The 144,179-nt window shown below is 40.6% G+C and overlaps 2 protein-coding genes across 20 annotated transcripts in view; one reads left to right on the plus strand and one right to left on the minus strand.

The window, feature by feature from the left end:
• The first annotated feature begins 4,933 nt into the window (after positions 1–4,933).
• LOC139752861 (ADP-ribosylhydrolase ARH3-like) lies at positions 4,934–117,803 on the plus strand. Its single transcript, XM_071668858.1, has 10 exons — positions 4,934–5,163; positions 17,779–17,946; positions 23,038–23,137; positions 45,020–45,168; positions 46,429–46,559; positions 59,591–59,703; positions 75,286–75,481; positions 91,918–92,008; positions 107,666–107,760; positions 107,994–117,803. The coding sequence occupies exons 1-10, from the start codon at positions 5,052–5,054 to the stop codon at positions 108,039–108,041; spliced, it is 1,203 nt and encodes a 400-aa protein (XP_071524959.1). The 5' UTR covers positions 4,934–5,051; the 3' UTR covers positions 108,042–117,803.
• A 7,645-nt stretch (positions 117,804–125,448) lies between these two features.
• Positions 125,449–144,179, minus strand: part of LOC139752858 (actin-binding LIM protein 3-like) — an 837,860-nt gene continuing 819,129 nt past the window's right edge. For 16 of the 19 annotated variants that reach the window (XM_071668853.1, XM_071668857.1, XM_071668856.1 and 13 more), the window contains 2 exons: positions 140,155–140,346; positions 125,449–130,955 (listed from right to left, as the gene is read on the minus strand). In XM_071668853.1, coding sequence (XP_071524954.1) covers positions 130,842–130,955; positions 140,155–140,346 — 306 coding nt within the window. In that variant the 3' untranslated portion in view covers positions 125,449–130,841. Of the gene's footprint in view, positions 130,956–140,154; positions 140,347–144,179 lie in introns of those variants that run through there. The other 3 variants (XM_071668849.1, XM_071668850.1, XM_071668848.1) reach the window with 1 other exon arrangement.

Genomic DNA, 144,179 nt, shown 5'->3' on the forward strand with positions numbered 1-144,179 from the left:
TCTCACCAAGTATATACCTAACTACTTGCATATGTCTTGCACCAGGAGTTACTTCTATTATGTGGCTCTTTCAGCACTCGTGAAGTGGGTCATGCTCACAAGTTGGGACCATGGGTCATGAACTGCTGTGTGTGTGTTTCTATGTGTAGAGTGCAGGGCACCTGAGTATGAATAATCAATGTTTTCTTGATGGTAGTTGCATCATGGATGTGAAGGATCTTGGGATATACTGAGAGGTGTTTGTGGTGATGGATGGTTCCCAGAGTGATTCATTTTTGTCTGGGAAGTGTGGTTTCTGAAGGGCGTGGTGTGGGTTGGAGTTTAGAACAGAGTGAGGAGGTTGGTTGTTCTGTGCTTTGGTTATTTCACTGTGCACATGTTTCTGCCAGTGTTGTATTTGTTGGGGGTGGTAGGATCTAAAAGTAGAGGTTACTGAAGTGAGAGACAGGGTAAGCAGTCAGTGTACTTTGGATAGCAGGGGCTTACCGATATTTAAAGAACTGGCTGCCAATTATGTTAAGGTGGTACTATTTTAAGAGGATTTTTGTTTCCCAGTGAAGATGTTTATTGTGGTTGCTAGGTGAGTTCTGAGCCCACTATTTGTGTGATTTGCAGTGTTGTAATTGCTTTTGAGAGGGTGGAAGACCATGCATTTGAGACAGCTTAACGGGGAGTGAATGAATTCTTTGTTAATGAATGTTGGGGGATATATTTTTCTTGCCCAAATATAGTGCCAGTATTGTCAAGGAGTTCGTGCTGATTTTATGATGTGTTGGGTGTTCATGCCGGATGTGTTGTATGATGTTTGGGATAGTTGGTGTGTTGCTCATTGGGAGGGACTTCATTCTAAGTGACTGGATGACGTCAGCTGCCTGGAGTAAAAAAAAAGTTAATGAAGACTTTTGTGACGTACGAAGTCTGTTCTGATTAAGCCATTATGGGAACTTCCTATTAAGGGGATAGTCAAGAAAACAGAATTTTCACTGTGTTCCTTACATGTCTCCCACTCGTATAATATTCCAGGCATTCTTCCCCCATTTCTTCCCTCCAGTACCCTTCGACTGTGTTTCCCCTTGGCACAAGTGATCTCCCTCTCACACCAACCCTTTTAATTGCAATATCACACCCTCCTCTTGCATTCTTTCTATATGCACAAATCGCCTCATAATACGTTTCTCCCAATCTACTATTCATTCCCTTTGCATTCTCTAACGAACCAAATCTCATATACCCACCCACCCCCCTATTTTCTTCATTACATTTGTGCATACAATATGTTCCTTAAATAACTTTCAATTTCCACAGCCTAGATTCTTGACTTGCGTAACGCATCCCATGTCCATGTTACGTCTGCATAGGTCAGGGTCAGGAGAACTATGCAGCCCTTAATCAATACTTACATCTGTACCCTTCATTAATCTAAGGACCCGATGAATCTTCTACCCTGTACTGCTCTCTCTCTTTCCCACATCTCTTCCTTCTAACCAAATATTCCAATTACTTAAATGCTCTCGCTTCGTCTTTGTCTGTAGCATAGATGTGTGCATGTGGTGTGCTGTTTACTAATTCCTCAGTTAACGCGTTGGATACGTTGCTGAAAAACTGAGTTAAACCAAACTACTCTGCTGTCATTTGCCATTGCATATAGATTCATTCTTGATGACTTTTTCCCCTATGACATATATTTGGTATTGTATATGAGGATTCCAGGTATCACTAAATACGGATTATTACAGAAATATATCTTGATTAACCAATGAATAATCGGTAAACAACTAAGTATTGTATTATGACAGTCGTTTGATGAAGTGACGATTGTAGTAATGTGAGTGAGGAGGAACATATCGTTGACAAGCATGAGTTGGCGGATAGTGAGGGCTGTTGAACGGTTAATATCTTTCTAAAAGACTGTGTAAGTATAGATGCACAACAATGTATCCTTCCAACATTACACCACACATTTTAGAATGTAGAGAGAAAGATGTAAAACGCATTTGGTGTGTTGCTAAGAGCTTCTCACAGTTAAGTCAACCAACATTGAACAGCTTCGATTAGTCTTCCAATTTTTCTACAAGCCTATCCTTGAATAAGACACTTTCGTTCCCATATCAACTTCGTGTTTGTCTTGGAGAATTCTTTAATTTTTGTTTGCATTCTTAATAATGGCTTTGACCACTGATGTAGCCAATAGGAAACCATCATCGACTTTGTAATTTTACATCCAGGGATAAGCTTTTGCCAGGCACGTTAGTTGTACTTGCATATCACCTTCCAGACATAATGCTCTTTAAAAAGATAGTAATGTTGAAAAATTGGCGAGTCATAAAGAGTATTAAGCTCGGTTGTATTTCTGAAGGTCTTAACTGTGTACAGTGTAAGGGCAGCAAAACTTTTGCTGTACTAACAAAGGAGAGTTTGCGCTGATTGGATATGTGTGTGTGTGTGTGTGTGTGCAATCAGAGCTCATCTCGGCATGTAGGTGTTTGGACAGTACTTAATAGGGAAGGAATGCAAATGATGGAGGGATATATATGATAAAGCGGGAGGAGATCAAGAGGAAGGTAGGTGCAAGGGTTGAAAAACAGGGTAAATGAGAGTCGGTGAGCGAGTATCAGTAAACTTTAGAATAATATGTTTTGGAAATGTATTAATAGTGTGCAAAAAAGAACATCGATAAAGGGGAAGTAGTGACTGTTTTGTTTGATGATAGGGTGGCAGATGCTGGGTGTTTGGGATGGGGAAGCACGGAAAGTAAGAGAGACAAAGAATAGTTTGAAGAAGAGAGGATAGGTGGTGAAAGCCTTGCGTTAGATGAAATGTGGCATGGCGGCCGGAGTGGATGGTAGTGCATTTATTTTATTTTCAGCTTGAGAGGAATTGTGGTATAAGTGAAAAAGGGGAGACATAGCAGTTATATTCATTTTTTACTCGTATGGTGATAACCACACCAAGGAAAACAATATCATCGTCAAAGAATTTAAGTGAAAGCTTTGACCTGAGGCAATCCAGCGTAGGATATAACCTAATAAACGCGGGAAATTTAAAGATCTTTCGTCCTGATCCTCCAGAAATGCACATCAGCAACGGCTGCCACTATGAGTGTCAGTAAACCATATTTTTTGTACTATACGTTTTTGACGTATGGCGCGGATTCTGGCATAACGTCCTATATCTGTTAGTGGTCATAAAATCCAACAGGATTCACAGACACTTCATGACAGAGGAGAAATACAATTTGATACGTCAAGCGCCTTCATTTTACTGTAAGATTTTTCGAAAGATCTTCATGAAATACTGCAGCCATCGGGTCTCCTTACTTGAAGAGTGGCGTTTAAAAGGTCGAAGGTGATGCACCGAAAATGACCCCAAAACTGAATGAAATGAGATACGCAGGGAGTAGGAAAGCTCAGTCTTCCCTTATTGGTCATGGGAAGACATGATGAATGTAAATTTCTGAGATGCCATGTTGACGTTAACGTAAACAGTTCTGTGATATCAGTAGAGTCCAAAACAATTGGTATTATTGAACGCTAGACAAAAGCATACAGAGAAATGAGAATCGCAGACTCGTGAAACAAACTGAGCCAAGTTGATAGATATATGATATATCCAGTTGAGAATCATATTACAAAAAGGGGGAAAAAATGGGAATAGAAGCGAGGGTTCTAGGAGTGTTAATTTCATCCCCTGTCTGCACAAATACATAATGACATATAAGACTATCATGCTTTGCAGCCAACGAGCTCACACAGCCAAGAAGCAAATGATAATGTGTGCAAAGTCAGCACAGACACGAGCCATTTAGGAGCGTTGTATTAGAAGTATCACATGTAAAGGACACTTAAAATTCCATATTTCTGTGGGCTTTCCTTAAATTATTATACAGCAAAGTGCTTTGCATAAAAGTAAAGAATAAATTTCCGCTAGTGATTTTCAGTCTGATTTTGACTGTGCCAATTTACCTTGATGTCATATCTGCTCTTGAATGAATCCATAATTCTGCATTTTTTTTTATGAAATCAAATGGAAAATGACAGCGTGCTTATATAAACAGAAAGTCCACCAACCCATACTTTGACCCTACAAGCTTAGAATTTACGTGTTATCAATGTTATATAGAGTATCGCCACACTCAGGTGATCCTCTCACATTACCGTTCACTTATTTTTCGCATACGTGGAATATTGATACAAGCCATCTCGCCTTTATTATAAAAAAAATTGCTGTATAAAGTTCAAATATCATTCACCATGAGATCTCCAATACCCTCGCCTGATAAGATAATTCCAAATGCAAATAAACTCCCACAGGTTGTTAACACCTGGTTGTTTGGGTTTTCGGCATTTAAACTCGACAACCTCTGGTAAAAATCAATTAAACGCGGAATGTACTACCCTCTGGCGTTAAAGCTAATTCCAGGATAGTACACACTCACTTTGTATATGGAATACAGGACACATGGAATGGCTCCAAGTAAATCATTTCCCGAAACTACATATATAGAGATGCTAATGTTCGATCTCGTGAGAGAAAACTTAATTTGTAGATAAAAGTTTGTATTTCCTCTATTGATATACCATATTGATATTGTATTGTAATAATTCGTAATTTATGATATCATTAATTAAAACCATGATTCAAATATGATTTTGGCAACTTAAAAAAAAAAGATATTGCACAATAGGGCAAGACTTCTAACGGAAACGGAGGGTTTGTTTACATCTCAGGTGAGTCGTCAGTAGCTCCTCATGCCGCTAGGGACACTTTGGCCTTTATACCGGTGATTCCTTCTGCTTTTTAAAGTAATTGAGAACACAGTAGCCAGGCCATAGATGAACTGCATAATGATGATATTTTTTCAAAGACTGTAGCACTATATATATCTTTTAGTTGATGAATAATAAGGCATGGAACCCAGATGGATTTTGAATCGGATTTCGTGTTATCTCGGAATCATCGACACCCACCTGAAGAACAACCCCTGAAGGAAAGGCTGATAAAACGTTTGGAGGGCAAATTTTCCCTTATCAATCCATGAAGATTCAAGATGTATGAGAACTACAAGTTCTCGTTCGCTTAAGAAAATGTGCCAACTTATTTGCAATTTACCAGACCGTGTCGACCGATGTAACAGGAAATCCGGTCTTGAATTTGTAATATTCGGTAAAAAATATATTCCCTTAGGTCAAGACTAGAAATGCATGAGATTACGAGATTCTCTGAATAAAAGCTCTAACACAGGCAGCAGTCCTGTTTGAAATTCATCATAGTATCATATGTTATTCACTAGTTGCAAATATTGCATATACCAATTAGTGTGTGCCCAATCACTTAAGCAGAAATTGAAGTTGTTGATTAGCAAAGCCGTCAGAAATATATAGATTTGATTTACTTAACTTTTCAAGAGTAGGAAATTATCTGTAGCTATTTTTGCAATGAATGGTAATGAAATAATGATAATGATAATAATAGGCCTTTGTGACCAGCCAGCCCAGGAACTTAGATAATGGCCCCCACGTCTCGTTGGTGCTAAGTCATCCTTGTCTAATATTATTTGGAGACGTTCACTGGTGTCAAGGTACTGTTATATTACAATATTTGATATATGACATATACGAAGTATCTAGCTTTTAATGATGAGGTTTATATGAGGAAACTGTGTTTCAAGTATCTGATGTAGATGTTGAAACGTAAGCCCAACGTTGGTCAGACCTAATCCCAGTGGGTGGATGTTTCAACTTTGTGGAGCATGGCAGAGTTTGATTCTTTCTTTATTAGAGTAAAAACCGAAGCTAATTGCTCTACACTTAGGGATTACATCCGAAAGATGTTGGGAATGACAAAATTAATTGTGTCCATGACATACTACGTGTTTTGAGCCACTTTCTTGTTGATAATGTGGGACATTGCGTCGTTAGCTATGCATTGGTGTTAGTTTTGAGTATTGAGTGATTCTGATTTGCAATTGTAGTGGAAGGTTTAGGGAGCCGATAAATAACTGTGGAGCTTGTTCTATATGTCTATATTTAATGTATAATGTCAAGTAAGGTGAAAGTGTTGAGAGCTTTGGATATCAGGGAAAGTGTAAAGTTAAATTAATTCTAATAAAGAAAATGTTTATTGTTTGAGATGTGGACAAAGCTATCCCTGAGGTAAGGGTGAAAGAATTCTACACCTCCATATTCCCTGCTCTCTGTATGTTAGAAGGCAGCCAAAGAGGCGGGAGCGCAAAGCTGGAAGGCCTCCCCTTCTTGTATTTCAATTTCTAAAAGAGGAAACAGAAGGAGCCTGGCAGGGAGTGCTCATTTACCCGGAAGGCTCAGACTGGGGTGTCTGAATTGTGTTGATGTAACCAAGATGAGAAGAGAGGAGAATTAGGTAGTATATTTGAAGAAAGAAACATGGATGTTCTGGCCTTGAGGAGGATATTAGTTTGGAAATGTGCCTGGGGTAAGGTCTGGGGTTGGTGAGAGGACAATATCTAATGAGGAGTAGCACTACTCCTGAAGCAGGAGTTGTGGGAGTGTATGATAGAGTGTAAGAGAGCTAATTCTGGATTCATGTGGATGGTGAGAGAGGGGTGATTATTGGTGCTTATGCACCCGGCTATGAGAAGAAGGATCATGAGAGGTAAGTGTTTTGAGAGCAGCTGAGTGAGTGTGTCAGCAATTTTAATGTACGAAACTGGGTATTAGTGTGGGTGATTTGAATGGGAAGTAATGCGGCAGTTGAGTGTATAATAGGGTCATATTGGGTATTCAGGTTTATGAATGTAAATAGTGAAGTTGTGCTGAAAAAAAGACTGGTGACTGAGAATGCCTGGTTTAAAAAGAGGAATATAAGTAAGTATAATTATGTTAGTCGGAGAGATAGTCAGCGGGCATTATCAGATTACATATCAATTGATGGGCATGTAAAAGAAACTTTTGGATGTAAATGTGCTGAGAGGGGCAGCTGGTGGGATGTTTGATTACTATCTTGTGGAGGCGAGGATGAAGATTTGTAGAAGTTTTCGAAAAAGAGGAAAATGTTAGGGAAAAGAGAGTGGTGAGAATAAGTGAGCTTGGAAAGGATTTTTATGTAAAGAAATACCAGCAGAGATAGAGTGCAGAATGGCCAAAGGTGAGAGTGAATGAAGTGAGGGGAATGGGTGAGAAATGGGAGGTATTGAGGGAAGCAGTGATGGCAAGTGCAAGAGATGCATGTGGTATTCAAAAGGTGGGAGGTGGGCAGATTAGAAAAAGTAGAGAGTGGGGAATGAAATAAAGTTGTAAGTGAAAGAGGAAAGAGAGGCATTTGGGCAGTACTTACAGGGAAGGAGTTCAAATAATTGGGTGATGTATAAGAGAAAATGGTAGGAGGCCAAGAGGAAAGTGAAGTGGTTGAAAAATAGTGCAAATGAGAGTTGATGTGAGATTGTTTAATTGAACTTTAGGAAGAATAAAATATATATTGGAATTAGGTAAATAATGTGCGAATGACAAGAGATCAAATGGGAATATTGGTGAAGGGGGCAAAAGTGGAAGTGATAGTAGGTATTGATGAAGTGAGGAGATGGAGTGATTATTTTGAAGGATTGTTAAATGCATTTGATGATAGAATGGCAGATGTAAGGTGTTTTGGTTGGGGTGGTATGCCAAGTGAGAGAGTCATGGAGAGCGATTTGGTGAAGAGAGGTGTTGAAAGTTTTTTGGAAGATGAAATGCGGCAAGGCAGCTGGAGTGGATGTATTGTAGTTGCATTTATGAAGAAAGGGGGTGACTGTGTTGCTGACTGGTTAGTAAGGATATTCAGTGTATGTATGGATCATAGTGAGGTGCCTAAGGATTGGCAGAATGCATTTACAGTGCCATTGTGTAAAGGCAAGAGGGATAGTAGTGAGTGTTCAAACTACAGAGATATAAGTTTGTTCAGTATGCATGGTAAGTTGAATGGGAGGGTACTGATCGAGAGGATGAAGGCATGTACATAGCATCAGATTGGGGAAGAGCATTTTGGTATCAGAAGTGACAGAGGATGTGTGGATCAGTTGTTTGCTTTAAAAAACGTGTGTGAGAATTGCTTAGGAAAACAGATGGATATGTATGTAGGTTTTATGGATCTGAAGAAGGCATATGATAGGGTTGATAGAGATACTTTATGGAAGGTATTGAGAATATATGGAGTGGCAGGTAAGGTGCTAGAAGCAGTGAGAAGTTTTATCAAGGTTGTAATGTCTATGTATGAGTAGGAAGAAAGAGAGATTGAATGGTTTCAAGTGTAAGTTGGCCTGTGGCATGGGTGTGTGGTGTTACCATGGTTGTTTATTTTGTTTATGGATGGGGTGGTGAGGGAGGTAACTACATGAGGCTTGGAGAGAGAGGCAAATATGCAGTCTGTTAGCGATGAGAGGGCCTGAGAAGTGAATCAGTTGTTGTTTGCTGGTGGCTGATTCACATGAGGAACTGCAGAAGCTGGTGACTGAGTTTGAAAGATTGTGGGAAAGGAGATCATTGAGAATGAATATGAATAAAAGGAAGATTTTTCGGTTAAGCAGGGTTGACGGACAAGTTAGATAGGATAAAAGTTTGAATGGAGAAAAATTGAAGGATATCTATCTCTGGGGATAGGGGAGAAAGAATACTTCCCATGCATTCCACCTGTGTCGTAAAAGGCGACTAAAGGGGACGGGAGTGGGGGCTAGAAACCCTCCCCTCCTTGTATATTAATTTTCAAAAAGGGGAAACAGAAGGAGTTGTGTGGGGAGTGTTCATCCTCCTCAAAGGCTCAGATTGGAGTGTCTAAATGTGTGTGGATGTAACCAAGATGAGAAGAAAGGAGAGATAGGCAGTATGTTTGAGGAAAGGAACCTGAATGTTTTGGCTCTAAATGAAACGAAGCTCAAGGGTAAAGGAGAAGAGTGATTTGGGAATGTCTTGTTAGTAAAGTCAGGGGTTAGTAAGAGGACAACAGCAAAGGAAGGAGTAGCACTACTCCTGAAATAGGAATGGTGGGAGTATGTGATACAGTGTAAGAAAGTAAACTCTTGATTGCTATTTGTGAAACTGAAAGTGGATGGAGAGAGATGGGTGGTTATTGATGCCTATGCACCTGGTCATGAGAAGGAAGATCCTGAGAGGCAAATGTTTTGGGAGCAGCTGAGTGAGTGTTTTAACAGCTTTAATTTCTGAGATTGGGTTATGGTGATGGGTGATTTGAATGCAAAGGTGAGTCATGTGGCAGTTGAGGGTACAATCGATGTACATAGGGTGTTCAATGTTGTGAATGGAAATGGTGAAGAGCTTGTAGATATGTGTGTTGGAAAAAGGACTGGTGATTGGGAATACCTGGTTTAAAAAGAGAGATATACATAAGTATATACATAAGTGAATGTAGGTTTGCGGCAGGGGTGTGTGACGTCTCCATGGTTGTTTAATTTGTTTATGGATGGGGTTTTTAGGGAGGTGAATGCAAGAGTTTTGGAAAGAGGGGCAAGTATGAAGTCTGTTAGGGATGAGAGAGCTTGGGAAGTGAGTCAGTTGTTGTTCGCTGATGATACAGCGCTGGTGGCTGATTCATGTGAGAAACTGCAGAAGCTGGTGACTGAGTTTGGTAAAGTGTGTGAAAGAAGAAAGTTAAGAGTAAATGTGAATAAGAGCAAGGTTATTAGGTACAGTAGGGTTGAGGGTCAAGTCAATTGGGAGGTAAGAATGAATGGAGAAAAACTGGAGGAAGTAAAGTGTTTTAGATATCTGGGAGTGGATCGGGCAGCGGATGGAACCATAGAAGCGGAAGTGAATCATAGGTTGGGGGAGGGGGCGAAAATCCTGGAAGCCTTCAAGAATGTGTGGAAGTCGAGAACATTATCTCGGAAAGCAAAAATGGGTATGTTTGAATGAATAGTGGTTCCAACAATGTTGTATGGTTGCGAGGCGTGGGCTATGGATAGAGTTGTGCGCAGGAGGGTGGATGTGCTGGAAATGAGATGTTTGAGGACAATGTGTGGTGTGAGGTGGTTTGATCGAGTAAGTAATGTAAGGGTAAGAGAGATGTGTGGAAATAAAAAGAGCGTGGTTGAGAGAGAGCAGAAGAGAGTGTTTTGAAATGATTTGGGCACATGGAGAGAATGAGTGAGGAAAAATTGACCAAGAGGATATATGTGTCGGAGGTGGAGGGAACGAGAAGTGGGAGACCAAATTGGAGGTGGAAAGATGGAGTGAAAAAGATTTTGAGTGATCAGAGCCTGAACATGCGGGAGGGTGAAAGGAAGGCAAGGAATAGAGTGAATTGGATCGATGTGGTATACCGGGGTTGACGTGCTGTCAGTGGATTGAATCAGGGCATGTGAAGCGTCTGGGGTGAACCATGGAAAGTTGTGTGGGGCCTGGATGTGGAAAGGGAGCTGTGGTTTCGGGCATTATTGCGTGGCAGCTAGAGACTGAGTGTGAACGAATGGGGCCTTTGTTGTCTTTTCCTAGTGCTACCTCGCACACATGAGGGGGGAGGGGGATGGTATTCCATGTGTGGCGAGGTGGTGATGGGATTGAATTGGGGCAGACAGTGTGAATTGTGTGCATGGGTATATATGTATGTGTCTGTGTATGTATATATATGTGTACATTGAGATGTATTGGTATGTATATTTGCGTGTGTGTATACATTGTGTATTGGGGTGGGTTGGGCCATTTCTTTCGTCTGTTTCCTTGCGCTACCTCGCAAACGCGGGAGACAGCGACAAAGCAAAATAAAATAAATATAATGAATACATAAGTATTCATATGTAAGTAGGAGAGATGGCCAGAGAGCATTATTGGATTACGTGTTAATTGTTTGGCATGTGAAAGAGAGACTCTTGGATGTTAATGTGCTGAGAGGGGCAACTGGAGGGATGTCTGATCATCATCTTGTGGTGGCAAAGGTGAAGATTTGTAGGGGTTTTCAGAAAAGAAGAGAGAATGTTGGGGTGAAGAGAGTGGTGAGAGTAAGTGAGCTTGGGAAGGAGACTTGTGTGAGGAAGTACCAGGAGAGACTGAGTACAGAATGGAAAAAGGTGAGAACAAAGGAGGTAAGGGGAGTGGGGGAGGAATTCGGATGTATTTAGGGAAGCAGTGATGGCGTGTGCAAAAGATACTTGTGGCATGAAAAGCGTGGGAGGTGGGTTGATTAGAAAGGGTAGTGAGTGGTGGGATGAAGAAGTAAGATTATTAGTGAAAGAGAAGAGAGAGGCATTTGGACAATTTTTGCAGGGAAAAAATGCTAATGAGTGGGAGATGTATAAAAGAAAGAGGCAGGAGGTCAAGAGAAAGGTGCAAGAGGTGAAAAAGAGGGCAAATGATAATTGGGGTGAGAGAGTATCATTAAATTTTAGGGAGAATAAAAAGATGTTTAGGAAGGAGGTAAATAAAGTGCGTAAGACAAGGGAGCAAATGGGAACTTCAGTGGAGGGGGCTAATGGGGAAGTGATAACAGGTAGTGTTGATGTGAGAAGGAGATGGAGTGAGTATTTTGAAGGTTTGTTGAATGTGTTTGATGATAGAGTGGCAGATATAGCGTGTTTTCGTCGAGGTGGTGTGCAAAGTGAGAGGGTTAGGGAAAATGAGTTGCTAAACAGAGAAGAGGTGGTAAAAGCTTTGCGGAAGATGAAAGCTGGCAAGGCAGCAGGTTTGGATGGTATTGCAGTGGAATTTATTAGAAAAGGGAGTGACTGTATTGTTGACTGGTTGGTAAGGTTATTTAATGTATGTATGATTCAGAGTGAGGTGCCTGAGGATTGGCGGAATGCTTGCATAGTGCCATTGTACAAAGGCAAAGGGGATAAGAGTGAGTGCTCAAATTACAGAGGTATAAGTTTGTTGAGTATTCCTTGTAAATTATATGGGAGTGTATTGATTGAGAGGGTGAAGGCATGTACAGAGCATCAGATTGGGGAAGAGCAGTGTGGTTTCAGAAGTGGTAGAGGATGTGTGGATCAGGTGTTTACTTTTAAGAATGTATGTGAGAAATACCTAGAAAAGCAAATGGATTTGTATGTAGCATTTATGGATCTGGAGAAGGCATATGATGGAGTTGCTAGAGATGCTCTGTGGAAGGTATTAAGAATATATGGTGTGGGAGGCAAGTTGTTAGAAGCAGTGAAAAGTTTTTATCGAGGATGTAAGGCATGTGTATGTGTAGGAAGAGAGGAAAGTGATTGGTTCTCAGTGAATGTAGGTTTGCGGCAGGGGTGTGTGATGTCTCCATGGTTGTTTAATTTGTTTATGGATGGGGTTGTTAGGGAGGTGAATGCAAGAGTCCTGGAAAGAGGGGCAAGTATGAAGTCTGTTGGGGATGAGAGAGTTTGGGAAGTGAGTCAGTTGTTGTTCGCTGATGATACAGCACTGGTGGCTGATTCATGTGAGAAACTGCAGAAGCTGGTGACTGAGTTTGGTAAAGTGTGTGAAAGAAGAAAGTTAAGAGTAAATGTGAATAAGAGCAAGGTTATTAGGTACAGTAGAGTTGAGGGTCAAGTCAATTGGGAGGTAAGTTTGAATGGAGAAAAACTGGAGGAAGTGAAGTGTTTTAGGTATCTGGGAGTGGATCTGGCAGCGGATGGAACCATGGAAGCGGAAGTGAATCATAGGGTGGGGGTAGGGGTGAAAATTCTGGGAGCCTTGAAGAATTTTTGGAAGTCGAGAACATTATCTCGGAAAGCAAAAATGGGTATGTTTGAAGGAATAGTGGTTCCAACAATATTGTATGGCTGCGAGGCGTGGGCTATGGGTAGAGTTGTGCAGAGGAGGGTGGATGTGCTGGAAATGAGATGTTTGAGGACAATATGTGGTGTGAGGTGGTTGATCGAGTAAGTAATGTAAGGGTAAGAGAGATGTGTGGAAATAAAAAGAGTGTGGTTGAGAGAGCAGAAGAGGGTGTTTTGAAATTGACCAAGAGGATATATGTGTCGGAGGTGGAGGGAACGAGGAGAAGTGGGAGACCAAATTGGAGGTGGAAAGATGGAGTGAAAAAGATTTTGAGTGATCAGGGCCTGAACATGCAGGAGGGTGAAAGGCGTGCAAGGAATAGAGTGAATTGGAACAGTGTGGTATACTGGGGTCGACGTGCTGTCAATGGATTGAACCAGGGCATGTGAAGCGTCTGGGGTAAACCATGGAAAGTTCTGTGGGTCCTGGATGTGGAAAGGGAGCTGTGGTTTCGGTGCATTATTACATGACAGCTAGAGACTGAGTGTGAATGAATGGGGCCTTTGTTGTCTTTTCCTAGTGCTACCTCGCACACATGAGGGGGGAGGGGGATGTTATTCCATGTGTGGCGAGGTGGCGATGGGAATAAATAAAGGCAGACAGTATGAATTATGTACATGTGTATCTATGTATATGTCTGTGTGTATATATATGTGTACATTGAGATGTATAGGTATGTATACTTGTGTGTGTGGATGTGTATGTATATACATGTGTATGTGGGTGGGTTGGGCCATTCTTTCGTCTGTTTCCTTGTGCTACCTCGCTAACACGGGAGACAGCGGCAAAGCAAAATGAGTAAATAATAAATATACATATATATTTATCCCTGGGATAGGGGAGAAAGAATACTTCCCACGTATCCCCTGCATGTCACAGAAGGTGACTGAAAGGGAAGGGAGCGGGTGGTTGGAAATCCTCCCCTCTTGTTTTTAGTTTTCCAAAAGAAGGAACAGAGGAAGGGGCCAAGTGAGGATTTTCCCTCAAAAGCTCAGTCCTCTGTTCTTAAAGTTACCTTGCTAATGCGAGAAATGGCGAATAGTATAAAAAGAAGAATTTTATATATACACATACACGTACATTGACATATACATATATACACATGTACATATTTATACTTGCTTGCCTTCATCCATATCTGGCGCAACTCCACCCCTCAGGAAACAAGGTAGTGACAGGAAAACAGACAAAAAGGCCACATTTGTTCACTCTCAGTCTCAAGCTGTCATGTGTAATCTTCCTCTCCACATCCAGGCCCCACATGCCTTTCCATGGTATACCCCAGATGTTTCAAATGCCCTGGCTCAGTCCATTGACAGCATATCAACCTTGGTATACCACATCATTCCAATTCACTCTATTCCTTGCATGCCTCTCACCCTCCTGTATGTTCAAGACCCAATCGCTCAAAATCTTTTTCACTCCATCCTTCTACCTTCAATTTGGTCTCCCACTTCTTGATCCCTCCACCTCTGACACATATAGCCTCTTTGTTAACCTTTCCTTACTCTTTCTCTCCACATGTACAAACCATTTCAACACATCCTCTTCTGCTTTCTCAACCACTCATTTTATTACCACACATCTCTCTTACCCTTTCATTACTTAGTCGATCAAACCACTTCACACCACATATTGTCCTCAAACATCTCATTTCCATCCCATCCAAACTCTTCCATAAAACCCTGTCTAAAGCCCATGCCTCACAGCCATATGATATTGTTGGAACTATTCCTGCAGACATACCCATTTTAGCTCTCCGCGATAATGTTCTTTCCTTCCACACATTCTTCTTTGCTCCCAAAACCTTCGCTCCCACCCCCACCCGGTGACTCACTTCCACTTCCATGGTTCCATGTGCTGCTAAGCCCACTCCCAGATATCTGAAACACTCCATTTCCTCCAATTTTTCTCCATTCAAACTTACATCTCAGTTGTCCCTCAACCCTACTGAACCTAATATACTTGCTCTTATTCACATTTATTCTCAACTTTCTCTTTTCATACTCTTCCAAACTCAGTCACTAACCACTGCAGTTTCTCACTCGAAGCAGCCACCATAGCTGTATTATTAGGGAACAACAACTGACTAACTTCCCAGGCCCTCTCATCTTTCCCTTCTCTCCAAAACTTGCATTTACCTCCCTAATCACCCCATCCATAAACAAATTAAACAACCATGGGGAAATCAGACACCCCTGCCGCAGACCAACCTTCGCTTGGAACTAATCACTTCTTCCTTTCCACTGGTACACATGCCGTACATCCTTGGTAAAAACTTTTAACTGCTTCTAGCAGCTTACCTCCCACAATCCATACACTCTTTAGACCTTCCACCAAGCGTCTCTATCATCCCTGTCATATGCCTTCTCCAGATCCATAAATGCTACATACAAATCTATCTCTTTTTCTAAGTATTTTTTAGACACATTCTTCAATGCAAACACCTGATCCACACATTTTCTACCACTTCTCAAACTACACTGTTCTCAATTTGATGCTCTGTACATGCCTTCACCCTCTCAATCAATATTCTCCCATATAATTTCCCAGGAGTACTCAACAAATGTATGCCTCTTTAGTTTGAACACCCACCTTTATCCCCTTTACCTTTGTACAGTGACACAATGCATGCATTCCGCCAATCCTCAGGTATTTCTCCATAATCCATACGTACATTGAATATCCTTGTCAACCACTCAACAACACAGTCACCCTCTTTCTTGATAAATTCTACTGCAATACAATCCAAACCTGCTGCCTTGCTGGATTTCATCTTCTACAAAGCTTTCACTATCTTTTTTTTCTTAACCAATCCATTCTCCCTGACCCTCGCTTCACACACCAGCCCAACCAAAACACCCTACATCTTCCACTCTATCATCAAACACATTCAACTAACCTTCAAAGTACTTCATCTCCTCACTTTATCACTATCTGTTATCACTCCTCCCCTTTCCCCCTTCATCAATGTTCCCATTTGTTCTCTTGTTTTATGAACATTATTCACCTCCTTCCAATACATCTTTTTATTCTCCCTAAAGTTTAGTGATACTCTCTCTCATCCCAGCTCTCATTTGCCCCTTTTTCAACCCTTGCACCTTCCTCTTGACCTCCTGCTGGTTTCTTTTATACAACTCCCAGTCATTTGCACTCCTTCTTTGTAAATATTGTCCAAATGCCTCTCTTTTCTCTTTCACTAACAACTTCAGTTCTTCATCCCACCACTAACTACCCTTTTTAATCTGCCCACTTCCCACCTTTCTCATGCCACACACCTCTTTTGCCCATGCCATCACTGCTTCCCTAAATACAACCCATTCCTCACCCACTCCCCTCACTTCATTTGCTCTCACTTTTGCTATTCAACATTCAATCTCTCCTGGTACTTCCTCACACAAGTGTCCTTTCCAAGCTTGCTTACTTACACCACTCTATTCTCCCCAAAATTCTCTCTTCTTTTTTGAAAGCCTTTACAAATCTTAACCTTCGCCTCCACAAGATAGTGATCAGACATCCCTCCAGATGCCTCTCAGCACATTAACATCCAAAAGTCTCTCTTTTACATGCATATCATATAACGCATAATCCAATATAACTGTGAATGTGAGAGGATGTGCCTTTCTTTTTGTGTTTCATGGCACTACCTTGGTAACATGGGAAATGGAAATCAAGTGTGAAAAGAATGTGCAGACAAAGCATTTCATTGATAGCTTGGGTAAAGTGCAAATGGCTTGATTTTGGAGCTAATACAGATTGTACAGTGGGTACAGAAGTTTAACATGGGAAGGTAACAGGTGGGAATAACAGCATTAGTTACCCCGCATGCTTCACATGTCCTGGTTCAGTCTATTGACAGCACATCAAACCCTGTATACCACATCATTCCAATTCACTCTAATTAGTGAACAATAACTAATTCACTTCCCAGGCCGTATCATCCTCTAAAGACTGTATACTTGGCCCTCTCTCCAAGACTCATACATTTACTCTCCTCATCACCCCATCCATAAACAAAATGAACAGCTATGTTAGTCCCAGGTTAACTTTCAAGCTTGACCCTCTTTCCCTACACTGCAATTTTGGTTCACTTTCCCTCTCTTATAGTTATTACTTTGGCTTTTGCTTCCAAGAACCAGCTGCTTGTGTGCTCCCACCACTAGGTAGACTACACAGTACTTGTAAAGCTCCTGCATCGCATGATTACTGTGTGGCCATCAGCAACTTTAGGGTGGGCTGTTTTGATAGCTGCTTCTTTCCATATGCGTCAAAGCTTTGGAACTCTCTATCTTCTCATGTCTTTCCCAATAACTATGACCTGGCTCATTTTAATAGACAGGTTTTTCTTTTCCTCCAAAATTTTTGAATACTTGATTTTGTTTAGTTTGGCATGATTATCATATTTTTTAAAATTTGTTTTTCTTAATTTCATATATTTGTTTACCTTCAAATCCTCCTCATTATGTGGGGTCCATTTGAAAATGTATGTTAGGGGGAGGAATACTGCACTTGTTGATCTATGATGTCATTCTCCTCCAACAAATTCCGTTTTTAGTATAGAAGCAGTTGCACTGTAATTTTTTTAAGTGTTGATGAGATTGATCAGGAAAAGTAAGTAATTACCTTACTGTTTTTTTCAATAAAAGCAGGGCATAAGAATTTAACTGTATTGTAAATTACACTATTTAGATGTATGTAATAGCTGTTGTTTTCTCGTGGACTTTTTGTCTCTATGATGAAATAACAGGTATGTAGCAGAGGATAGAGTGAGGACAGAGAGAGTCATATGTCATTTAGATGCTATGGATGTTCAGGGATATTCTCAATAGATTGATATTAGCATGTATTTAGGAAATTAACATAACTCATTATTAGTATACCTTAAGGAACAAGATGGCAAAAATGATAAGAAGCTTGTTCTTAATGTGCTTCATTTAGCATTACACTTGTAGTAATCATAGTTTCTTGTACATTTTGTTGAAATATATGTTCATACTGGGGAATCACAATGTGACAAAGTAATATAGGTTAATTCATGTAATTTCTCTCTTCCATATCGAAGGCATGGCAATGCTTGAGGCAGTTGAAGTGATGGCAGGAAGGTTTCGAGGATGCCTGGTTGGATCACTGATGGGAGATTGTCTTGGGGCGCCATTTGAAGGAGAACCACGTTGTACTCGTTCTGTGCTCAATTCATATTTTAAAAGACTTGCTGCCCCAGACCTTAAAGGTTGGTAAAGTAATTGTAATGCTGATAGTGGAACTCACTTAAGTGACATGTTTATTCATAACTACTGAGTACTGTACCGTATAATACTTTTAGTGTAAAGCTTTTACGATATGCTAAAACCTCACTATTTCAAACCATAAAGGGAAAAGGATGGTTCTGATTAGCAGAAAATTTTGAGTGGAGTAAAATTTAAAAAGGACTATTTTTGGCTCTTTTTCTGATGCAGTGTATTACTTTATGGACAAAGACTCCATTACATGGACTTACCACTGAATTTGGTATATTGATTCTATCTGCATTATATTCATTTGACACTGATACTCTTAACCCTAACATTGCATGATTAGCTTAAGTATCCATCTTTTTGTGAGCAGTGAAAGGATATGAAAGAGAAAATTCCTGCATTGGAATGATAGATTTTTTTGCAAAAATAAGAGAAAGCACTCAAAAACTACTATAAACAGCTTTCTTTTGACCTTCTTCAGTGCTGAGTGTTGGGCAGAAAGGGATGTAGATGACACTTTATTGGAATTACTACACTACATGCAGTAGAAATGAGGGTGAGGAAGGATAGTGTCTGGCATTTATTGTGAGGATTTTTGAAGTTTTGTTTCTTTCTCCTGAACTTTTACTTTTACCATAATTTTACTTCTTATACAGGTATGCTCTGTAAAGAATGTATCATCCCAGATGGGCCTGATGAACTTCAAAATGACCAATACAACTTATGTTGTCTTAATAGAGTTAAGTGTGAATGTGAGACAAGTTTCATAATGATCATGGTAGCCTCACACACACACACACACACACACACACACACACACACACACACTATACCAGATACCCATTTTTATGACCAACCCTTATGGGAAGATAAACAGCTTTGCAGACTGTGGATCAGCTGCTGTGACCTGAATTCGAATCTGTGTGAGTTTGATCTTTGGCAGCCTCTGCATGTGTGACAGTCAGTAATGCTAACCATTACACCACGGGGGATCCTTATGTCATCCCACTAAAATCATTCTAAGTCCATTGTGGTATTTCTTCACATATGTTATTTTTTTTCATTTTTCTCACTAACTGCTTCATGTGATAAACTTTCCTCCTCATCACTTAATCATCCAACAATCTCCAAATTTTCCTTTGGATTTCTGTGTATACATAACCTGCAGATTGATGGCTGTACGCCTGCAATGGTGAATGTACAGGTACTAAGGAGAGCTGATTTTTTACTTTGCCTGCTTGGCAGTGGAAGAGTCTCAGAAGGCTACTAATGGAATGATCAAGTCATCTGGGTATTTAAACAGGCAGGAAGAGTTAATTTATCATGTGATTTTTTTTGTCCCCATTCAGATCACTGGTGATAGTTGCCATATAAGGGTTACACATGATACCATAACACCCATGGCGTCTTTGCTGTTTGCTTAGATGGACTTGCTAGATGCAGGTTTCAATTCTGGCAATTTTGTATTATTTGTGGATGCATATTATAATTCTGTAATTATGAATTGGTACAAAATATTTTGAACTTAGAATTGACAGTGTTTGATATTAAGAAGTTTTAATATATCTAATGTATTAGTTGTGTTCAATTAGGTAAGAAAAATAACCTACTTTAAAAGGTTAGGGTTGTGTTTCTGGATGTAGTCATTTATTTTATTATACTTTGTGGTTGTCTCCCGCGTTAGTGAGATTGCGCAAGGAAACAGATGAAAGAATGGCCCAACCCACCCACATACCCATGTATATACATACACGACTACACACTCACATTTTTTTTTTTTTAATACCTCATCGCTGTCTACCTATAAATCTCAATGTATACATATATATACACACACAGACATATACATATATACACATGTACATAATTCATACTGTCTGCCCTTATTCATTCCCGTCGCCATCCCGCCACACATGAACTGACATCCCCCTCCCCCCGCATGTGCATGAGGTAGTGCTAGGAAAAGACAACAAAGGCCACATTCGTTCACACTCAGTCTCTAGCTGTCATGTATAATGCACTGAAACCACAGCTCCCTTTCCACATCCAGGCCCTACAAAACTTTCCATGGTTTACCCCAGATGCTTCACATGCCCTGGTTCAATCCATTGACAGCACGTCGACCACAGTATACCACATCGTTCCAATTCACTCTATTCCTTGCACGTCTTTTACCCTCCTGCATGTTCACGCCTCGATCACTCAAGATCTTTTTCACTCCATCTTTCTACCTCCACTTTGGTCTCTCACTTCTCCTCGTTCCCTCCACCTCTGACTCATATATCCTCTTGGTCAATCTTTCCTCACTCTTTCTCTCCATGTGAGCAAACTATTTCAATACACCCTCTTTTGCTCTCTCAACCACACTCTTTTTATTTCCACACATCTCTCTTACCCTTTCATTACTTACTTGATCAAACCACTTCACACCACATATTGTCCTCAAACATCTCATTTCTAGCACATCCACCATCCTCTACACAACTCTATCTATAGCCCACCCTCACAACCATATGACATTGTTGGAACCACTATTCCTTCAAACATACCCATTTTTGCTTTCCAAGATAACATTCTCGATTTCCACACATTTTTTAATGCTCCCAGAACTTTCGCCCCCTCCCCCACCCTATGATTCACTTCTGCTTCCATGTTTCCATCCGCTGCCAAATCCACTCACAGATATCTAAAACACTTCACTTCCTCCAGTTTTTCTCCATTCAAACTTACCTCCCAGTTGACTTGTCCCTCAACCCTACTGTATCTAATAACCTTGCTCTTATTCACATTTACTCTCAGCTTTCTTCTTTCACACACTTTACAAAACTCAGTCACCATCTTCTGCAGTTTGTCACCCGAATCAGCCACCAGCACTGTATCATCAGCGAACAACAACTGACTCACTTCCCAAGCTCTCTCATCCACAACAGACTGCATACTTGCCCCACTTTCCAAAACTCTTGCATTCACCTCCCTGACAACCCCATCCATAGACAAATTAAACAACCATGGAGACATCATGTACCCCTGCTGCAAACTATTATTCATTGAGAACCAATCAATTTCCTCTCTTCCTACTCATAAACGTGCCTTACTTCCTCGATAAAAACTTTTTCACTGCTTCTAACAACTTGCCTCCCACACCATATATTCTTAATACCTTCCACAGAGCATCTCTATCAAATTTATCATATGACTTCTCCAGATCCATAAATGCTACATACAAATCCATTTGCTTTTCTAAGTATTTCTCACATACATTCTTCAAAGGAAACACCTGATCCACACATCCTCTACCACTTCTGAAACCACATTGCTCTTCCCCAATCTGATGATCTGTACATGCCTTTACCGTCTCAATCAATACCCTCCCATATAATTTCCCAGGAATACTCAACAAACATATACCTCTATAATTTGAGCACTCACTTTATCCCCTTTGCCTTTGTACAATGGCACTATGCAAGCATTCCGCCAATCCTCAGGCACCTCACCATGAGTCATACATACATTAAATAACCTTACCAACCAGTCAACAATACAGTCACCCCCTCTTTTAATACATTCCACTGCATTACCATCCAAACCCACTGCCTTGCCAGCTTTCATCTTCAGCAAAGCTTTTACTACCTCCTCTCTTTACCAAATCATTCTCCCTAACCCTCTCACTTTGCACACCACCTCGACCAAAACACCCTATATCTGCCACTCTATCATCAAACACATTCTACAAACCTTCAAAATACTCACTCCATCTACTTCTAACATCACCACTACTTGTTATCACCTCCCCATTAGCCCCCTTCACTGAAGTTCCCATTTGTTTCCTTGTCTTACGCTCTTTATTTACCTCCCTCCAAAACATCTTTTTATTCTCCCTAAAATTTAATGATACTCATTTACCCCAACTCTCATTTGCCCTCTTTTTCACCTCTTGTACCTTTCTCTTGACCTCCTGCCTCTTTCTTTTATACATCTAACGGTCATTTGCATTATTTCCCTGCAAAAATCGTCCAAATGCCTCTCTTGTCTTTCACTAATAATCTTACCTCATCCCACCACTCACTACCCTTTCTAATCTGCCCACCTCCCACGCTTCTCATGCCACAAGCATCTTTTGCGCAAGCCATCACTGCTTCCCTAAATACATCCCATTCCTCCTCCACTCCCCTCACGTCCTTTGTTCTCACCTTTTTCCATTCTGTACTCAGTCTCTCCTGGTACTTCCTCACACAAGTCTCCTTCCCAAGCTCACTTACTCTCACCACTCTCTTCACCCTAACATTCTCTCTTCTTTTCTGAAAACCTCTACAAATCTTCACCATTGCCTCCACAAGATAATGATCAGACATCCCTCCAGTTGCACCTCTCAGCACATTCACATCCAAAAGTCTCTCTTTTACGCGCCTATCAATTAAAACGTATTCCAGTAACGCTCTCTGGCCATCTCTTGTACCTACATACGTATACTTATGTATCTCTCTTTTTAAACCAGGTATTCCCAATCACCAGTCCTTTTTCAGCACATAAATCTAAAAGCTCTTCACCATTTCCATTTACAACACTAAACACCCCATGTTCATATCTTAGAATAATATTTGTAACTTCCTGTTAAGTTGAAAAAAATTAATTCACATAGCAAAAGATTATATATCATTTACACACAGTAGATATAAACTTTTACTTAAATGCAACTATACCAATACCTTGGAGAGAGATTGCACTCACTTTCAGGAGTACTATAAGACACATAAACTCCCAAACAAGGTAATATTGTGAATTTTCATGTATTACAAGTGGGCTAAACCAAACATTAGGTAGATCATGGAAGGCATATTTCCTGAGCCTGACCTATGTAAGTTACATTAGGTTGTTCTGGGTTCTAATTTATATATCATAAGGTTTTATAGAGATGTAAATGGCTTATCCTTCTTAAAGTGAAGTAGTTTTCTTAGAGAAGCACTTACCAAGACTTACTGAGATACACCTGACCTCAGAAACATAAGCCCTACCTTCAAAAATTCTCTTTTATCATTACTTGATTTTATATCTGCTAATTTATTCTGTGCATGCTTTATACATTCTAGTGCCATACAAGCAGTACACGGATGACACTGCAATGACAAGATGTGTGGCCCAGTCACTTGTTGACATAAAATGTTTTGATCCTAAGGACATGGCAAGAAAGTAAGTATTTAATTTGTCTTTAGAAGTGCTCTGAGTAGTATTGTATATTCTTATGTATTACTCTGAACTTGTTTCTGGAAGTGGTTTGCATTCCTGATTGTGATGCAATCATGGGCCACCCAGGGGTGAGCACATAAGTTCAAAACCCGGTTGTAGCAACCAGTCCACAGACAGCTCAGCTGTTCATTATATATGAGTATATGAGTAGGAGGGATGGTCAAAGGGCATTTGGTAAAGTGTGTGAAAGAAGAAAGTTAAGAGTGAATGTGAATAAGAGCAAGGTTATTAGGTACAGTAGGGTTGAGGGTCAAGTCAATTGGGAGGTGAGTTTGAATGGAGAAAAACTGGAGGAAGTGAAGTGTTTTAGATATCTGGGAGTGGATCTGGCAGCGGATGGAACCATGGAAGCGGAAGTGGATCACAGGGTGGGGGAGGGGGCGAAAATTCTGGGAGCCTTGAAGAATGTGTGGAAGTCGAGAACATTATCTGGGAAAGCAAAAATGGGTATGTTTGAAGGAATAGTGGTTCCAACAATGTTGTATGGTTGCGAGGCGTGGACTATGGATAGAGTTGTGCGCAGGAGGATGGATGTGCTGGAAATGAGATGTTTGAGGACAATGTGTGGTGTGAGGTGGTTTGATCGAGTAAGTAACGTAAGGGTAAGAGAGATGTGTGGAAATAAAAAGAGCGTGGTTGAGAGAGCAGAAGAGGGTGTTTTGAAATGGTTTGGTCACTTGGAGAGAATGAGTGAGGAAAGATTGACCAAGAGGATATACGTGTCGGAGGTGGAGGGAACGAGGAGAAGAGGGAGACCGAATTGGAGGTGGAAAGATGGAGTGAAAAAGATTTTGTGTGATCGGGGCCTGAACATGCAGGAGGGTGAAAGGAGGGCAAGGAATAGAGTGAATTGGAGCGATGTGGTATACCGGGGTTGACGTGCTGTCAGTGGATTGAATCAAGGCATGTGAAGCGTCTGGGGTAAACCATGGAAAGCTGTGTAGGTATGTATATTTGCGTGTGTGGACGTATGTATATACATGTGTATGGGGGTGGGTTGGGCCATTTCTTTCGTCTGTTTCCTTGCGCTACCTCGCAAACGCGGGAGACCGACAAAGCAAAAAAAAAAAAAAAAAAAAAAATTAATTGATATGCATGTAAAAGAGAGACTTTTGGATGTTAGTGTGCTGAGAGGAGCAGCTGGAGGAATGTCTGATCACTATCTTTTAGAGGTGAAGATGAAGATTTGTAGAGGCTTTCAGAAAAGAAGAGAGAATGTTGGGGAGAAGAGAGTTGTGAGAGTAAGTGAGCTTGGAAAGGAGATGTGAGAGGAAGCATCAGGAGAGATTGAGTGTAGAATGGCAAAAGATGAGAGCAAATGATGTGAAGGGAGTGGTTGAGGAATGGGATGTATTTAAGGAAGAAGTGATCGCTTGCACAAAAGATGCATGTGGTATGAGAAAGGTGGGAGGTGGGCAGATTAGAAAGGGTAGTGTGGTGGGATGAAGAAGTTAGATTGTTAAAGAGAAAAGAGAGGCATTTGGATGATATTTGAAGGGAAGTAGTGCAAATGACTGGGAGATGTATAAAAGAATGCAGCAAGAGGTCAAGAGAAAGGTGCAAGAGTTGAAAAAGAGGGCAAATGAGAGTTGGGGTGAGAGAGTATCATTAGATTTTAGGGAGAATAAAAAAGATGTTTTGGAAGGAGGTAAATATTGTAAGACAAGAGAACAAATGGGAACATTGATGAAGGGATCAAGTGGGAAAGTGATAACAGATAGTGATGGAGTGAGTATTTTGCAAGTTTGTTGAATTGTTTGATGATAAAGTGGTGGTAGATATAGGGTGTATTGGTTGGGGTGGTGTACGAAGTGAGAAGGTCAAGGATTTGGTGAATAGAGAGAGGAGGTAGTGAAAGCTTTGTGGAAGATGAAATCTGGCAAGGCGGTGGGTTTGGATTGTATTGCAGTGAAATTTATTTAAAAAAGGGGTGACTGTGTTGTTGATTGGTTGATAAGGATATTCACTGTATGTATGGACCATGTTGAAGTGCCTAAGGATTGGTAAAATACATGCATAGTGGCTTTGTACAAAGGCAAAGGGGATGAAGGTGAGTGTTCAGACTACAGAGGTATAAGTTTGTTGAATATTCCTGGGAAATTATATGGGAGGGTATTGATTAAGCAGGTGGACATGTACAGAGCATCAGATTGGGGAAGAGCACTGTGGTTTCTGGACTGGGAGAGGATGTGTGGATCAGGTGTTTGCTTTGAAGAATTTGAGAAATACTTAGAAAAACAAATGTATTTGTATGTAGCATTTATGGATCTGGAGAAGGCATATGATAGGGTTGATATAGATGCTTTGTGGAAGTTTTCGAGAGTATATGGTGTGGGAGGTAAGTTGCTAGAAGCAGTAAAAACTTTTTGCCGAGGATGTAAGGCATGTGTACGAGTAGGAAGACAGGAGAGTGATTGGTTCCTAGTGAATGTTGGTCTTCGGCAGGGGTGTGTGATGTCCCCATGGTTGTTTAATTTGTTTATGGATGGGGTTGTTAGGGAAGTAATTGCAAGAGTTTTGGAGAAAGGGGCAAGTATGCAGTCTGTTGTGGATGAGAGGGCCTGGGAAGTGAGTCAGTTGTTGTTCGCCGATGGTAAAGCTCTAGTGGCTGATTCGTGTGGGAAAATGCAGAGGTTGGTGACTGAGTTAGGAAACTGTATGAAAGGAGAAAGTTGAGAGTAAATGTGAATAAGGGCTTGGTTATTAGGTTCAGTAGGGTTGAGGGACAAGTTAATTTTGATGTAAATTTGAATGGAGAATAATTGGAGGAAGTGAAGTGTTTTAGATATCTGGGAGTCGACTTAGCAGCGGATGGAACCATGGAAGCTGAAGTGAATCACAGAGTGGGGAAGGGGGTGAAGGTTCTGGGAGCAGTGAAGAATGTGTGGAAGGAGAGAACATTATTTCGGAAAGAAAAATGGGTATGTTTGAAGGAATAGTAGTTCCTACAATGTTATATGATTGCAAGGCATTGGCTATAGATAGGGTGGTATGGAGGAAGGTGGATGTGTTGGAAATGAGATGTTTGAGGACAATATGTGGTGTGAGGTGGTTTGATCAAGTAAGTAATGTAAGGGTATGAGAGATGTGTAGAAATAAAAAGAGTATGGTTGAGAGAACATAAGAAGATGTGTTGAAATGGTTTGGACATATGGAGAGAATGAGTGAGGAAAGATTGATATAGAGGATATATGTGTCAGAGGTGGAGGGAATAAGGAGAAGCAGGAGACTAAATTGAAGGTGGAGGGATGGAGTGAAAAATATTTTGAGTGATCGGGGCCTGAACATACAGGAGAGTGAGAGGTGTGCAAGGAATAGAGTGAATTGGAACGATATGGTATACCGGTGTCAACATGCTGTCAATGGACTGAACCAGGGCATGTGAAGCATCTGGGGTAAACCATGGAAAGTTTTGTGGGGCCTGGATGTGGATAGGGAGCTGTGGTTTCGGTGCATGACACTTGACAGCTAGAGTCTGCGTTTTAATGAACATGGCCTTTTTGTCTGTATTCCTGTAGCTGCCTCACTGAAGCAAAGGATAGCATTCCTGTTTTCCTGTGGGGCAGGGTAGATAAAGGAATGGATGAATGCAAGCAAGTGTGAATATGTACATGTGTATATTTGTATATGTTTTGTGTATGTGTATGTATATGTTGATTATATTTATTTTTTTTATTTTGCTTTGTCGCTGTCTCCCATGTTTGCGAGGTAGCGCAAGGAAACAGACGAAAGAAATGGCCCAACCCACCCCCATACACATGTATATACATACACCTCCACACACGCAAATATACATACAGACACATACATATATACCCATGCACACAATTCACACTGTCTGCTTTTATTCATTTCCATCGCCACCTCGCCACACATGGAATACCATCCCGCTCCCCCCTCATGTGTGCGAGGTAGCGCTAGGAAAAGACATCAAAGGCCCCATTCGTTCACACTCAGTCTCTAGCTGTCATGCAATAATGCCCGAAACCGCAGCTCCCTTTCCACATCCAGGCCCCACAGAACTTTCCATGGTTTACCCCAGACGCTTCACATGCCCTGGTTCAATCCATTGACATCACGTCGACCTCAGTATACCACATCGATCCAATTCACTCTATTCCTTGCCCCCCTTTCACCCCCCTGCATGTTCAGGCCCCGATCACTCAAAATCTTTTTCACACCATCTTTCCACCTCCAATTTGGTCTCCCACTTCTCCTCGTTCCCTCCACCTCTGACACATATATCCTCTTGGTCAATCTTTCCTCACTCATTCTCTCCATGTGCCCAAACCATTTCAAAACACCCTCTTCTGCTCTCTCAACCACACTCTTTTTATTTCCACAGATCTCTCTCACCCTTACATTACTTACTTGATCAAACCACCTCACACCACACATTGTCCTCAAACATCTCATTTCCAGCACATCCACCCTCCTGCGCACAACTCTATCCATAGCCCACGCCTCGCAACAATACAACATTGTTGGAACCACTATTCCTTCAAACATAGCCATTTTTGCTTTCCGAGATAATGTTCTCGACTTCCACGCATTCTTCAAGGCTCCCAGGATTTTCGCCCCCTCCCCCACCCTATGATTCACTTCCACTTCCATGGTTCCATCCGCTGCCAGATCTACTCCCAGATATCTAAAACACTTTACTTCCTCCAGTTTTTCTCCATTCAAACTTACCTCCCAATTGAATTGACCCTCAACCCTACTGTACCTAATAACCTTGCTCTTATTCACATTTACTCTTAACTTTCTTCTTTCACTCACTTTACCAAACTCAGTCACCAGCTTCTGCAGTTTCTCACATGAATCAGCCACCAGCGCTGTATCATCAGCGAACAACAACTGACTCACTTCCCAAGCTCTCTCATCCCCAACAGACTTCATACTTGCCCCTCTTTCCAAAACTCTTGCATTCACCTCCCTAACAACCCTGGGGATAGGGGAGAAAGAATACTTCCCACGTATTCCCTGCGTGTCGTAGAAGGTGACCAAAAGGGGAGGGAGCGGGGGGCTGGAAATCCTCCCCTCTTGTTTTTTTTTAATTTTCCAAAAGAAGGAACAGAGAAGGGGGCCAGGTGAGGATATTCCCTCAGAGGCCCAGTCCTCTCTTCTTAATGCTACCTCGCTAATGTGGGAAATGGCGAATAGTTTGAAAGAAAAGAAAGAAATATATATTTATATATATATATATATATATATATATATATATATATATATATATATATATGTATATATATATTTTTTTTTTTTTGCCGCTGTCTTCCGCGTTCGCGAGGTAGCGCAAGGAAACAGACGAAAGAAATGGCCCAACCCACCCCCATACACATGTATATACATACGTCCACACACGCAAATATACATACCTACACAGCTTTCCATGGTTTACCCCAGACGCTTCACATGCCCCGATTCAATCCACTGACAGCACGTCAACCCCAGTATACCACATCGCTCTAATTCACTCTATTCCTTGCCCTCCTTTCACCCTCCTGCATGTTCAGGCCCCGATCACACAAAATCTTTTTCACTCCATCTTTCCACCTCCAATTTGGTCTCCCTCTTCTCCTCGTTCCCTCCACCTCCGACACATATATCCTCTTGGTCAATCTTTCCTTACTCATTCTCTCCATGTGCCCAAACCATTTCAAAACACCCTCTTCTGCTCTCTCAACCACGCTCTTTTTATTTCCACACATCTCTCTTACCCGTACGTTACTTACTCGATCAAACCACCTCACACCATACATTGTCCTCAAACATCTCATTTCCAGCACATCCATCCTCCTGCGCACAACTCTATCCATAGCCCACGCCTCGCAACCATACAACATTGTTGGAACCACTATTCCTTCAAACATACCCATTTTTGCTTTCCGAGATAATGTTCTCGACTTCCACACATTCTTCAAGGCTCCCAGAATTTTCGCCCCCTCCCCCACCCTATGATCCACTTCCTCTTCCATGGTTCCATCCGCTGCCAGATCCACTCCCAGATATCTAAAACACTTCACTTCCTCCAGTTTTTCTCCATTCAAACTCACCTCCCAATTGAATTGACCCTCAACCCTACTGTACCTAATAACCTTGCTCTTATTCACATTTACTCTTAACTTTCTTCTTTCACACACTTTACCAAACTCAGTCACCAGCTTCTGCAGTTTCTCACATGAATCAGCCACCAGCGCTGTATCATCAGCGAACAACAACTGACTCACTTCCCAAGCTCTCTCATCCCCAACAGACTTCATACTTGCCCCTCTTTCCAAAACTCTTGCATTCACCTCCCTAACAACCCCATCCATAAACAAATTAAACAACCATGGAGACATCACACACCCCTGCCGCAAACCTACATTCACTGAGAACCAATCACTTTCCTCTCTTCCTACACATACACATGCCTTACATCCTCGATAAAAACTTTTCACTGCTTCTAACAACTTGCCTCCCACACCATATATTCTTAATACCTTCCACAGAGCATCTCTATCAACTCTATCATATGCCTTCTCCAGATCCATAAATGCTACATATAAATCCATTTGCTTTTCTAAGTATTTCTCACATACATTCTTCAAAGCAAACACCTGATCCACACATCCTCTACCACTTCTGAAACCACACTGCTCTTCCCCAATCTGATGCTCTGTACATGCCTTCACCCTCTCAATCAATACCCTCCCATATAATTTACCAGGAATACTCAACAAACTTATACCTCTGTAATTTGAGCACTCACTCTTATCCCCTTTACCTTTGTACAATGGCACTATGCACGCATTCCGCCAATCCTCAGGCACCTCACCGTGAGTCATACATACATTAAATAACCTTACCAACCAGTCAACAATACAGTCACCCCCTTTTTTAATAAATTCCACTGCAACACCATCCAAACCCGTTGCTTATTGATACAGTGGTTAAATTGATGAGAACTACTATTGACTTTTGTGTAAATCAATTAAACATTTCCTTTTTCCATAGCCAGAGGTTGAACCATTATGTGACATTCATTTTTTTTCTTTTCATTTCAAGCTAGAAGTTTCAGTTTTCTAAATTGTTTCTTACATTTTTCATATGTATATATATGTATGTGTGTGTGTGTGTGTATATGTGCATGTGTGTGTGTATGTGTGTGTATGTGTATATATATATATATGTATATTATCCCTGGGGATAGGGGTGAAAGAATACTTCCCACGCATTCCTCGCGTGTCGTAGAAAGCGACTAGAGGGGACGGGAGCGGGGGGCCAGAAATCCTCCCCTCCTTGTATTTTTTTAACTTTCTAAAATGGGAAACAGAAGAAGGAGTCATGCGGGGAGTGCTCATACTCCTCGAAGGCTCAGATTGGGGTGCCTAAATGTGTGTGGATGTAACCAAGATGTGAAAAAAGGAGAGATAGGTAGTATGTTTGAGGAAAGGAACCTGGATGTTTTGGCTCTGAGTGAAACGAAGCTCAAGGGTGAAGGGGAAGAGTGGTTTGGGAATGTCTTGGGAGTAAAGTCAGGGGTTAGTGAGAGGACAAGAGCAAGGGAAGGAGTAGCAGTACTCCTGAAACAGGAGTTGTGGGAGTACGTGATAGAATGTAAGAAAGTAAATTCCCGATTAATATGGGTAAAACTGAAAGTTGATGGAGAGAGATGGGTGATTATTGGTGCATATGCACCTGGGCATGAGAAGAAAGATCATGAGAGGCAAGTGTTTTGGGAGCAGCTGAATGAGTGTGTTAGTGGTTTTGATGCACGAGACCGGGTTATAGTGATGGGTGATTTGAATGCAAAGGTGAGTAATGTGGCAGTTGAGGGAATAATTGGTGTACATGGGGTGTTCAGTGTTTTAAATGGAAATGGTGAAGAGCTTGTAGATTTATGTGCTGAAAAAGGACTGATGATTGGGAATACCTGGTTTAAAAAGCGAGATATACATAAGTATACTTATGTAAGTAGGAGAGATGGCCAGAGAGCGTTATTGGATTACGTGTTAATTGACAGGCGCACGAAAGAGAGACTTTTGGATGTTAATGTGCTGGGAGGTGCAACTGGAGTGATGTCTGATCATTATCTTGTGGAGGCTAAGGTGAAGATTTGTATGGGTTTTCAGAAAAGAAGAGTGAATGTTGGGGTGAAGAGGGTGGTGAGAGTAAGTGAGCTTGGGAAGGAGACTTGTGTGAGGAAGTACCAGGAGAGACTGAGAACAGAATGGAAAAAGGTGAGAACAATGGAAGTAAGGGGAGTGGGGGAGGAATGGGATGTATTTAGGGAATCAGTGATGGATTGCGCAAAAGATGCTTGTGGCATGCGAAGAGTGGGAGGTGGGTTGATTAGAAAGGGTAGTGAGTGGTGGGATGAAGAAGTAAGAGTATTAGTGAAAGAGAAGAGAGAGGCATTGGGACGATTTTTGCAGGGAAAAAATGCAGTTGAGTGGGAGACGTATAAAAGAAAGAGACAGGAGGTCAAGAGAAAGGTGCAAGAGGTGAAAAAGAGGGCAAATGAGAGTTGGGGTGAGAGAGTATCATTAAATTTTAGGGAGAATAAAAGATGATCTGGAAGGAGGTAAATAAAGTGCGTAAGACAAGGGAGCAAATGGGAACTTCAGTGAAGGGCGCAAATGGGGAGGTGATAACAAGTAGTGGTGATGTGAGAAGGAGATGGAGTGAGTATTTTGAAGGTTTGTTGAATGTGTTTGATGATAGAGTGGCAGATATAGGGTGTTTTGGTCGAGGTGGTGTGCAAAGTGACAGGGTTAGGGAAAATGATTTGGTAAACAGAGAAGAGGTAGTAAAAGCTTTGCGGAAGATATATATATATATATATATATATATATATATATATATATATATATATATATCCCTGGGGATAGGGGATTAAGAATACTTCCCACGTATTCCCTGCGTGTCGTAGAAGGTGACTAAAAGGGGAGGGAGCGGGAGGCTGGAAATCCTCCCCTCTCGTTTTTTTTTAAATTTTCCCAAAGAAGGAACAGAGGGGGCCAGGTGAGGATATTCCAAAAAAGGCCCAGTCCTCTGTTCTTAGCGCTACCTCACTAACGCGGGAAATGGCAAATAGTTTAAAAGAAAAAATATATATATATATATATATATATATATATATATATATATATATATATATACCTCGCAAACGCGGGAGACAGCGACAAAGCAAAAAAAAAAAAAAATAAGAGCAAGGTTATTAGGTACAGCAGGGTTGAGGGTCAAGTCAATTGGGAGGTGAGTTTGAATGGAGAAAAACTGGAGGAAGTGAAGTGTTTTAGTTATCTGGGAGTGGATCTGGCAGCGGATGGAACCATGGAAGCGGAAGTGGATCATAGGGTGGGGGAGGGGGCGAAAATTCTGGGGGCCTTGAAGAATGTGTGGAAGTCGAGAACATTATCTCGGAAAGCAAAAATGGGTATGTTTGAAGGAATAGTGGTTCCAACAATGTTGTATGGTTGCGAGGCGTGGGCTATGGATAGAGTTGTGCGCAGGAGGATGGATGTGCTGGAAATGAGATGTTTGAGGACAATGTGTGGTGTGAGGTGGTTTGATCAAGTGAGTAACGTAAGGGTAAGAGAGATGTGTGGAAATAAAAAGAGCGTGGTTGAGAGAGCAGAAGAGGGTGTTTTGAAGTGGTTTAGGCACATGGAGAGGATGAGTGAGGAAAGATTGACCAAGAGGATATATGTGTCGGAGGTGGAGGGAACAAGGAGAAGAGGGAGACCAAATTGGAGGTGGAAAGATGGAGTGAAAAAGATTTTGTGTGATCGGGGCCTGAACATGCAGGAGGGTGAAAGGAGGGCAAGGAATAGAGTGAATTGGAGCGATGTGGTATACCGGGGCTGACGTGCTGTCAGTGGATTGAATCAAGGCATGTGAAGCGTCTGGGGTAAACCATGGAAAGCTGTGTAGGTATGTATATTTGCGTGTGTGGACGTATGTATATACATGTGTAGGGGGGGGGTTGGGCCATTTCTTTCGTCTGTTTCCTTGCGCTACCTCGCAAACGCGGGAGACAGCGACAAAGTATAAAAAAGAAAAAAAAAAATATATATATATATATATATATATATATATATATATATATATATATATATATATATATATATATGTATATCTTCCGCAAAGCTTTTACTACCTCTTCTCTGTTTACCAAATCATTTTCCCTAACCCTCTCACTTTGCACACCACCTCGACCAAAACACCCTATATCTGCCACTCTATCATCAAACACATTCGACAAACCTTCAAAATACTCACTCCATCTCCTTCTCACATCACCACTACTTGTTATCACCTCCCCATTTGCGCTTTTCACTGAAGTTCCCATTTGCTCCCTTGTCTTACGCACTTTATTTACCTCCTTCCAGAACATCTTTTTATTCTCCCTAAAATTTAATGATACTCTCTCACCCCAACTCTCATTTGCCCTCTTTTTCACCTCTTGCACCTTTCTCTTGACCTCCTGTCTCTTTCTTTTATACATCTCCCACTTAATTGCATTTTTTCCCTGCAAAAATCGTCCAAATGCCTCTCTCCTCTCTTTCACTAATAATCTTACTTCTTCATCCCACCACTCACTACCCTCACTACACGTACACATGTAAAGCATGCGTATGTGTAGGAAGAGAGGAAAGTGATTGGTTCTCAGTGAATGTAGGTTTGCGGCAGGGGTGTGTGGTGTCTCCATGGTTGTTTAATTTGTTTATGGATGGGGTTGTTAGGGAGGTGAATGCAAGAGTTTTGGAAAGAGGGGCAAGTATGAAGTCTGTTGGGGATGAGAGAGCTTGGGAAGTGAGTCAGTTGTTGTTTGCTGATGATACAGCGCTGGTGGCTGATTCATGTGAGAAACTGCAGAAGCTGGTGACTGAGTTTGGTAAAGTGTGTGAAAGAAGAAAGTTAAGAGTAAATGTGAATAAGAGCAAGGTTATTAGGTACAGTAGGGTTGAAGGTCAAGTCAGTTGGGAGGTAAGTTTGAATGGAGAAAAACTGGAGGAAGTAAAGTGTTTTAGATATCTGGGAGTGGATCTGGCAGCGGATGGAACCTTGAAGAATGTGTGGAAGTCGAGAACATTATCTCGGAAAGCAAAAATGGGTATTTTTGAAGGAATAGTGGTTCCACCAATGTTGTATGGTTGCGAGGCGTGGGCTATGGATAGAGTTGTGCGCAGGAGGATGGATGTGCTGGAAATGAGATGTTTGAGGACAATATGTGGTGTGAGGTGGTTTGATCGAGTAAGTAATGTAAGGGTAAGAGAGATGTGTGGAAATAAAAAGAGCGTGGTTGAGAGAGCAGAAGAGGGTGTTTTGAAATGGTTTGGGGACATGGAGAGAATGGGTGAGGAAAGATTGACCAAGAGTATATATGTGTCGGAGGTGGAGGGAACGAGGAGAAGTGGGAGACCAAATTGGAGGTGGAAAGATGGAATGAAAAAGATTTTGTGTGATCGGGGCCTGAACATGCAGGAGGTAGAAAGGAGGGCAAGGAATAGAGTGAATTGGATCGATGTGGTATACTGGGGTTGATGTGCTGTCAGTGGATTGAATCAGGGCATGTGAAGCATCTGGGGTTAACCATGGAAAGCTGTGTAGGTATGTATATTTGCATGTGTGGACATATGTATATACATGTGTATGGGGGTGGGTTGGGCCATTTCTTTCGTCTGTTTCCTTGCGCTACCTTGCAAACGCGGGAGACAGCGGAAAAAAGAAATATATATATATATATATATATATATATATATATATATATATATATATATATATTTGTTTTTTTTGCTTTGTCGCTGTCTCCTGCGTATGCGAGGTAGTGCAAACGCGGGAGACAGCGAAAAAAAATATATATATATTTTTTTTTTTTTTTTTTTTGCTTTGTCGCTGTCTCCCACTGTCTTCAAACATACCCATTTTTGCTTTCCGAGATAATGTTCTCGACTTCCACACATTCTTCAAGTCTCCCAGAATTTTCGCCCCCTCCCCCACCCTATGATCCACTTACGCTTCCATGGTTTCATCCGCTGCCAGATCCACTCCCAGATATATAAAACACTTTACTTCCTCCAGTTTTTCTCCATTCAAACTTACCTCCCAATTGACTTGACCCTCAACCCTACTGTACCTAATAACCTTGCTCTTATTCACATTTACTCTTAACTTTCTCCTTTCACACACTTTACCAAACTCAGTCACCAGCTTCTGCAGTTTCTCACACGAATCAGCCACCAGCGCTGTATCATCAGCGAACAACAACTGACTCACTTCCCAAGCTCTCTCATCCCCAACAGACTTCATACTTGCCCCTCTTTCCAAAACTCTTGCATTCACCTCCCTAACAACCCCATCCATAAACAAATTAAACAACCATGGAGACATCACACACCCCTGCCGCAAACCTACATTCACTGAGAACCAATCACTTTCCTCTCTTCCTACACGTACACATGCCTTACATCCTCGATAAAAACTTTTCACTGCTTCTAACAACTTGCCTCCCACACCACATATTCTTAATACCTTCCACAGAGCATGTCTGTCAACTCTATCATATGCCTTCTCCAGATCCATAAATGCTACATACAAATCCATTTGCTTTTCTAAGTATTTCTCACATACATTCTTCAAAGCAAACACCTGATCCACACATCCTCTACCACTTCTGAAACCACACTGCTCTTCCCCAATCTGATGCTCTGTACATGCCTTCACCCTCTCAATCAATACCCTCCTATATAATTTACCAGGAATACTCAACAAACTTATACCTCTGAAATTTGAGCACTCACTCTTATCCTCTTTGCCTTTGTACAGTGGCACTATGCACGCATTCCACCAATCCTCAGGCACCTCACCATGAGTCATACATACATTTAATAACTTTACCAACCAGTCAATAATACAGTCACCCCCTTTTTTAATAAATTCCACTGCAATACCATCCAAACCTGCTGCCTTGCCGGCTTTCATCTTCCACAAAGCTTTTACTACCTCTTCTCTGTTTACCAAATCATTTTCCCTAACCCTCTCACTTTGCACACCACCTCGACCAAAACACGCTATATCTGCCACTCTATCATCAAACACATTCAACAAACCTTCAAAATACTCACTCCGTCTCCTTCTCACATCACAACTACTTGTTATATATACACACTATCCCTGGGGATAGGGGAGAAAGAATACTTCCCACGCATTCCCTGCCTGTTGAAGAAGGTGACTAAAAGGGAAGAGAGCGGGTGGCTGGAAATCCTCCCCTCTCATTTTTTTTTTTTTCTTTTTTTTCCAAAAGAAGGAACAGAGAAGGGGGCCAGGTGAGGATATTCTCTCAAAGGCCCAGTCCTCTGTTCTTAACGCTACCTCGCTAATGCGGGAAATGGCGAATAGTATTAAAGAAAATATATATATATATATATATATATATATATATATATATATATATATTTTTTTTATACTTTGTCGCTGTCTCCCGCGTTTGCGAGGTAGCGCAAGGAAACAGACGAAAGAAATGGCCCAACCCACCCCCATACACATGTATATACATACGTCCACACACGCAAATATACATACCTACACAGCTTTCCATGGTTTACCCCAGACACTTCACATGCCTTGATTCAATCCACTGACAGCACGTCAACCCCGGTATACCACATCGCTCCAATTCACTCTATTCCTTGCCCTCCTTTCACCCTCCTGCATGTTCAGGCCCCGATCACACAAAATCTTTTTCACTCCATCTTTCCACCTCCAATTTGGTCTCCCTCTTCTCTTTCCCTCCACCTCCGACACATATATCCTCTTGGTCAATCTTTCCTCACTCATTCTCTCCATGTGCCCAAGCCACTTCAAAACACCCTCTTCTGCTCTCTCAACCACGCTCTTTTTATTTCCACACATCTCTCTTACCCTTACGTTACTCACTCGATCAAACCACCTCACACCACACATTGTCCTCAAACATCTCATTTCCAGCACATCCATCCTCCTGCGCACAACTCTATCCATAGCCCACGCCTCGCAACCATACAACATTGTTGGAACCACTATTCCTTCAAACATACCCATTTTTGCTTTCCGAGATAATGTTCTCGACTTCCACACATTCTTCAAGGCCCCCAGAATTTTTGCCCCCTCCCCCACCCTATGATCCACTTCCGCTTCCATGGTTCCATCCGCTGCCAGATCCACTCCCAGATATCTAAAACACTTCACTTCCTCCAGTTTTTCTCCATTCAAACTCACCTCCCAATTGACTTGACCCTCAACCCTACTGTACCTAATAACCTTGCTCTTATTCACATTTACTCTTAACTTTCTTCTTCCACACACTTTACCAAACTCAGTCACCAGCTTCTGCAGTTTCTCACATGAATCAGCCACCAGCGCTGTATCATCAGCGAACAACAACTGACTCACTTCCCAAGCTCTCTCATCCCCAACAGACTTCATACTTGCCCCTCTTTCCAAAACTCTTGCATTTACCTCCTTAACAACCCCATCCATAAACAAATTAAACAACCATGGAGACATCACACACCCCTGCCGCAAACCTACATTCACTGAGAACCAATCACTTTCCTCTCTTCCTACACGTACACATGCCTCACATCCTCGATAAAAACTTTTCACTGCTTCTAACAACTTTCCTCCCACACCATATATTCTTAATACCTTCCACAGAGCATCTCTATCAACTCTATCATATGCCTTCTCCAGATCCATAAATGCTACATACAAATCCATTTGCTTTTCTAAGTATTTCTCACATACATTCTTCAAAGCAAACACCTGATCCACACATCCTCTACCACTTCTGAAACCACACTGCTCTTCCCCAATCTGATGCTCTGTACATGCCTTCACCCTCTCAATCAATACCCTCCCATATAATTTACCAGGAATACTCAACAAACTTATACCTCTGTAATTTGAGCACTCACTCTTATCCCCTTTGCCTTTGTACAATGGCACTATGCATGCATTCCGCCAATCCTCAGGCACCTCACCATGAGTCATACATACATTAAATATCCTTACCAACCAGTCAACAATACAGTCATCCCCTTTTTTAATAAATTCCACTGCAATACCATCCAAACCTGCTGCCTTGCCGGCTTTCATCTTCCGCAAAGCTTTCACTACCTCTTCTATGTTTACCAAATCATTTTCCCTAACCCTCTCACTTTGCACACCACCTCGACCAAAACACCCTATATCTGCCACTCTATCATCAAACACATTCAACAAACCTTCAAAATACTCACTCCATCTCCTTCTCACATCACCACTACTTGTTATCACCTCCCCATTTGCGCCCTTCACTGAAGTTCCCATTTGCTCCCTTGTCTTACGCACTTTATTTACCTCCTTCCAGAACAACTTTTTATTCTCCCTAAAATTTAATGATACTCTCTCACCCCAACTCTCATTTGCCCTTTTTTTCACCTCTTGCACCTTTCTCTTGACCTCCTGTCTCTTTCTTTAATACATCTCCCACTCAATTGCATTTTTTCCCTGCAAAAATCGTCCAAATGCCTCTCTCTTCTCTTTCACTAATACTCTTACTTCTTCATCCCACCACTCACTACCCTTTCTAATCAACCCACCTCCCACTCTTCTCATGCCACAAGCATCTTTTGCACAATCCATCACTGATTCCCTAAATACATCCCATTCCTCCCCCACTCCCCTTGCTTCCATTGTTCTCACCTTTTTCCATTCTGTACTCAGTCTCTCCTGGTACTTCCTCACACAGGTCTCCTTCTCAAGCTCACCTACTCTCACCACCCTCTTCACCCCAACATTCACTCTTCTTTTCTGAAAACCCATACAAATCTTCACCTTAGCCTCCACAAGATAATGATCAGACATCCCTCCAGTTGCACCTCTCAGCACATTAACATCCAAAAGTCTCTCTTTTGCACGCCTGTCAACACGTAATCCAATAACTCTCTCTGGTCATCTCTCCTACTTACATAAGTATACTTATGTATATCTCGCTTTTTAAACCAGGTATTCCCAATCATCAGTCCTTTTTCAGCACATAAATCTACAAGCTCTTCACCATTTCCATTTACAACACTGAACACCCCATGTATACCAATTATATATATATATATATATATATATATATATATATATATATATATATATTTTTTTTTTTCTTTCTTTTAAACTATTAGCCATTTCCCGCGTTAGCGAGGTAGCATTAAGAACAGAGGACTGGGCCTTTTTTGGAATATCCTCACCTGGCCCCCTCTGTTCCTTCTTTTGGAAAATTAAAAAGAAAAAGAGAGGGGAGGATTTCTAGCCCCCCGCTCCCTCCCCTTTTAGTCGCCTTCTACGACACGCAGAGAATACGTGGGAAGTATTCTTAATCCCCTATCCCCAAGGATATATATATATATATATATATATTTTTTTTTTTTTTTTTTTCATACTATTTGCCATTTCCCGCGATAGCGAGGTGCGTTAAGAAGAGAGAACTGGGCCTTAGAGGGAATATCCTCACCTGACCCCCTTCTCTGTTCCTTCTTTTGGAAAATTAAAAAAAAAACAAGAAAGGGGAGGATTTCCAGCCACCCGCTCCCTCCCCTTTTAGTCGCCTTCTACGACACGCAGGGAATTCGTGGGAAGTATTCTTTCTCCCCTATCCCCAGGGATAATATATATATATATATATATATATATATATATATATATATTTTTTTTTTATACTTTGTCGCTGTCTCCCGCGTTTGCGAGGTAGCGCAAGGAAACAGACGAAAGAAATGGCCCAACCCACCCCCAGACACATGTATATACATACGTCCACACACGCAAATATACATACCTACACAGCTTTCCATGGTTTACCCCAGACGCTTCACATGCCTTGATTCAATCCACTGACAGCACGTCAACCCCGGTATACCACATCGCTCCAATTCACACTATTCCTTGCCCTCCTTTCACCCTCCTGCATGTTCAGGCCCCGATCCCACAAAATCTTTTTCACTCCATCTTTCCACCTCCAATTTGGTCTCCCTCTTCTCCTTGCTCCCTCCACCTCCGACACATATATCCTCTTGGTCAATCTTTCCTCACTCATCCTCTCCATGTGCCCAAACCACTTCAAAACACCCTCTTCTGCTCTCTCAACCACGCTCTTTTTATTTCCACACATCTCTCTTACCCTTACGTTACTCACTCGATCAAACCACCTCACACCACACATTGTCCTCAAACATCTCATTTCCAGCACATCCATCCTCCTGCGCACAACTCTATCCATAGCCCACGCCTCGCAACCATACAACATTGTTGGAACTACTATTCCTTCAAACATACCCATTTTTGCTTTCCAAGATAATGTTCTCGACTTCCACACATTCTTCAAGGCCCCCAGAATTTTCGCCCCCTCCCCCACCCTATGATCCACTTCCGCTTCCATGGTTCCATCCGCTGCCAGATCCACTCCCAGATATCTAAAACACTTCACTTCCTCCAGTTTTTCTCCATTCAAACTCACCTCCCAATTGACTTGACCCTCAACCCTACTGTACCTAATAACCTTGCTCTTATTCACATTTACTCTTAACTTTCTTCTTCCACACACTTTACCAAACTCAGTCACGAGCTTCTGCAGTTTCTCACATGAATCAGCCACCAGCGCTGTATCATCAGCGAACAACAACTGACTCACTTCCCAAGCTCTCTCATCCCCAACAGACTTCATACTTGCCCCTCTTTCCAAAACTCTTGCATTTACCTCCCTAACAACCCCATCCATAAACAAATTAAACAACCATGGAGACATCACACACCCCTGCCGCAAACCTACATTCACTGAGAACCAATCACTTTCCTCTCTTCCTAAACGTACACATGCCTTACATCCTCGATAAAAACTTTTCACTGCCTCTAACAACTTTCCTCCCACACCATATATTCTTAATACCTTCCACAGAGCATCTCTATCAACTCTATCATATGCCTTCTCCAGATCCATAAATGCTACATACAAATCCATTTGCTTTTCTAAGTATTTCTCACATACATTCTTCAAAGCAAACACCTGATCCACACATCCTCTACCACTTCTGAAACCACACTGCTCTTCCCCAATCTGATGCTCTGTACATGCCTTCACCCTCTCAATCAATACATATATATATATATATATATATATATATATATATATATATATATATATATATATGTATATATATGAGTGGATGGGCCATTCTTCATCTGTTTTCTGACGCTACCTTGCTGACACAGGAAACAATGATTAAGTTTTTTAAATGAATAAATATAAGTATATATCTTTTTTTTCATACATATTCACCATTTCCCATGTTAGCAAAATAGCGTTAAGAACAAAGAACTGAGCCGTAGAGGGAAAATCCTCACTTAGCCTCCTTCTCTTTTTCTTTTGGAAAACTAAAAACTGGTGCCTTTTACAACACACAGGGAATATATGGATTTGTATGTAGCATTTATGGATCTGGAGAAGGCCTGTGATAGGGTCCTATGATAGGGTTGATAGAGATGCTTTGTGGAAGGTCTTAAGAACTTATGGTGCAGAAGGTAAGCTGCTAGAAGCAGTTTCTATCAAGGATGTTGCTTGTAGCAGCTTACCTCCCACACCACATACTCTCAAGACCTTTCCCCTATCAGCAATGTGGTGCCAGGAAACGGATGAAGAATGGCCCATTCACTCATATGCACATATATATACATAAACATCAGTACACGCATATATACATATATATACACATCAACATATACACATACACATACATATACAAACACATATACATTTATACACATGTATGTCCATAATCATACTTGCTTGCCTTCATCCATTCCTAGCGCTACCCTGCCCAACAGAAAACAACATCGCTACCCACTGCTTCACTGAGGTAGCGCCAGGAAAACAGACAAAAAATGACACATTCATTCACTCTCAATCTCTATCTGTCATGTGTAATACACTGAAACCACAGCACCCTATCCACATCCAGGCCCCACAGACTTTTCAATGGTTTACTACAGATGTTTCTCGTGCCCTGGTTCTGTCCATTGACAGCATGTCAACCCCAGTATACTATTTTGTTCCATTTCACCCTATTCCTGGCACACTTCTCATCCTCCTGTATGTTCAGGCCCCAATCACTCAAAATCTTTTTCACTCCATCCTTCCACCTCCAATTTGGTTTCCCACTTCTTGTTCCCTCCACCTCTGACACATATATCATCTTTGTCAATCGTTCCTCACTCATTCTCTCCATGTGTCCAAACCATTTCAACACATCCTCTTGCTCATGCTGTCTCAGCTAACATATAAAAAAGAATAGTTTCTTACTGCAGCCAAGCTTGATTACAGAGTAAGGTCATGAATATGATAATCATTCATTAACTTGTGTTTTTACAATTTTCTCCACATTACATCAGTGCAGTATAGTATCTTAAAAGTTTGAGTAACTTGTACTTGAATTTAAGCAAGAAACACAGCACCTAATATCTCCTTGGCTTTTATATGGCTTACCTCATCACCTGATGATCTTATTAGGGATGGCTGCTTAACTACATGACAATTTAACTTTTCTCTCTTCTGTAACCATTAGTAGTCTTTAGAGGTCTCTTAACATTTTCAGAAAGGTGTAGGAAAAAATTCTGCTCTCCCAAGTAACCCTGCAGCCACCTATATAGGTGTGCAGTTGTCTAGCAGTAGGTAATGTACACATGGTGACTCCACAGAAAATGCAGATTGTTGGATGGCTTAGATGAAGAGGAACCCTTCTCACACCACATATTGATCTCAAATATTTAATTTCTAACACATCCACCCTCTTTTATCCTTTTTTTTTTATATCTGGGGCCCATGCTATTGTACCCATGCAGCACCATTGGACTATTGGACCATCAGACATAACCATCTTTGCCCTCACTAACAATAACCTCTTTCCACACACTCCTCAATGTACCCAAAACCTTAACCCCCTCACTCCAACCTATGAGTCACTTCAGCTTCCCTAGTTCCATTCACTGCCATGACCACTCCCATATATCTAGATATCCCACTGCCTTTTTTTTTTATCAAGGTTCTGCAGGTGTTGGTAGACTTGAATTTTAAAGGAAGAAAGTTTATATGAAGAGGGAAAGACAAAACAAAGAAGAAAATCCTCAGCTTAGCTTTTCAAGGAAAGGAGGTATCATAACAGCCAGTCCTTGAGGTTCTCTCCACTCATACACAACAACTAACCTGTCTCTCTCTGCTGCTAAACCTAATAACCTTACTTTTATTCCCATTTATTCCCTGCTTTCTCCTTTCATACACTCACCCAAAATCAGACACCATCTTTTGTAGTTCCCTACTTGAATTTGCCACCAGTGTCATGTAATCAACAAACAACAAGGAATGTGTGTAATAGTGTATGTAAGGGATGCATTTAAGGACAGGTATAAAAGGAGACTCTCTTGCCATGGCCACCCCCCAGTATGGGAGTTCCTGGAGGGAACAGACATCAGAGATGTAGATAGATAGAACAAAAACTCACCTCCCAGGCACCCCCACTGAGCCTGGACAGACAGCAAACTATCTCCTCTCTCCTAGATCCTTTCATTAGCCTCCCTCACTACCCCATTCATGAATAGATTAATAAACCTATCTTCACCTTGAACCACTCCCCCTCCTCTCTTCCTACTTGTGTCTGTGCTTTACTCTCTTTTGAGAAAAAAGTTTTCACTGCTTTTGGCAGCTTTTATCCCTCATCTGATATTAGTTATATCTTCCACAAAGCATCTCTGGTAACCCTATCACACGTTTTCTCCAGATCCGTAAATGCCACATAAGAATCCTTTTGTTTTTCTAAGTATTTCTCTTTCATATTTTTAGAAGCAAACACCTGCTCCATACATTTTTTACTTTTGCTGAAGCCACAGTATTACTCTGTGCATGCCACCATCCTCCCAGTCAGTGCTCTCCCATAGAGCTTACTATATTCCATCAAACTCACAACTGTAATGTGAAGTCACTTTTGTTCCCCTTATCTTTATGCAGTGGCATTTTACAGGTATTCTTCAAGTCCTCAGGCACCTAAACATGAGCCATACTTGTATTAAAAATCCCAGGTGACCAATCAGGATTGCAGTCACCTCATTTTTTGAGATATTTCATTGCAGTCCCATCTGGTTATGTGTCTCATGCAAGTTGTAGATTGGGGGGGTGGGAAACCATCCCCTGTTTTATTGCATTCTAAAAGAGGTAATAGAGAAAGGGGACAAGTGAGGATTTTTCCTCTATGGCCCAGTCATTGATTCCTGAGGCAACATCACTGAAGCAAGAAATGGTGAACATGTATGAAAAAAGATATGAAAGTACCCTGAAAATAAATGTACCATACAGATGTATTTGATTTGATTATTTGAAGTAAGTAAAATAAGTAGGAGTCTGAAGCCCATGTTGATGAGTTTGGTGATGCTTCCCCCTGGAATGACTGATTGGGAAAAGTCACTGGATATTTGGAACTCTGTGACATCCACAGGTTGCTGCCATGGATCAGTGATGGTGTGATAATGAACATGTGTCTCTGGTGGATGAATGCTGGGCATGTGGTTAGAAGTCTTTGGTGGTGCCTGAGAGTAGTACTGTGACAGCAAGAAAAGTTGAAGCTGCTGAGAGTTTGTTGGAAGTATTTTTGATAGTTTAGTGAATAGTTGTACCCATCTTGGGGATGTGAGAGTTGTGCATTACTTTTCCTGGAGAAAATGTATCACAAATTTTACTTTAGCTTCCATTAAGCTAATAGGAAGGCATTATGACTTCATTTTCAGGTTTGTAAAGGAATATTATGCAGATCCTAAACGGGGCTATGGTGGAAATGTTATCGATGTATTTGCTGCTCTACGTGCCTCAAAGTTCAGAGATGTTTACAATCCAGCAGCCCTGCAGTTTAATGGTCGAGGTTCATATGGTAATGGAGGTAAGTGAATAAATTCGAAATGATTTCTTTGTAAAGATAAGTAGAGATATCAATACAGGAACGAAGTTATGAAATTTTGTGTAAGGTGGATAAGGATTCTGCAGAAGCACAAAGGAGATAAGTTTTTTGTCATGAGAAAGATTTTTGTTTTAGTTTTATTTTTGCCTGTGTGAATTCTACAAATTTTGGTTTTTGAAGCAAGGGGGCTTATGTAAAACTCTATTCTTATGTCCCTGTAATTGCATATTATTTTTAATCTTTGATTGATACATTCCTCTCAGACAAGTACTCCTTCACCTTTAACTTTCCTTTGTACTGTATCTTTTTCTCTGTCCCTCACACATTTGCTTTCTGTTAAGTCACTCTCTTAGTATGTTCTTTCTGCATGGCAGTGCCTTGCTGTTTAGTTAGTTTGCTATTCATCTTTATCAAATGCATCTTTTTCAACCCTATATCTTCAAAATTTCTCACCTCTGATTCTGTATGCTGTATTAACTCCACAACCAGTCCTCAGAAAATCTCAGCTGATTTTTCTTTACAAACCAGCCTTCTGTTTTGGACCCATATTTCATTCTTTCTGCAATAATGTCAGTTGCAATGTGTATTTGCAGTGTGTATTAAGTTAGGCTTTGTCACATGTAAGGTCTCAGATTTTTCCTACTATTTTTTAAGCTTCCGCAGTGTGCTTGCTTTTTCTACCTCATGATAATTTTTGAAAAATTTCAGTTATTCTAAGAGCCCTTCACAAAATTTGATTAAAGTATATATAAAGTGTGAATTTGAACTTGACTCCCCAATTATCTGCCTTTCACCCTTTCCGTATTCTAACCAGTTGATGGAGAAAAGGAAATTTACAAACCATAGTATTTTTTCGTGTTTTTAAATCTCTTTATTGCTATTTGATATATTTTTGAAGTGGTAACCAAAAAGTTATTATGTTTCATTTGTTTGTCATATTATGCTTTCCTCTTTTCTTCTCTTTCTTGTTTTCTTGGCCTACCTTCTTAGTTGGTTCATCCTGGGTCATTTTTTAATGTATTAGCTATGCATATGGTGATAGGAAAATAGGCTTTCAGAATATTTAGGAAAGTACTTCAAGTATAGAGAGATATCTAAGTTTATCAGTGGATGCACTGAGCTGAGTTTTTCAGTTATTGAATACAAATATGAAGTTGATCAGAAAATTAGGTGCACAGGATTTTTAGGTTAGCATAAAGAAAGTTGGCAGACTTTTGAATTTGGAAAATATTTGTCCGACAGGTGCTATGAGAGTTGCACCTATTGCTCTTTTCTGCTATGCTGTGGAAGAGAAAGTGTTAGTGGATATGGCAAGGGACATGGCATTACTTACACATGCGAACAGGCTTGGATATAATGGGGCAGTATTGCAGGTGAGTGTTATTTTTTGTACTTGACATATCAACAAAAAACACTTGCTATTGTCATTTGCTCCTTACAGGCTTGGACAAATGTCACGTGGTAAAGAAATTACATCAGGAGAGTGTTCATGCTTTCCTTGGCATGCAACGCATGAATTAGATAGTAGAATCCAAAGCCCACTATGCTTTGCCAGTAGAAAATGCTGTAAGCAATGTCAGCCTGCCAGAAAACAGGGATTATTGTAAGCTAGCAGTTACCAATTTAACGCTCAAGGCTTATTTTGGTGCTGCTGTGCTGCTTCGCTCCATATTTGATATCTCCTCAGGTGAAGATGTTGTTATAGTGCCATGGTTAAGTTGTGATCATATTAGTAAAGTTCACTGTTTGCAGATATGCCATGTTCCCTCAGACAGTTTACTTCATAGAATTCGTAGAATCTATGTAAATTTTTTCAGAAGGTTGGTACTTTTTAATAAAGTACTTGTATCCACTTCAGGTAGATATGATTTTTGTGATAGTTACTGATATTTATCTGACCAGTTTTTTTTTATAGCCTGTTTTGATTAAAATCAATCAACTAAGAAATGGTCATATATTGAAACATCCCATGATAGCCTCTGACCATTGCTTTGTGATTTCAAAGGTATCAAAGTCTTTGCATTTATCTTTCATGATGAGTGTATTTGTAATTATGACATGCATGAAAAGTTACCTTGTGCTAGATTGTATTATTGGAGTACAGTCTCATGAAAGAACTAGATGCAAAATTCTACATCTGGAGTTTGGCATTAAAGGTCAAGGTTGTAAAGTAACATTCATATGGGGGTACATGACTACATGTAAGGGGCATAAGCAGGTTACAAACATGTTTTCTTGTTCTTTTCTTTGAGAGGTGGAATGTTAGACTCCTACTTGTTTATTTCTGCTTCCATGGTTCCATCCGCTGCCAAATCCACTCCCAGATATCTAAAACACTTCACTTCCTCCAGTTTTTCTCCATTCAAACTTACCTCCCAGTTGACTTGACCCTCAACCCTACTGTACCTAATAACCTTGCTCTTATTCACATTTACTCTCAGCTTTCTTCTTTCACACACTTTACCAAACTCAGTCACCAGCTTCTGCAGTTTCTCACATGAATCAGCCACCAGCTCTGTATCATCAGCGAACAACAACTGACTCACTTCCCAAGCTCTCTCATCCACAACAGATTGCATACTTGCCCCTCTTTCCAAAACTCTTGCATTCACCTCCCTAACAACCCCATCCATAAACAAATTAAACCACCATGGAGACATCACACACCCCTGCTGCAAATCTACATTCACTGAGAACCAATCACTTTCCTCTCTTCCTACACGTACACATGCCTTACATCCTTGATAAAAGCTTTCCAATGCTCTTAACAACTGGTCTCCCACACCATATATTCTTAATACCCTCCACAGAGCATCCCAATAAACTCTATCATTTGCCTTCTCCAGATCCATAAATGCTACATACAAATCCATTTGCTTTCCTAAGTATTTCTCTCATACATTGTTCAAGGCAAACACCTGATCCACACATCCTCTACCACTTCTGAAACCACACTGCTCTTCCCCAATCTGATGCTCTGTACATGCCTTCACCCTCTCAATCAATACCCTCCTATATAATTTACCAGGAATACTCAACAAACTTATACCTCTGTAATTTGAGCACTCACTCTTATCCCCTTTGCCTTTGTACAATGGCACTATGCATGCATTCCGCCAATCCTCAGGCACCTCACCATGAATCATACATTTTAAATAACCTTACCAACCAGTCACCAATACAGTCACCCTCTTTTTTAATAAATTCCATTGCAATACCATCCAAACCTGCTGCCTTGCTAGCATTCATCTTCCGCAATGCTTTTACTACCTCTTCTCTATTTACCAAATCATTTTCCCTAACCCTCTCACTTTGCACACCACCTCGACCAAAGCACCCTATATCTGCCACTCTATCATCAAACACATTCAACAAACCTTCAAAATACTCACTCCATCTCCTTCTCACATCACCACTACTTGTTATCACCTCCCCATTAGCCCCCTTCACTGAAGTTCCCATTTGTTCCCTTGTCTTACGCACTTTATTTACCTCCTTCCAAAACATCTTTTTATTCTCCCTAAAATTTAAAGATACTCTCTCTCACTCCATCTCTCATTTGCCCTCTTTTTTCGCCTCTTGCACCTTTCTCTTGACCTGCCTCTTTCTTTTATACATCTCCCACTCATTTGGATTATTTCCCTGCAAAAATCGTCCAAATGCCTCTCTTTTCTCTTTCACTAAAATCTTACCTCTTCATCTCACCACTCACTACCCTTTCTAATCTGCCCACCTCCCACGCTTCTCATGCCTCAAGCATCTTTTACGCAAGCCATCACTGCTTCCCTAAATACATCCCATTCCTCCCCCACTCCCCTTACCTCCTTTGTTCTCACCTTTTTCCATTCTCTTCTCAGTCTCTCCTGGTACTTCCTCACACAAGTCTCCTTCCCAAGCTCACTTACTCTCACCACTCTCTTCACCCCAACATTCTCTCTTCTTTTCTGAAAACCTATACAATTCTTCACCTTAGCCTCCACAAGATAATGATCAGACATCCCTCTGTTGCACCTCTCAGCACATTTACATCCAAAAGTCTCTCTTTCGCGCGCCTATCAATTAATACATAATTCAATAACGCTCTCTGACCATCTCTCCTACTTACATACGTATACTTATGTATATCTCTCTTTTTAAACCAGGTATTCCCAATCACCAGTCCTTTCTCAGCCCATAAATCTACAAGCTCTTCACCATTTCCATTTACAACACTGAACACCCCATGTATACCAATTATTCCCTCAACTGCCACATTACTCACCTTTGCATTCAAATCACCCATCACTATAACCCGTTCTCGTGCATCAAAACCACTAACACACTCATTCAGCTGCTCCCAAAACACTTGCCTCTCATGATCTTTCTTCTCATGCCCAGGTGCATATGCACCAATAATCACTCATCTCTCTCCATCAACTTTCAGTTTTACCCATATCAATCTAGAATTTACTTTCTTACACTATCACATACTCCCACCACTCCTGTTTCAGGAGTAGTGCCACTCCTTCCCTTGCTCTTGTCCTCTCACTAACCCCTGACTTTACTCCCAAGACATTCCCAAACTGCTGTTCCCCTTTACCCTTGAGCTTCATTTCACTCAGAGCCAAAACATGCAGGTTCCTTTCCTCAAACATACTACCTACCTCTCCTTTTTTCTCATCTTGGTTACATCCACACACATTTAGACACCCCAATCTGAGCCTTCGAGGAGGATGAGCACTCCCCCCCGTGACTCCTTCTGTTTCCTCTTTTAGAAGGTTAAAATACAAGGAGGGGAGGGTTTCTAGCCCCCCGCTCCCGTTCCCTTTAGTCGCCTTCTATGACGCGTGAGGAATGCGTGGGAAGTATTCTTTCTCTCCTATCACCGGGTCTTATTCACATTTATTCTCAGCTTTCTTCTTTCACACACTTTACCAAATGCAGTCACCAGCTTCTGCAGTTTCTCACCCGAATCAGCTACCAGCGAACAACTGACACTTCCCAAGCCTTCTCATCCACAACAGACTGCATACTTGCCCCTTTCACCAAAACTCTTGCATTCACCTCCTTAAGAACCCCATCCATAAACAAATTAAACAACCATGGAGACATCATGCACCCTTGCCGCAAACCGACATTCACTGAGAATCAGTCGCTTTCCTCTCTTCTTACTCATACACATGCCTTATGTCCTCGATAAAAACTTTTCACTGCTTTTAACATCTTGCCTCCCACACCATATACTCTTAATTCCTCCACAGAGATCTCTATCAACTCTATCATATGCCTTCTCCAGATCCATAGATGCTACATTTCTCTTTTACAATGTTCAAAGCAAACACCTGATCCACATATCCTCAAGCACTTGTGAAACCACACTGCTCTTCCCCAATCTGATGTTCTGTACATGCCTTCACCCTGTCAATCAATATTTATTTTATATATTTATTTTGCTTTATCGCTGTCTCCCGCATTTGTGAGGTAGCGCAAGGAAACAGACGAAAGAAATGGCCCAACCCACCCCCATACACATGTATATACATACACGTCCCCACACGCCAATATACATACCCATACATCTCAATGTACACATATATATACACACACAGACATATACATATATATACATGCCCACAATTCACACTGTCTGCCTTTATTCATTCCCATCGCCACCTCGCCACACATGGAATAACATCCCCCTCCCCCCTCATGTGTGCGAGGTAGTGCTAGGAAAAGACAACAAAGGCCCCATTCGTTCACACTCAGTCTCTAGCTGTCATGCAATAATGCCCGAAACCACAGCTCCCTTTCCACATCCAGGCCCCACAGAACTTTCCACTGGTTTACCCCAGATGCTTCACATGCCCTGATTCAATCCATTGACAGCACATCGACCCTGGTATACCACATTGATCCAGGTCACTCTATTCCTTGCCCACTTTTCACCCTCCTGCATGTTCAGGCCCTGATCACTCAAAATCTTTTTCACTCCATCTTTCCACCTCCAATTTGGTCTCCCACTTCTCCTCGTTCCCTCCACCTCCGACCCTTATATCCTCTTGGTCAATCTTTCCCCACTCATTCTCTCCATGTGCCCAAACCATTTCAAAACACCCTCTTCTGCTCTCTCAACCACGCTCTTCTTATTTCCACATCTCTCTCTTACCCTTACATAACTTACTCGATCAAACCACCTCACACCACATATTGTCCTCAAACATCTCTTTTCCAGCACATCCACCCTCGTGCGCACAACACTGTCCATAGCCCACGCCTCGCAACCATACAACATTGTTGGAACCACTATATATATATATATATATATATATATATATATATATATATATATATATATTTTTTTTTTTTTTTTTTTTTTTATACTTTGTCGCTGTCTCCCGCGTTTGCGAGGTAGCGCAAGGAAACAGACGAAAGAAATGGCCCAACCCACCCCCATACACATGTATATACATACGTCCACACACGCAAATATACATACCTACACAGCTTTCCATGGTTTCCCCCAGACGCTTCACATGCCTTGATTCAATCCACTGACATCACGTCAACCCCGGTATACCACATCGCTCCAATTCACTCTATTCCTTGCCCTCCTTTCACCCTCCTGCATGTTCAGGCCCCGATCACACAAAATCTTTTTCACTCCATCTTTCCACCTCCAATTTGGTCTCCCTCTTCTCCTTGCTCCCTCCACCTCCGACACATATATCCTCTTGGTCAATCTTTCCTCACTCATCCTCTCCATGTGCCCAAACCACTTCAAAACACCCTCTTCTGCTCTCTCAACCACGCTCTTTTTATTTCCACACATCTCTCTTACCCTTACGTTACTCACTCGATCAAACCACCTCACACCACACATTGTCCTCAAACATCTCATTTCCAGCACATCCATCCTCCTGCGCACAACTCTATCCATAGCCCACGCCTCGCAACCATACAACATTGTTGGAACTACTATTCCTTCAAACATACCCATTTTTGCTTTCCGAGATAATGTTCTCGACTTCCACACATTCTTCAAGGCCCCCAGAATTTTCGCCCCCTCCCCCACCCTATGATCCACTTCCGCTTCCATGGTTCCATCCGCTGCCAGATCCACTCCCAGATATCTAAAACACTTCACTTCCTCCAGTTTTTCTCCATTCAAACTCACCTCCCAATTGACTTGACCCTCAACCCTACTGTACCTAATAACCTTGCTCTTATTCACATTTACTCTTAACTTTCTTCTTCCACATACTTTACCAAACTCAGTCACCAGCTTCTGCAGTTTCTCACATGAATCAGCCACCAGCGCTGTATCATCAGCGAACAACAACTGACTCACTTCCCAAGCTCTCTCATCCCCAACAGACTTCATACTTGCCCCTCTTTCCAAAACTCTTGCATTTACCTCCCTAACAACCCCATCCATAAACAAATTAAACAACCATGGAGACATCACACACCCCTGCCGCAAACCTACATTCACTGAGAACCAATCACTTTCCTCTCTTCCTACACGTACACATGCCTTACATCCTCGATAAAAACTTTTCACTGCTTCTAACAACTTGCCTCCCACACCATATATATATATATATATATATATATATATATATATATTATTTATTTATTTATTTTGCTTTATCGCTGTCTCCCGCGAGCGAGGTAGCGCAAGGAAACAGATGAAAGAATGACCCAACCCGCCCACATACACATGTATATACATACATGACCACACACGCACAATATACATACCTATACATCTCAATGTACACATATATATACACACACAGACATATACATATATACACATATACATAATTCATACTGTCTGCTTTTATTTGTTCCCATCGCCACCTCGCCACACATGGAATAACAACCCCCTCCCCCCTCATGTGTGCGAGGTAGCGCTAGGAAAAACACCAAAGGCCCCATTCGTTCACACTCAGTCTCTAGCTGTCATGTAATAATGCACCGAAACCACAGCTCCCTTTCCACATCCAGGCCCCACACACTTTGCATGGTTTACCCCAGACGCTTCGCATGCCCTGGTTCAATCCATTGACAGCATGTTGACCCCAGTATACCATATCGTTCCAATTCACTCTATTCCTTGCACGCCTTTCACCCTCCTGCATGTTCAGGCCCCGATCACTCAAAATCTTTTTCACTCCATCTTTCCACCTCCAATTTGGTCTCCCACTCCTCCTCGTTCCCTCCACCTCTGACACATATATCCTCTTGGTCAATCTTTCCCCACTCATTCTCTCCATGTGACCAAACCATTTCAAAACACCCTCTTCTGCTCTCTCAACCACACTGTTTTTATTTCCACACATCTCTCTCACCCTTACATTACTTACTCGATCAAACCACCTCACACCACATATTGTCCTCAAACATCTCATTTCCAGCACATCCACCCTCGTGCGCACAACTCTATCCATAGCCCACGCCTTGCAACCATACAACAATGTTGGAACCACTATTCCTTCAAACATACCCATTTTTGCTTTCCGAGATAATGTTCTTGACTTCCACACATTCTTCAAGGCTCCCAGAATTTTCGCCCCCTCCCCCACCCTATGATTCACTTCCGCTTCCATGGTTCCATCCGCTGCCAGATCCACTCCCAGATATCTAAAACACTTCACTTCCTCCAGCTTTTCTCCATTCAAACTTACCTCCCAGTTGACTTGACCATCAACCCTACTGTACCTAATAACCTTGCTCTTATTTACATTTACTCTTAACTTTCTTCTTTCACACACTTTACCAAACTCAGTCACCAGCTTATGCAGTTTCCTACATGAATCAGCCACCAGCGCTGTATCATCAGCGAACAACAACTGACTCACTTCCCAAGCTCTCTCATCCCCAACAGACTTCATACTTGCCCCTCTTTCCAAAACTCTTGCATTCACCTCCCTAACAACCCTATCCATAAACAAATTAAACAACCATGGAGACATCACACACCCCTGCCGCAAACCTACATTCACTGAGAACCAATCACTTTCCTCTCTTCCTACACGTACACATGCCTTACATCCTCGATAAAAACTTTTCACTGCTTCTAATAACTTGCCTCCCACACCATATATTCTTAATACCTTCCAGAGAGCATCTCTATCAACTCTATCATATGCCTTCTCCAGATCCATAAATGCTACATACAAATCCATTTGTTTTTCTAAGTATTTCTCGCATACATTCTTCAAAGCAAACACCTGATCCACACATCCTCTACCACTTCTGAAACCACACTGCTCTTCCCCAATCTGATGCTCTGTACATGCCTTCACCCTCTCAGTCAATACCCTCCCATATAATTTACCAGGAATACTCAACAAACTTATACCTCTGTAATTTGAGCACTCACTCTTATCCCCTTTGCCTTTGTACAATGGCACTATGCATGCATTCCGCCAATCCTCAGGCACCTCACCATGAATCATACATACATTAAATAACCTTACCAACCAGTCAACAATACAGTCACCCCCTTTTTAATGTATATATTAGAAGTATTATTGATATTATCCCTTGGGGATTGGGGAGAAAGAATACTTCCCATTCATTCCTCATGTGTCATCGAAGGTGACTAAAGTGGTAGGGTGCGGGAGGCTGGAAACCCTCCCCATCCTGTATTTTAATTTTTAAAAGGGGAAACAGAAGGAGTCAAGTGGGGAGTGCTCATCATACCTGAAGGCTCAAATTGGGGTGTCTGAATGTGTGTGTATGTAACCAAGATGAGTTGAAAGGAGAGATAGGCAGTATATTTGAGGAAAAAATCTGTCTTGGAATGAAACAAAGCTCAAGGGTGAAGGGGAAGAATGGTTTGGAAAAGTTTTGGGAGTAAAGTCAGGGGTTCTTAAGAGTACAAGAGCTAAGGAAGGAGTAGCACTTCTCCTGAAGCAGTTGTGGGAGTGTGTGATAGAGTGTAAGAAAATAGAGTGTAAAATTGAAAGTAGATGGAGAGAGATGGGTGATTATGCACCTGGTCATGAGAAGAATGATCATGAGAGGCAAGTGCTTTGGGAGCAGCTGTATGAGTGTGTCAACAGCTGAGACCTGGTGTTAGTGATGGGTGATTTAAATGCGAAGTTGAGTAATGTGGCAGTTGAGGGTATAATTGGTGTACGTAGGGTATTCAGTGCTGTGAATGGAAATGAAGAATAGCTTATGGATTTGTGTGCTGAAAAATGAATGGTGATTGGGAATACCTGGTCTGAAAAGAAAGATATACATGAGGATACATATGTGAGTCACTGGGCATTATTGGATTATGTGTTAATTGATAGGTGAGTAAAAGATTGACTTTTGGATGTTAATGTGCTGAGAGGGTCATCTGGAGGGATGTCTGATCACTATCTTGTGGAGGAGGAGATGAAGATTTGTAGAGGTTTTCAAAAGAGAAGAGAGTGGTGAGTGTAAGTGAGCTTGGAAAGGACACTTGTGTGAGGGAGTACCAGGAGAGATTGAGTGTAGAATGGCAAAAGATGAAAGCAAATGATGTGAGGGGAGTGGGTGACGAGAGGGATGTATTTAGAGAAGCAGTGATGGCACGTGCAAAAGATGCCTGTGGCATGAGAAAGGTGGGAGGTGGGCAGATTAGAAACGGTAATGAGTGGTGGGATGAAAAGTAAAGTTGTTAGTGTAAGAGAAAAGAGAGGCGTTTGGACGATACTTACAAGGAACTAGTGCAAATGACTGGGAGATGTATAAAAGAAAGTGGCAGAAGGTCAATAGGAAGGTGCAAGGGTTGAAAAAGAGGGTAAATGAGAGTTGGGATGAGAGAGTATCATTAAACTTTAGGGATAGGTGATGTTCTGAGTGAAAAGAGGAAAGTGTTACTTATGTTTGTTTGGGGTGTGTGGCTTCTGTTAGGTTAAGATCTGTTTGGTGGAATTGAGCTTAAGACTGAGTTGGGAGGATGGTTGTTTTGTGCTTGCTGGGTTATTTCAGTGTGGATGTGTTTTGTAAGTATTATATTTGTTGAGGGTGTAGGTCTCTTAGTAGAGGTTACTGAAGTGTGAGGTAGAGGTAAGCTTTTTATGTCTATTTGGGATGAATGGTTTGTAATGGAGCAGTTTGAGTGTGAGGGGTCTAGTGCTGCTGCATAGAATTAAGTGCTGAGCATGTTGAGGTGGGATTGTGTTGAGAGGATCTTTGTTTCTTTGCATAGGTATTGAGTATTTGTGTTTAGGTATTGATTATTTGTGTTTACTAGCCAATCCACTTATAACTCTGAGTTCTCTATTTTTTGGTTTGCAGTCTTGTTATATATTTGTTTTTGAGAGGATAGAAGACCAGGCAAGTGAGGCATGGTTTAGAGAAGAGTGGAGAAAATGTTTGTGGAGCATGCTAAGGGATTTCTTTTTATCCATATATTGTGCGTTAGTATTCTGTGGGCATTTAGTTTATGTTGCTTTTGTGTGGATGTTTTTGGTGGGAGAGTGAATGTCAAGTTTATGTCATATTTGATGCCTAAAATGGTTGCTTGTTGGAAGTGATTGTTCATTTGTGGTGACTTGAAGGTATGAACTGAATTTGTGTCTGGGGCTAAAAGAGTTGTTGAAAACTTTTGTGGAAAAGCAGACATTTTCTTCTGGGTGAGCCATTGTTCTAGATGTTTAATGTACTGCATCATGTTTGTTGATGTGACCGCAGAAGAGTTCTTTAAGGTTTTAACTGCATTGCTTGTATTAGGATGGGTGGGTGGTTGTTGCTGGATGGATTTTGTGGGGATCTTTTATGAATTTTCTATTTAGGGTTGAGGTTTATTTGTAGCTAGTTTGAGTTGTATCTTGGGCATGTGTTTATTTTGGGGAGGGATGTCATTGGAGTGGGTCAGACATGCTTCATGAGTGAGGGCTGGATCGGTGCGGTAAGTGTGGAGTTGCTTCAGCGTGCACCAGATTTGGTTGCTGTAGGTCTTGTGGTTCAGTTTGATGTGGAAGGAGTATCAATTTACAGTTTGTCTTTTAATGATTAGGGTAGTAATAGTGTTATTTAGAGTTTGGATTTGTTTACTGATATCTGTTGATGATGAGTGGTTTTGTATGATTTATCTTTTTTTCATGAAGTATATAACTTTTGGAGAGAAGTTTAGGCTATATTTTTTCTATGTCCATGTTTTATGTACTTTTTGCTGGCTTGGTGTGAGGTTGCATGATCTAGGGATAGGATATCACTTACAGTGTCTGCCAGAAGCCTTGAGCCGTGTCCACTTCATACATTTTCAGAGGCAATACATGGCTAAGGTTTATTGTGGGGATACTCATTTGATGCTCTTTGAGTGAAATCATTATACATCTAGTCACTGAAACTAGTGTTTCTAATGGTGTGAGCACCAGCAACCTGCTTCAATGTGCATCGAGTTACCTCCAGGGAACGATGTTCTTTCTTTACTGTTCTTGGCTGCTCTTCTCTCCAGGGTGCTGTATTTCTTATACCTGTACATCAAGCTGGTTGGCTCTATCCTTTTTAAGGAGGAGAAAGCCTAATTCTCACTTGGATGTAAGAAAATGTAGGTGCAGGTGAGATTTTTAGGTGCACTGGGCATGCTTAGAACACACAATCAGGTGGCTGCTTTCTGCAGCACTTCTTCAGTGCCTTGTCTCATTCAAGAGATCAAGATGCTATGGACCCAAAACATGGGCCTAGAATACTTTAGGAATCTTGCCAATTCCTTTCCCAGATGTCTACAGATGGTAATTTAGGCCAAAGGAGAGATGACAAAGTGCTACGATGTAAGTATAGCATTGCCTTTGAAAAATATATAGGGGTTGGACAAGGCCCCATGTAAACCACATTGCACCAGTTTGCTCCATCCCTTGTGCACCCTGGGGCTGAGAGAGACACAATACTACCCACTTACCTCCTGTGTGTCACTGTATTATTACTTTCTAAAAGAAGGAACCAACTCAGTGGACTTATCCAGGGCATATAAGGCAGCAGGGGTGAACCATATTAAGGTCTGTGAGGCCTGGTAGTTGATAGGGCTGTATTTTTGGTGCATTATACATGACAACTAGAGTAGATGTTGAGAGAATGAGGCCATTCCTTGCCTGTTCCTGAGAATACCTTGCTAATTCAGGAAATGGTGAATGTATATGATATAAAAAAGAAAATGTTGGAACATGACTAGATTTCAGAACAAATTCTAGCTTGACTTCTTCCTCAGCAACTCTTTTGGAATATAATACAGGAGGGAAGGATTTCCAGTGCCGCGCTCCTGCCCCTTTTAATCACCTTTTGCAATGCACAGGAGATACAAGGGCAAAAGTCTTCCTCACCTTTTCCAATTTGGCCTGCAGCAGGGGCATGTGATGTCACTATGGCTGTTTAATATATTTATGGATAGTTTGGGGAGGTAAGTGAATGCCAAGGTTTTGGAGAGAGGAGCATGTCTTCAGGTTGATAGGGGCAGTGAGGCTTGAGAGGTAAATCAGTTGTTTGCTGATGGCAGTTTTCAGTGAGAAATTGCAGAAGCTGGTTTCTGAGTTTTAGAGGGTGCATGAAGAGAGAATGCTGAGAGTAAATGTGATAAAACACAAAGTTATTAGGTTTATCAGTGGAAAGAGACAGTTCAGTTTGAGTGTGAGTTTGAATGGAGAGAACCTAGAGGAAGTGGGACGTTTTAGATACTTAGAAATGACATGGCAGCAAATGGAACAATGGAAGCTGAAGGGTGAGCGAGGGGGCTAATTCCCTAAGGGCATTGCAGAGTGTATGGAAAGGGAGGTTATTATTTTTGAGGTCAAAGATGAGCATGTTTGATGATATAGTTGTCCTAACAGTGTTGTATGGATGCAAGGCATGGGCTCTAGAAGAGAAAGTATGGAAGGAGGTTGATATGCTGGAAATTAAATGGAGGATCATGTTTATATATAATTACCCAAGGACTGTTTTCAAAGAAAGAGTCATGGAGTTACCCAGGATGTGTTTACAGAGGCTTCTGCAGCTCAAGACTGCACTACTTCTCATAGCAGGGTAATGTGGACTCCTTTAAAATGAGAAATTCTTTGACAAGAAAATGCTTCCAATGATACAGCCTTTCCAGTTGTAACTTTTCACACATGGTTTAACTTCATGCTAGGGGATTTGGTAAATCTCACTGGTAGATGATGCATGATACCTGATAATATTTACAAAAGAGATTCATCTTTCACTTCTTCAGAGTTCCTGTTATATTTGAAATGTGATATTCCCATCAGCTTCTCAGCTTCATGTTAATTCTCAGTCATTTGGTCCTTTTTTAATCAAGTACCTTTATGACCATCATTCTTTCCTAATGCCTTTTTGGGTCACTTTTCTCAGTTGTCCTGAATACTATGAATAGCACACTTAAGCTTATGTATGACCCTTTATTATCTTGTAAAACCATGTCTATATTATTTTTTCTTTGAAACAGTGTCTTGCTGTATATGAAGCTCTCCACACCCCAGAGAACAGATTGGACACTGTGAAATTTATTGAGAGTCTCATATTAAAAATGAAGAAGGTTGAAATGCCTACAGAAGATGAGTATGTTGTCAACTTCAGCCCAGCTAGATTTAATGTGATTTTACAGCTAAGTTCATTCATTTTCTTCACAATTCCATACCATCTCAACTCTTAACCCTTTTTTATAACTATTCTTGTTCCAGTTATGCATCTCTCCATTGTAGATTATTTTGCTCATATTCCTGCATTTGTGTTGAACACGTAGTCAGTTTTCGTCTCAAAATATAGTATCAACTGCTGCCTTGTTATTTGTGATTATCATGTAGCACACCCATGTCTCAATAGTATTAATATGTGTTGCACTGATCTTTCCAGCAACATTTGCCTCTTTCCCAAAGCTACACATTCCATCTGAATGTTTCAGTATTCTCTTACTCTTTAGCTGGCTTTCTTATGTACTGTTGTTATTCTTTGAATCTGTAATAATTATGTAATTTTTTGTTTTTGTTTATTATACTTTGTCACTGTCTCCCATGTTAGCAAGGTAGCACAAAGAAACACAAAAGAATGGCCCAACCCACAAACATACACATGTATATACATAAATGTCCACACACACACATATACATACCTATCCATTTCAATGTAAACATGCATACATACACAGACATATACATATGTACACATGTACATATTCGTACTTGCTGCCTTCATCCATTTCTGCCGCCACTCCGCCACACATGAAATGGCACTCCCCCTCTCCCCCACGAGCATGCGAGGTAGCGTCAGGAAAAGACAACAAAGGCCACATTCGTTCACACTCAGTCTCTAGCTGTCATGTGTAATGCACCGAAACCACAGCTCCCTTTCCACATTTAGGCCCAACAAAACTTTTCATGGCTTACCCCAGACTTTTCCCATGCCCTGGTTCAATCCGTCGACAGCACGTCGACCACGGTATACCACATCATTCCAATTCACTCTATTCCTTACATGCCTTTCACCTTCCTGTATGTTCAGGCCCCGATTGTTCAAAATCTTTTTCACTCCATCCTTCCACCTCCAATATGGTCTCCCACTTATCCTCGTTCCCTTCACCTCTGACACATATATCCTCTTTGTCAGTCTTCCCTCACTCATTCTCTCAGTGTGACCAAACCATTTCAAAACACCCTCTTCTGCTCTCTCAACCACACTCTTTTTATTACCACACATCTTTTTTACCCTTTCATTACTCACTCAATCAAACCACCTCACACCACATATTGTCCTCAAACATCTCATTTCTAACATATCCACCCTCCTCTGCACAACCCTATCTATATCCCATGCCTCACAACCATATAACATTGTTGGAACCACTATTCCTTCAAACATACCCATTTTTGCTTTCCGAGATAACATTCTCGCCTTCCACACATTCTTCAATGCTCCCAGAACCTTCGCCTCCTCCCCCAGCCTGACTCACTTCCGTTTCCATGGTTCTGTCTGCTGCCAAATCCACTCCCAGATATCTAAAACACATCACTTCCTCCAGTTTTTCTCCATTCAAACTTACCTCCCAATTTACTTGTCCCTCAACCCTCCTGAACCTAATACCTTTGCTTTTATTCACATTTTTTTCAGCTTTCTTCTTTCATACACTTTACCAAACTCAGTCACCAACTTCTGCACTATCTCACCCGAAACAGCCACCAAGCCCTCTCATCCAGAACAGACTGCATACTTGCCCCTTTCTCCAAAACTCTTGCATTCACCTCCCTAACAACCCCATCCATAAACAAATTAAACAACCGTGGAGACATCACGCACCCCTGCCGCAAACCTACATTCACTGGGAACCAATCACTTTCCTCTCTTCCTACTTGTACACATGCCTTACATCCTCAATAAAAACTTTTCACTGCTTCTGGCAACTTACCCCTCCCCACACCATATACTCTTAATACCTTCCACAGAGCATCTCTATCAACTCTGTCATATGCCTTCTCCACATCCATAAATGCTACATACAAACCCATCTGTTTCTTTAAGTACTTCTCACATATATTCTTCAAAGGAAACACTTAATCCACACATCCTCTACCACTTCTGAAACCACACTGCTCTTCCCCAGTTTGATGCTCTGTACATGCCTTTACCCTTTCAATCAAAACCCTCCCATACAGTTTCCTAGGAATACTCAACAAACTTATTCCTCTGTAATTTGAACACTTTCCGTTATCCCCTTTGCCTTTGTACAATGGCACTATGCATGCATTCTGTCAATCCTCAGGCACTTCACCATGAACCATACATACATTGAATATCCTCACCAACCAGTCAACAACAGTCACCCCTTTTTTTAATAAATTCCACAGCAATACCATCCAAACCTACCGCCTTGCCAGCTTTCATCTTATGCAAAACTTTCACTACCTCTTCTCTGTTTACCAAATCATTCTCCCTGACCCTCTCACTTTGCACACCACCGCAACCAAAACACCCTATATCTGCCACTGTACCATCAAACACATTCAACAAACCTTCAAAATACTCACTTCATCTCCCTTTTCTCTTCCCCACTACTTGTTATTACCCCCCCATTTGCCCCCTTCACCAATGTTCTTATGCATTTTATTTACCTCCTTCCAAAACATCTTTTTATTCTCCCTGAAATTTAATGATACTCAGTCACCCCAACTCTCATTTGCCCTCTTTTTTACCTCTTGCACCTTTCTCTTGATCTCTTGCCTCTTTCTTTTATACATCTCCTAGTCATTTGCACTATTTCCCTGCAAAAATCAGTTTTTTATTTATATATATTTTTTTTGCTTTGTCGCTGTCTCCCGCGTTTGCGAGGTAGCGCAAGGAAACAGACGAAAGAAATGGCCCAACCCACCCCCATACACATGTATATACATATGTCCACACATGAAAATATACATACCTACACAGCTTTCCATGGTTTACCCCAGACGCTTCACATGCCCTGATTCAATCCACTGACATCACGTCAACCCCGGTATACCACATCGATCCAATTCACTCTATTCCTTGCCCTCCTTTCACCCTCCTGCATGTTCAGGCCCTGATCACACAAAATCTTTTTCACTCCATCTTTCCACCTCCAATTTGGTCTCCCACTTCTCCTCGTTCCCTCCACCTCCGACACATATATCCTCTTGGTCAATCTTTCCTCACTCATTCTCTCCATGTGCCCAAACCATTTCAAAACACCCTCCTCTGCTCTCTCAACCACGCTCTTTTTATTTCCACACATCTCTCTTACCCTTACGTTACTTACTCGATCAAACCACCTCACACCACATATTGTCCTCAAACATCTCATTTCCAGCACATTCATCCTCCTGCGCACAACTCTATCCATAGCCCACACCTCGCAACCATACAACATTGTTGGAACCACTATTCCTTCAAACATACCCATTTTTGCTTTCCGAGATAATGTTCTCGACTTCCACACATTCTTCAAGGCTCCCAGGATTTTCGCCCCCTCCCCCACCCTATGATCCACTTACGCTTCCATGGTTCCATCCGCTGCCAGATCAACTCCCAGATATCTAAAACACTTTACTTCCTCCAGTTTTTCTCCATTCAAACTTACCTCCCAATTGACTTGACCCTCAACCCTACTGTACCTAATAACCTTGCTCTTATTCACATTTACTCTTAACTTTCTTCTTTCACACACTTTACCAAACTCAGTCACCAGCTTCTGCAGTTTCTCACATGAATCAGCCACCAGCGCTGTATCATCAGCGAACAACAACTGACTCACTTCCCAAGCTCTCTCATCCCCAACAGACTTCATACTTGCCCCTCTTTCCAAAACTCTTGCATTTACCTCCCTAACAACCCCATCCATAAACAAATTAACAACCATGGAGACATCACACACCCCTGCCACAAACCTACATTCACTGAGAACCAATCACTTTCCTCTCTTCCTACACGTACACATGCCTTACATCCTCGATAAAAACTTTTCACTGCTTCTAACAACTTGCCTCCCACACCATATATTCTTAATACCTTCCACAGAGCATCTTTATCAACTCTATCATATGCCTTCTCCAGATCCATAAATGCTACATACAAATCCATTTGCTTTTCTAAGTGTTTCTCACATACATTCTTCAAAGCAAACACCTGATCCACACATCCTCGACCACTTCTGAAACCACACTGCTCTTCCCCAATCTGATGCTCTGTACATGCCTTCACCCTCTCAATCAATACCCTCCCATATAATTTACCAGGAATACTCAACAAACTTATACCTCTGTAATTTGAGCACTCTTATCCCCTTTGCTTTGTACAATGGCACTATGCATGCATTCTGCCAATCCTCAGGCACCTCACCATGAGTCATACATACATTAAATAACCTTACCAACCAGTCAATAATACAGTCACCCCCTTTTTACAGTCACCCCCTTAATAAATTCCACTGCAATACCATCCAAACGTGCTGCCTTGCTGGCTTTCATCTTCCGCAAAGCTTTTACTACCTCTTCTCTGTTTACCAAATCATTTTCACCATTTCTTTATTTAGTTATTAGAAATTGTGTAACTCTTTCCACAGACACATATACCTTGCCTTTATTTGATATATATTAATTTTTTCTTTTTACATTCCAAAGGTTATGTAATTGCCAGCCCTCTTGTGCTTACTTTTTTTTTTTTTTTTTTTTTTTATACTTTGTCGCTGTCTCCCGCGTTTGCGAGGTAGCGCAAGGAAACAGACGAAAGAAATGGCCCAACCCCCCCCATACACACGTACATACACACGTCCACACACGCAAATATACATACCTACACAGCTTTCCATGGTTTACCCCGGACGCTTCACATGCCTTGATTCAATCCACTGACAGCACGTCAACCCCTGTATACCACATCGCTCCAATTCACTCTATTCCTTGCCCTCCTTTCACCCTCCTGCATGTTCAGGCCCCGATCACACAAAATCCTTTTCAGTCCATCTTTCCACCTCCAATTTGGTCTCCCTCTTCTCCTCGTTCCCTCCACCTCCGACACATATATCCTCTTGGTCAATCTTTCCTCACTCATTCTCTCCATGTGCCCAAACCATTTCAAAACACCCTCTTCTGCTCTCTCAACCACGCTCTTTTTATTTCCACACATCTCTCTTACCCTTACGTTACTTACTCGATCAAACCACCTCACACCACACATTGTCCTCAAACATCTCATTTCCAGCACATCCATCCTCCTGCGCACAACTCTATCCATAGCCCACGCCTCGCAACCATACAACATTGTTGGAACTACTATTCCTTCAAACATACCCATTTTTGCTTTCCGGGATAATGTTCTCGACTTCCACACATTTTTCAAGGCTCCCAAAATTTTCGCCCCCTCCCCCACCCTATGATCCACTTCCGCTTCCATGGTTCCATCCGCTGACAGATCCACTCCCAGATATCTAAAACACTATCTGGGAGTGGATCTGTCAGCTTACTTATTATTGTATATAATATTCCTCTTGGCAGTCTTTGACCCAATTATACATGACTGCTTGAGAATGGATGTAAGTGAATATGCCCTTTCTTTGTGTATCTCTGGCTCTACAATGCTAATGCAGGAAACAGTGAAACCTCTCAGTTTTGAAATATATGTGATATGTCATCTGTGATATCCCTTAGGATAGGGGAGAAAGAATACTTCCCACGTATTCCCTGCGTGTTGTAGAAGGTGACTAAAAGGGGAGGGATTGGGGGGGCTGGAAATCCTCCCCTCCCGTTTATGATTTTCCAAAAGAAGGAACAGAGAGGTGGGCCAAGTGAGAATATACCCTCTAAGGCTCACTCCTCTGTTCTTAATGCTACCTCACTAACGGGATAAGGTGAATATTTGGAAAAAAAAAAATCATCTGTGTATTTTCAGCTAGATGGCTGCCTAAATTGAGTAAACCGTTTTTATTTATTTATTCATTTATTTATATTTATTATACTTTGTCGCTGTCTCCCGCATTAGCGAGGTAGCGCAAGGAAACAGATGAAAGAATGGCCCAACCCACCCACATACACATGTATATATATATATAAATGCCCACACATGCACATATACATACCTATACATTTCAGTGTATACATACATATACATACACAGACATGTACATATATACACATGTACATATTCATACATGCTGCCTTCATCCGTTTTCGCTGCCACCCTGCCATACATGAAATGGCACCCCCTCCCCCCATGTGCGTGCAAGTTAGCACTAGGAAAAGACAGCAAAGGCCACATTCATATACACTCAGTCTCTAGCTGTCATGTGTAATGCACTGAAACCAGAGCTCCTTTTCCACATCCGGCCCCACATAACTTTCCATGGTTTACCCCAGACGCTGCACATGCCTTGGTCCAATCCATTGACAACACGTTCACCCTAGTATATCACATTGTTCCAATTCACTTTGTTAATTGTATGCCTTTCACCATCCTGTATGTTCAGGCCCCAATCACTCAAAATCTTTTTCACTCCATCCTTCCACCTCCATTTTGGTCTCCCCCTTCTCCTCGTTCCCTTCACCTCTGACACATATATCCTCTTTGTCAATCTTTCCTCACTCATTCTCTCATTTCCAACACATCCACCCTCCTCTGCACAACCCTATCTATAGCCTATGCCTCACAACTGTATAACATTGTTGGAACCACTATTCCTTCAAACAAACCCATTTTTGCTCTCCGAGATAACGTTCTCGCCTTCCACAAATTCTTCAACGCTCCCAGAGCCTTCACCCCCTCCCTCACCTTGTGACTCACTTCCACTTCCATGGTTCCATCTGCTGCCAAATCCACTCCCAGATATCTAAAACACTTCACTTCCTCCACTTTTCTCCACTCAAACTTACCTCCCAGTTTACTTGCCCCTCAACCCTACTGAACCTAATAATGTTGCTCTTATTCACATTTACTCTCAGCTTTCTTCTTTCATGCACGTTACCAAACTCAGTCACCAACTTCTGCAGTTTCTCACCCAAGTCAGCTACCAGTGCTGTATCATCATCGAACAACAACTGACTCACTTTCCAAGCCTCTCATCCACAACAGACTGCATACTTGCCCCTCTCTCCAAAACTCTTGCATTCACCTCCTTAACAACCCCATCCATAAACAAATTAAACAACCATGGAGACATCACGCACCCCTGCCACAAACCAACATTCACTGGGAACCAATCACTTTCCTCTCTTCCTACTCGTACACATGCCTTACGTCATCGATAAAAGCTTTTCACTGCTTCCATCTCCATCTCACTTCATCACTTTTTGTTATTAACTCCCCATTTGCCCCCTTCACTGATGTTGCCATTTGTTCTTGTCTTATGCACTTTATTTGCCTCCTTCCAAAACATTTTTTTATTCTCCCTAAATTTTAATGATAGTCTATTACCCCAACTCTCAATTTGCCTTCTTTTTCACCTTTTACTTCTTTCTCTTGACCTCCTGCCTCTTTCGTTTATACATCTCCCAGTCATCTGCACCTTCTCCATGCAAACATCATCCAAATGCCTCTCTCTTCTCTTTCACTAACAATCTTACTTCCTCATCCCACCACTCACTACCTTTTCTACTCTGCCCACCTCTCACCTTTCTCATGCCACAGGCATCTCTTGCACAAGCCATCACTGCTTTATTTTTTTATTTGATGCTTGTGGCATGAGAAGAGTGGGAGGTGGGTTGATTAGAAAGGGTAGTGAGTGGTGGGATGAAGAAGTAAGAGTATTAGTGAAAGAGAAGAGAGAGGCATTTGGACGATTTTTGCAGGGAAAAAATGCAATTGAGTGGGAGATGTATAAAAGAAAGAGACAGGAGGTCAAGAGAAAGGTGCAAGAGGTGAAAAAAAGGGCAAATGAGAGTTGGGGTGAGAGAGTATCATTAAATTTTAGGGAGAATTAAAAGATGTTCTGGAAGGAGGTAAATAAAGTGCGTAAGACAAGGGAGCAAATGGGAACTTCAGTGAAGGGCGCAAATGGGGAGGTGATAACAAGTAGTGGTGATGTGAGAAGGAGATGGAGTGAGTATTTTGAAGGTTTGTTGAATGTGTTTGATGATAGAGTGGCAGATATAGGGTGTTTTGGTCGAGGTGGTGTGCAAAGTGAGAGGGTTGGGGAAAATGATTTGGTAAACAGAGAAGAGGTAGTGAAAGCTTTGCGGAAGATGAAAGCCGGCAAGGCAGCAGGTTTGGATGGTATTGCAGTGGAATTTATTAAAAAAGGGGTGACTGTATTGTTGACTGGTTGGTAAGGTTATTTAATGTATGTATGACTCATGGTGAGGTGCCTGAGGATTGGCGGAATGCGTGCATAGTGCCATTGTACAAAGGCAAAGGGGATAAGAGTGAGTGCTCAAATTACAGAGGTATAAGTTTGTTGAGTATTCCTGGTAAATTATATGGGAGGGTATTGATTGAGAGGGTGAAGGCATGTACAGAGCATCAGATTGGGGAAGAGCAGTGTGGTTTCAGAAGTGGTAGAGGATGTGTGGATCAGGTGTTTGCTTTGAAGAATGTATGTGAGAAATACTTAGAAAAGCAAATGGATTTGTATGTAGCATTTATGGATCTGGAGAAGGCATATGATAGAGTTGATAGAGATGCTCTGTGGAAGGTATTAAGAATATATGGTGTGGGAGGAAAGTTGTTAGAAGCAGTGAAAAGTTTTTATCGAGGATGTAAGGCATGTGTAAGTGTAGGAAGAGAGGAGAGTGATTGGTTCTCGGTGAATGTAGGTTTGCGGCAGGGGTGTGTGATGTCTCCATGGTTGTTTAATTTGTTTATGGATGGGGTTGTTAGGGAGGTAAATGCAAGAGTTTTGGAAAGAGGGGCAAGTATGAAGTCTGTTGGGGATGAGAGAGCTTGGGAAGTGAGTCAGTTGTTGTTCGCTGATGATACAGCGCTGGTGGCTGATTCATGTGAGAAACTGCAGAAGCTGGTGACTGAGTTTGGTAAAGTGTGTGGAAGAAGAAAGTTAAGAGTAAATGTGAATAAGAGCAAGGTTATTAGGTACAGTAGGGTTGAGGGTCAAGTCAATTGGGAGGTGAGTTTGAATGGAGAAAAACTGGAGGAAGTGAAGTGTTTTAGATATGTGGGAGTGGATCTGGCAGCGGATGGAACCATGGAAGTGGAAGTGGATCATAGGGTGGGGGAGGGGGCGAAAATTCTGGGGGCCTTGAAGAATGTGTGGAAGTCGAGAACATTATCTCGGAAAGCAAAAATGGGTATGTTTGAAGGAATAGTGGTTCCAACAATGTTGTATGGTTGCGAGGCGTGGGCTATGGATAGAGTTGTGCGCAGGAGGATGGATGTGCTGGAAATGAGATGTTTGAGGACAATGTGTGGTGTGAGGTGGTTTGATCGAGTGAGTAACGTAAGGGTAAGAGAGATGTGTGGAAATAAAAAGAGCGTGGTTGAGAGAGCAGAAGAGGGTGTTTTGAAGTGGTTTGGGCACATGGAGCGAATGAGTGAGGAAAGATTGACCAAGAGGATATATGTGTCGGAGGTGGAGGGAACGAGGAGAAGAGGGAGACCAAATTGGAGGTGGAAAGATGGAGTGAAAAAGATTTTGTGTGATCGGGGCCTGAACATGCAGGAGGGTGAAAGGAGGGCAAGGAATAGAGTGAATTGGAGCGATGTGGTATACTGGGGTTGACGTGCTGTCAGTGGATTGAATCAAGGCATGTGAAGCGTCTGGGGTAAACCATGGGAAGCTGTGTAGGTATGTATATTTTGCGTGTGTGGACGTATGTATATACATGTGTATGGGGGGGGGTTGGGCCATTTCTTTCGCCTGTTTCCTTGCACTACCTCGCAAACGCGGGAGACAGCGACAAAGTATAATAAAAAAAAATGAAAAAAAAATATTTATTTAGTATAGATATACCACAGAATTTCTGGCAACTGATGGTTTGGCACCTCCTTTAGTCTGGAGAGAATTACGTTAGGGAACTTGAAATTACCGCAGCCACCAGACTAGTTTCCTGGGTGGCCACAGATGGTGTTGTGTGTAGGGCACGCTTATTTACATTCTTTGCACTGCACTTGTTGGTGGTGATACCGCAATTCTGTGAGATTCTTAGCTTATTTTGCTTAAATTCAACCCTAGCTATGGCTTTTAAAACATATGAGAGTGTCAGTCATGGTGTCAAATGTAGACACCAGTCCATATCAATCCAAGATAATGCGTGAGCTGTGTGACGTCTACAGTATTGGTTCATCAACTATTTATCATATAAAGAAGCAAATGGAGAAAATATTGAAATTCTATGCAGACAAGGATTCCAAGAAGCAGATGACGATTAGAAAAAGTATGAAAGATAGTAAGAGTACTGAGCACAATCGAGTGATGATGGAATAGTTTCAACAGTGTCGGAGTGATGGAGTGGACTTGTCAGGTAGCATGATAGTGGCCCAGGCTAAGTTGTTCCATAAAGAACTTAAATTACAACATGAGTGTGACAGAAGTGAAGGATGGCTTCAAAGATTCAAGAAGCGTCATGGAATTTTCCATGAATAAAGTGTATGGAGAAAAGTGGTCTGCAAACCACGAAGTAGCTGCTGAGTATGTGGACGAATTTGTGAAAATCATCGCTGATGAGCACCTCATTCCTGTGCATGTGTATAATGCAGATGAAACTGCATTATTCTTGCAATGCACACTTAGGAAAACACTAACAACAGAAGACGAAGAAGACCCACAAGATTCAAACAATCTCAGGACATACTTACCATCTTAAGGTGCTCAAACATTTAACATGTTTAATTTAAATTTCTAGCAGTCCATGGTGTACTTTAGACACATTGGAGATGTATAATTAGTGGGTTAGAGGTGTGTTGATGAATTATTATTGTGACCATGGTTGGTCCGGCAAAATGGTTAATCCGGAAAGGTTTTGGAACCAAGAGTGCCGGAAAATCTGTGGTGTACCTGTGTATGTATTTACAGTTAAAAAATGCCCCTTGGTAAGCTGTGTGGAAGATTGGTGATTAAGAGGGTATTGACTTGCATTACAGCATCAGATTGGGGAGGAACAATGTGGTTGTAAGAGTAGTAGAGGATCTGTGGAACAGGTGCTAGCTTTCAAGAATTGTTTGAAAAATGTTTATTCATTTATAGGTCTGGAGAAAGCATATGATAGAGTTGGTAGAGATTCTTTGTGGAAGGTGTGAAGAATATATGGTTTGGGAGGAAGGCTACTAGAAGCAGTGAGGTGTTTTTATCAAGAAAGTGGAGTATGTGTGCAAGATGGAAGAGAGAAGGAACTTGAGGGAAGTGAAGTGTTTAGATACTTATGAGTGGAGATGTCAGTTAATGGAACCATGGGAGCTGAAGTGTGTCACAGGGTGGTTGTAGGGGCTGAGGTCCTGGATGCATTGAGGAATGTATGGGAAGACAGGTCATTTTGTCTGTGTGGGCAAAGATGGTATAGTACTTCTGATGGTGTTGTATGAATGTGAAGTGTGGTCCCTGATGAGTAGGACGGGGTGAATGTTTTCTAAAGGAAATGTTCGAGAACAGTGGTTTAGGAGGTTTTGTGCTAAGGAGAGAATATGATTAAAAGGGTACACATGTTGGAGGTGGAAGGAACAAGGAAAAGGGGGAACCAAGAAGGAGGTGGAAAGATGGAGTGAAAGATGCTTCATACATTAGGAACCTGAACATGCATTAGGTTGTGAGGCATGCAAGGGATAGAGTGAAGTGGAGTGATATGGTATACAGGGAACCACATGCTGTCATGAGATTGAATCGGGGCCTGTGGAGTGGCCTGGGGAAACCACAGAAAGTTTTCAGTTGTGGATAGGGGCTTTGGTTTCTTTGTATTGTATACAACATTTAGAGAGTGGATGAGAGTGAATGAGGCCAATTCTTCATTGACTGTGGCAACCCTAGATATTTAAAATGCCCTGTGTGGCAATTTTCAACAGATTAGAAGGAAAATATTACTTTGTTGTTTTTCCATTCAAATTTTTTTTTCTTAGATAATGATACGTATTCATCTCTAGAGTACCTTGTGTGGTAAAAAAAGAGTGTGGTTAGAGAGTTGGGAGGGTGGGCTGGAATGGATTGGACATATAAAGAAAATGAGCAAGGAAAGGTTGACAAAGAGGAAGTATGTATCAAAAGTAGAGGGAATAAGGAGAATGGGGAGACCAAATTGGAGATTTTGAGCAACCAGGGCCTGAACATGGAGGAGGGTTAAAGGCTTGCATAGAATAGAGTGAATTAGAAAGATTTGGTATACTGAGGTGAGTGGTTGCATCCTTTTTCTGTCTGTTACTGGCACGACCTAGCTGATGTGGGAAATGGCAGTCATGTATGAAAAAGTAACATGTTACTTACATATATGGTGAAATTATTAGATTGTTAAATGGTTTCAGTGCATTACACATGACAGCTAGAGATTGATTGTGAACGAATGTTGCCTTTTTTGTGTGTTCGTGTCGCTACCTCGCTGGGGGGGATGCTATTTCATGTGTGGCGGGGTGGCGACGGGAATGGATGAAGGCAGCAAGTATGAATATGTACATTTGTATATATGTATATGTCTGTTTATGTATATGTATGTATACAGTGAAATGTATATCTGTGTATATGTGCGTGTGGGCGTTTATGTATGTACATGTGTATGTGGGTGGGTTGGGCCATTCCTCGTCTGTTTCCTTGTGCTCCCTCACTAATGTGGGAGACAGTGGTTAAGTATAATAAATAAGATAGATATAAGTATAAATGTTTAGACTATAACACTACCAGATGTATAATACCACTCCTAAACAATATAATATATGCACTTCTTGACATGAAATCATGTTTTACTTTCAAATAATTTGTGTTCAGTTATTTACATAAATCTGTATTCATTATTGATATGAATCTATGTACATGCTCTATGGACGGCAAGAAATTATATACTATGCTCAGAGCATTTTGATGGTTAATTAAAAGCTGAATTAAGAAATATTAGCAAAGGATGTTGATTCATTGTCTGGAATGCCATTAGTTGCTTCCCAATGGGCAGAGGATGTGGATATGTTGTCTGAAATGCCATTAGTTGCTTCCCAACTCAGTACTCCACTGTTTACAATGGTAGATTTTTAAATGCCCCACAGTGTAAGTTGGACTCTCACAGTCAACTGCTGGATGTGGTCTGTTCCAAATAAGGCACATCTATAATCAGTGGGTTAATTGATATTTGCCTAAGTTTTCAGCAAATTGTCCCTTTGCTCACCATCAAGGAAAACATTGGTTAGTTGTTAGGTTCTGTAGTTTCTTTAACTCTCACCTCATCATATTAGCATGATTTTTTATTGTATTGTACTAACCCTTATTGTATCATAGCTGTAAGATGGTATGATTGAAAAATTGTGTGGTGTAAAATCACTTACAAATGAGCTTTTGTTTGTAGGCTATCAGTCAAAAATCTGTTTTAGTAACAGTCTTTGATTCTATCTATCTATCTGTATCTCTGATGCCTGTTTCCCTTGGGAACTCCCTCAAGTGGGTAGCCACAGCAAAGAACCTCCATAACTGTTGAACTCTAGTGTCACTTCTTAGCATTTAATGCTTCACCCTTAACAGGCCATAGGCAGAGGGCCACTCTAGTGCAGTGTTTTCAAAGGCTTCTACATAATGTTCCTTTTAACTACTACTACCTAATATGTCTGCCTTATATTCCTGCCTGATGTTACAAAAGCTTTTACTACCTAATGCTCCCAGATAATTCTCCTACCTATTATTTCTACCTAAAGCTTCTACTTCATGAAAATCTTGTGTTGCAAAGAATGAGTTGGATGAGTTCAGTGTCAAGTGTTATTTGTGACAAGGAGATTTTGTATGTTTGAGGACAGAATACTTAGCAGTGCACATGTAGGTGAGGCAGAAAAAAAAGACTACTACCTGGGTCAAAGGAGTGCTACTTGACAACCACTAGTGCTGGCTTACTATGCAGCCATCACTAATCCTCCCAGTACCCAGGTGGGTAGTACCGGTAATATACTTTCTTGGTTGATGGCTGCCTACTAACTGCTACATACTAAGTCTTTCATTGTTGACTTTATTTCCGTTTACATAGGGTGGATCAGGTGGATACAGATATGGTGCACATTATGCAATAATACACTCACTCCAGCTTAGAAAAGGGGCTTTTGAATAAACACTCGTCTTCTTTAGTCTCTTCCTGTAGGGTCAAAAATAACAGGGTGAAAACCAGTTTTCTCATATTTGATAAAGATGGAAAAGTGGGGAATGAAATACCAAAATACTCTGATGCAGCATTGAAAAAGATAGTAGAGTGAAAAATGTGACTTGGCAGATGGTATTACTGAAGAGTGGTGCAGTGTTTTATGATATATACATTTGGAACATGGACTGAAAGTAGAGAGTTGAAGGCAGGAACATTAGGTATAACAAAATTTAGAAGTAGTCAGTAGGAACATAAGTTAGGAGCCTCTGCAAACACTGTGCTAGAGTTGCCATCTGCCATTGGTCTGTTAAGGGTGAGGCACTAAAGGCTACGAAGCAGCAGTGGAGTGTGCTAGTCATGGAGACTCAAATAGCCTTGGCCACCTTCTTGAGGGAGTTCTAGGAGAGAACAGGCATCAGAGTTAATGTTAGGTTGTTAACTTGGACACATTTGATGGGAGTTATCACATTAGGAGAATGACCTTCAAGAAGAAAGGTGTAGTTAGGAGAATGAACATCAAGAAGAAAGGTGTGGTTGAAAGTTTTGGGTAGAGTGGTGAAGTAGTATAGATATGTAAAAAGAAGGGTTTTATGTTTAAAGACAAAATTAATGTGATTATCAGTTTGATGATGATTAATGTGAGTACAGTAACAAAAATTGTCAATTTAAGTTATTTATGTAACCTTTCTTATTGTTTTCTATTAGTTGATGACTATAATAATTTTGAAATTTTTTGAAAAGCTTAAAGTACTGTCATCTGGAGGGTAAGTGAGGTAAGTGGTGGTAAAAGTCTAAGGTGAGATGTAAAGGTAAGAGAATCAGTGAAGAATATTTTATTTATTTGTGATTGCACTTGGAAGAAAATTATACATGGAAGAAAGAGTCCTGATGTTACCCAAGACCTCTTTCTGAGGACTCCATCTGCCCAAGGCTACAATAGTTCCATTAGCATGGACGTATGGGCTCCTTTGAAGGGAGAAGTTCTTTGACGAGCCTATACTCCCTGTGCTAAAGCCTTGCTAAAGGTGACTTTTCACTTGCAGTGTAATCTCAAGCAGGTGGAATCTGGTAACACCATGATTATGAATATGTTTATAAATCCAGTAGCCTTGGGATAGATTTTGCAGTCACCATGCTATCTTTTTTGGAAACAGAATGATTGATTTAGGTTTAACATTTGTAATTGGTGGAACTTTTAATGGAGAATTGTAGTATTGTGTTAGTATTTGGTACTTGCAACCTAAAGATATTATTTTAGTCACATTATCTGGGAGATAGTATAAGTAAAAAATAAGATGTTTCTGTCTAATCCATCTTTCATGGTGAAAGAATAGGACTTCCATGTTTTATTCATCCTGCATCATTTGTAATTATAGGAAGTTCACATATGTTTGTTTATAGCTTCACCCATTTTAATCATTTTTTTCTCATGAAATCTCCCTCACAGTATTTTGGATGAAGGAGAAGAGCCTTATGTCTATGTGAAGAGATTGGAAAAAGTTCTAGAACTGTTGGAGCAAGGTGATTCTATCAGCCGAGAGAAAGTTGAGGAAGAATTAGGAGTCTACATATCTGCCCATATGTCTGTCCCAACAGCCATCTATTCATTCATCAGAGCTTCAAATCCTATTGCTGGTATTGAGGTACAAAAATACTTGAGAAACTCCTTTCAACTGTTTATAACTTGAAAACTATGTGTATGGAAGTTTTAGATCTCAAAAGTATTCTCTTTTTATGTCATTTATACATCAGATTATGTTGATAGGACTGATTTTATAGTTTGAAACATATATATTCAGTTTTGTTAACTAGGTTGCCTTTACAAAGTATTCATTCTATTTTTCGATTCCTTTCCAGTTAATTGGCTATAGGTAAAATGTTTTCTTTTTTATTACCCTTTATTCATGGAGTTAAGATATTTTTTATAATTTTCATTATTTTACTTGAGCGCCATTTTCCACATCAGATAGGTAGCGCCAGGAAACAGACAAAGAATGGCCCATCCACTTATATGCAAATATATTTGCCTGAACACTCATACACACACATACATACCTGTATATATGCACATCAACATATACGCATATACATACATACACAGACATATACATATATACACATGTACATATTCATGCTTGGTTGCCTTCATCCATTCCTGTCGCCACCCTGTTCCACAGGAAGCAGCGTCGCTACCCCCTGCTTCAGTGAGGTAGTACCAAGAAAACAGACAAAAAAGGCCACATTCATTCACACTGTGTCTCTAGCTGTCATGTGTTATGCAATGAAACCACAGCTCCCTACCCACATTCAGGCCCAACGACCTTTCCATGGTTTACCCCAGATGTTTCACATGACTTTGCTCGGTACATTGACAGCACATTGACCCCAGTATACCACATCATCCCAATTCACTCTATTCCTTGCAAGGCTTCCACCCTTCTGTATGTTCAGGCCCTGATTGCTCGAAATCTTTTTCACTCCATCCTTCCATCTTCAATTTGGTCTCCCATTTCTTGTTCCCTCCACCCCTGACACATGTAAACTGTCAGTCTTTCCTCACTCATTCTCTCCATATGTCCAAACCATTTCAGCACAGCCTCTTCTGCTCTTTCAACCACACTTTTTTATTTCCTCACATTTTTCTTACCCTTTCGTTACTTAATCTATCAAACCACCTCACACCACATATTGTCCTCAGACATATCATTTCCAACACATCCACCCTCCTCCTTACAACCCTATCCATAGCACATGCCTCGCAACCATGTGATATTGTTGGAACTACTGCTCTTTAAACGTACCCATTTGTGTTCTCCGAGATAACGCTCTCTCCTTCCACACATTTTTTATCTCTCCAAGAACCTTTGCCCCCTCCCCCACCCTGTTACTCACTTCTGCTAACATGGTTCCATTTGCTGCTAAGACGACTCCCAGATGTCCTTGGGGATAGGGGAGGAAGAATGCTTTCCACACATTCCCTGCGTGTTGTAGGAGGTGACTAAAAGGAGAGGTGGCTGGGGGCTGGAAATCCCATCATTAATTTTCCAAAAGAGGGAACAGAGAAGGGGCCAAGTGAGGATAAGGCTTAATCCTTTGTTCTTAATGCTACCTCACAAATATGTAATGATAAATAGTGATGGAGTGAGTATTTTGAAGGCATGTTGAATGTGTTTGATGATAGAGTGGCAGATATAGGGTGTTTTGGTCGGGATGGTGTGTGAAGTGAGAGGGTCAGGGAGAATGGTTTGGTTAAGAGAGAAGAGGTAGTGAAAGCTTTGTGGAAGATGAGATCCTGCAAGGCGGTGGGTTTGGATGGTATTGCAGTAGAATTTATTAAGAAAGGGGATGATTGTATTGTTGATTGGTTGGTAAGGATGTTCATTGTATGTATGGCTCATGGTGAAGTGCCTGAGGATTGGTGAAATGTATGGATACTTCCATTGTTCAAAGACAATGGGGATAAAGGTGAGTGTTCAAACTACAGAGGCATAAGTTTGTTGAGTATTCCTGGGAAATTATATGGGAGGGTATTGATTGAGAGGGTGAAGGTATGTATAGAGCATCAGATTGAGGAAGAGCAGTGTGGTTTCAGAAGTGGTAAAGGATTTGTGGATTAGGTGTTTGCTTTAAAGAATGTATGTGAGAAATTTTTAGAAAAACAGATGTATTTGTATGTAGCATTTATGGATCTGGAGAAGTCATATGATAGGGTTGATAGAGATGCTTTGTGGAAGGTCTTAGTAGTATATGGTGTGGGAGGTAAGTTGCTAGAAGCAGTGAAAAGTTTTTATCAAGGATTTAAGCATGTGTACAAGTAGGAAGAGAGGAGAGTAATTGGTTCCCAGTGAATGCCGGTATGCGGCAGGGGTGTGTGGTGTCCCCATGGCTGTTTAATTTGAATATGGATGGGGTGGTTAGGGAGGTGAGTATGCATAGTCTGTTGGGGATGAGAGGTCCTGGGAAGTGAGTCAGCTGTTGTTCGCTGATGATACAGCTCTGGTGGCTGATTCGAGTGAGAAACTGTGGAATTTGGTGACTGAGTTTGGAAAAGTGTGGGAAAGGAGAAAGTTGAGAGTAAACATGAATAAGAGCATGGTTATTAGGTTCAGTAGGGTTGAGGGACAAGTTAACTGGAATTTAAGTGTGAATGAAGAAAATTTGGAGGAATTGAGGTGTTTTAGATATCTGGGAGTGGACTTAACAGTGAATGGAACCATGGAAGCGAAAGTGAGTCACATGGTGGAGGAAGGGGTGAAGTTTTTGGGAGCGATGAAGAATGTGTGGAAGGAGAGAACCTTATCTGAGAGAGCAAAAATGGGTATGTTTGAAGGAATAGTAGTTCCAACAATACTATGTGATTGCGAGGCATATGTTATAGATAGGGTTTTAGGAGGAGAGTGGATGTGTTGGAAATTGAATGTTTGAGGACAATATATGCTGTGAGTTGGTTTGATTGAGTGGTTTGGACATATGGAGAGAATGAATGAGGAAAGATTGACAAAGAGGATATATGTGTCAGAGGTGGAAGGAACAAGAAGTGGGATACCAAATTGGAGGTGGATAGGGGCTTTGGTTTCTTTGTATTGTATACAACATTTAGAGAGTGGATGAGAGTGAATGAGGCCAATTCTTCATTGACTGTGGCAACCCTAGATATTTAAAATGCCCTGTGTGGCAATTTTCAACAGATTAGAAGGAAAATATTACTTTGTTGTTTTTCCATTCAAATTTTTTTTTCTTAGATAATGATACGTATTCATCTCTAGAGTACCTTGTGTGGTAAAAAAAGAGTGTGGTTAGAGAGTTGGGAGGGTGGGCTGGAATGGATTGGACATATAAAGAAAATGAGCAAGGAAAGGTTGACAAAGAGGAAGTATGTATCAAAAGTAGAGGGAATAAGGAGAATGGGGAGACCAAATTGGAGATTTTGAGCAACCAGGGCCTGAACATGGAGGAGGGTTAAAGGCTTGCATAGAATAGAGTGAATTAGAAAGATTTGGTATACTGAGGTGAGTGGTTGCATCCTTTTTCTGTCTGTTACTGGCACGACCTAGCTGATGTGGGAAATGGCAGTCATGTATGAAAAAGTAACATGTTACTTACATATATGGTGAAATTATTAGATTGTTAAATGGTTTCAGTGCATTACACATGACAGCTAGAGATTGATTGTGAACGAATGTTGCCTTTTTTGTGTGTTCGTGTCGCTACCTCGCTGGGGGGGATGCTATTTCATGTGTGGCGGGGTGGCGACGGGAATGGATGAAGGCAGCAAGTATGAATATGTACATTTGTATATATGTATATGTCTGTTTATGTATATGTATGTATACAGTGAAATGTATATCTGTGTATATGTGCGTGTGGGCGTTTATGTATGTACATGTGTATGTGGGTGGGTTGGGCCATTCCTCGTCTGTTTCCTTGTGCTCCCTCACTAATGTGGGAGACAGTGGTTAAGTATAATAAATAAGATAGATATAAGTATAAATGTTTAGACTATAACACTACCAGATGTATAATACCACTCCTAAACAATATAATATATGCACTTCTTGACATGAAATCATGTTTTACTTTCAAATAATTTGTGTTCAGTTATTTACATAAATCTGTATTCATTATTGATATGAATCTATGTACATGCTCTATGGACGGCAAGAAATTATATACTATGCTCAGAGCATTTTGATGGTTAATTAAAAGCTGAATTAAGAAATATTAGCAAAGGATGTTGATTCATTGTCTGGAATGCCATTAGTTGCTTCCCAATGGGCAGAGGATGTGGATATGTTGTCTGAAATGCCATTAGTTGCTTCCCAACTCAGTACTCCACTGTTTACAATGGTAGATTTTTAAATGCCCCACAGTGTAAGTTGGACTCTCACAGTCAACTGCTGGATGTGGTCTGTTCCAAATAAGGCACATCTATAATCAGTGGGTTAATTGATATTTGCCTAAGTTTTCAGCAAATTGTCCCTTTGCTCACCATCAAGGAAAACATTGGTTAGTTGTTAGGTTCTGTAGTTTCTTTAACTCTCACCTCATCATATTAGCATGATTTTTTATTGTATTGTACTAACCCTTATTGTATCATAGCTGTAAGATGGTATGATTGAAAAATTGTGTGGTGTAAAATCACTTACAAATGAGCTTTTGTTTGTAGGCTATCAGTCAAAAATCTGTTTTAGTAACAGTCTTTCATTCTATCTATCTATCTGTATCTCTGATGCCTGTTTCCCTTGGGAACTCCCTCAAGTGGGTAGCCACAGCAAAGAACCTCCATAACTGTTGAACTCTAGTGTCACTTCTTAGCATTTAATGCTTCACCCTTAACAGGCCATAGGCAGAGGGCCACTCTAGTGCAGTGTTTTCAAAGGCTTCTACATAATGTTCCTTTTAACTACTACTACCTAATATGTCTGCCTTATATTCCTGCCTGATGTTACAAAAGCTTTTACTACCTAATGCTCCCAGATAATTCTCCTACCTATTATTTCTACCTAAAGCTTCTACTTCATGAAAATCTTGTGTTGCAAAGAATGAGTTGGATGAGTTCAGTGTCAAGTGTTATTTGTGACAAGGAGATTTTGTATGTTTGAGGACAGAATACTTAGCAGTGCACATGTAGGTGAGGCAGAAAAAAAAGACTACTACCTGGGTCAAAGGAGTGCTACTTGACAACCACTAGTGCTGGCTTACTATGCAGCCATCACTAATCCTCCCAGTACCCAGGTGGGTAGTACCGGTAATATACTTTCTTGGTTGATGGCTGCCTACTAACTGCTACATACTAAGTCTTTCATTGTTGACTTTATTTCCGTTTACATAGGGTGGATCAGGTGGATACAGATATGGTGCACATTATGCAATAATACACTCACTCCAGCTTAGAAAAGGGGCTTTTGAATAAACACTCGTCTTCTTTAGTCTCTTCCTGTAGGGTCAAAAATAACAGGGTGAAAACCAGTTTTCTCATATTTGATAAAGATGGAAAAGTGGGGAATGAAATACCAAAATACTCTGATGCAGCATTGAAAAAGATAGTAGAGTGAAAAATGTGACTTGGCAGATGGTATTACTGAAGAGTGGTGCAGTGTTTTATGATATATACATTTGGAACATGGACTGAAAGTAGAGAGTTGAAGGCAGGAACATTAGGTATAACAAAATTTAGAAGTAGTCAGTAGGAACATAAGTTAGGAGCCTCTGCAAACACTGTGCTAGAGTTGCCATCTGCCATTGGTCTGTTAAGGGTGAGGCACTAAAGGCTACGAAGCAGCAGTGGAGTGTGCTAGTCATGGAGACTCAAATAGCCTTGGCCACCTTCTTGAGGGAGTTCTAGGAGAGAACAGGCATCAGAGTTAATGTTAGGTTGTTAACTTGGACACATTTGATGGGAGTTATCACATTAGGAGAATGACCTTCAAGAAGAAAGGTGTAGTTAGGAGAATGAACATCAAGAAGAAAGGTGTGGTTGAAAGTTTTGGGTAGAGTGGTGAAGTAGTATAGATATGTAAAAAGAAGGGTTTTATGTTTAAAGACAAAATTAATGTGATTATCAGTTTGATGATGATTAATGTGAGTACAGTAACAAAAATTGTCAATTTAAGTTATTTATGTAACCTTTCTTATTGTTTTCTATTAGTTGATGACTATAATAATTTTGAAATTTTTTGAAAAGCTTAAAGTACTGTCATCTGGAGGGTAAGTGAGGTAAGTGGTGGTAAAAGTCTAAGGTGAGATGTAAAGGTAAGAGAATCAGTGAAGAATATTTTATTTATTTGTGATTGCACTTGGAAGAAAATTATACATGGAAGAAAGAGTCCTGATGTTACCCAAGACCTCTTTCTGAGGACTCCATCAGCCCAAGGCTACAATAGTTCCATTAGCATGGACGTATGGGCTCCTTTGAAGGGAGAAGTTCTTTGACGAGCCTATACTCCCTGTGCTAAAGCCTTGCTAAAGGTGACTTTTCACTTGCAGTGTAATCTCAAGCAGGTGGAATCTGGTAACACCATGATTATGAATATGTTTATAAATCCAGTAGCCTTGGGATAGATTTTGCAGTCACCATGCTATCTTTTTTGGAAACAGAATGATTGATTTAGGTTTAACATTTGTAATTGGTGGAACTTTTAATGGAGAATTGTAGTATTGTGTTAGTATTTGGTACTTGCAACCTAAAGATATTATTTTAGTCACATTATCTGGGAGATAGTATAAGTAAAAAATAAGATGTTTCTGTCTAATCCATCTTTCATGGTGAAAGAATAGGACTTCCATGTTTTATTCATCCTGCATCATTTGTAATTATAGGAAGTTCACATATGTTTGTTTATAGCTTCACCCATTTTAATCATTTTTTTCTCATGAAATCTCCCTCACAGTATTTTGGATGAAGGAGAAGAGCCTTATGTCTATGTGAAGAGATTGGAAAAAGTTCTAGAACTGTTGGAGCAAGGTGATTCTATCAGCCGAGAGAAAGTTGAGGAAGAATTAGGAGTCTACATATCTGCCCATATGTCTGTCCCAACAGCCATCTATTCATTCATCAGAGCTTCAAATCCTATTGCTGGTATTGAGGTACAAAAATACTTGAGAAACTCCTTTCAACTGTTTATAACTTGAAAACTATGTGTATGGAAGTTTTAGATCTCAAAAGTATTCTCTTTTTATGTCATTTATACATCAGATTATGTTGATAGGACTGATTTTATAGTTTGAAACATATATATTCAGTTTTGTTAACTAGGTTGCCTTTACAAAGTATTCATTCTATTTTTCGATTCCTTTCCAGTTAATTGGCTATAGGTAAAATGTTTTCTTTTTTATTACCCTTTATTCATGGAGTTAAGATATTTTTTATAATTTTCATTATTTTACTTGAGCGCCATTTTCCACATCAGATAGGTAGCGCCAGGAAACAGACAAAGAATGGCCCATCCACTTATATGCAAATATATTTGCCTGAACACTCATACACACACATACATACCTGTATATATGCACATCAACATATACGCATATACATACATACACAGACATATACATATATACACATGTACATATTCATGCTTGGTTGCCTTCATCCATTCCTGTCGCCACCCTGTTCCACAGGAAGCAGCGTCGCTACCCCCTGCTTCAGTGAGGTAGTACCAAGAAAACAGACAAAAAAGGCCACATTCATTCACACTGTGTCTCTAGCTGTCATGTGTTATGCAATGAAACCACAGCTCCCTACCCACATTCAGGCCCAACGACCTTTCCATGGTTTACCCCAGATGTTTCACATGACTTTGCTCGGTACATTGACAGCACATTGACCCCAGTATACCACATCATCCCAATTCACTCTATTCCTTGCAAGGCTTCCACCCTTCTGTATGTTCAGGCCCTGATTGCTCGAAATCTTTTTCACTCCATCCTTCCATCTTCAATTTGGTCTCCCATTTCTTGTTCCCTCCACCCCTGACACATGTAAACTGTCAGTCTTTCCTCACTCATTCTCTCCATATGTCCAAACCATTTCAGCACAGCCTCTTCTGCTCTTTCAACCACACTTTTTTATTTCCTCACATTTTTCTTACCCTTTCGTTACTTAATCTATCAAACCACCTCACACCACATATTGTCCTCAGACATATCATTTCCAACACATCCACCCTCCTCCTTACAACCCTATCCATAGCACATGCCTCGCAACCATGTGATATTGTTGGAACTACTGCTCTTTAAACGTACCCATTTGTGTTCTCCGAGATAACGCTCTCTCCTTCCACACATTTTTTATCTCTCCAAGAACCTTTGCCCCCTCCCCCACCCTGTTACTCACTTCTGCTAACATGGTTCCATTTGCTGCTAAGACGACTCCCAGATGTCCTTGGGGATAGGGGAGGAAGAATGCTTTCCACACATTCCCTGCGTGTTGTAGGAGGTGACTAAAAGGAGAGGTGGCTGGGGGCTGGAAATCCCATCATTAATTTTCCAAAAGAGGGAACAGAGAAGGGGCCAAGTGAGGATAAGGCTTAATCCTTTGTTCTTAATGCTACCTCACAAATATGTAATGATAAATAGTGATGGAGTGAGTATTTTGAAGGCATGTTGAATGTGTTTGATGATAGAGTGGCAGATATAGGGTGTTTTGGTCGGGATGGTGTGTGAAGTGAGAGGGTCAGGGAGAATGGTTTGGTTAAGAGAGAAGAGGTAGTGAAAGCTTTGTGGAAGATGAGATCCTGCAAGGCGGTGGGTTTGGATGGTATTGCAGTAGAATTTATTAAGAAAGGGGATGATTGTATTGTTGATTGGTTGGTAAGGATGTTCATTGTATGTATGGCTCATGGTGAAGTGCCTGAGGATTGGTGAAATGTATGGATACTTCCATTGTTCAAAGACAATGGGGATAAAGGTGAGTGTTCAAACTACAGAGGCATAAGTTTGTTGAGTATTCCTGGGAAATTATATGGGAGGGTATTGATTGAGAGGGTGAAGGTATGTATAGAGCATCAGATTGAGGAAGAGCAGTGTGGTTTCAGAAGTGGTAAAGGATTTGTGGATTAGGTGTTTGCTTTAAAGAATGTATGTGAGAAATTTTTAGAAAAACAGATGTATTTGTATGTAGCATTTATGGATCTGGAGAAGTCATATGATAGGGTTGATAGAGATGCTTTGTGGAAGGTCTTAGTAGTATATGGTGTGGGAGGTAAGTTGCTAGAAGCAGTGAAAAGTTTTTATCAAGGATTTAAGCATGTGTACAAGTAGGAAGAGAGGAGAGTAATTGGTTCCCAGTGAATGCCGGTATGCGGCAGGGGTGTGTGGTGTCCCCATGGCTGTTTAATTTGAATATGGATGGGGTGGTTAGGGAGGTGAGTATGCATAGTCTGTTGGGGATGAGAGGTCCTGGGAAGTGAGTCAGCTGTTGTTCGCTGATGATACAGCTCTGGTGGCTGATTCGAGTGAGAAACTGTGGAATTTGGTGACTGAGTTTGGAAAAGTGTGGGAAAGGAGAAAGTTGAGAGTAAACATGAATAAGAGCATGGTTATTAGGTTCAGTAGGGTTGAGGGACAAGTTAACTGGAATTTAAGTGTGAATGAAGAAAATTTGGAGGAATTGAGGTGTTTTAGATATCTGGGAGTGGACTTAACAGTGAATGGAACCATGGAAGCGAAAGTGAGTCACATGGTGGAGGAAGGGGTGAAGTTTTTGGGAGCGATGAAGAATGTGTGGAAGGAGAGAACCTTATCTGAGAGAGCAAAAATGGGTATGTTTGAAGGAATAGTAGTTCCAACAATACTATGTGATTGCGAGGCATATGTTATAGATAGGGTTTTAGGAGGAGAGTGGATGTGTTGGAAATTGAATGTTTGAGGACAATATATGCTGTGAGTTGGTTTGATTGAGTGGTTTGGACATATGGAGAGAATGAATGAGGAAAGATTGACAAAGAGGATATATGTGTCAGAGGTGGAAGGAACAAGAAGTGGGATACCAAATTGGAGGTGGAAGGATGGAGTGAAAATGATTTTAAGCAATCGTGGCCTGAACATACAGGAGGGTGAAAGGCGTGTGAGGAATAGAGAGAATTGGAATGACATGCTGTAAATGGACTGAGCCAGGGCATGTGAAATTTCTTGTGTAAACTATGGAAAGGTCTGTGGGGTCTGAATGTGGATACGGAGCTGTGGTTTTGGTGCATTATACATTACAGCTAGAGACTCAGTGTGAACGGATGTGGCCATTTTGTATGTTTTCCTGGCACTACCTCGCTGGAGTAGGGGGTAGCAATGCTGTTTCCTGTGGGGTGGGGTAGTGCCAGGAATGGATGAAGGCAAGCAAGTATGGATATGTAAATGTGTATATATGTATATGTCTGTGTATATGTATGTTTATTTATTTATTTATTTTGCTTTGTCGCCGTTTCCCGCATTAGCGAGGTAGCACAAGGAAACAGACGAAAGAATGGCCCAACCCACCCACATACACATGTATATACATACACGTCCACACACGCAAATATACATACCTATACATCTCAGTGTATACATATATATACGCACACAGACATATACATATATAAACATGTACATAATTCATACTGTGTGCCCTTATTTATTTCCATCTCCACCTCGCCACAAATGGAATAACAACCCCCTCCCCCCCGTTGTGTGCGAGGTAGTGCTAGGAAAAGACAAGAAAGGCCCCATTCGTTCACATTCAGTCTCTAGCTGTCATGTAATAATGCACCGAAACCACAGCTCCCTTTCCACATCCAGGCCCCACAGAACTTTCCATGGTTTACCCCAGACGCTTCACATGCCCTGGTTCAATCCATTGACAGCACATCGACCCTGGTATACCACATCGTTCCAATTCACTATCCCTTGCACGCCTTTCACCCTCCGATCACTCAAAATCTTTTTCACTCCATCTTTCCACCTCCAATTTGGTCTCCCACTTCTCGTTCCCTCCACCTCTGACACATATATCCTCTTGGTCAATCTTTCCTCACTCATTCTCTCCATGTGACCAAACCATTTCAAAACACCCTCTTCTGCTCTCTCAACCACACTCTTTTTATTTCCACACATCTCTCTTACCCTTACATTACTTACTCGATCAAACCACCTCACACCACACATTGTCCTCAAACATCTCATTTCCATCACATCCACCCTCCTGCGCACAACTCTATCCATAGCCCACGCCTTGCAACCATACAACATTGTTAGAACCACTATTCCTTCAAACATAGCCATTTTTGCTTTCCGAGATAATGTTCTCGACTTCCAAACATTCTTCAAGGCTCCCACAATTCTTGCCCCCTCCCCCACCCTATGATTCACTTCCACTTCCATGGTTCCATCTGCTGCCAGATCCACTCCCAGATATCTAAAACACTTAACTTCCTCCAGTTTTTCTCCATTTAAACTTACCTCCCAATTGACGACCCTCAACCTTACTGTACCTAATAACCTTGCTCTAATTCACATTTACTCTCAACTTTCTTCTTTCACACACTTTACCAAACTCAGTCACCAGCTTCTGCAGTTTCTCACATGAATCAGCCACCAGCGCTGTATCATCAGCAAACAACAACTGACTCACTTCCCAAGCTCTCTCATCCACAACAGACTGCATACTTGCCCCTCTTTCCAAAACTCTTGCATTCACCTCCCTAACAACCCCATCCATAAACAAATTAAACAACCATGGAGACATCACACACCCCTGCCGCAAACCTACATTCACTGAGAACCAATCACTTTCCTCTCTTCCTACATGTACACATGCCTTACATCCTCGATTAAAACTTTTCACTGCTTCTAACAACTTGCCTCCCACACCATATATTCTTGATACCTTCCACAGAGCATCTCTATCAACTCTTATCATATGCCTTCTCCAGATCCATAAATGCTGCATACAAATCCATTTGCTTTTCAAAGTATTTCTCACATACATTCTTCAAAGCAAACACCTGATCCACACATCCTCTACCACTTCTGAAACCACACTGCTCTTCCCCAATCTGATGCTCTGTACATGCCTTCACCCTCTCAATCAATATTTCCCATATAATTTACCAGGAATACTCAACAAACCTATACCTCTGTAATTTGAGCACTCACTCTTATCCCCTTTGCCTTTGTACTATGGCACTATGCAAGCATTCCGCCAATCTTGAGGCACCTCCCCGTGAATCATACATACATTAAATAACCTTACCAACCAGTCAACAATACAGTCACCCCCTTTTTTAATGAATTCCACTGCAATACCATCCAAACCTGCTGCCTTGCCGGCTTTCATCTTTCAGCATTTACTACCTCTTCTCTGTTTACCAATTGATTTTCCCTAACCCTCTCACTTTGCACACCACCTCAACCAAAACACCCTATATCTGCCACTCTATCATCAAACACATTCAACAAACCTTCAAAATACTCACTCCATCTCCTTCTCACATCACCACTACTTGTTATCACCTCCCCATTAGCCCCCTTCACTGAAGTTCCCATTTGCTCCCTTGTCTTACACACTTTATTTACCTCCTTCCAAAACATCTTTTTATCCTCCCTAAAATTTAATGATACTCTCTCACCTCAACTCTCATTTGCCCTCTTTTTCACCTCTTGCACCTTTCTCTTGACCTCCTGCCTCTGTCTTTTATACATCTCCCACTCATTTGCATTTTTTCCCTGCAAAAATCGTCCAAATGCCTCTCTCTTCTCTTTCACTAATAATCTTACTTCGTCATCCCACCACTCACTACCCTTTCTAATCAACCCACCTCCCACGCTTCTCATGCCACAAGCATCTTTTGCGCAAGCCATCACTGCTTCCCTAAATACATCCCATTCCTCCCCCACTCCCCTTTCCTCCTTAGTTCTCACCTTTTTCCATTCTGTACTCAGTCTCTCCTGGTACTTCCTCACACAAGTCTCCTTCCCAAGCTCACTTACTCTCACCACTCTCTTCACCCCAACATTCTCTCTTCTTTTCTGAAAACCTCTACAAATCTTCACCTTCGCCTCCACAAGATAATGATCAGACATCCCTCCAGTTGCACCTCTCAGCACATTAACATCCAAAAGTCTCTCTTTCGCGCGCCTATCAATTAACACATAATCCAATAACGCTTTCTGGCCATCTCTCCTACTTACATACGTATACTTATGTATATCTCTCTTTTTAAAGCAGGAGTTCCCCATCACCACTCCTTTTTCAGCACATAAATCTACAAGCTCTTCACCATTTCCATTTACAACACTGAACACCCCATGTATACCAATTATTCCCTCAACTGCCACATTATTCACCTTTGCATTCAAATCACCCATCACTATAACCCGGTCTTGTGCATCAAAACCACTAACACACTCATTCAGCTGCTCCCAAAACACTTGCCTCTCATGATCTTTCTTCTCATACCCAGGTGCATATGCCAATAATCACCCATCTCTCTCCACCAACTTTCAGTTTTACCCATATCAATCTAGAATTTACTTTCTTACACTCTATCACATACTCCCACCACTCCTGTTTCAGGAGTAGTGCTACTCCTTCCCTTGCTCTTGTCCTCTCACTAACCCCTGACTTTACTCCCAAGACATTCCCAAACCACTGTTCCCCTTTACCCTTGAGCTTCGTTTCACTCAGAGCCAAAACATGCTGGTTCCTTTCCTCAAACATACTACCTATCTCTCCTTTTTTCTCATCTTGGTTACATCCACACACATTTAGACACCCCAATCTGAGCCTTCAAGGAGGATGAGCACTCCTGGCGTGACTCCTTCTTCTGTTTCCCCTTTTAGAAAGTTAAAATACAAGGAGAGGAGGGTTTCTAGCCCCCCGCTCCTGTCCCCTTTAGTCACCTTCTACGACACGTGAGGAATGCGTGGGAAGTATTCTTTCTCCCATATCCCCAGGGATGTGTGTATATGTATATGCATATGCATGTATATGTGTGTGTATGGATATTCATGCATATATGTGTGTATATGAGTGGATGATGGGCCATTCTTTGTCTGTTTCCTGGCACTTCCTTCTTGACATGGGAAACAGCGATCAAGTATGATAAAAAAAAAGATATGTAAATATGATTATGAATAAATATATTTTCACCATTTCCTGCTTTAGCGAGGTAACTACCATAACAGATGAATGAGCCTCATAGGGAAAAATCATCATTGGGATCCCTTTTCTGTTCCTTCTTTTGGATAGTAAAACAGGAGGGGATGATTTTCAGCCTCCTCCCCCTCCAAACCCTTTTAGTTGTCTTCTATAACATGCAGGGGAAATGTGGATGGAATTTAAGGTTTGGGAGGTCAGGTATTTCATGCTCATTGAGTTATTTCAGTGTGTATTTGTTTTGTTAGTGTTGTTTGTTGGAAATGGGAGGATATATGAGTAGATATTCATGAGATGTTACCTAGGGGTATGATTTTTTTTTTTTACTTTAGGGTTGGTTGTTAGTATTAGAGTCATTTGGGTTAAAGGGGTGCAGTGCTTTTGCATAGAGTTGAGTGCCAAGCATGTTGAGGTGAAGTTTTATTGGGAGGATCATTGTTTCATTGTGAAGATGTTGAGTCTTTGTAGTTGTCTGGCAGCCAGTGATTTCTCTGAGTGTACTATTTTGTGTGGATTGCTGCTTTGTCATATTTGAAAGGGTGGGAGACCAGGCAGGTGAGGCATAGTTTAAAGTGAAGCAGATTGTTATATTTGTGATGGTGGAAGACCAGGCAGGTGAGGCATTGTTTAAAGAGAAGCAGGTGAATTGTTTGTAGAGGATGTTGAGGGATTTATTATTTTGTCCAAATCTGGTGTCAGTTAATGCTCAGAGGGCATTCATGTTTGTGTGTTTCTATTGTGGGGAGTGAATGTCAGGGGTGTCATATGTGATGCTTAGAATGGTTGGGGTTTCATTTAATGGGAGAGACTGTCCATTGAAAGTAACTGGAGGGTGTGAGCTGGATTCATGTCTGTCTGGGATTAAAAGAGTGACTGAAGACTTCTGTGGAGATGCAGACATTCATTTTTGGGTGAGCCATTGTTCCAGTTGTGTAATGTAGTGCTGGGTGTTTGGTATTGCTTCCCAGGTGTCAGAATGTTGAGGCTTGCCTGAATTAATGGGAGATTATGTAGGAAGAGACTGTAGATTTTAAGTCTTTTAGAGGTGAATCCATTGTAAGTGACACTAGCATGGCAATCGGCCATGAAATTGGTCAGCCACCTTTTGTCAGTGTTGTGGATTTTTTTTTGTCTTTGAAAATGTTCTGAGGATTGGCATCATATATTTTGTTGATGTTCGTTGTTACTAGAAATGTTCAGGAGGGTGGGGGCAGATTTGCATTTGGTTTCATCCATATAGAACATGTCATGTAAGGTCAGTTTTTAGTGTAGTGGTAGTGTTTGGATCAGGAACCATGTTGTGTGGGTGAAAGTGGAATGGTCTGTTTTATTTTTTTGTGGATATTTTTTTTTCAGTTACAATACTGAGGGTAGAAGTGAAATAAGGTGGTAGGAGGAGAGGGAGGTGGGTGGTTTTGGAGGGTTTTAGGATTGGTATTATATTGGCAAGTTTCTAGATGTAAGGGATTTTGTTGTGTAGCCAGTTATAGTTGAAGATACCTGTAAAGGTTTGGATTGCAATGGGTCATTGTGTTTCATGTGAAAGTTTGATATGTTGATAGATCCTGTTGCAGAAGAGTTCTTGAAGGTTTTGATTGCATTGCTTGTATCGATGAGAGGAGTGAGGTTTATTTTTTGGCTTATTTTTGAGTAGTGTCTCATGAGTATGTATGTGTGTTCTGTGGGAGAAGGGACTTTGTTGTTAGTGAGATGTAATAGAGCTGAAGAGGGTGTAATGAAATGGTTGGAACATGTGGAAAGGATGAATGAGGAGAGAATGACTAAGAGGGCATACATATCGGAAGTAGAGGGTGCAGTGGAAAGGGGGAAACCAAGGAAGAGGTGGAGGGTTGCAGTGAAAGAAGCCATGAGTGTTCAGATCCTGGTTATGGTTAAGGGCATGAGGCATGCCTGGATTAAACAAATTGATTGTGTATATATAGGGTGAATGTGCTTTCAGTTGGCTGAACCAGGGTTTATGAAGTTGTAAAGGGAAATTGTGGATAGGTATTTGGAACCTGGTTGTGGATATGGGGGTATGGTTTCAGTGCATTATGCAAGAAACCTAGAGAGTGGATGTGAGGGAATGAGGCCATTTGTCATCAGTTCTTGGTGCTGTCTTGGGATAAGGCGAACAGGTTTGAAAAAAGAATTATCATAAAAGTCCAAGACTCTTTATCCGGGGGTTCCTACAGTTTAAAGGCTGTGGTATAGTCAGTAGTAGGAAAAGTTGCCAAAGATGACTTTTCACATTCGGCATAACCACAGGCAGGTGGAGTACAGGAGTGCCTTATATAAATGTGAATGAGTATACATATTCATATTTCAGTCTGCATATTACCTCTGCTTACACTTTTTGGATTGCTGCTTTGTGCCTTAATTTTTGCACTGTTGCACATGAGTATGAACCTCCTAGGGCATGTTGATATCATGTGAATATTTTTTCAGACGGAAAATGAATTCCTGAGGACAGTGCAGTTTGCCATCAGCTTAGGTGGAGATACTGATACTATAGCTTCTATGGCTGGAAGTATTGCAGGTTAGAAACGTTTACTATTTTCCTATAGTTTTCCTTTACCAGACACAAAGAAGCAGAGACAAGTGTTAGGGTTAATATTTTAGAATTGGCATGAACCAGTTTTGGAAAAGTTGGGTACCAAAATGGAATGGCTACACATTTCCTAACCATTTCATAAATTTAGCTATGTAGAATTAACCCTTTTACTATGGTTAAGGTGTTTACATTAATAATTCTTGAATTGTACACCTTTGCTGTGAGATGAAATATATGCATAGTAATGCATATAGTGGCATTCCATGCAATGTTACCACTGGTCAGGGTATGTGAAGGTGTCAAAGAAGCCTATACAAGATCAGCACCCTCAATTATGTAATAATTTGTGAAGCTATGACACTTACAAGATGATAGATATTCATGAAATCCCCCAATAATAATTTTTGTTTTATTAAGACACTTCCAGAAATACTTGACATCTCATTCCATATGCCTTAAAATCCTTCTGGAGTACCTCATATGCCTGGCAGTGAAGCAGCAGATTGATATGTGTATAGATTTTTATAGAAAATCATTTTCTCTAATCTTAAGAGCAAACTCATTATTTCTTTTTAATATTTGAGTTTATCCTGCACACACTGAGGATAGCAGGACTGCTGCAGTGAAAGGGTTAAAGGATGCTATAAGCCTCATATTCCAAGTTCTACATCACCATTTTAGCTCAGCTTCGCAGTGCACTTATTTTGTTCACACATAACCCTCTCACCACTTACCTATAATGCAGTGCTCTTGCTACTGATGAATCAGACGTTAGATTAGTACATCCAGGCATTCATTTATAACACAGTGTCTGGTCTTAGAAATAGGTTCACGGTATAGCCAGGTCATTAATACTATGCAAAAAATGGCAAAAGAAGTAGAAAAGAGAGGAAGGAAATTGTCTGTGTTTTTGGGAAGTGTATAGCTTAGCTCTCAAATGAAACAGTTTGTTGTTAGGAAAGATAGGACGAGATAAAGAAATCAAAAGAAACAGACATCGTAGTTGGCCCACTTCTAAGTTGTCAAAAACCAAAGAATAAATGCAGCTTAGTGGCTTGCTTAGTATTGCATGGCTTTGTATATCACAAAGGAGATTGAAATTTCTCATTGAATATGATATCCCTCAGTTACTGAAGATGGAAAGGCTTTGATTGATTTACTACAGTCAGAGGTGTGGTTACCATTAATTTTATCATGTCATGACAGTAAAAGACACTTCATTCTTTAAAAACAAGAAAAATATTTTCACTATTTTGAACGCCACTGATATGATATTTCTTTCTAGGGTCAGTTTGTCCTGTAAACTTTGAGAGAATGTGTAAGATCTCTAGGGGTTAGAAACCTCTAACTCCCTCCCTTTTGTCAAAGTGAATGCCTCTGATCTCTTGCTAGCTGCCAGTTTAGCAGTTGCAATCCTTAGCTTGGTTTGGGTCTGCCCTTCTACCTATCAGCAACCCACGTATACCAATGACATCCTTATCTAACTGGCTGATATGCTGATTGCCCAATAATTCATTGGATCTTTAGGCATTATGGGCATTTAGTTTCAGCTTATTTTTTTTTTCCATATTCTCCACTGTACCATGGGTGAGTATCCTCCTCTGATTTACCTAGGGTGTACTGGGGGGAGGTCCCTGTATAACAGTGTGTTAGAGAGCATTGTTTTGCAATAGTGACATTTGAGGATTAGGATTTAGACTCAGAATGACATTACTGTAATGTCTTACACTAGCGACAGATTTAAAAAAAATTGTATCAGATTTACCACATAATAGATTCTTTTTCTTTGTGGAAGTCGAGAACATTATCTCGGAAAGCAAAAATGGATATGTTTGAAGGAATAGTGGTTCCAACAATGTTGTATGGTTGCGAGGCGTGGGCTATGGATAGAGTTGTGCGCAGGAGGATGGATGTGATGGAAATGAGATGTTTGAGGACAATGTGTGGTGTGAGGTGGTTTGATCGAGTGAGTAACGTAAGGGTAAGAGAGATGTGTGGAAATAAAAAGAGCGTGGTTGAGAGAGCAGAAGAAGGTGTTTTGAAGTGGTTTGGGCACATGGAGAGAATGAGTGAGGAAAGATTGACCAAGAGGATATATGTGTCGGAGGTGGAGGGAACGAGGAGAAGAGGGAGACCAAATTGGAGGTGGAGAGATGGAGTGAAAAAGATTTTGTGTGATCGGGGCCTGAACATGCAGGAGGGTGAAAGGAGGGCAAGGAATAGAGTGAATTGGAGCGATGTGGTATACCGGGGTTGACGTGCTGTCAGTGGATTGAATCAAGGCATGTGAAGCGTCTGGGGTAAACCATGGAAAGCTGTGTAGGTATGTATATTTGCGTGTGTGGACGTATGTATATACATGTGTATGGGGGGGGGTTGGGCCATTTCTTTCTTTCGTCTGTTTCCTTGCGCTACCTCGCAAACGCGGGAGACAGCGACAAAGTATAATAAAAAAAAATAAAAAAAATAAAGATTCTTTTTCTTCAATAATGAAATAATATCAAGAGATTGTAAGGATTTATAGTCGTGAAGCTTTTTATGAAGCTTTACATTTGTATCCCACAAGCGTTGGCAAAACACATGTGAATTTACACGCTACCCATGGACAGTAAACATGTAAACAAAAACATTTTGTGATCTAACATGCTGTCACCACTGGTATATAGCTTTTCTTTTTCTTAATCATGTGCATGTATTTAGAGAAAATTATTGAGGAAGGAGTTTGCACACCTTAAGAACTGTTTGATATGCATGAGATTGACATATTTTGGAAAAGAATGCCAACTAGGACATTCATGAGCAAGGAAAGAATATGACTGCTGTAGGACATAAAGCCACCAAAGACTGTTTGATGCTTTCACTTTAAGGGAATACAAGAGAAATTTCAAGTAAAAGCAAGCATTAGGTAATGATTAATTCAGAAAATCCCTTTTCTTTGATTGGGGATTTGGCAATGGTTGCTGAATTAGATAATTCAGTTGGTGACAAAGAAAGAAAACCACTCCATTCAGTCCCACTCCAGTAGCACCTTCCTCTAACTACCAGTAATCCTCACTCTGCCCAATTTCACTCCAGCAGCACTTCAAACCCATATCACCAACATTTTTTGCTGAGTATCCCTTAGATTTTTTGTCCATTACCTGTGATATGGCAACCACTGCTAATCGGATAATTCTGAGGGTGACAGACAAGTCTATTACACTTCCTTCTTCCTTCCAGTGATCCTCACTCCACCCTATCCACCCCAACAGCACTTCAAGCCCACATCAACGCAGTTTTTTGTTAAGTATCATTAAATTTCATCTGTATTAAATGTAATAAAGCAAAAGTTGCTGAATTAGAAAATTAAATGGTAATATGAACAAGTCTAGTGCACCTCATAGCATTCCTCACACTATCCCATCCCACTTAAGCAGTAGCTCATACTTTCATGACCACCTTTTACCATACTGTTTTTAGTAACTTTACATTGATTATTGTCTAAGTAAAATCTAAGCAGTTTTGAGATAAGCTAAGCTGGTGAAGGGTTTAGAGAATTTTTGCTCAGGAATGTGAACCCCCTTATGATATGCATTATAATTGCTTGTACTGTATAATATGCATTGTAACAGTGATAGATCCTCAGAAATGTAACCAAGTGTCTAATTAGAACCTGTTTATGTATTTATGTTCAGTGATTTTATTTTTTTTTTCTTTTATTTTGCTTTGTCGCTGTCTCCCACGTTAGTGAGGTAGCGCAAGGAAACAGACAAAAGAATTGCCCAACCCACCCACATACACATGTATATACATACATGTCCACACATGCAAATATACATACCTATACATCTCAATGTATACATATATATACATACACAGACATATACATATATACACATGCACATGATTCTTACTGTCTGCCTTTATTCATTCCCATCGCCACCTCACCACACATGGAATAACAACCCCCTCCCCCCCTCATGTGTGCAAGGTAGTGCTAGGAAAAGACAACAAAGGCCCCATTTGTTCACACTCAGTCTCTAGCTGTCATGTGATAATGCACCGAAACCACAGCTCCCTTTCCACATCCAGGCCCCACAGAACTTTCCATAGTTTACCCCAGATGCTTCACATGCCCTGGTTCAATCTATTGACAGCACGTCAACCCCGGTATACCACATCGTTCCAATTTACTCTATTCCTTGCGCGCCTTTCACCCTCCTGCATGTTCAGGCCCCGATCACTCAAAATCTTTTTCACTTCGTCTTTCCACCCCCAATTTGGTCTCCCACTTCTCCTCGTTTCCTCCACCTCTGACACATATATCCTCTTGGTCAATCTTTCTTCACTCATCCTCTCCATGTGACCAAACCACTTCAAAACGCCCTCATCTGCTCTCTCAACCACACTCTTTTTATTACCACACATCTCTCTTACCCTATTATTACTTACTTGATCAAACCACCTCACACCACATATTGTCCTCAAACATCTCATTTCCAGCACATCCACCCTCGTGCGCACAACTCTATCCATAGCCCACGCCTCACAACCATACAACATTGTTGGAACCACCATTCCATCAAACATAGCCATTTTTGCTTTCGGAGATAATGTTCTCGGCTTCCACACATTCTTCAAGGCTCCCAGAATTTTTGCCCCCTCCCCCACCCTATGATTCACTTCCGCTTCCATGGTTCCATCCGCTGCCAAATCCACACCCAGATATCTAAAACACTTAACTTCCTCCAGTTTTTCTCCATTCAAAGTTACCTCCCAATTAACTTGACCCTCAACCCTACTGTACCTAATAACCTTGCTCTTATTCACATTTACTCTCAACTTTCTTCTTTCACACACTTTACCAAACTCAGTCACCAGCTTCTGCAGTTTCTCACATGAATCAGCCACCAATGCTGTATCATCAGCGAACAACAACTGACTCACCTCCCAAGCTCTTTCATCCACAACAGACTGCATACTTGCCCCTCTTTCCAAAACTCTTGCATTCACCTCCCGAACAACCCCATCCATAAACATGGAGACATCACACACCCCTGCCACAAACCTACATTCACTGAGAACCAATCACTTTCCTCTCTTCCTACACATACACATGCCTTACATCCTTTATAAAAACTTTTCACTGCTTCTAACAACTTGCCTCCCACACCATATATTCTTAATACCTTCCACAGAGAATCTCTATCAACTCTATCATGTGCCTTCTCCAGATCCATAAATGCTACATACAAATCCATTTGCTTTTCTAAGTATTTCTCACATACATTCTTCAAAGCAAACACCTGATCCACACATCCTCTACCACTTCTGAAACCACACTGCTCTTCCCCAATCTGATGCTCTGTACATGCCTTCACCCTCTCAATCAATACCCTCCCATATAATTTCCCAGGAATACTCAACAAACTTATACCTCTGTAATTTGAGCACTCACTCTTATTCCCTTTGCCTTTGTCCAATGGCACTATGCAAGCATTCCGCCAATCCTCAGGCACCTCAATCTGAATCATACATACATTAAATAACCTTACCAACCAGTCAACAATACAGTCACCCCCTTTTTTAGTAAATTCCACTGCAATACCATCCAAACCCACTTCCTTGCTGGCTTTCATCTTCCGCAAAGCTTTTACTACCTCTTCTCTATTTACCAAATCATTTTCCCTAACCCTCTCACTTTGCATGCCACCTCGACCTAAACACCCTATATCTGCCACTCCATCATCAAACACATTCAACAAACCCTCAAGATACTCACTCCATCTCCTTCTCACATCACCGCTACTTGTTTTCACCTCCCCATTAGCCCCCTTCACTGATGTTCCCATTTGCTCCTTTGTCTTACACACTTTATTTACCTCCTTCCAAAACATGTTTTTATTCTCCCTAAAATTTAATGATACTCTCTCACCCCAACTCTCATTTGCCCTCTTTTTCACCTCTTGCACCTTTCTCTTGACCTCCTGCCTCTTTCTTTTATACGTCTCCCACTCATTTGCATTTTTTCCCTGCAAAAATTGTTCAAATGCCTCTCTCTTCTCTTTCACTAATAATCTTACTTCTTCATCCCGCCACTCACTACCCTTTCTAATCAACCCACCTCCCACGCTTCTTATGCCACAAGCATCTTTTGCGCAAGCCATCACTGCTTCCCTGAATACATCCCATTCCTCCCCCACTCCCCTTACCTCCTTTGTTCTCACCTTTTTCTCCTGGTACTTCCTCACACAAGTCTCCTTCCCAAGCTCACTTACTCTCACCACTCTCTTCACCCCAACATTCTCTCTTCTTTTCTGAAAACCTCTACAAATCTTCACCTTTGCCTCCACAAGATAATGATCAGTCATTCCTCTAGTTGCACCTCTCAGCACATTAACATCCAAAAGTCTCTCTTTCACGCGCCTATCAATTAACACGTAATCCAACAATGCTCTCTGGCCATCTCTTCTACTTACATACATATACTTATGTATATCTCTCTTTTTAAACTAGGTATTCCCCATCACCACTCCTTTTTCAGCACATAAATCTACAAGCTCTTCACCATTTCCATTTACAACACTGAGCACCCCATGTATACCAATTATTCCCTTAACTGCCACATTACTCACCTTTGCATTCAAATTACCCATCACTATAACCCGGTCTCGTGCATCAAAACCACTAACACACTCATTCAGCTGCTCCCAAAACACTTGCCTCTCATGATCTTTCTTCTCATGCCCAGGTGCATATGCACCAATAATCACCCATCTCTCTCCATCAACTTTCAGTTTTACCCATATCAATCTAGAATTTACTTTCTTACACTCTATCACATACTCCCACCACTCCTGTTTCAGTAGTAGTGCTACTCCTTCCCTTGCTCTTGTCCTCTCACTAACCCCTGACTTTACTCCCAAGACATTCCCCAACCACTGTTCCCTTTTACCCTTGAGCTTCATTTCACTCAGAGCCAAAACATGCAGGTTCCTTTCCTCAAACATACTACCTATCTCTCCTTTTTTCTCATCTTGGTTACATCCACACACATTTAGACACCCCAATCTGAGCCTTCGAGGAGGATGAGCATTCCCCGCGTGACTCCTTCTGTTTCCCCTTTTAGAAAGTTAAAAAACAAGGAGGGGAGGGTTTCTACCCCTCACTCATGTCCCCTTTAGTCGCTTTCAACGACACGTGAGGAATGCATGGGAAGTATTCTTTCTCCCCTATCCCCAGGGATTTTTTTTTTTTCTTTTTTTTTTTTATACTTTGTCGCTGTCTCCCGCGTTTGCGAGGTAGCGCAAGGAAACAGACGAAAGAAATGGCCCAACCCCCCCCCCCCATACACATGTATATACATACGTCCACACACGCAAATATACATACCTACACAGCTTTCCATGGTTTACCCCAGACGCTTCACATGCCTTGCTTCAATCCACTGACAGCACGTCAACCCCGGTATACAACATCGCTCCAATTCACTCTATTCCTTGCCCTCCTTTCACCCTCCTGCATGTTCAGGCCCCGATCACACAAAATCTTTTTCACTCCATCTTTCCACCTCCAATTTGGTCTCCCTCTTCTCCTTGTTCCCTCCACCTCCGACACATATATCCTCTTGGTCAATCTTTCCTCACTCATCCTCTCCATGTGCCCAAACCACTTCAAAACACCCTCTTCTGCTCTCTCAACCACGCTCTTTTTATTTCCACACATCTCTCTTACCCTTACGTTACTCACTCGATCAAACCACCTCACACCACACATTGTCCTCAAACATCTCATTTCCAGCACATCCATCCTCCTGCGCACAACTCTATCCATAGCCCATGCCTCGCAACCATACAACATTGTTGGAACCACTATTCCTTCAAACATACCCATTTTTGCTTTCTGAGATAATGTTCTCGACTTCCACACATTCTTCAAGGCTCCCAGGATTTTCGCCCCCTCCCCCACCCTATGATCCACTTCCGCTTCCATGGTTCCATCCGCTGCCAGATCTACTCCCAGATATCTAAAACACTTCACTTCCTCCAGTTTTTCTCCATTCAAACTCACCTCCCAATTGACTTGACCCTCAACCCTACTGTACCTAATAACCTTGCTCTTATTCACATTTACTCTCAACTTTCTTCTTTCACACACTTTACCAAACTCAGTCACCAGCTTCTGCAGTTTCTCACATGAATCAGCCACCAGCACTGTATCATCAGCGAACAACAACTGACTCACTTCCCAAGCTCTCTCATCCACAACAGACTGCATACTTGCCCCTCTTTCCAAAACTCTCGCACTCACCTCCCCAACAACCCCATCCACAAACAAACCAAACAACCATGGAGACACCACACACCCCCATCGCAAACCTACATTCACTGAGAACCAATCACTTTCCTCTCTTCCCACACACACACATGCCCCACATCCCCGACAAAAACTTTTCACTACCTCCAACAACATGCCTCCCACACCACACACTCCCGACACCCCCCACAGAGCACCTCCATCAACTCTATCACAAGCCTTCTCCAGATCCACAAACACCACACACAAACCCACCTGTCCTTCCAAGCACCCCACACACACATTCTTCAAAGCAAACACCTGATCCACACATCCTCCACCACTTCTGAAACCACACTGCTCCTCCCCAACCCGATGCTCTGTACATGCCTTCACCCTCCCAATCAGCACCCCCCATACAACTCACCAGGAACACTCAACAAACTCATACCTCTGCAATCCGAGCACTCACTCCCATCCCCTTTGCCCCTGCACAATGGCACCATGCAAGCATTCCGCCAATCCTCAGGCACCTCACCACGAATCACACATACACTAAATAACCTCACCAACCAGTCAACAACACAGCCCCCCCCCCTAACAAATTCCACCGCAAGACCATCCAAACCCGCCGCCCTGCCGGCTTCCATCTTCCGCAAAGCCCCCACCACCCGCTCTCTGTCTACCAAATCACCCTCCCTAACCCTCTCACTTTGCCCGCCACCTCGACCAAAACACCCTACATCTGCCACTCCATCATCAAACACACCCAACAAACCCCCAAAGCACTCACTCCATCTCCCTCTCACATCACCACCACCCGCTATCACCTCCCCATTAGCCCCCTTCACTGAAGTCCCCATTTGCTCCCTTGTCCCACGCACCCCATCTACCTCCTTCCAAAACATCTTATCCTCCCTAAAATTTAATGATACTCTCTCACCCCAATTCTCATTTGCCCTCTTTTTCACCTCTTGCACCTTTCTCTTGACCTCCTGCCTCTTTCTTTTATACATCTCCCACTCATTTGCATTTTTTCCCTGCAAAAATCGTCCAAATGCCTCTCTCTTCTCTTTCACAAATAATCTTACTTCTTTATCCCCCAACTCACTACCCTTTCTAATCAACCCACCTCCCACGCTTCTCATGCCACAAGCATCTTTTGTGCAAGCCATCACTGCTTCCCTAAATACATCCCATTCCTCCCCCACTCCCCTTACCTCCTTTGTTCTCACCTTTTTCCATTCTGTACTCAGTCTCTCCTGGTACTTCCTCACACAAGTCTCCTTCCCAAGCTCACTTACTCTCACCACTCTCTTCACCCCAACATGCTCTCTCCTTTTCTGAAAACCCCTACAAATCTTCACCTTCGCCTCCACAAGATAATGATCAGACATCCCTCCAGTTGCACCTCTCAGCACATTAACATCCAAAAGTCTATCTTTCGCATGCCTATCAATTAACACATAATCCAATAACGCTCTCTGGCCATCTCTCCTACTTACATACATATACTTATGTATATCTCTTTTTAAACCAGGTATTCTTAATCACCAGTCCTTTTTCAGCGCATAAATCTACAAGCTCCTCACCATTTCCATATACAACACTGTACACCCCATGTATACCAATTATTCCCTCAACTTCTTTATCCCCCCACTCTACCCTTTCTAATCAACCCACCTTCCACACTTCTCATGCCACAAGCATCTTTTGTGCAAGCCATCACTGCTTTCCTAAATATATCCCATTCCTCCCCCACTCCCCTTACCTCCTTTGTTCTCACCTTTTTCCATTCTGTACTCAGTCTCTCCTGGTACTTCCTCACACAAGTCTCCTTCCCAAGCTCACTTACTCTCACCACTCTCTTCACCCCAACATTCTCTCTTCTTTTCTGAAAACCCCTACAAATCTTCACCTTCGCCTCCACAAGATAATGATCAGACATCCCTCCAGTTGCACCTCTCAGCACATTAACATCCAAAAGTCTATCTTTCGCGCGCCTATCAATTAACACGTAATCCAGTAACGCTCTCTGGCCATCTCTCCTACTTACATACGTATACTTATGTATATCTCTCTTTTTAAACCAGGTTACCAATCACCAGTCCTTTTTCAGCACATAAATCTACAAGCTCTTCACCATTTCCATTTACAACACTGAACACCCCATGTATACCAATTATTCCCTCAACTGCCACATTACTCACCTTTGCATTCAAATTACCCATCACTATAACCCGGTCTTGTGCATCAAAACCACTAACACACTCATTCAGCTGCTCCCAAAACACTTGTCTCTCATGATCTTTCTTCTCATGCCCAGGTGCATAAGCACCAATAATCACCCATCTCTCTCCATCAACTTGCAGTTTTACCAATATCAGTCTAGAATTTACTTTCTTACACTGTATCACATACTCCCACATCTCCTGTTTCAGGAGTAGTGCTACTCCTTCCCTTGCTCTTGTCCTCTCACTAACCCCTGACTTTACTGTTATTATTATTATTATTATTATTATTATTATTATTATTATTATTATTATTATTTTTTTTTTTTTAAACTATTTGCCATTTCCCGCGTTAGCGAGGTAGCGTTAAGAACAGAGGACTGGGCCTTTTTTGGAATATCCTCACCTCGCCCCCTCTGTTCCTTCTTTTGGAAAATTAAAAAAAACAAAAAAAACAAGAGGGGGAGGATTTCCAGCCCCCCGCTCCCTCCCCTTTTTGTCACCTTCTACGACACGCAGGGAATACGTGGGAAGTATTCTTAATCCCCTATCCCCAGGGATATTATTATTATTATTATTATTATTATTGTTATTATTATTATTTATCCCTGGGGATAGGGGAGAAAGAATACTTCCCACGTATTCCCTGCGTGTCGTAGAAGGCGACTAAAAGGGAAGGGAGCGGGGGGCTGGAAATCCTCCCCTCTCGTTTTTTTTTTTTTTTTTTTTTTTTCCAAAAGAAGGAACAGAGAAGGGGGCCAGGTGAGGTATTCCCTCAAAGGCCCAGTCCTCTGTTCTTAACGCTACCTCGCTATTGCGGGAAATGGTGAATAGTATGAAAAAAAAAAAATATTATTATTATTATTATTATTATTATTATTATTATTATTATTATTTTTGCACAAGCCATCACTGCTTTCTTGAATACATCTCATTCCTCCCCCACTCCCCTTACCTCCTTTGCTCTCACCTTTTTCCATTCTGCACTCAGTCTCTCCTGGTACTTCCTCACACAAGTCTCCTTCCCAAGCTCACTTATTCTCACCTCTCTCTTCACCCCAACATTCTCTCTTCTTTTCTGAAAACCTCTACAAATCTTCACCTTCGCCTCCACAAGATAATGATCAGAGATCCCTCCAGTTGCACCTCTCAGCACATTAACATCCACAAGTCTCTCTTTCACGCGCTTATCAGTTAACACGTAATCCAATAATCCTACTTACATACGTAAGTAAGAAGCGTGGGAGGTGGGCAGATTAGAAAGGGTAGTGAGTGGTGGGATGAAGAAGTAAGATTATTAGTGAAAGAGAAGAGAGAAAGCATTTGGACGATTTTTGTTGGGAAGTAGTGCAAATTACTGGGGGATATATAAAAGAGAGGCAGGAGGTCAAGAGAAAGGTGCAAGTGGTGAAAAAGAGAGCAAATGAAAGTTGGGGTGAGAGAATTTCATTGAATTTTAGGGAGAATAGAAAGATGCTATGGAAGAAGGTAAATAAGACAAGAGAACAAATGGGAACATCGGTGAAGGGGGCTAATGGGGAGGTAATAACAAGTAATGGTGATGTGAGAAGGAGATGGAGTGAGTATTTTGAAGGTTTGTTGAATGTGTTTGATGATAGAGTGGCAGATATAGGGTGTTTTGGTCGAGGTGGTGTGCGAAGTGAGAGGGTCAGGGAGAATGATTTGGTAAACGGAGAAGAGGTAGTGAAAGCTTTGTGGAAGATGAAAGCCGGCAAGGCGGCGGTTTTGGGTGGTATTGCAGTGGAATTTATTAAAAAAACTGGGTGACTGCTTTGTTGACTGGTTGGTGAGGATATTCAATGTATGTATGGCTCATGGTGAAGGGCCTGAGGATTAGCAGAATGCATGCATAGTGGCATTGTACAAAGGCAAAGGGGATAAAGATGAATGTTCAAGTTACAGAGGTATAAGTTTGTTGAGTATTCCTGGGAAATTATATGGGAGGGTATTGATTGAGAGGGTGAAGGCATGTAACAGCAGTGTGGTAGAGGATGTGTGGATCAGATGTTTGCTTTGAAGAATGTATGTGAGAAATACTTAGAAAAACAAATGGATTTGTATGTAACATTTATGGATCTGGAGAAGGCATATGATAGAGTTGATAGAGACGCTCTGTGGAAGGTATTAAGAGTATATGGTGTGCGAAGCAAGTTGCTAGAAGCAGTGAAAAGTTTTTATCGAGGATGTAAGGTATGTGTACGTGTAATAAGAGAGGAAAGTGATTGGTTCTCAATGAATGTCTGTTTGCAGCAGGGATGCATGATGTTAATGTGGTTGTTTACTTTCTTTATGGATGGGGTTGTTAGGGAGATGAATGCAAGAGTTTTGGAGAAAAGAGCAAGTATGCAGTCTGTTGTGGATGAGAGGGCTTGGAAAGTGAGTCAATTGTTGTTCACTGATGATACGGCGCTGTTGGCTGATTCAGGTGAGAAACTGCTGAAGCTGGTGACTGAATTTTGTAAAGTGTGTGAAAGAAGAAAGCTGAGAGTAAATGGAAATAAGAGCAAGTTTATTAGGTACAGTAGGGTTGAGGTACAAGTCAATTGGGAGGTAAGTTTGGATGGAGAAAAACTGGAGGAAGTGAAGTGTTTTAGATATCTAGGGAGTGGATTTGGCAGCGGATGGAACCATGGAAGTGGAAGTGAGTCACAGGGTGGGGGAGAGGGCGAAAGTTCTCGGAGCGTTGAAGAGAGTCTGGAAGGCGAGAACATTATCTCGGAAAGCAAAAATGGGTATGTTTGAAGGAATAGTGGTTCCAACAGTGTTATATGGATGTGAGGCGTGGGCTATAAATAGGGTTGTGTGGAGGAGGGTGGATGTGTTGGAAATGAGTTGTTTGAGGACAATATGTGATGTGAGGTGGTTTGATCAAGTAAGTAATGAAAGGGTAAGAGAGATGTTTGGTAATAAAAAGAGTATGGTTGAGAGAGCAGAAGAGGGTGTATTGAAATGGTTTGGTCACATGGAGAGAATGAGTGAGGAAAGATTGACAAAGAGGATATATGTGACAGAGGTGGAGGGAATGAGGAGAAGTGGGAGACCAAATTGGAGGTGGAAAGATGGAGTGAAAAAGATTTTGAGTGATCGGGGCCTGAACATGCAGAAGGGTGAAAGGCGTGCAAGGTATAGAGTGAATCGGAACGATGTGGTATACCGGGGTCGATGTGCTGTCAATGGATTGAACCAGGGCTTGTGAAGCATCTGGGGTAAACCATGGAAAGTTTTGTGGGGCCTGGATATATTTGCCATTTCCCGCGTAGGGGGGATATCATCACTTGGCCCCCTTCTCTGTTCCTTCTTTTGGAAAATTAAAAACAGAAGGGGAGGATTTCCAACCCCTCGCACCTTCCCCTTTTAGTCACCTTCTACGACACACAGGGAATACTTGAGAAGTATTCTTTCTCCTCTATCCCCAGGGATAATTAAGATGAAATTAAGACTTATTTTTTCATGGCGTGAGGAGTGGCCTGATTACAACCTTTTAATTTTTAAAACAGATCAATGATTTAAACATTGAATTTTTCTTAAGTAGATGTAGGTATATGACAGCTAGAGGACATAGCATGAAATTGACAAGAAACTTATTATAAAAGTAGTAGTAAGTAAGTATTTTTGTAGTATAGAAATGTATGGATAGCAAATAATGACTGAAGACATGCAGAGAGCATAAATAGATTTAAGAAGTTGTTTGATAGTAGAAAATGATCAAGAGATGGGACCCTGCAAGTGTAGAACTTTCTCCCCTTAAAGAACAAATCAGTAATTACATAGACCCCAAGCTGTTGTCCCAGTTCATGTTTCTAACATGAAGTAGGAGAAAACTTTAAATCTTTAATCATATTTCACATGAGAATTTGTCCCAGTTCGTGTTTCTAACATGCAGTCGGGCAAATCTTTAATCATTTAATTATATTTCACATGAGAATAAGTGTCTTGTTCTCCAACTTTTATTCTTCATGTGTTTGTACAAAGGCTTTGGTTCCATTGAGATATACCGTTGAACTAAGCAGAGTGTACTTTTGATTATTCTTATAGGTATCAACCACATACTCTGTCAATACTTATTTCATTTTTAAGCATGAATAAGATGTGCCATAAAGAAGCTGAAGCTTCAGCAGTGAATAATTGTGTTTTTCTTAAAGTACTTCTCCAGTTTTATACATCATACATGATTCATTACTTTTACAAGTGACAACTTATGCCTGTAAACTAATATTAAGCTACTTAGATTAGGATTTGGAGTGCCTGGACTGGAACTTTGACTCAAATCTACCTAACAGATCTTGAATTTGGACTTAGATTGCCCAAACTTGGAATCCAACTGGGCTTAGATATGATAGATTTAAGTACTGTACAGCACTAACATATAAGATCAACTGTGTTGTCCAGGCTTAGATATGGCCAAATCATCCACTATACAAAACTAACAGGTAGATGTATTAAGCACAGTCTTCATAAACTGGTATTGGTTGTTTATGGTAACCAGATATTGGCTGAGTCTTTTCATTTGCAATTACTAATTAAGACTTCCCATTGTGGGAAGATACAATCAAATGGTTTCAAAGGACACAACCTGAGGTAGTAGTGTGTTAGTGCAATTCTCGACTTCTTTCTACCCCATTTCTGCTGAGCCACCCTGAGCTAATACTAGTATTACTGCTAGTAAGGGGGACTGAGGGACTGACTAGGAACCTCAAAGACCAGTTGGTCTGTACACCTTAAACATTATGCTGTTTTTATTTACAGGGATAGGCATGACAAATACCAGAGATTCAGGCAGTATTTAAATGTGAAATGAATAGTAAAGGTCTCAGACAACAATGATGTTGATATGTGCTAATGAAGATGATATGGCATAGGTGACAGTTTAGTATTTATTGTTTGTACAGAGTCATTTTGTTACTGAAATTTATCATTATTTAGGCAAAATTAGAAAATCTGTAAGATCAGAAAATTTATATTTATCATTTTCTTGGCAGATCAACAGTGTTTTCATTTCCATTATAAAGTCAGCAGTGGTTGGTGGAAATCTCCAATTATTTCGGTATTATTAGATAGGAGAGTGACCAGAAATAAGGTTGTGCATACATATTAATGTTTAAATCTTCAATCCTAGGTGCTTACTATGGCTTTGCAAAGGTCCCAGTTAATCTTCAGAGGCATTGTGAGGCCCTGTCAGAGGCTGTGCAACAGGCAGATGATCTCTTAAATGTCAGTATCTGCAAGCCACTTGTTTCATGAACAAATTAGCAATAAGTTATGATCAAGTTGTTATATGTAAATCTTTTCATTTGATTAAGCTTGATTGTTAGCTTAGCTGCATAACAAATATGCTGTGATTAAGACTGTTTATTATGAGCACTGCTGTCTATCTTTAGCTGCTATATGACATTTGTCATGCTGTATTATGCTATGAGTTACAAATTTCCTTTTTCTTGTACCAGCTCGCCTTTTCTCGCCTTAGCAAGGACACATCAGGAACAGATCACTGAGTCTCAGAGGAAAAATCCTCTTTTGGCTCCTTCTGTTACATGGACAGTTACAGTTACGCATTTTTTATATACAAAAGTTTTTTGTTAATCCTGCATCATGGATCTCTATAAAAGCAATAATTTTGATGTCTTGTATGCTCATCTGTAGCATCCAAATAAATTAAGTGTCTTGGCCTCATAGTATTAGCACTCACTAGAACTCTGAATATTGGAGTTCAAAGTTTTCCTTCTTATTCATGTATATTGTAATGAAAGAAGATTGTCAAATAAGAGCAAACACACTGACATTCATGAAGTCCAGGATGATTGATGTGATGTTAAAAACTTATAATTTTTCAAAAGTAAAAAGTTAGTGTACAAAGGTGGGCTTGGTGGGTCACTTTCCAATGAGGATTAGAAAACAAAATGTCAGAATTTGTGTATAACTAAATTAGTTGGGAATGAAGGTAATAGAACCCAAAAGTAACTGATTTAATCCTTTAATGTATGAACTGATTAATTACACTTAATTGCACAGTTTGTAATATGCAGCGCAGTCTGCTTCAAAAATATAATCATTTATGAAATGAATCTAACCTGAAGAAAAGAAAACCAAATGAAATGCAATTATATGTTATCTGAGAGAGGCGGCACCATAAGAAAGGTGGCACTATACTGTACACAGAAACCCCCATAATTTGGCATACAGGGGGCTTTACCCTTGACGAATTCAGCTATATTCCAAATTATTTATTATTTTATTTTACTTTGTTGCTGTCTCCCGCGTTAGCGAGGTAGCGCAAGAAAACAGACGAAAAAATGGCCCAACTCACCCACATACACATGTATATACATACACATCCACACACGCAAATATACATACCTTTACATCTCTGAGTATACATATATATACACACACAGACATACATATATACACATGTACATAATTCATACTGTCTGCCTTTATTCATTCCCATCACCACCCCGCCACACATGAAATAACAACCCCCTCTCCCCCGCATGTGCTCAAGGTAGTGCTAGGAATAGACAACAAAGGCCACATTCGTTCACACACTAGCTGTCATGTATAATGCACTGAAACCACAGCTCCCTTTTCATGTCCAGGCCCCACAGAACTTCCCGTGGTTTACCCCAGACGCTTCACATGCCCTGGTTCAATCCATTGACAGCACGTCGACCGTGGTATACCACATCGTTCCAATTCACTCTATTCCTTGCACGCCTTTCACCCTCCTACATGTTCAGGCCCCGATCACTCAAAATCTTTTTCACTCCATCTTTGCACCTCCAACTTGGTCTCCCACTTCTCCTCGTTCCCTCCACCTCTGACACATATATCCTCTTGGTTAATCTTTCCTCACTCATTCTCTCCATGTGACCAAACCATTTCAAAACACCCTCTTCTGCTTTCTCATACACACTCTTTTTATTACCACACATCTCCCTTACCCTATTTTACTTACTCGATCAAACCACCTCACACCACATATTGTCCTCAAACATCTCATTTCCAGCACACCCACCCTCCTCCGCACAACTCTATCTATAGCCCACGCCTCGCAAGCATATAACATTGTTGGAACCACTATTTCTTCAAAATATACCCATTTTTGCTTTCGGAGATTATGTTCTCGACTTCCACACATTCTTCAACACTCCTGGAACTTTCGCCCCCTCCCCCACCCTATGATTCACTTCCACTTCCATGGTTCCATTCGCTGCCAAATCCACTCCCAGATATCTAAAACAATTCACTTCCTCCAGTTTTTCTCCATTCAAACTAACCTCCCAATTGACTTGTCCCTCAACCCTACTGTACCTAATAACCTTGCTCTTATTCACATTTACTCTCAGCTTTCTTCTTTCACACACTTTACCAAACTCAGTCACCAGCTTCTGCAGTTTCTCATGCGAATCAGCCACCAGCGCTGCATCATCAGCAAACAACAACTGACTCACTTCCCAAGCTCTCTCATCCACAACAGACTGCATACTTGCCCCTCTTTCCAAAACTCTTGCATTCACTTCCCTAACAACCCCATCCATAAACAAATTAAACAACCATGAAGACATCACACACCCCTGCCGCAAACCAACATTCACTGAGAACCAATCACTTTCCTCTCTTCCTACACGTAAACATGCCTTACATCCTCGATAAAAACTTTTCACTGCTTCTAACAACTTGCCTCCCACACCATATATTCTTGATACCTTCCACAGAGCATCTCTATCAACTCTATCATATGCCTTCTCCAGATCCATAAATGCTACATACAAATCCATTTGCTATTCTAAGTATTTCTCTCATACGTTCTTCAAAGCAAACACCTGATCCACACATCCTCTACCACTTCTGAAACCACACTGCTCTTCCCCAATCTGATGCTCTGTACATGCCCTCACCCTCTCAATCAATACCCTCCCATATGATTTCCCAGGAATACTCAACAAACTTATACCTCTGTAATCTGAACACTCACTTTTATCCCCTTTGCCTTTGTACAATGGCACTATACAAGCATTCCGCCAATCCTCAGGCACCTCACCAAGAGTCATACATACATTAAATAACCTCACCAACCAGTCAACAATACAGTCACCCCTTTTTTTAATAAATTCCACTGCAATACCATCAAACCCGCTGCCTTACTGGCTTTCATCTTCCACAAAGCTTCTGCTTCCTCTTCTCTGTTTACCAAATCATTCTCCTCAACCCTCTCACTTTGCACACCACCTCGACCTAAACACCCTATATCTGCCACTCTGTCATCAAACACATTCAACAAGCCTTCAAAATACTCACTCCATCTCCTTCTCACATCACCACTACTTGTTATCACCCCATTAGCCCCCTTCACTGAAGTTCCCATTTGTTCTCTTGTCTTATGCACTTTATTTACCTCCTTCCAAAACATCGTTTTATTCTCCCTAAAATTTGATGATACTCTCTCACCCCAACTCTCATTTGCCCTCTTTTTTGCCTCTTGCACCTTTCTCTTGACCTCCTGCCTCTTTTATACATTTCTCAGTCATTTGCATTATTTCCCTGCAAAAATTGTCCAAATGCCTCTCTCTTTTCTTTTACTAATAATCTTACTTCTGCATCCCACCACTCACAACCCTTTCTAATCTGCCCACCTCCCACAAGCATCTTTTGTGCAAGCCATCACTGCTTCCCTTAATACATCCCATTCCTCCCCCACTCCCCATACCTCCTTTGTTCTCACCTTTTTCCATTCTGCACTCAGTCTCTTTTGGTACTTCCTCACACAAGTCTCCTTCCCAAACTCACTTACTCTCACCACTCACTTTACCCCAACATTCTCCCTTCTTTTCTGAAAACCTCTACAAATCTTCACCTTTGCCTCCACAAGATAATGATCAGACATCCCTCCAGTTGCATCTCTCAACACATTAACATCCAAAAGTCTCTCTTTCGCGCACCCATCAATTAACACGTAATCCAATAATGCTCTCTGGCCATCTCTCCTACTTACATACATGTACTTATGTATATCTCTCTTTTTAAACCAGGTATTCCCAATCACCATTCCTTTTTCAGCATGTAAATCTACAAGCTCTTCACCATTTCCATTTACAACACTGAACACCCCATGTACACCAATTATTCCCTCAATTGCCACATTACTCACCTTTGCATTCAAATCACCCATCACTATAGCCCGGTCTCGTGCATCAAAACTACTAACACATTCACTCAGCAGCTCCCAAAACACTTGCCTCTCATGATCTTTCTTCTCATGCCCAGGTGCATATGCACCAATAATCACCCATCTCTCTCCATCCACTTTCAGTTTTACCCATATCAATCTAGAGTTTACTTTCTTACACTCTATCACATACTCCCACCACTCCTGTTTCAGTAGTAGTGCTACTCCTTCCCTTGCTCTTGTCCTCTCACTAACCCCTGACTTTACTCCCAAGACATTTCCAAACCACTCTTCCCCTTTACCCTTGAGCTTCGTTTCACTCAGAGCCAAAACATCCAAGTTCCTTTCCTCAAACATACTACCTATCTCTCCTTTTTTTCTCATCTTGGTTACATCCACACACATTTAGACAACCCAATCTGAGCCTTCGAGAAGGATGAGCACTCCCCGTATGACTCCTTCTTTTGTTTCCCCTTTTAGGAAGGTAAAATACAAGGAGGGGAGGGTTCCAAATTATTAGAAAGAGATTTTTAAACATGGGAATAAGTGAAAAACAAAAATAAAAACTGCTTTATGTATGACAACTTCCCACAAGTAGATGATCTTGGAGTTTTATGAGTTGGTTGTCAGTGGTTCTGAAATACAGGGAGACTCAACAAAGTAAACTATATGTTGTGTATTAGTACCTGTGTAACGTTAAACAACTGACAATTAAAGGTACGTGCATGAAAACTACAATGTTTACAGGTGGGTTGGATTGTTTATTCACTGTCCGACGAATGCAACTGAGCAGGGATTCTGGGTATAACCCAGCTCAGGTTAGAGTCTTTGGTGAATGATGTGGACTACCTTGGAATGAATATTGCCAGTGAAGCATTTGCATCACTATAAGAGGTAGAATGCTCAGCAGCTGCCTTCCTGGAGTAGCCACTGTTGCTAGGCTGCATGTTTTTATGTTAATGCTTGATAAATGAATGAATTTTAGGCTAGATGATTATGCCATACTACCTTTGGATGATTTTGCCCGAGTCCTCGTAGTTTTATAATGTTCATGCGCATCTGTGCCGCCAGCATGATGAGTTCTTTCTAGGATATTGTTAATACTTTTCCTGATTTGTGAGACCTTTACTTGGGTGCTTTCACTGCATCTTGGAACTGAGTGTCCTCTGGGATTGATTTATTATTCATGTATGAAACATATGCTCCTCTATCCTTATCTTTTTAATGGTGGTAGCCTGTTTCCTTTCCATCACCACTCAGCCATTCCACAGCATTCTACTTGCTCACTTCACTCTTTCCACCTTTGTTTTAAACTGGTAAGACATCTTTTGTGCCTACCCCTGAAAATCTACCATATCTTCATTTTCCTACGAAAGTTTTTCATCTTTATCCTCAGTTGAATATGGCATTTCTTATATTATCTTTTCCCATGTTTTCTAGAAGGTACCCCCCATATCACTCACCTCACTACTACTTTCCATTTTCCAAGCCAAAAACTCTCATGCTAGTGTGTGAACCCCCTTTGTATCACTCACCTCACCACTACTTTTTATTTTCCATTCCAAGAACTCTCATCTGTTTCCTGTTATGGCACTCCTTACATCTTTCAGTGACGCCCTGGTCCTTAGGCTGGCTAACAGTATAGGTATTTGGTGGCAGAAACGTTCAACTTACTTTGCCATCTCAACTAAAGAATTTTTATGTTGCAGGATGAGCATGGGTATTGTTTAACAGGAGCATTGCTTTGACATTCCCATGTAGAATGTTTAGAATGTTTTCTTTTGAGAGCTTTTCTCTTAAAAACAAAAGGCTTATGGAACCATTTATACTGTGGTCCTTTGTAAACTAAGCATTCTTGTGTTGGCCCTATGAATATTAGATAGATTGCCCAAAATGTTATTTTAGGGAATGATGTTTATGATGCAAACATTGTTGGATTTCAGACAGTGAGACCCATCAGCTTTGGCACACATAAGTGCTCAGACTTGTTCCTTGCTCCTTTTTCTGCCTGGAGTATGATACTAATTCCTGTTAGCCTGAGTATTTATATATCTAGCACTGCTTAACAATAGAGTCCAGTCTCATATGCATTATATAACTAAAAGAGCAAGAGTTTCCTGTCATTTGTTAAAGCTTGAAAGGCAGAATGATCTCCATATTTGGACCTAGGTTCTCCCTAACCATTTCCTGTTTTTAAGGATTACCAACTTATAAGTTTATAATGTCAGCCAATAATGGCATGGAACCCACAGTTAAATGTACACTTAAATATTTAACTGCAGAGTGAATGGTTATTCATCTTACAGGAATATAAGATACCCTTTCTAACTGACTGTCTTGTGTTAGATACTATTTCCTATGGCCATTAATTTTCCCAGTGAATTCTCTGAGGTTTTTACTGTCATAAAACACTCTGGAGCTGATTGTAAATTCCTCACAGATGCTGTCTGAAGAGAGATGCTGGCATCAGTACATTATCTCCATTGGATACACTTTTATTTCCTCATTTTCAGAGCAACTTTCATACTAGACATTCTGAAAATACTTGGTCTTGTCTTGAGAAGTTATAGTTTATCTCTAGATAGCAAAAAATAGCAATATGTTGTGATAGTGCTGGCAACTACCAATGCTAAATTGGCCTAGGTGGCATGCTTCCCTACAGGCCATGCACTTACCTATGTGGGTTACTTAGCAGATTTGCCATAATTTAGCATGTCACTGAAGTATTGCATTTTTTGAATTTTTTTTTATCTTAAAAAATAACTGAAATATTGCAAGAAAATTAGTTATGTGGGGGTTTCTGCTGTAAAAGTGCTGGCACTCATGAGGCCAGGTGAACTCTAGAGAACCTGTAGGGATATTTACAGTACAGTACACTGTAAGAAGACATTATGTTATGTTCCTACATAGTCTTTAGAATTTTTCATATTTTAGCCGTAATTTCCTGTGAACATGGATAAGGGGTTGCAAAAATAATGACAGTCTGCTTGCATAGGGGCTGTTTTAGTTTCATTTAAAGGGTCAAAAATAAAATCTGTATGTGTGGTTTAATGTTGTATGAATAATTGGTTGTGTATATGTATGAATTATTTGTTAAACACAGTATGTGAGAGTATAGCACATATAATTGGTTGATGCAGTTTTCATAACAAAAGGGAAATATCTGACATGTTTATTAGTACAACTTCAGTTGATAATGAAATAAAGAAAATACTATAAAGACAAAATTTCAGTAGATAATGAAATAAAGAAAATACTTTAAGGACAAATTTACTTTTGAATTTCTTTTCCTAAGCCAGTAAAAGTTATAAGATTTGGTAAATGTTCCTAAATATATCATTAACCATCATCTGAAGTTGTACATTGGATTGCTTGGTTCATTTACTGTAAACCACATTAATGTAACTAGAATCAAAATTGTGATTATACGTAGCATATGTTGGGCCATTTTTCGTATGTTTCCTTGTGCTACCTTGATAACACAGGAGATGGCGATTATAACATAGCATATGTGAATGAGGTCATTATTAATATCACTGTTCTCATTGCCGAGCATTGTTAGTTAAAGCTTGTACTCTGTCTACCTCAGTATATGAAAGAAGCACAAAACACATGGAGCAAGGTGTATTTATCATTGGTACATCCTCTAAGGGATGGACAGTGTCATCTGTTTTGATTTGGAATTGGTCACTGAAAATGGAATGTAGAATCGAAGGTTACAGAAGTATGGTTATGTGTAGGTGACTGTATTTTTCAGAGAAAAATTGGAGAACAGTGTTTCAAATGTGCTTTGAAGTCAGGATGCCATGTGAGATGTCAGAAAATTTATATTTATCACTAAAGATTAATATTTTCATATCTTGACACAAATATTAGTTTTAGGGAGCAGATTCATGGAGATGCAGGTTGCAACTAGATCTTGTTGCATTAAAGTTAAGGAATTAACTCTCTCTAGTTGTTAATTTTTTCAAAGAACTCTTCAGTTCAGTATTGAAATGAATGTAATGAATTATTTATCATTACTCTGTTATTAAAGTTAAGGAATTAAGTCTCTCTAGTTGTTAATATTTTCAAAGAACTCTTCAGTTCAGTATTGAAATAAATGTAATGAATTATTTATCACTACTTTTTTATTAAAGTTAAGGAATTAAGTCTCTCTAGTTGTTAATATTTTGAAAGAACTTTTCAGTTCAGTATTGAAATAAATGTAATAAATTATTTATCATTACTCTGTTATCCCTTTCCCTCAAAATATTTTTTGGGTTGTAATACTTACTCTTCAGTAATAGAGCAGATTTATATATATCAGAATAACTTAACATTGCTTAAGTGACAAAGGTGCTCTTACATGTTTCGTTATCCTTGAAAATTTTCATATAGATGGGTAGGCATCTGACTCTTTCAGGTATCTTGAAAATGAAGTTTTGTTGAACTTTTCCAAATGCATGTTGGCCCATCCAATTTTCCTGTTGCCAACTACTTTTTAGAGTTGTATTGAATTATGGCTTCTGTTACTCTTAATCCTTGTCTGTGTCTTGGTTGGAACATATTATTTCACAGAAGAATTTCTATATGTTCAAGTATAGTGACCTCACTACCTTTTATCTCTTTATGACCAGATCATCAGTAGTTAATGTCTGGCATACATTGTAATCACAGCTTTGTCATGTTTGCTTATAGATGGTATTAGCTCATCTGAAGTCCTAATTGTTTAGGAAGCTGCAGATTGCCCTTGTCCAGCCTAATGAGAGGATTTGTGAAGCACTCATTTCTAGAGATTTTTAGGCTCACAACACATTCATTGCAGTTGGGTTGTACATACCCCTTCGATTTATTTTTCTATTCACTGGCCTCTTCTGCTTTGAGGCAAAATATGCAGCCATTAATGCTTGTAGTTGCATCCCATGCTTTGTTACTAGATACTACAGCCTATATATTTTCCATACACTGGGAGACCTGTATGAGATATGTGATTTCATGGTATGTAATGCTTTTGCTACCTATTGGTTACACCAGTGAAAAGTTACCTTTAGCAAGCTTGGCTCTATCATTTTCTGTTGACAAAAGGGAGCACAGTCTTAAGAAACTTTTCTTTCTAAAGGAGTCCATCATTTCCCTGCTACTGGAAGTAGCACAGCTTTGAAGCTGCAGGATCCCCCTCAGAGAAATGGGTCCTAGGGTTATATAATAATATGGAGTGCAAATGACTGGGAGATGTATAAAAGAAAGCAGCTGGAGGTCAAGAGAAAGGTGCAAGGGTTGAAAAAGAGGGCAAATGAGAATTGGGTTGAGAGAATATCATTAAACGTTAGGGACAATAAAAAGATGTTTTGGAAGGAGGTAAATAACTTGCGAAAGACCAAGAGAACAAATGGGAATATCAGTGAAGGGGGCAAGGGGTGAATAAAGTGAGAAGGAGATGGAGTGAGTATTTTGAAGGTTTGTTGAATCTGTTTGATGATAGAGTGGCAGATATAGGGTGTTTTGGTCAGGATGGTGTGTTATGTGAGAGGGTCAGGGAGAATGGTTTGGTTAAGAGAGAAGAGGTGGTGAAAGTCTTGTGGAAGATGAAATCTGGCGAGGCAGCGGGTTTGGATGGTATTGCAGTGGAATTAATTATGAAGGGGTGACTGGATTGTTAATTGGTTGGTGAAGTGCCTGAGGATTGGTGGAAAGCATGTATAGTGCCATTGTACAAAGGCAAAGGGGATAAAGGTGAGTGTTCAAAGTAAAGAGGCATAAGTTTGTCGAGTATTCCTGGGAAATTATATGGGAGGGTATTGATTGAGGGGGTGAAGGCATGTACAGAGCATCAGATTGGAGAGGAGCAGTGTGATTTCAGAAGTGGTGGAGGATGTGAGGATCAGGTGTTTGCCTTGAAGAATGTGTGTGAGAAATATTTAGAAAGATAGATAGATAGATGTTATCCCTGGGGATAGGGGAGAAAGAATACTTCCCACGTATTCCCTGCGTGTCGTAGAAGGCGACTAAAAGGGAAGGGAGTGGGGGGGCTGGAAATCCTCCCCTCTCGTTTTTTTTTTTTTTTTTTTTTTTTTCCTTTTTTTTTTTTTTTTTTTCCAAAAAAGAAGGAACAGAGAAGGGGGCCAGGTGAGGATATTCTCTCTAAGGCCCAGTCCTCTGTTCTTAACGCTACCTCGCGAACGCGGGAAATGGCGAATAGTTTGAAAAAAAAAAAAAAAAATAGATAGATCTGTATGTGGCATTAATGGATCTGGAGAAGGCATACGATAAGATTCATAGAGATGCTTTGTAGAAGGTGTTAAGAATATATGGTGTGGGAGGTAAGCTATTAGAAGCAGTGAAAAGTTTTTATAAAGGATGCAAGGTATGTGTACAAGTAGGAAGATAGGAGAGTAAGTGGTTCCCAGTGAAGGTCAGTCTGTGCCAGGGATGTGTGATGTCTCCATGGTTGTTTAATTTGTTTATGAATGGAGTGGTTAGGGAGGTAAATGCAAGAGTATGGAGAGGGGCAAGTATGCAGTTTGTTGGGGATGAGAGGGCCCAGGAAGTGATTCATTTGCTGTTTGCTGATGATACTGCACTGATAATGGATACAAGTGAGAAACTGCAGAAGTTGGTGACTGAGTTTGGAAAATTGTGTTAAAGGAGAAAATTGAGAGTAAATGTAAATAAGACCAAGGTTATTTATTAGGTTCAGCAGGGTTGAGGGATAAGTTAATCAGGACGTAAGTTTGAATGGAGAAAGATTGGAGGAAGTGAAGTGTTTTAGATATCTGCGAGTGTACTTGGCAGCGAATGGAACCATGGAAGTGGAAGTGAGTCACAGGGTTGGGAGGGGGCAAAGGTTCTAGGAGCAATGAAGAGTGTTGAAGGCGAGAACCTTATCTGAGAGACTAAAAATGGGTATGTTAGAAGGAATAGTAGTTCCAAGAATATTATATGGTTGTGAGGCTTAAGCTATAGATAGGGTTTTGCGGAGGAGGGTTGATGTGTTGGAAATGAAATGTTTGAGGACAATATGTGGTGTGAGGTGGTTTGATCGAGTAAGTATTGAAAGGGTAAGAGAGATGTGCAGAAATAAAAAGAGTGCGGTTGAGAGAGCAGAAGAGGGTGTGTTGAACAGGTTGGACATGTGGAGAGAATGATTGGGGAAAGATTGACGAAGGGAATATAAGTGTCAGAGTTGGAAGGAACAAGGAGAAGGGGAGACCAAATTAGAGGTGGAAGGATGGAGTGGAGTGAATATGATCAGGGCCTGAACACACAGGAGGGTGAGAGGTGTGCAAGGAATAGAGTGAAATGGTATCATGTATTTTGGGGTCAACAAGTTGTAAGTGGAATGAATCAGGGCATGTAAAGTGTCTGGGGTAAACCATGGAAAGGTCTGTGGGGCCTGGATGTGGAAAGGGAGCTGTGGTTTCGTTGCATTATACATGACAGCTCGAGACTGAGTGTGAATGAATGTGGCCTTTTCTTGTCTGTTCCTGACACTGCCTCGCTTAGGGGGATGCTATTTCGTGTATGGCAGGGTGGCGATGGGAATGGATGAAGGCAGCAAGTATGGATGTGTATATATGTAGATGTCTCTGTATGCATATGTGTATATACGTTGAAAAGTATTTGTATGTATATGTGCGTGTGTGGGTGTTTATGTATATACATGTGTATGGGGGTGGGTTGGGCCATTCCTTGTCTGTTTCCTTGCGCTACCCCTCCCGTTTATAATTTTCCAAAAGAAGGAAAGGAGAGGTGGGCCAAGTGAGGATATACCCTCTAAGGCTCACTCCTCTGTTCTTAATGCTACCTTGCCAGTGCAGGATAAGGCGAATATGTTTGAGGAAAAGAAAAAAAAGAGGGCAAATGAGAGGTGGGGAGAGAGAATGTCGTTAAATTTTAGGGAGAATAGAATAAAAAAATGTTTTGGAAGAAGGTAAATAAAGTGCGTAAGACAGGAGAACAAATGGGAACATCGGTGAAAGGGGCTAATGGGGAGGTAATAACAAGTAGTGATGATGTGAGAAGGAGATGGAGTGAGTATTTTGAAGGTTTGTTGAATGCGTTAGATGATAGAGTGGCAGATGTAGGGTGTTTTGGTCGAGGTGGTGTGCGAAGTGAGAGGGGTCAGGGAGAATGGTTTGGTAAATAGAGAAGAGGTAGTGAAAGCTTTGCGGAAGATGAAAGCCAGCAAGGCTGCGGGTTTGGATGGTATTGCAGTGGAATTTATTAAAAGAGGGAGCGACTGTGTTGTTGACTGGTTGGTGAGGATATTCACTGTATGTATGGATCATGGTGAAGTGCATAAGGATTTGTGTAATGCATACATAGTGCCATTGTACAAAAGGGGATAAAGGTGAGTGTTCAAATTACAGAGGTATAAGTTTTGTTGAGTATTCCTGGGAAATTAGGGGATAAAGGTGAGTGTTCAAATTACAGGGGTATAAGTTTTGTTGAGTATTCCTGGGAAATTATATAGGAGGGTATTGATTGAGAGGGTGAGGGCATGTACAGAGCATCAGATTGGGTAAGAGCAGTGTGGTTTTAGTAGTGGTAGAGGATGTGTGGATCAGGTGTTTTCTTTGAAGGATATATGTGAGAAATACTTAGAAAAACAAATGGATTTGTAAGTAGCATTTATGGATCTGGAGAATGCATATCATAGAAATACTCTGTGGAAGGTATTAAGAGTATATGGTGTGGGAGGTAAGTTGCTAGAAGCAGTGAAAAGTTTTTATCGAGGATGTAAGACGTGTATGAGTAGGAAGAGAGGAAAGTGATAGGTTCCCAGTGAATGTTAGTTTGCGGCAGGGGTGCGTGATGTCTCCATGGTTATTTAATTTGTTTATGGATGGGGTGGTTAGGGAGATGAATGCAAGAGTTTTGGAGAGAGGGGTAAGTATGCAGTCTGTTGTGGATGAGAGGGCTTGGGAAGTGAGTCAGTTGTTGTTCACTGATGATACAGTGCTGATGGCTGATTCGGGTGAGAAACTGCAGAAGTTGGTGACTGAGAGTAAATGTGACTAAGAGCAAGGCTTTTAGGTACAGTAGGGTTGAGGGACAAGTCAATTGGGAGGTAAGTTTGAATGGAGAAAAATGAGGAAGTGAATTGTTTTTGATATCTGGGAGTGGATTTGGCAGTGGATGGAACCATGGAAACAGAAGTGAGTCACAGGGTGGGGGAGGGGGCGAAGGTTCTGGGAGCATTGAAGAATGTGTGGAAGGGAAGAATGGTATCTCAGAGAGCAAAAATGGGTATGTTTGAAGGAATAGTGGTTCCAACAATGTTATATGGTTGCGAGGCATGGGCTATAGATAGGGTTGTGCTAAGGAGGGTGGATTTGTTGGACATGAGATGTTTGAGGACAATATGTGGTGTGAGGTGGTTTGATCAAGTAAGTAATGAAAGGGAAAGAGAGATGTGTGGTAATAAAAAGAGTGGTTGAGAGAGTAACAGTGTGTGTAATGAAATAGTTTGGTCACATAGAGAGAATGAGTGAGGGAAGATTGATAAAGAGGATATATGTGTCAAAGGTGGAGGGAACAAGGAGAAGTGGGAGGCCAAACTGGAGGTGGAAGGATGGAGTGGAAAAGATTTTGAGCGATTGGGGCCTGAACATACAGGAGGGTGAAAGGCATGCAAGGAATAGAGTGAATTGGAACAGTGTGGTATACTGGGGTCAACGTGCTGTCAATGGATTGAACCAGGGCATGTGAAGTGTCTGGGGTAAACCTTGGAAAGTTTTGTGTGACCTGGATGTGGAAAAGGAGCTGTGCTTTTGGTGCATTACACATGACAGCAAGAGACTGAGTGTGAATGAATGTGGCCTTTTTTGTCTTTTCTAGCACTACCTCGTGTGTGTGCAGGGGGAGGGGGTGCCATTTCATGTGTGGCGGGGTGGCAGTGGGAATGGATGAAGGCAGCATGTATGAATATGTACATGTGTATAAGTTTATGTGTCTGACACATTCAACAAACCTTCAAAATACTCACTCCATCTCCTTCTCACATCACCACTACTTGTTTTTATCTCCCCATTAGCCCCCTTCACCGATGTTCCCATTTGTTCTCTTGTCTTATGCACTTTATTTACCTCCTCCCAAAACATCTTTTTATTCTCCCTAAAATTTAATGATACTCTCTCGCCCCAACTCTCATTTGCACTGTTTTTCACCTCTTGCACCTTTCTGTTGACTCCCGCCTCTTTCTTTTATACATTTCCCAGTCATTTCCACTATTTTCCTGCAAAAATCGTCCTAATGCCTCTCTCTTCTCTTTCACTAATAATATTACTTCTTCATCCCACCACTCACTACCCTTTCTAATCTGCCCACCTCCCACACTTCTCATGCTACAAGCATCTTTTGCTCAAGCCATCACTGCTTCCCTAAATACATCCCACTCCTCATATGTCCTTTGCTCTCACCTTTTTCCATTATGCACTCAGTCTCTCCTGGTACTTCCTCACACAAGTCTCCTTCCCAAGCTCACTTACTCTCACCACTCTTCACCCCAACATTCTCTCTTCTTTTCTGAAAACCTCTACAAATCTTCACCTTCACAAGGTAATGATCAGACATCCCTCCAGTTGCATCTCTCAGCACATCAACATCCAAAAGTCTCTCTTTCAGGCGCCTATCAATTAACACATTATTCAATAACTCTCTCTGGCCATCTCTCTTACTTACATACGTATACTTATGTATATCTCTTTTTAAACCAGATATTCACAATCACCAGTCCTTTTTAGCACACAAATCTACAACCTCTTCACCAATTCCATTTACAACACTGAACACCCCATGCACACCAATTATTACCTCAACTGCCACATTACTCACCTTTGCAATCAAATCACCCATCACTATAACCCGGTCTCCTGCAATTAAATTGCTAACACTCACTCAGCTGCTCCCAAAACACTTGCCTCTCATTATCTTTCTTCTCATGCCCAGGTGCATAGGCACCAGTAATCACCCATCTCCCTCCATCTACTTTCAGTTTTACCCATATCAATCTAGAGTTTACTTTTTAAATGTTATCACATACTCCCACAACTCCTGTTTCAGGAGTAGTGGTACTCCTTCCTTTGCTCTTGTCCTCTCACCAACCCCTGACTTTACTCCCAAAACATTCCCAAACCACTCTTCCCCTTTACCCTTGAGCTTCATTTCACTCATGAGCCAAAACATCCAGGTTCCTTTCCTCAAACATACTACCTATCTCACCTTTTTTTCTCATCTTGGTTACATCCACACACATTTAGACACCTCAATCTGAGCCTTTGAGGAAGATGAGTACTCCCTGCGTGACTCCTTCTGTTTCCCCTTTTTGAAAGTTAAAATACAAGGAGGGGAGGGTTTCTAGCCCCCCACTCTCTCGTCCCCTTTAGTCGCCTTCTACGACACATGAGGAATGCATGGGAAGTAGTCTTTCTCCCCTATCCCCACGGATACATATATTTTTTATTTTTTATTATACTTTGTCACTGTCTCCCACGTTAGCGAGGTAGTGCAAGGAAAGAGACGAAAGAATGGCCCAACCCACCCACATACACATGTATATACATACATGTCCTCACACAGCACATACACATACCTATACATCTCAACCTATATATATATATATATATATATATATATATATATGTATGTTGGAACATACAAAATAAAAAAAAATAATAATATATTCATATATATTTATTTTCTTTGTCGCTGTCTCCCGCGTTAGCGCAAGGATACAGACGAAAGAAATGGCCCAACACACCCACATACACGTGTATATACATGCACGTCCACCCACACAAATATACATACTATACATCTCAATGTATAGGTATGTATATTTGCGTGTACATAATTCATAGTCTGCATTTATTTATTCCCATTGCCACCTCGCCACACATGGAATAACAACCCCCCTCCCCCCTCATGTGTGCGAGGTAGCACTAGGAAAAGACAACAAAGGCCCCATTCGTTCACACTCACCGAAACCACAGCTCCCTTTCCACATCCAGGCCCCACAGAACTTTCCATGGTTTACCCCAGACGCTTCACATGCCCTGGTTCAATCCATTGACAGCACGTTGACCCCGGTATACCACATCGTTCCAATTCACTCTATTCCTTGCACGCCTTTCACCCTCCTGCATGTTCAGGCCCCCGATCACTCAAAATCTTTTTCACTCCATCTTTCCTCCTCCAATTTGGTCTCCCTCTTCTCCTCGTTCCCTCCACCTCTGACACATATATCCTCTTGGTCAATCTTTCCTCACTCATTCTCTCCATGTGCCCAAACCACTTCAAAACACCCTTTTCTGCTCTCTCAACCATACTCTTTATTTCCACACATCTCTCTTATCCTTACATTACTTACTCGATCAAACCACCTCACACCACATATTGTCCTCAAACATCTCATTTCCAGCACATCCACCCTCCTGCGCACAACTCTATCCATAGCCCACGCCTCGCAGCCATACAACATTGTTGGAACCACTATTCCTTCAAACATACCCATTTTTGCTTTCCTAGATAACGTTCTCGACTTCCACACTTTTTCAATGCTCCCAGAACTTTCGCCCCCTCCCCCACCCCATGATTCACTTCCGCTGCCAAATCCACTACCAGATATCTAAAACACTTCACTTCCTCCAGTTTTTCTCCATTCAAACTTATTATATGTAATTGCCGTTTCCCATGTCAGCGAGGTAGTGCCACGAAAACACAACAAAAAAAGGGCACATTCATTCACACTCACTCTATAGCTGTCATATGAAATGCACCGAAACCACAGCTCCCTATCTTGTCCTGTTATATTTAATTGCTGTTTCCCACATCAGAGGTAGCTTCAGAAAACTGATGGAGAATGGAACATCCACTCATATACACAATATATACATAAATACCCATACACGTACATAAACATACATATACATGCTCATATATACAGATGCTCCTCGCTTTATGATGGGGTTACCTTCCTTGGACGCCTTTCACCCTTCTGTACATTCAGACCCCAATCACTCAAAATCTTTTTCTCTCCATCCTTCCATCTCCAATTTGGTCTCCCACTTCTGGTTCCCTCCACCTGACACATATATCCTCTTTGTCAATCTTTTCTCATATGTCCAAACCATTTCAACACACCCTCTTCTGCTCTCTCAACTGTCTGAATGAGAATTTGAACAAGAGATCATTTACCTCATTCTTGCAGATAGAGGGTATAATGGAAAAATATATTGCAAGTTCATACATAATTTTACCTTTATTCAGGAAAAAGCACACCATATATGGTGTAAATGAGGTAAATGATCTCGTTTAAATTCTCATTCAGACAGTTTCTTCTATCTGTACCCTTTTGATTAAAGATACCTACCTCTCATTTTGATATTCAAATTCTTAATGGCATTTCTTCATCATTTTTTGAAAACATGACATTGTTGTGTTTATTCACTTTGTCTTCTTTTCCATAAGAAGTGATCACAATATTTTCTACATGGAGCACCCTGCAATTATACAAGAAGACCTCTTTTGTTGGTTTTCTGTCTCATATGTAGTCTACTGCTGCCAGGGTCATTAAGTCCATTAATTTCAGTGTATAACCAATAAGTCACAAACTTGAAAACCTTCCTTAGGTATTCAAGATAATTCTACAAACATACACACTCACTGTATATAAATGGGCCTTCTTTTCTTAAAAAGTCATAGTTCATGTATTTCGTCACTGTAAACACAAAGGGAAAATAAAACACCGCTTCAAGCAAAGTCAATTATTGGTTATCCATATGTTCCTACAGACTATAGCAACCCAAGCAGTTACTGAAAGCATATGAAGATGCATGTCTCACAAGTAGAAGTACAAAATGGGATTGGTTTGTACCCCTGCTTAAACATATGGTCCTTCATTTGTGGTGGGAAGCATCTGGGCCAATGGTGATAACATATTTTCATACATGGGAATATATATATATTACTGTTGGCTGAAAGATGTTTGATTAAGGTCTGTAAGGGTTATGGGGTAGGCTGTGTTTAGTGGAATAACAAATATTAATTGGTCCAAACCCTTACCACTCAGAATTTCCCAAAACAAGCACAGCACAAAATGTGTATAATAATAATAATAATAATAATAATAATAATAATAATAATAATGACAATAATTGTAGTAATACAAGCAAGTTGTCTTACATGTGAAATATTTGATGAATAAATGAGAATTTGCACCCCTGTAATATGCCAGAAGCAACAGCTGTTGTTGATTTGTATGTACTTGACAGGTAAATTAAGCATGAAGCATGTCCCTGAATAATGGAAAATGAAACAGACAATAAAAATCCTGACCATGTGAGTCATGAGTTCTTACTCTGATTATGATTTCGGTACTCCAAATTATCACTGAAAAAAGTTGGCTTCCACTAATAAGCAAAAATATACAGGACAATGTATTTTCAATATACATCCTTGAAAATATATTACTAAAGAGGGGTTATATTTCTCGCAGCACTACAATATTATTCAAATAAGGAATTTACATTACAAGCTTTTGGGTAGCAGATTACAGTAAATAACAATAAATTGTTTGGATTGTTAAAATGAAAATATTTTCTTATTAGGATTTACAAGTTTGACTGGTGTGGGTATGGGAATCCAACTTTTTCTTTATTTTTGCCATAAAGTATATTCATGATGGAGTATGTAAATAATGCCTTAAGTTGTTATCCAATGTTTTGCTTCCTAGCTTTAGTTTTGCTTCACCAGGAAGAGGTAAATGACATAACAGCCAGACTGAATTATGGATAGGTAACATGACAGTAATGTAGAGAAATATTACATGACACTGACAAAAATATGAGACACTGGAGATAGTGGCAAAAATACAGCCACATGGTATGGCTATTTGAAAGTAGAAAATAATATAGATTACTTAGCTAAGAACACAGGCTTTTGATATCTGTTTGTTTACATTATGTGGATTATTTTCTTCTTGGAATAATATCTTAAAACTACGCATGTTTAACTAGTCAAGTAGGTCTTCATGAACTTTTTCACTCATAAAAGAAAAAAAAATCACAAGAAAAGTTAATGTAGCTGGGAACCAAGAGTGTGGTATAAGGTTGGCAGTTGAATTCTTTTTCCTTTACCTTATGAAAATCTTGATGCTTCTAAGTACAAACATTATTACTGTAAATATGCATTGAAGACTGAACTCAATATACAGTTACTTTCTGATGAAATTATAATTTTGTCACATGAACTTAAAATAATACAGGACAATGCCACACTATCACCACCCCTTGCTTTGCCCATGTTAATAATGGATTACTATTAACAGTGGTCCTTAGGTTAATTCACACATTAAAGGAGGGAAAGCAAGCTACAAACATGCAAATTTTGATATGGATTTTGTCCATAGCTGAGGATTTCACATTTTTGGCACTAAGAATTAACGTATGAAAAACATAACTATACATGACATACGAATACCTGCCCCAAGAAGGAAAAAATGTGCAACGTCTGTGTTATTGTAAATACCATCACTTTTGGCATTATTTTTTACACCGGGAATGACCTCCAGCTGAACAGATTCCATCCAACTGCATTAGCAATGTGCTCATATAATTTGCTTTTCCATTAGGCATTGTCTAAATGCATTATGTGGAGGTTGGCAGGAAGTTATAATACACGTCAGGGTACTTATTCATCATTCTTAAAGCTGGAAGGACTAACATGCCTTGATATTTCAAGTCAATGTAAAACAAGCAGTTTTGCTTACAAAATGTATATAAAATCATACTTGTTATGTCAAGGACTAATTCAGAACATGTCTCTACCATCAGGTCTTGAAACTTAAAAGTTTTTATTTTAAGTACTGATTTTTTCATCATATATTGATGATACTGATAATAGTAATTTTTCCTGATTATGAAAAATGAGCTGTATTATGGGAAACTTAGGCATATGTTTCAATAATAGCATGTTACAAATGTTAGTACGTAAGGCATCTCCTCTCTTCTACCCTTGCTTTTTCCAAAGTATAAACTTTTCATTTCTGAAGTTAAAAATTTTACTAAAATCAGTTTCTTGTAAACTTTATCTCTTTTAATCCCCATGCATACATTAAACAAATGTCTGAATGCAACAAATACCCACCTTCTGTAAAGCCTTGTCAGACAAACGATTAAAGCCAGATATCCAGCATTCCTTAAAAGCAATGGTAAAAGCAAATGATGGTAGTTAATTTAAACAAATGGAAGCAATACAACTACATTAAACTGCATAATGAATGCTAGTAAATAGACTGAAAAAATAAATAAGAAATGTGTCTCATGGTAATGAGGGTGTGTGTGTGTGCAGTTATTGTGAAAGTTTCATGAACTAAGTTTCAAGACAGCAGGTAATTCCTTGGATCTTCCAGAAAACAAATTTAAAACCAAATGAAAAAATAATGCATGCAGAACATAATATGGAAAATTAGTATTAAACCATAGAGCACAAAACCAGAAAAAAAAGTGAAGGGGAAATTAACTATACTACAGCTGAAAGTGCAGATAAATTTTGCTTTAACCTTGAAGAAAGAATACAGGTAGAATGTCAAAAATTTGCAATCCTTGTGATCAGCAATGTTTAGATTTAGGGATTTTTTTATCGATGCTAACACACCGTAACCTCAACGGTGTTTTCACATACTTGATGCAGTTTAATTGTCATTTGTTTGAAATGTATGATAAAACATTTACAGAAGCAATGTACTAGAAACTCATGATCCAAGTTTGGCAGAAATCCTGAATACACAAGATCATGAACTTTGAAGATTTATGTATTTTAAAGATGTGTTCAAGCCATTCTACCTGTAGCACCTATTTATCATGATTAAATCTTGAAGATGAGCAATACTGATCAAACAAGCTACAGAAAATAAGAGCTAGAGATAAATAGTAAATGTGTATACACACTATACACAGATGACTATATTTCATGAAGACCTGCTTGATAGGGCAAAAAACATCAGATTAGGCAAATAAAGGAAGGAGAATGCAGAATCTGTAAATACAGACAGATGCAAATATTGGAAAACTGATTGATAGCTTTATGACTATATTATACAGGATGCAAGATTTCCCTTGATGACCTGTAAACATATGTCCATGAATATAATTGAAGTTATTGTACCAAAGAACCAAAAATGGGGATACTGGTTCTTTTGATTAGAAAATTTGATATGCAATGAAACAATAAAAGCACAGAAAGTCACAAGATAATAAATCAATAACGGAAGGGAACTCAATGACAAAGGAACACAGCACCATTAAAAGTAATTTTCACATAGAATTGGGAAACTAGGCCCAGTACCTTATATATCTCAAGTTTCTATGCAAAATATTTATGAATTATGCTCATCTATGATATACTAACCTTATTTATCCTAGTTCTTCCTATCATCAGCAACAGGATAATGAAGGTAAGTATTACCACAGGTGCATAAAATGATCACACAACACTCACTGGCTGGTACATCTTTACAACCTCAGAACTCATTCTCTCTTGACACTACTAATAGGATACTAACTTTGATAAAAAAGCTAAAATATAAAATCTGTCATTCAAAAAGAGCATGGCAGTTGAGACAACCACAGATTTAGCTGCTGTAGTAACATGGAGTTGTAATAACAGACAACCACATGATCCCTCACCTTAGGCATAATAGTTCAGTGCATGGCTTAAACACCACAGACTGAAATGATGTGATCAGCAATAATAATGCTTAGATACTAATACCTTATCATTTTCTTTATTATGTTGGAGCTCAAAATAAAGTTCTGTATTGTTACCAAAAGTAGGAGGAGCTTTGCTAACATAACAACAGGCATGATGGAACACCCTGAAAGCTTGAAGAGTTCCCTAACAGATCATCATAAAGGGGGACTTTACCCTCAGAATAATGCACAGTAAAAATCCCTTCTGTATTACAAGCTAGCAAAGCCTTCCAAACATAACCTTAAATAGGACTTCAAGAATCCCAGTTAAGGATCACAACCACTGATCGCACCACATGTGAAGCTCTAGGAGGCACTATTTACAAACTGGTTACAACTTGTAATTTACAACTGAGACTGAAACTTAAGCACATGTCCCATTCTTGGTATATTTTGCAGATCTTTAAAAATTCTAAGATGTACACAGATGTGACAAAATCAGGCATGTTAAGTGTGAGAAACTTTCACAAGTTTCTCTTTATATTTACATAATAACAGAGTATAAGACAGTAATATTTCTAAAAGCTGAAATTCCATGATTGATGTCACATATGAAAGATCACTGCCCAACATAAGCACCAAAAACTGAAAGCAAAAGGGAGATAACATATAATAACTAATCATAAGGAAGGGTCTACGTATGTTCTGGACTGTATCGACTGGAATAAAAGAGACTAGAAGTTGTGAAACTGGGAGAATTAACAAGCATGACGAGTGTGGGTTAAATATTAACCACGTATCAGTTCATTCTTAACCAAAACCCACCCAGTCAGTATCAGCTTTTGACCTAACAAAGGCTATCAACATTTAAAATATAATTTACAAAATATCCTGATATCTATAATAGTTTATGAACCTACCTGGACAAAATTTCGATCAAGTGATGTACAAAAATTACTATTAATTTCAATCTAACTGAAGACTCTAGTGATATAAAACACTACACATACATCTACAAATATATGTCATATGGAATTGATCAAAGCACCTTCAGGTAATTCTCAACTTTGATCTGGAGAATTTCATATTTAACGACTGTGACTACATGCTACACTTTTCAAAACTGATAATAAGGATGGAATTGAGTGGCTCTTTGCATGAACATTTAACTGCTGGATTCTATAACTGCTTATTTTTGATATTTCAATCATGCAACTGTATGAAACAATTTTCCCTTCAATTCCAATTAATAATTCAGTGTTAACAGGACCAATATTATGAACTTTGAAAATACATATATTAATTAGCTGATAGTCTAATTCCAATTAATAATTCAGTGTTAACAGGACCAATATTATGAACTTTGAAAATACATATATTAATTAGCTGATAGTCTAAGTGGGTTGCCGAATTTCTCCTAGGTAAATGAAAAAATAGGTAAACGTGTTTTTCTTTTAAAAAAGTTTTGCTCGCCTTTTTAAGTCATTTCTCCTCCATTCTGGGAGGCGATAAAAGTCCATTCGTGTCATGTGGAACACCATTTCAAAATCAGTGTCAGATAGGTGACGCTGAAAGAAATAAGAAAGTCATTAATGCCTATAGTAAGTAAATTTAGTAATGAACATAATTTTAGAAAATATGACCTCTTCATAAGAATAACTCTTTACAGTTAATATATACTTCATGTGTTGATTTGTCACAAACAAGTTGTCTTCAAACTTTCCAGATGTCTTATGTCCAGTTTCACGGAATTTTTCTGAGGCTGTTTGTTGACATAGATTACCTTTGCTGGGCACAGACTAGACCAAGCTTACTAACACCAACTTCCTAAGCTTACACACCACTATATCACTAAACTGAAATTACGATTACTGACTGTCCCAGAGAAATCAGAAAAATATCATATGGGATAATGTCTTCCAGTCTTAAATTGCTAGCAGTTCAAGCAAGTTACTCTTATACAATATGTGATTTCAAGATATGGATGTGTGCAAGTAAGGATGCTGTTTTTCTATTCCTCATGTTATCCCATCAAGGAGGGAAAGGCATTTATGTGTGTAATAAATAAATAAATAAAATGATTCCTTTATTTTCATGGGTATCAATCCTAAAATATTACCATGATGTTCCTGCCAGCTAGCATGAAATTAAAGTACTTCCAGATGTCCCATTACAGCACCTAAGCTGTGTGCTGGTTCATGATGCTGACCAATCCACAGGCCTGAATTTGACCCCTGGCATGGGCAGCCCTCCTAACTGGTTATCTTTCCTTTTATTGGCAAGATATATGAGTACCAAATTTCATTGGAGTAAGACACTACATCCGTGATAGGCCCCACATCCTTGATAGGCCTAGACAGCTTTAGGTTGAGACTGAGGTTCAGCTCAGTGCAAGGTGTGAGACAAAAGTTATGACAATTGGATAGAAATAAGGGACAGGCATTTGATTAATGGACGAGGTTTCTGTAAGGGGTATCTATTCTGACACAGAAATCTCACTGACAAACTTAATAAGCCCACCAAAGTCAGGTACTTTAAGACACAAGGCACCCTACAATGAAACATTCTACCTTGGCACTTAGTGCTTTGGAACATTCTACCTAATCACTTCAAGGATATGAATTAATATTCATTTTCAACTCTGTTCCAAATATGTCCTACTTGACTAAGTGGTCATTCTATAATTCATTCTAGAACTGCAGCTCACCAAATACTGAGCCTTATTTTCTTATATAACCATTATTTTCTCAACAATAACTAACAATTAAACTAATCTCTGCTCAATTAATTTTCACTGTTGCTTGTTATTCATATTTTTCTCATTCTGCTGTATACAAGTCAAGAATGAATTATTATAAGACTCAGGTACTCGGCAGATAATCTAGTTTTACTGCACATTCATAGAATTAAAATTAGGGACTATGTTACTTTTACTACCTCTTCTCTGTTTACCAAATCGTTCTCCCTCACCCTCTCACTTTGCACACCACCTTGACCAAAACATCCTATATCTGCTACTCTATCATCAAACACATTCAACAAACCCTCAAAATACTCATTCCATCTCCTTCTCACATCACCACTACTTGTTATCACCTCCCCATTAGCCCCCTTCACTGAAGTTCCCATTTGTTCCCTTGTCTTATGCACTTTATTCACCTCCTTCCAAAACATCTTTTTATTCTCCCTAAAATTTAATGATACTCTCTCACCCCAACTCTCATTTGCCCTCTTTTTCACCTCTTTCACCCTGGGAATAGGGGAGAAAGAATACTTCCCATGTATTCCCTGCGTGTCGTAAAGGCGACTAAATGGGGAGGGAGCGGGGGCTGGAAATCCTCCCCTCTTGTTTTTAATTTTCCAAAATAAGGAACAGAGAAGGGGGCCAAGTGAGGATATTCCCTCAAAGGCTCAGTCCTCTGTTCTTAACGCTACCTCACTAATGCGGGAAATGGCGAATAGTATGAGATATATATATATTTTGCTTTGTCGCTGTCTCCCGCATTTGCGAGGTAGCACAACAAAACAGACAAAAGAAATGGCCCAACGCACCCCCATACACACGTATATACATACACGTCCACACGCAAATATACATACCGTATTATACATCTCAATGTACACATATATATACACACACAGACATATACATATATACACATGTACATAATTCATACTGTCTGCCTTTATTTATTCCCATCGCCACCTTGCCACACATGGAATAACATCCCCCTCCCCCCTCATGTGTGCTAGGTAGCGCTAGGAAAAGACAACAAAGGCCCCATTCATTCACACTCAGTCTCTAGCTGTCATGTAATAATGCCTGAAACCACAGCTCCCTTTCCACATCCAGGCCCCACACAACTTTCCATGGTTTACCCCAGACTCTTCACATGCCCTGATTCAATCCACTGACAGCACGTCGACCCCAGTATACCACATCGGTCCAATTTACTCTATTCCTTGCCCGCCTTTCACCCTCCTGCATGTTCAGGCCCCGATCACTCAAAATCTTTTTCACTCCATCTTTCCACCTCCAATTTGGTCTCCCACTTCTCCTTGTTCCCTCCACCTCTGACACATATATCCTCTTGGTCAATCTTTCCTCACTCATTCTCTCCATGTGCCCAAACCATTTCAAAACACCCTCTTCTGCTCTCTCAACAACGCTCTTTTTATTTCCACACATCTCTCTTACCCTTACATTACTTACTCAATCAAACCACCTCACACCACATATTGTCCTCAAACATATCATTTCCAGCACAACTCTATCCATAGCCCATGCCTCGCAACCATACAACATTGTTGGAACCACTATTCCTTCAAACATACCCATTTTTGCTTTTCCAAGATAAAGTTCTCGACTTCCAAACATTCTTCAAGGCTCCCAGGATATTCGCCCCCTCCCCCACCCTATGATTCACTTCCGCTTCCATGGTTCCATCCGCTGCCAGATCCACTCCCAGATATCTAAAATACTTTACTTCCTCCAGTTTTTCTCCATTCAAACTTACCTCCCAACTGACTTGACCCTCAACCCTACTGTACCTAATAACCTTGTGTATATGAATGGATGGGCTATTCTTCGTCTGTTTTCAGGCACTACCTTGCTGATGTGAGAAACAGAGATTAAGTATAATGAATTAAAATAATATTAAGTTAAACAGTACTATGCTTTGAAGATGTGCAGAGGTTTTCAAAAGAGAAGAGAAAATGTTGGGGAGAAGAGACTGGTGAGGGTAAGTGAGCGTGGAAAGGAGACTTGTATGAGGAAGTACAAGGAGAGACTGAGCGCAGAATGGCAAAAGGTGAGAGCAAATGATGTGAGGGGAGTGGATGAGGAATGGGATGTGTTTAGAGAAGCAGTGATAGCATGTGCAAAAGATGCATGTTGCATGAGAAAGGTGGTAGATGGGCAGTTTAGAAAGGGTGGCAAGTCGTAGGATGAAGAAATGTAGTTGGTAATAAAAGAGAAAAGAGAGGCGTTTGGACAATACTTACTAGGAAGGAGTGCAGGTGACTGGGAGATGTATAAAAGAAAGCAGCAGGAGGTCAAGAGGAAGGTGCAGGGGTTGAAAAAAAAAAAAGTTGGGGTGAAAGAGTGTCACTGAACTTTAGGGAGAATATAAAGATTGTTTTGGAAGGAGGTAAATAATGTGTGGAAGACAAGAAAACAAATGGAACATTGGTGAAGGGGGAAAGTGATAACAGGTAGAGGAGATGGAGTTAGTATTTTGAGGGTTTGTTGAATCCAGCAAGGTGGTGGGTTTGGATGGTGCTACAGTGGAATTTATCAAGAAAGGAGGTGACTGTGTTATTGACTGGTTGGTAAGAATATTCATTGTATGTATGGATCATAGTGAAGTGCCTAAGGATTGGCAGAATGAATGTACAATGCCACTGTACAAAGGCAAAGGGGATAAAGATGAGTTAGTTACTACAGAGGCATAAGTTTGTTGAGTATTACTGGAAACTTGTATGGGAGGGTATTGACTGAGAGGGTGAAGGTATGTACAAAGCATCAGATTGGGGAGAAGCAGTGTGGTTTCATAAGTGGAAGAATATGTGTGACTCAGGTGTTTGCTTTGAAGAATGTGTGTGAGAAAGGCTTAGAAAAACAGATGCATTTGTATGTGGCATTTATGGATCTGGAGAAGGTAAATGAGAGGGTTGATAGAGATGCTTTGTGGAAAGTCTTAGGAGAATACGGTGTGGGAGGTAAGCTGCTAGAAGCAGTGAAAAGTTTTTACCAAGGATGTAAGGCATGTGTACGAGTAGGTAGAGAGGAGAGTGACTAGTTCCCAGTGAAGGATGGTCTGCAGCAGGGGTGTGTGATGTCCCCATGGTGGTTTGTTTATGGAAGGGCTGGTTAGGGAGGTAAATGCAAGAGCTTTGGAGAGAGGTGCAAATATGCAGTCTGTTGGGGATGAGAAGGCCTAGAAAGCATCAGTTGTTGTTTGCCGATGATACAGCACTAGTGGATGATTTGAGTGAGAAACTGCAAAAGTTGGTGACTGAATTTGGAAAAGTGTGTGGAAGGAAAAAGTTGAGAGCAAATGTGAATAAGAGCAAGGTTATTAGATTCAGCAGGATTGAAAGGCAAGTTAATTGGGATGTAAATTTGAATGGAGAAAAATTAGAGGATGTGAAGTGTTTTAGGTATCTGGGAGTGGGCTTAGTAGCAAATGGAACCATGGAAAGTAATGAAAGTGTAAAAGATGTGTGATGATGAAAAGAGTGTGGTGGAGAGAGAAGAGGGTGTGTTGAAAACGTTTGGACATATCGAGAGAAAGATTGATGGCTGATTCGGGTGAGAAACTGCAGAAGTTGGTGACTGAGTTTGGTAAAGTGTGTGAAAGAAGAAAGCTGAGAGTAAATGTGAATAAGAGCAAGGCTCAGTAGGGTTGAGGGACAAGTGAATTGGGAGGTAAGTTTGAATGGAGAAAAACTGGAGGAAATGAAGTGCTATAGATATCTGGGAGTGGATTTAGCAGCGGATGGAACCATGGAAGCGGAAGTGAGTCACAGGGTGGGGGAGGGGGCGAAGGTTCTGGGAGCGTTGAAAAATATGTGGAAGGCAAGAACTTTATCTGGGAAAGCAAAAATGGGTGGTTGAAAGAACAGTGGTTCCAACAATAATATATGGTTGCGAGGCATGGGCTATAGATAGGGATGTATGGAGGAGGGTGGATGTGTTGGAAATAAGTTTGAGGACAATATGTGGTGTGAGGTGGTTTGATCAAGTAAGTAATGAAAGGGTAAGAGAGAAGTGAGGTATTAAAAAGAGTGTGGTTTGAGAGAGCAGAAGAGGGTGTATTAAATGGTTTGGTCACATGGAGAGAATGAAGGAGGAAAGATTGACCAAGAGGATATATGTTTCAGAGATGGAGGGAACGAGGCGAAGTGGGGGTCCAAATTGGAGGCGGAAGGATGGAGTGAAAAAGATTTTGAGTGATCGGGGCCTGAACATGCTGGAGGGTGAAAGGCGTGCAAGGAATAGAGTGAATTGGAACAATGTGGTATACCGGGGTTGACGTGATGTCAATGGATTGAACCAGGGAATGTGAAATGTCTGGAAAGTTTTGTGGGGCCTAGATGGGGAAAGGGAGCTGTGGTTTCAATGCATTACACATAGCAGCTAGAGATGAGTGTGAACGAATGTGACCTTTTTTGTCTTTTCCTTGCGCTATCTCTCGCATGTGTGGAGGGAGGGGGTTTTCATTTCATGTGTGGTGGGGTGGCAACGGGAATGAATAAGGGCAGACATATACACAGACATATACATATATACACATGTACGTAATTCATACTGTCTGCCTTTATTAATTCCCATCGCCACCCCGCCACACATGAAATAACAACCCCCTCCCCCCTCAAGTGCGCGAGGTAGTGCTAGGAAAAGACAACAAAGGCCACATTCATTCACACTCAGTCTCTAGCTGTTGTGTAATAATGCACCGAAACTACAGCTCCCTTTCCACATCCAGGCCCCACAGAACTTTCCATGGTTTACCTCAGACGCTTCACATGCCCTGGTTCAATCCATTGACAGCACGTCGACCCTAGTATGTGACATCGTTCCAATTCACTCTATTCCTTGCATGCCTTTCACCCTCCTGCATGTTCAGGCCCCGATCACTCAAAATCCTTTTCACTCCATCTTTCCACCTCCAGTTTGGTCTCCCACTTCTCGTTCCTTCCACCTCCGACACATATATCCTGTTTGTCAATCTTTCCTCACTCATTCTCTCCATGTGACCAAACCATTTCAAAACACTCTCTTCTGCTCTCTCAACCACACTCTTTTTATTACCACACATCTCTCTTACCCTTTCATTACTTACTCGATCAAACCACCTCACACCACATATTGTCCTTAAACATCTCCTTTCCAGCGCATCCACCCTCCTCCACACAACTCTATCTATAGCCCACACCTCGCAACCGTATAACATTGTTGGAACCACCCTTCCTTCAAACATACCCATTTTTGCTTTCCGAGATAATGTTCTCGACTTCCACACATTCTTCAATGCTCCCAGAACTTTCGCCCCCTCCCCCACCCTAAGATTCACTCCTGCTTCCATGGTTCCATCTGCTGCCAAATCCACTCCCACATATCTAAAACACTTCACTTCCTCCAGTTTTTCTCCGTTCAAACTTACCTCCCAATTGACTTGTCCCTCAACCCTACTGTACCTAATAACCTTGCTCTTATTCACATTTACTCTCAGCTTTCTTCTTTCATACACTTTACCAAACTCAGTCACCAGCTTCTGCAGTTTCTCACACGAATCAGCCACCAGCGCTGTATCATCAGTGAACAACAACTGACTCACTTCCCAAGCTCTCTCATCCACAACAGCCTGCATACTTGCCCCTCTTTCCAAAACTCTTGCATTCACCTCCCTAACAATCCCGTTCATAAACAAATTAAACCAGCACGGAGAAATCACACACCCCTGCCGCAAACCTACATTCACTGAGAACCAATCACTTTCCTCTCTTCCTACACGTACACATGCCTTACATCCTTGATAAAATCTTTTCACTGCTTCTAACAACTTGCCTCCCACACCATATATTCTTAATACCTTCCACAGAGCATCTCTATCAACTAAGTCTATCATATGCCTTCTCCAGATCCATAAATGCTACATACAAATCCAAAGAGGGAGACCAAATTGGAGGTGGAAAGATGGAGTGAAAAAGATTTTGTGTGATCGGGGCCTGAACATGCAGGAGGGTGAAAGGAGGGCAAGGAATAGAGTGAATTGGAGCGATGTGGTATACCGGGGTTGACGTGCTGTCAGTGGATTAAATCGGGGCATGTGAAGCGTCTGGGGTAAACCATGGAAAGCTGTGTAGGTATGTATATTTTGCGTGTGTGGACATATGTATATACATGTGTATGGGGGTGGGTTGGGCCATTTCTTTCGTCTGTTTCCTTGCACTACCTCGCAAACGCGGGAGACAGCGAAAAAAAAAAAAAAAAAAATTATTTATTTATTTTGCTTTACCGCTGTCTCCCGCGTTTGTGAGGTAGCGCAAGGAAACAGACGAAAGAATGACCCAACCCACCCACATACACATGTATATATATACATGTCCACACAAAGCACATATACATACCTATACATCTGAATGTATACATGTATATACACACACAGAGACATATACATATATACACGTGTACATAATTCATACTGTCTGACTTTATTCATTCCCATCGCCACCTTGCCACACATGGAATAACAACCCCCTCCCCCCTCATGTGTGCGAGGTAGCGCTAGGAAAAGACAACAAAGGCCCCATTCGTTCACACTCAGTCTCTAGCTGTCATGTAATAATGCACCGAAACCACAGCTCCCTTTCCACATCCAGGCCCCACAGAACTTTCCATGATTTACCCCAGACGCTTCACATGCCCTGGTTCAATCCATTGACAGCACGTCGACCCTAGTATGTGACATCGTTCCAATTCACTCTATTCCCTGCATGCCCCCCACCCTCCTGCATGTTCAGGCCCCGATTACTCAAAATCTCCTTCACTCCATCTTTCCACCTCCAATTTGGTCTCCCACTTCTCCTCGTTCCCTCCACCTATGACACATACATCCTCCTGGTTAATCTTTCCTCACTCATTCTCTCCATGTGACCAAACCACTTCAAAACACCCTCCTCTGCTCTCTCAACCACACTCTCCCCACTACCACACATCTCTCCTACCCTTACATTACTTACTCGATCAAACCACCCACACCACACATTGTCCTCAAACATCTCACTTCCAGCACATCCACCCTTCTGTGCACAACCCCATCCATAGCCCACGCCTCGCAACCATACAACATTGTTGGAACCACTATTCCTTCAAACATACCCACTTTTGCCCTTCGAGATAAAGTTCTCGACTTCCACACATTCTTCATGGCTCCCAGAACTTTCGCCCCCTCCCCCACCCTATGATTCACTTCCGCTTCCGTGGTTCCATCCGCCGCCAAATCCACTTCCAGATATATAAAACACTTCACTTCCTCCAGTCTTTCTCCACTCAAACTCAGCTCCCAATATATATATATATGTATATTTATATTCTATTTATTTTGCTTGTCACTGTCTCCTGCATTAGCGAGGTAGTGCAAGGAAACAGACGAAAGAATGGCCCAACCCACCCACATACACATGTATATACATACATGACCATACACGCAAATATACATATCTATACATCTCAACGTATATATATACATACACAGTCATATACAGATATACACATCCAGGCCCCACAGAATTTTCCATGGTTTACCCCAGACGCTTCACACACTTTACGAAACTCAGTCACCAGCTTCTGTAGTTTCTCACACGAATCAGCCATCAGCGCTGTATCATCAGCGAACAACAATTGACTCACTTCCCAAGCTCTCTCATCCACAACAGACTGCATACTTGCCCCTCTTTCCAAAACTTTTGTGTTCACCTCCCTAACAACCCCATCCATAAACAAATTGAACAACCATGGAGAAATCACACACCCAACATTCACTGAGAACCAATCACTTTCCTCTCTTCCTACACGTACACATGCCTTACATCCTTGATTAAAACTTTTCACTGCTTCTAACAACTTACCATGATTGTATCCACTTTTTATTTTATAAGTCTGTGTACTGCCTTGATGGTCCAGAATGTACACACTAAAATATTTTCTTAAATATAAAGCAACAATTCATAATTTTATATATTTTGCATAACAATACTCACCTCCAAATGACAACGGTCGACATCATTAGGCAGACGGTAGTTGGTTACAAGTAAAAGATGTGCAGGGTATATCTTGGGGGGTTCAGAGGACATGTGGTGCATGTTGGGCAGTGAGCGACGGAGGTGGGGAGAGTAGGAAGAGTAGCCGCGAAGGCCACTACTGTATGTTGCTGATGCACACAGTTCGGCGTTCTGTGGAAAACTTGCATGAAGTATTGTTCTTAAAAGTGGCCAAGTAATGTATTTCTAATTCTTCACTTGCTATAGTGTCTACAGTGACTTTTGTCCACAGCTGTAAATGAAATACTACACGTGTTGCTGATCACAACTGCCTCACTGGACACTGCAGGGAAGATTACTAGAATACATATTTCCAGGAAGTTCCATGAGTGGCACAAACCAAAATTAATGATGTTTCCATTTATGAAACAGTAAGCCTTTAGTGGTATGATCATAATTATAACAATCAAATTTTGTGTATGTCCTGAAATACAGAAATTATCTTTATCAAAAATGACAGGATCAATAGTCTTGATTTGCCTTTTACAGAAGCTTAATCATAAACCTGGTTATGTCTTGTTATAGCCACTTGTACATTTCCTAGAAATATTTGTGTTGGGAGGATGGTCTTTCATTTTCTAAGCAAGACTTTCTTTAGAATATTTAGTTATCATTCCATGCAAGTATGTAACTGATAATAATTAAATATGTATTGTATATTACATATTTATTACATGAATTTTATATGCACTATATGACGCTGAAACCCTTTGTTGCTTCATTATATAATAAACTTTGCATTATTCAAATGAAAATTAATTTGGTTTCACTGATAATGTAAAGTTTGAATGTACTTATTTTGCATTACAGATTAAGATTTAGAATACCAACAGATATTAATGTTAATATATTTTTGAGTGATTTGTGAACTTGCACTGAGATTAACTTCTAGAATTAAAATCTAAACTTATAGTGAGGTTTGACTGACAAACTTCTTGGCTTTGGTTACAAAAGTGGTATTGGTTGCAAAATGAAGATGAAAGATTGATATTTATTTTACTAATGACCAATTTCTTTGATCACATGCATAGTATGGCCCCCCTACTTGGTAATCTACAACATATTATCATTCTCCATATTTTCAGGCATCCCCATTTTCTGATTATTTTTCTTTGTTTCCTTCTTGCCTATTTCTCACAATTTCCATGTTTCTAGGCTCATAACACATTCTCCTATCTGTACACTTGTGGCAGCAACCCATACTTCCATCTTACTTTCTTTTACCGCAATCAAATGTTGCCTACTTCATTATTGGGACATCCAGTTCACTGTGAAGAATTCGTTGCTAATCATTCTGAATCTTGCTGTTATGTTTGACATGGTGTGGAGCTGGTTAGATATTTTAATGTTTGGTGACAATTCTGCAAATGTAACCCTGTTGTGAAAGCAGGAAATGGGGCACATGATTATAATTTGAAAAGGAGTAAGGACTTAAGTGCCCCTGATCAGATCTAGTCTGCATTTTTTCTCCTTTTTATTTTTATCATTATTATCATCATTATCATTATGATTATCATTACTATTAATAGAAATCAACAAGAGCATATTTTTTTCAACAGAGACAATGTTACCATGGCTGACTGCCTTCACTGTTGACATCAGAGATGCATGATGATAACTGAAATTCCATAATTTCCTATTAACAAACCAGTGCCTGTTACACTGTGGCTGGAATGATCAAGGACTGAGAGAAAGACAATTAAGTATTGTGCTCTGACACCTTATGACTTTCAGAAGAGGAAAAGGAAAGACAACCCAATTAAACTAAAAAGAAGGCAAGAAAATAAAAAATATTCTATTCCTTGATGGAAATTTCCTTCCAACTTTTCTTGTTAGCATGACTAACATGATGACTATTCAGAATACAAATGTCATAAAAAGATAAGGCACAAGAGTGAAAACCCAATCTTTTTTGTAAAAAAAGGCATGGCACAGTACCACTCATTTCATTTTAGCAGACTGTTATTAAGGAAATAAGAAAATTAATTGCAAAATGTAAGTAGTCTTCCAGAGCAAAATCACTTCTGAGGAGGCAAATCTTGACTATATTCAGCTCCTGAGAGGGCCCAAGAAGTCATCTTTGTAATAATGAAGAAGGATGTACTCTTTACCCACAGCCTTTTACAAGAGAACATCCCATATCCCCCACCTCCAATTGCGGTTAAGCAGAAGAATTCTTTCCTGATTTTTCTGACCAATTTTGAATATTTTCATTTTAAGACTCTAGCACTCATGATATTTCTCATGATGAAGGATATGGGGTGTTACACATGTGGCTAATTAGTAGTTACTTGTCCCTTGGGACTGGAGAGAAAGGTTACTACCTATACATCTCCTAAATGTTAAAGAAGGCAACTGAGAAGGGCAGGAGTGGTGCTAGAAATCCTCCCCTCCTGTAATATTACTTACCAACCAATTTTGAAAAAAAAGCAAATAAATCTTTTTGCTGTGAAAATAATTTGGCTGAGAAAACAATCCTGCAATAATTTTTTCTTTAATTCTTCAAAACCTTCAAATCCATTTATCATGTGTCCCTCCATAAGAGTTTTATGAAGTCAAAAGTGCAAAATCCAACTTTTTCAAACATACTGTAATAAAACTGAACTGGGTTCTGTGACCAGTTTACAGAAGAAAACATTCCGAACATAAAGATGTAGAATAAAGGAAAGAAAATTTAATGTGATGAACAGAAGTGGTTATGCAAGTCCATATCCATCAAAGTGCCAATTTCAAAAATCTGTCTTGGCAATGGGTACATTTGAAAAGCCCATAATTACATGGACAGGCAAAAGTGATATCCACATAAAAGGAATATTCTAAATTCTAAAGCTTAAAATTCAAACTCCTCCCTAAGTAATAGGCTTTAAAAACACCTTGTATGAAACATCCAAAAATGATGGCCTCCTCAAAATTAGAAATAATTCAAAACTCGGGTCAAGCTGGTAAGTGATGTAGCAATAAATTGTGATATTCTGGTTTCTAAAATGTAGCTTAAGGGCCTATGCTAAGTGTACAATCAAACAAAATGCCAAGAAACAGACGAAGACCCAACTACTCATATATAGATATATATATATATATATATACATACATGCCCACACATGTACATATACATAACATAAACATATAAATACTCAGCCATTTACATATATACATGTACATATTCATACTTGCTTGCCTTCATCCATTCCTGGTGCCACCATGCCCCACAGGAAACAGCATCGCCACCCTTTAAACTATCTAAAAGGAATATAAGATACAGAAAATATCCCAAATGTTGAGAATTTTATCCCTATTTAAGATGGAATGCTCTCTCAAAAACATATTTTTTGCAATCTAATTGTATGCAATTGGAGATGCTCCTACAGCCTAGATGATGATCACCCCAAATAATTTTCCTGGCCATAGAACATAAATAAGCTTTGATAACTGAAGTCAAATTTTAAGGAAAGCAGATTAGGTTGAAAATTATACCATGATGATTGTCTCAACAGAAAATTATTTCACTGTAACTAAATAACATTCGACATGAGTCATGAATGCTACAATTATTACAATTTCCTTCTCATACATATCATAGACATTAATAACAGGACTGAAGATTTATCTCTAACTTTACATTGGGAGACATCTACATAACCACTAAATGACCCATAAGTACTGAACTATACAACAAGGAAAGCAAATCTCAGGCTGGATGCAATCTAGCAACCATCTACTCTTGACAGAGTAGACACACTTTAAAATACACACTAACTTACTAACCATTATAACTGACACGCCCAATGTATAAGTTCTGGAAAAGATAATCTAGAAAAAAGTGCACGAGTGCATGCTAAGGAAAACTTACCAAAGCAAAAAGCAGCATAGATCCATAGGAAAGTGTGCATAATTAATGAATCTTCTGGAACTTTATGACAGAGTGAACAGCAGCCTAGACAAAAGAGGTGGATGGTTGGACTGGG

This window comes from Panulirus ornatus, chromosome 13 (genome assembly GCF_036320965.1).
Source record: "Panulirus ornatus isolate Po-2019 chromosome 13, ASM3632096v1, whole genome shotgun sequence".
Classification (NCBI taxonomy): Eukaryota; Metazoa; Arthropoda; class Malacostraca; order Decapoda; family Palinuridae; genus Panulirus; species Panulirus ornatus.

Coding starts and splice junctions, on each gene's coding strand:
- LOC139752861 (XM_071668858.1), top strand. CDS start 5,052: ATGAGAACTACAAGTTCTCGTTCGCTTAAGAAAATGTGCCAACTTATT. Junction 23,138..45,019: donor CCTAAGGACATGGCAAGAAA/GTAAGTATTTAA, acceptor CTTCATTTTCAG/GTTTGTAAAGGAATATTATG. Junction 92,009..107,665: donor TATGGCTGGAAGTATTGCAG/GTTAGAAACGTT, acceptor CTTCAATCCTAG/GTGCTTACTATGGCTTTGCA.